This window comes from Symphalangus syndactylus, chromosome 1 (assembly GCF_028878055.3).
Source record: "Symphalangus syndactylus isolate Jambi chromosome 1, NHGRI_mSymSyn1-v2.1_pri, whole genome shotgun sequence".
Taxonomy (NCBI): domain Eukaryota; kingdom Metazoa; phylum Chordata; class Mammalia; order Primates; family Hylobatidae; genus Symphalangus; species Symphalangus syndactylus.
The window spans coordinates 71,052,183-71,196,361 of record NC_072423.2 but is presented as its reverse complement, the minus strand read 5'-3'; the positions used below and the strand labels follow the sequence as shown (position 1 = coordinate 71,196,361).

Below are 144,179 nucleotides of genomic sequence, written 5' to 3'. Positions count from 1 at the left end.
AGAACCTGCTCTCCATTATCTCTAGTAGTAGAGTATATGCTAAACCATTGCAGCTGTAAATCATAATGCAATGTAAATCATAATGCAATGTAAATAATAATGTGCTTAATGCAACGCTCCCTTTCAACCCCACATTCTCACCACCTGTTTCTTTGAGCACCAATAAACAGTCTGGGCTTCCAGAGTTCAGGGCCTTCGCAGCCTCCATACTTAGTGTTGGCCCCCTGGACCGACTTTCTCTCTCAAACTGTCTTTTCTCATTCCTTTGACTACGCCGGACTTTGTCACCCCTACGACCTGGTGTTGGGTCTGATCACCCCAACGGTACTGGCATCTAGGCTCTGCCTATTCTTCCCTATCCCAAGCTCAAACACCCTATCCCCCCAAGAAGTGTTGGCTATCTTGAGACATTTAAAAATAATAGGCACAAATCACAATATGATCTTTGTCAGTGGACTAGGTTCTACTGACTGACAGTTGCTTAATGGAAAGTATTTGAGAAAGACTAGGGGTCTAGGGTACTTTAATTGGATTAATGACCCACATTTTTGCCCCTCTCTCTAACTATACTCTTTGCCCTAGCATATTGCAGTGTCCTCCTACTCTTGGGGGAGCTTTCTGCCCAGTAACATACTGGTAAATGTTTCTTAAAAAATACTTTATACATTATCTTATAAATTTTACTGAAAATATGTGTAGTACACGTTGACAAATAAGAAAATATGCAATACTCTTTTCTGTAAGTTCTATGTAGCCAATTCTTACTGAATGCTTTATTTGACTTTCACTAAATTTTCTTATCCATAGCCAATCTACAGTTGTAGTTCATGAGCAAGTGTAGTTCTGACGTGAATGTTAATTGATATTCTCATTGTCAGTAAGAGGAAAGTAAAACAATAAAGAGGTAGTTGAAACTTCAGTTGTTTGTAAATGAGGTGACATCTTTGCAGAATTAGATAACAGTTTTCAAAGAACATTTCCTCAATTTTTTTTTGTATTTGCAATGTAATGGCCGCAGACACAACACGCTTTTAAGTTTAATCTGCATTAATGTTTTCTCTACCACTTTCTTAAGCCAGACAATTAACAAAACAAATCAACAAGCAACACTTCATTTGTAGCTTCTATCAATTTCTGTGGTATAAACACTCCAACAGTGGCTGATTTCAAGCTGCTGGTTTGACACAACTGAAGCATGAAGTAGTGTTGCCACCAGATACACTAGAAACAAACACCTTAAGAGGACAGACAATAGTAAAATATAATAAAATAACTAGAAAGTCATGAGTTTTGAGTACCTATTATCTTTGTTTTAATGTAAATTATTTGATTACAAGTACATAATTTAAACAATGGCTGTGTTAACAATCAGCTTGCCAAATTCCTGAAAATTAAACGGTAGACCCATGGGCTGGTATGAGTTGCCTCCTAACACCACAGGTTCTGCCCGCCCCTTCACTTAGGCTTGGAAAAGTGGTTGCATATTATTCTTTCTTGCTTGCTTTTATGCTGTAAAACATGGCAACATTTCTCGGCTGGCCAGCTGAAGGATAAGACAGCGGAGGAGAGCCGAGTAGTCCACCTGTCTCAGCCAAGACAATCCTAGACTAGTAGAGCAGCTGATCCTAGACATGTGCGAGATCCCAGCCAAGATACCAAGAGCTAGACCCTGCAGCTGACTGGGTACAGGTGAGCCCAGCCAAGACCAATAGAAATGGTCACCTAACCCACAGATTCATGAGCTAAACAAATGTTTAATTTTTTGAAATCACTGGGTTTTAGGGTGTGTGTACATGTGTGTATATACACACACATATATTTATATACACATATATACACACACACATACATATACATATACATGCTATATATGATGGTTAATATAGAGTTATAGTTTCATCCCATAAGATTACCTCCTTGCAGTCACTGCTGGTAACTACTTCAGGGGTATATGAGCACTTGTATTCTTTACTCTTTCAAAGCTCAAATACAGGACCTAGTCAAACTAGACTGCAGGCCACAGACAGAGTACTTCCTTAGTACAGCTGTGTTTCCTTCCAACTGTAACTGTAGACTTGCTTAATCTAGCCTCAGTTTGTCCTTCTTTTAAGATTGGCAAGAAGGGGTTAGAAAACATGAACATTTTGGATTTTCCTTACCATTTTCCCCAATCCTACATTCTCATCATTTGCCTCCCAAGACACAGCACGTGAAAATGTGATCCATTGTTTTGCCATCACCTAATAAAGACCAACAGCTTTCTAGCATCAACAAAGTCTGCAGCACCTACTGCTTGACTGTCTTCAACAAACCAATGCCACATTTAAAATGTTTAAACATTTACCTTCCCAGTCCCAGGTACCATGCTTTGTGTTACTTATAGTATCTCTCTCTGTCTCTCTCTCTCTCTCAATCACACACACACACACACACAGCCTACAGGTAGGTAGTCCAGGGCTGGTATTGTCGTTCCACATCTAGAATCCAGCTTTCAGGTCCACCCTTTCTGGGGAGTGGCTCTCATCTTCATAATCTAAAATGGCTGCTAGGGTGTTAGCCATCACATTTGCATTCCAGGCAGAAAAATGAAGAAAGGAAAAAGAAGGCAAAGGGCAATGTTCTTACTGTCTTTAATAGTTTCCTAACACTGCCACAGAAGATATCCGCTTATATCTCACTGTCTGAAGTTCAGTCATATGGCCACAATCTCAAGGAAGGTTGGAGTTGGGGTACTTTCATCTTTATTGAGGGCAGTCATGTGCCCAGCTAAAAACCAGCGGTTCTATTACTAAGAAAGAGAGGAGAATACAGCTGCCCCCACCCCAAAACAATTCAATAAAAATACAAATAAACAATACAGTGTAATAACTATTTTCATAGCATTTACACTACATTCATTATTATAAGTAATCTAGAGATGATTTAAAGTATATGGGAGATATGCAAAGGTTATATGCAAATACTGTAACATTTTATATAAATGACTTGAGCACCTGCAGATTTTGGTATCACTGAGAGTTCCTGGAACCAATCCCCCTCAGATACCAAGGAATGATTGTACATATTTGGTAGAGAACTAGTTGTCTCTACCTAGTGTCCATTCTGGTCACTTCTTTAGTTTCCTAATTTCAGAGTAAGGCCAGTCTCCTTCTGTGATGGTTAATTTTGTGTCAACTTGAGTGAACTAAGGGATGCCCAGATACCTGGTAAAACATTATTTCCACGTGTGTTGGTGAGGGTGTTTCTGGAAGTGATTGACATTTCTATTGGTAGACTGAGTAAAGAAGATCCACCCTCACTAATGTGGATGGACATCAGTCCATTCAGTGCCCCATATGAAACAAAAAGGCAGAGGAAGGACAAAATCAGCCTCTCTACTTGTTCTGGGACATCTATTTTCTCCTGCTCTTGGATATCAGTACACTTGGTTCTCTGGCCACTGGACTTGACTGAATTACACCTCCAGCTTTCCTGATTCTCCAGCTTGCAGATGGCAGATCGTGGGTCTTCTCAGCCTCCGTAATCATATGAGCCAATTCCTACAATAAACCTCTCTGTCTCTCTCATTCAGTTTCTCTGGCAAACTCCAACATTCCCTCCTAGGGACAGGAATTTTATCACTCTGATGCCTTATGGCTAGTATTCATGGACATTTCTTACAGCTTTGATTTTCTTGCAGTGTATATCCCAGGTAAATACCTTTCTCTGCTATTGGAGTCCCCTTTCTTCCCCTTATTCTTGTTAACTTTTGGCTTGGATTACATTTTATATGAACTAGGCCTTACCAAAAAATTTTTAAAATGTCTGTCAGTGAGGAAGGGATAGGTCCAGTGTGCAACTTAAAAGATGCTATGAGGCAGAATTCTTTTTTTTTTTTCTTGAGACAGAGTCTCGCTCTGTCGTCCAAGCTGGAATGCACTGGCACCACCTTGTTTCACTGCAACTTCTGCCTCCCAGGTTCAAGTGATTCTCTTGCCTCAGCTTCCCGAGTAGCTGGGATTGCAGGTGTGTTCCACCATGCCCGGCTAATTTTGGTATTTTTAGTAGAGATGGGGTTTCTGCCATGTTGGCCAGGCTGGTCTTGAACTCCTGGCCTCATGTGATCTGCCCACCTTGGCCTCTCAAAGTGCTGCAATGACAGATGTTAGCCACTGCACCCAATCAGAATTCTTTTTTATTTTGATAGCTTTGACTGCTTTGATAGTTCTCCATCAAGGAAACTGTTCAAAATGAAAAACAGAACATGTCTTATAGGAGGACTCTAAGTCCAATATTAGTGAAGACGATAAGGACAATTTCTTCCTAGAAATAATGTATTTTTATCTTCAGCACAAGAGGAATTAATTCCACAGCACTAATAGAAACTGTTAATAGTGTAATACAAATTACAAACACTACAACAAAAATGAAAGCAAAACAGACTCCACAGAAGTTTGTCAGAAATAAAAAAGAAATTCCTTAAACCCTCAAGCCAGCATGCTTGATACAAATTTATACTTTTTTTTTTTTTTTTTTTTTTTTTTTTTTTTTTTTTTTTTTTGAGATGGAGTTGCGCTCTTGTTGCCCAGGCTAGAAAGCAATGACACAATCTCGGCTGACTGCAACCTCTGTCTCCGGGGTTCAAGCAATTCTTCTGCCTCAACCTCCTGAATAGCTGGGATTACAGGCATGCGCCATCATGCCCAGCTAATTTTGTATTTTTAGTAGAGATGGGTTTATACATTTTTAAAGAATGGACGCTGATGCAGATGATTTGTGAGCATTTTGATGAGAAAGTGGTGATTAGAAGGATACAGCGTAAATTTAATTGTAAACATGCTTATCTAGCTAACCTAATCTGTTTCTGTAGAATTACTGGCATGGGAGATTGGATAGATGCCTAACATATCTCAATTTTAAGTAATGTGAGCAAGTCTTTAAGGTATACACAATGATAAAATGGAGAAATATGACCAGATGATGATGGTCATGTAGGTAATTAGATGGATTTGTAGGTGGTTGAAATTGTATCTAAGCATAGCAATCTGGCCTCTGTCTACTCTCCAACAGAATCAATAATCATTCCACATCCCTCTGCTCCAACCATGCTGAATTATTTGCAGTTCTCTAAAAACATCATATTCTTAAACCCCAGGGCTTTTGCACATACTATTTCTTTGCCTGAAGCAATGTATTCCTCCTCCTTTACCTCATTCTTACTCATCCTTTGGATATCAGCTTAAATTTCATAAGTTGAAAACGCACTTAATACATCTACCCTACTGAACATTAGAGCTTAGTCTAACCTACCTTCAACATGTTCAGAACACTTACATTAGCCTACAGTTAGTTGGGCAAAATTATGTAACACAAAGCCTATAATAATGAATAAGATATTGAATATCTTATATTTGATATGTAATTTCTTGAATCTTTTTATTATACTTTAAGTTTTAGGGTACATGTGCACAATGTGCAGGTTTGTTACATATGTATCCATGTGCCATGTTGGTGTGCTGCACCCATTAACTCGTCATTTAGCATTAGGTATATCTCCTAATGCTATCCCTCCCCCCTCCCCCCACCCCACAACAGTCCCCAGAGTGTGATGTTCCCCTTCCTGTGTCCATGTGTTCTCATTGTTCAATTCCCACCTACAAGTGAGAACATGCGGTGTTTGTTTTTTGTCCTTGCTATAGTTTACTGAGAATGATGGTTTCCAGTTTCATCCATGTCCCTACAAAGGACATGAACTCATCATTTTTATGGCTGCATAGTATTCCATGGTGTATATGTGCCACATTTTCTTAATCCAGTCTATCGTTGTTGGACATTTGGGTTGGTTCCAAGTCTTTGCTATTGTGAATAGTGCCGCAATAAACATACGTGTGCATGTGTCTTTATAGCAGCATGATTTATAGTCCTTTGGGTATATACCCAGTAATGGGATGGCTGGGTCAAATGGTATTTCTAGTTCTAGATCCCTGAGGAATCGCCATATGGACTTCCAACAATGGTTGAACTAGTTTACAGTCTCACCAACAGTGTAAAAGTGTTCCTATTTCTCCACATCCTCTCCAGCACCTGTTGTTTCCTGACGTTTTAATGATCACCATTCTAACTGGTGTGAGATGGTATCTCATTGTGGTTTTGATTTGCATTTCTCTGATGGCCAGTGATGATGAGCATTTTTTCATGTGTTTTTTGGCTGCATAAATGTCTTCTTTTGAGAAGTGTCTGTTCATGTCCTTTGCCCACTTTTTGATGGGGTTGTTTTTTTCTTATAAATTTGTTTGAGTTCATTGTAGATTCTGGATATTTGCCCTTTGTCAGATGAGTAGGTTGTGAAAATTTTCTCCCATTTTGTAGGTAATTTCTTGAATATTATACTGAAAGTGAAAAGCAATGGTTTTGCACCATCGTGCAGTCAAAAAATCATGTCATGCACTTTCTATAGTTCTCAAGAGAACTTGGCAGCACCATTTGTCACACAGAGTTCACCCTAAATTCACCTGGTAATTTTGGTGACCCTCTGCTAGTTGCTTTTGTCCAAGGGAAAAATAAATTTCTTATATCTTTATGACAGAAGATAGCTTTGTAATGGAGCAAGGTGCCTAATAAAGTTAGGCTGTTATGTTTCCAGGAAGCTGAACGATACGGGTACTATTTTTCTCAGTGATTAAATTTCAGTGAGATAGCTCCCAGGTCCTTGAGGAATTCACATTCTTAGGTTGTAAAATTTGCAAAAGCCTAATTTAGTTTTTGGAAAGATTTACAGGCATTTCAAAGAGGCACAGAAAAAGCTTACAATTAAATTTCCTAAAGTAAATGACAAAGAAAAGGATGTGGAGGGTAAAAGTTTCTTTCTCTCTTCTTTACACCAGGAAGAATTAAATAGTTTTATTTCTAATTTGTACTCACCCTTACACCAACAGTGTCAGCATCGCCTAGGAATTTTTGTTAGAGATGCAAATCCTCAGATCCCAATGGAGACTTACTTGATAAGAAACTCTGGGGATAGGGCCCAGGAATTTGAGTTTTTACATAAGCTCCCCAAGTGATGCTGAGAATCATTGTAGAGGACTGTTGATAGCAGGCCATGTGCAAAGGATCTGGGGAAGGCAAAGGATTTAATTTTGCTTAAATTAGTAGTTATCTGAGGTTTGCATAGTTATCTGGTCTGCTAGTATGTTACCTTCAATTAATTGGCAAGAAATTAGGATATCAAAAATAAAGATATTAGATGAGCCTTAGTTTAGCCAAGACAGTCAAACCTCAATAATTTACACAATAGAGAACAAAAACAAAATGATTATTTTTAAACTGTGCTAATTCGGCTCTCGAGTTCATTCTCTAATTTACGAAGAGTCACCTGATCAAAATCATTTGATTACTAAATCAAGTAAAGCCATAAAAGCTAAACCCAAGTGAAACTAGATAATTGTGCAATTTTCTTAGATGGACTCCTTAAGTTCACCTGGCTTTCTACTGGTGACCAAATCTTGTATTTCTCAATTATGTATGCAACTGAAATCACCTGAAGATATGTTTAAAGACAAAAATTGCAGCAGAGAAGCTGAGAGTAGCCAGGGAAGGGGTAGAGTGGATTCTTCCAGCACATGAGTTCACATGACTGCTTCCCCTTCTCAACAGGGGCCAGAGCCTGCCAGGACCTCAAAGAGGAGAGCTTCAGAGGCCCAGCTGACGTACTAGGCATAGGGGACAAAGAGTCTACCTTGAGAAAGGTTTTTATGTCTCAAATTTGACCCACTCTTGAATGACAGCTCTAAGAAATTGGTTTTCCAGGCAACTGAGACAAACAGCATTTGTGATGCTACCATGCCTTCCTTAGGAAGTCGGCCTGAAGCAAAGCTGGTGGAATCTGATTTCTAGCGACTCCGGGTGTTCCTGTGATAGGACCTCCCGTATGTGTCCATTGGCCCCATTGTGGATATGCTGCAGTTGAGCTAGAAAGACCTGGATGTGGAGGTTAAAGCCACACAAATGGATAACCTGGAATTAAAAAGCATGAGGAGCTTTCCATGAAAAATGCCTGGAGATGGGGAAAATCATGGATGGGATTGTACCCCAGGTGATGGAGGTGGCTCAGAAACACAGGAAGCTTGCCAAAGCTGAAATCCAGAAGGTTCTGAAAGAAAAAAAAAATCAAGATCAACTTACTAGAAGTGAACTCCATGAAAAAAAATCTCATCTTTTCACGGGATTTGAGAAGCAGGAAGCTAGTGAAGCCTACTGCAAAAATGAATAATGGCTAAAATTATTATGCTGAGCATTACATATTAGGAAGACTAGAGATACCAAGCTTTAAAAGCCCACACATAAAAGAAACCCAATCTAGTAAATGAGGAAATTATGCAGGTCCAGAGGAAGACCTGAGTGGATGACTTGGCTCTTCTAGGTGAGCCTGATAAACAGGTATGGATCCGTTCCCTTGAGAGCATTCAGCAGAAAATAAAAGACAAAAGAAAATGACAAACTGATCAGAATCTGTAATTACCTGTTTTCAGAAGTATAAAAACCTAAAATCACTGACCAGTGACCTTCTGTCCCTCCATGTAACTCCATCTCTACAAGCGAGCCTTGTGTACCTTCTCAAAAAAAAAAAAGACATCTATATGAGATATTTTGACTTTCATGTTCTGACTTAGAAAATGGTGATGGTGATCTTTCATTACAAAATCCGTGTATTCTATCAAATGTATGCTCTTGTGAGGTTTATTGAAAAAACTTTTTTTTTTTCTTTGGTGGTGGTATCCTGTAAGTTTTTTACTATGGGGAAAAAAAAAAAACAAAACGCTGCTTTGAAACTGTCAGTAAACACGATCAAGACTCAATTTAAAATGGGACTCAAGCGTAGTTCATATGAGGCCAAGTTAATGGGGAGTTCCTTAGGAACTTTTGTAATACTAACTGGCAATAAAATAACTGCTACAACATGTCTTTATTTTGTCTTTCAAAAACAGTGTTTTTCCCTATCGTCTTTAGGTAAACTGTCCACGAAGGAGAGAATGATCAGTTTATCTTAACATAAAGATTCCTAACTAGGAATTCAAAAAGATATTTCAGTGGGACAATATTGATCATCAGAATGGCAAACCCATGAACGTTTTAGGAAAGGCAGTTTCAGATTTTTCTCCTTAGAGGGTTTCAAGAAACCCCTTGATTGAGAAGAGGGCACATATCCTCCTCTTACCTTGTTCCCAAAAGACACTCAAAGAATTGTAAACCAAACTTTAATAATATAAAGTCTCTAATTACCTGAGAAAACTGCAGCCCAAAAATCTAAAGTGGCTTACCCAAAGTGAGGAAGTTAATACTATTCCTTTTAGTCCAAGAGAATAATGCCAACTGGATACAGCTCAAAGACTGCACCATTCCCATTATTTTTTGCCATTAGTTACGTTTAATTTTAAATATACCATCTTTGGCAGCAAACATCAAGCTGGGCTTTCCCTCTCCTTTCTAAATTGCATATATTTTTAACATACATTAACACTTTAAAACTGTGGGGTGAAAAGTTTAAAATGCCATAAGAATCATATCTGCATTCTTTACACTTTAAAGCATTTTACAAGACATTAGAATCTGCATTCAGAATTCTTTCTCAGACCATAAGTGTTCTTGAAGACATACATTTTGTTTTAGTAATCTGTTTCTTCCAAGCACTACTGTACTAGGCATATGGTAAAGATATACATTCAAGTTTTAAAAGTAAATACTTTTTCCTGGTAGTGGCCAGGGCCTGGGTTCCTCAGACCAAAAGGCGCAAACTGACATTGCTGTGATTTCAGAAGAGAAGTGAAATGTATAAAACGAAGTAGTTTTGGGGAAGGAAAATGTCATTAATTTTTCATCAGCGTTGTCAGGCACACTAACCCGGGAAGCTGTCTCAGGGCCTGGACTATCCAAATAAGTGTCCGAGGAGGTGTGACAAATGCAGGCCCTTCCGAGTTTGACCCTGATTCTCAAAGGTGGTCAAAAGCCGTCTCTAGAAACGGCGGCAGGGGCTTGATTCTGGGAGGTCCATTCAACTTTTAACATGCCCTAGGCAGTGGCTGGGTTGCTGGGCAGTGCAAAGGCATAGAGATTGGCGAGAACAGGCTGCGATCAAGCTTCCCAGCGAGGGTCAAAGTCCAGCAGCTTGAAACTAGTGAGCCGGGCTTGTAGGAGTGAAGTGGCTCACGCGGGCCCAGGCCGCAGCCGCTCCCCAGACACCGGGGATCCGGCCCGACTGTTTCCTACCCATAACGGCCAAGGCCCGCTACAGCGCGTCCACAAAGCCCTCGTACTGAGCCAGGACGGGGCTCTCCGTCTCGACGCAGGCGACTACCCACTGCTCCGCCACCCGGTGAGGCAGCTAATTAAGAAAGCCACTTTCAGGATGTCTTTCGAGAATCTAGCCTCGAAGAAAGTCATGTAAGAGAACGGCTGCATCAAAAAGTCGGGAGGCCGGGCGGAGTCGCCGTTAAACGTCTCGGGAAAGCCACCAGGTGGGCCGGCGGCAAACGCTCCCGGGCCAGCAGGTAGGCTTTCTCGCACAGCAGCCCCCGCACCCGGTCCATAAGCTCGTTGTTCTCCCTGCGCCGGGCATGGTTCTGGGTCAGGAGGTCCTACAGCATGACAGCCAGCGCGCCCATCCCGCGCCTCACCGCAGGCCTTGCTCCCCGCTCGGTCCCTCTCGGCCGCGGGGCCGCCGGAAGTGCGTGTCGGCGGGGGGCGGATCCCGGTGGCGGCGAGGGGCGGACTTCGCGGACTAGGCCAGGCCTAGCCTTGAGCACTGTCGGGCAGGGGCGCTGGGACTGGTGTCCGGCAGAGCGTGAGCCCAGCGGGCTGGAGTCGGCAAGCGGGAGTGAAAAAAGAAAAGCTGGAGAGTGAAGGCAAAGCCCAAGGAGAGAGGGCCGCGCTCGGCGGAGGAATCTGACTTCACGGTCGCCTGCGCCCACTTCCGGAGGGCTTCCTCCGCCCGGCGGGCCCGCAAGTGGTTAAAGGCAAAGCGTTCCCGTGCGCGGTGCATAAAGTTGAGCTTCCTCCCTGGTAGCCCCCGCTTTCTCCCCGAAAATACCTCCTAGCCTTAATGTTTATGCCTCCATTGCCCCAGTTCTTATCTGTTTTGCTCAAGGTCTCATAACTACAAGAAGGCAATTTCTAACGAAGCCCTTCGTGCCTTCCAAATAGATTATTGTGGCGGGCTTCCACCCGGACAGTATGCCACCCGAATGACTGGACAAGTGCACGGGAGCGGCTGTCATTTGCGGAGTGCCCCTTGCGATCTAGGCGCCTCACAGCGCAAATTATCCAGTAATTTCTCTGAAATCGATGCTGGTTTGTTTTCCGAAGGCAAATCAGCAGCTTATACAGACACTGGGGCCACAAAGCCGGTGGAACAAGGGGAGACGGCTTGCTGAGTGTCAGGTCTTCCAAGATGAGCTTAAACTTCGGGTGGTGGGCAGGCTTGGTAGGTGGGAAAGGCCCGTGTCCAGATGAATGCAGTCCATGTTTATATTGATGAAAGACACGCATACCATTTGGTCCAGCTCAGCCATTCTTACAAGTGCTGGCTGTGAGCACTGGTGTGTGTGTGCCTGCGTGCAACCAGCAATGTAAGTGATGACCAGCTGCATAATGCCTTAATTTGAGTGGACAAAGTCGGTCAAGAACCACTTTCAGGCTTCTGGGTCTCCAAGTCTTTGTCTCCCTGTATCCAAACGAGGCATTCCGAGATTGACAGCATGGAACATTGCATGTCCGAAATACCCACGGTGAAACTGAGTAAAAAGCTTCAGGAGGTGATATTGAGGTGTATAGTTTAGGAAATAAAACCCAATGTTTACTTCAAAGAATGTAATTTGTGGCTTTTTAGAGATAAGGATACTTTGACAGTTTTCATTTGTCGTTTACATGGATATGGTACGTTTCATTCTGACTTTTAATTAATTTGGTATTTTACTATGGAAACAACTTTGTATAAATAAAATAATGTATTTCCAATGTTATAAGTTGTGTTATAACAGTTTCAAAAGCCAAATAAACAAGATGCATTTTGATATCAATTGTTTAAAACGTGTATTTTGAGAAAGAACAAATTCATACTCAAAAAAGTTATCTTTGGGTGGGGTATTGTGGAAAATTTTTCCTTTATACATTTCTAGATTTTTGAAGTGACTGTATTCATTTTATAATTATAGAAACAAGATGTTAAATCCAGAAAACAAAACTTAAGCTTAACCAGCTAGAAACTGTCAACCAACTTCTCACTAGGGACTTTCCAATTTAACCAAATATTTTATTTGTTTTCTGTCTGCAAACATCTTACAGAAGTTTTCCCTTTTTGCCTCCACAGTGGAGCACTGAACTGCTTGTGGTCTAGTGCTGACTGATTCATGAATCACTAGATGCTCAAATAAACTCTTTAAATTAAAAAAGACATTAAGTGAAAGAAAAACTCAAGAAAATATAAATGCTTTCCATTTTTTTAACAAATGCTTAAACGGAAGAAAGGATGCATGCAGAGGTTAAGTAAGACTGCGTTTCAGATCTGAGGCTCAATCTGAAGAACATGTAGTATATGCCTATTCCTTTATAGCTAGACGTTAGTTTCTTTGCTGAGGGAAAAGGAACATGTCATTATATTCAACTCTTCTAGAAAAGGAAAGCCATCTACCGAGTCAGTATAATTTATGGAATTTATCTGGAGCTAAAGGTAGTATCAAAATGCCATTTAAAGTTTCAAAGCCAAAATGAACTCTTATTTGTCCTTTATAATTTACAGGAAATTTATGAACCCAAATACAAGACTAGGCAGTCATGCTCAAAACACTCAGGATGTTCCTGCCATTGACTAATGATAGCTACATATATTCCTTTGTAGGTATATATTAGAAAATAAAATTTTAAAACAACATGTGGCCAGATATGTGACAGATCTTCAATAGATATGCAATGTGTTTTTAAGTAATGAAACAAACACTCCTGAATCTATGGCCCATATGAAGACCTAGATTGTTGAATTTACTGTTATTCCCCTATCCCATCTTTACAGAGTTAACCACTAACCTGAGATTTGGGTTAATCATTATCATGCCTGTTTTATTTTTTAAGTGGAGTTTTATATCTATCGATCAAGATCTATATATCTACATACCTTTAAAAGTATGGTTTACATATAAGTATAGCACACACACATATGTGTGCTTAATGTTGCTTGTTTCTGAGTTTTATACAATTAGTATGACTTTCAGATTTCTGCAACTTGCTTCACTAATTCAAGATTGTTTCTATCATTCCTCCAAGTTGTGCCATGTAGTATTAGTTCATTTCTTCTTGTTGATACATAATATACTACTATGAATATACCATAGTTTATGTGCCGATTTTCCTGATGTTTGGACTGTCTCTAACCTTTTGCTATTACAATTATATGATTATTCTTTATATGTCTCCTGGTGCACGTGTTAAGAATTTTTGTAGGGCATATATTTAGGAGTGGAATTGCTGGATTAGGGGGCATGTGGTGATGCTGCAGTGTTTTCTAAAATAGTTGTAGGAGTTTATACTTTTACCAACACTTGGTACTTTCAGAACTCTTAAATTTGCCAATCTAGTAGGAGTAAAGCTATATCTAATGAGTTGTTTTAATTTGTACTTTCTTGATTATTAGTGTGGCTGAGCATCTTTTCATATGTCTTCATGTACTGCTTGTTCTGTGCCATGCTTGTTCATGCATTTTATCTGTTTCATGGAGGTGTTTTTCCCCCTAATCAATTTGCAAGAGTTCTTGGACATATCTCGGACATGCAACTTTTGTCAGTTATATGGATTGAATATATGTTCCCCAAGATTGTGGCTTTCCTTTTTAATTTGTTTTTATATCTTTTGATGAGTAGAAATTACTTTGATTTAGTTGAATTTATCTATCTTCTCTTGTGTTTAACATTTTTAAAATGCCTTTAAACTCTTTCAACCTCAAAGTAAAAAAAAAATTCTGCACTTTTTTAATAAAGTTTTAAAGTCTTGCCTTTTTATTTTAAGTCTTGGAATTAACATTTTGTGAGATCAGATCCAATTATTTTGTCTTTCTTCTTATTTATTTATTTATTTATTTATTTTTGGACACAAGGTCTCACTCTGTCACCTAGGCTGGAGGGCAATGGTGTGACCATGGCTTACTGCAGCCTTGATCTCTCAGGCTCAAACGATCCTCCCACCTCAGACTCCCAAGTAGCTGGGAATACAAGCATGTGCCACCACATCCAGATAATTTTTTCATTTGTAGAGACAGGGGTCTCACTATGTTTCCACGGCTAGTCTTGAATTCCTGGGCTCAAGTATTCCTCCCACCTTTGTCTTCCATAGTGTTGGGATTACAAGCATAAGCCACCATGCCCCACCCAATTAGTTTTTCCTTATGACTGAACATTTGTTCCAAGAATACTTATTAAGTAGTCTCTTCTTTACTCACTGATTTGCTATGCCATCTTTCTTATATATCAAGTTTCTATTTATGTGTGATTCTGAGGTTTCTATTCTGTTCTATTTATTTGCTTGTATTTCCATAAATACCAAGTTGTCTTAATTTATAGAATTTTATGATAAATTAAGAACAGTCTTCTTCTGTCTTATTTGTCTTCTTCAGGAGTGTCTTGGCTATTCTCAGGTCTTTGTTCTTCTATATACATTTTAGAATCAGCTTGTTGAACTGTTAGTCTAATTGTTTTATCCCCTTGCCTGTAAAAAAATATTTTCCTTGCCTTTGGGGCTAAGGTTTCACTACAAACTGTCTAGGAGAGGATATATTTGTATTTAGCTTGTTTAATACATTTGTGTTTCCTGTATCTGTGGGTTTATGACTTTGCTTCTGAAAATATCCCAGCTATTATGTCTTCAAACATAGCTTCTCTTTGATTCTTTCTATCTTCTCTGGCTGAAGCTCATATTAGCAGTACATTAGATCTTATTATTATTCCAGTCTGTCTTTCTCTTAATCTCCCACAGTTACTAGATCCTTAATCTCTCTGCTGCTTTTGGATAAATTATTTGAGCTATCTTTCATTTCAGTTATATTATCTACAGTTGCTTTAAGTTTGCTGCATAACCTATCCATTGCATTCTTAATTTCAGTAGTTATGTCTTTTATTTCTAGAAGCTTATGTAGTTATTTTTAAAGTAAGTCTACCTATTTTGTTAATCCTATGTCTCTTGCTCATTTATTTTTTCATTTTATTAAACTTTTCACAGATAGTTATTTTATATTCTGTATCTGATAATTCTGAATCCTCGAGAATCAAAATCTGTTGTTTCTGATGGCTCTCATAATGGCATGTTTCTTTATGTGTATCATGAGTTTATATATATGAACAATTGTCTACTAAGTCTTTCACTAATATGGGATACACAACTTATAATAATCAGCCATCCTCAGTTGCCTGGTCCATGTCATAGTTATTAAGTGGTAGAGCTCAGAATTAAATTCAGGTCTGTCTGACTTCAAAAACAACTTTTGCTCTCTCGGCCTTAGCGCCATCTTCTTGAAAACCTCTGCACCATGAGAGCCAAGTGGAGAAAGAAGTGAATGTGCAGGCTGAAACGCAAAAGAAGAAAGGTGAGGCAGAGGTCCAAGTAAACTGCTAGCTTGTGCACCCGTGGAGGCCACAGCAGCAGAAACATGAAGTGCCAGAAGCTGGGCTGCACAAGTTGTTGGACTGCATGCTACTGTCTAGAGCTTGTCTCAATGGATCTAGAACTTTTATTGCCATTTGATCGCTGAGACCACCTCTGAGACCCACCTTGCTCATAATCAAAACTGTCCATCTTGGTCCTTTGCCCTGGAACTATGACATTCTGTACTACTTCTGTATTCACTTGTGGACGAAAGTAACAACTGTACAATAAGTCGCTTCTTCTGCTGTCTTAGCTGAAGAATTAAAAAAACAAAAAAATAGAATACTTAACCAGGTGTCCCAAGGGCAAGTTTGCAACCTCCTTATAGGGCCACAGCTGTTGTACTCTTGAAAGTGCCACCTCCTGGCTGGAGGCCAACCAACACAAAACCAGTGCACTAAACAAAAACACAACCAAAGACCCTCATGGAGTCCACTTCACTCCCCTCTTACCTCCACCAGAGCAGGTACTGGCATCCACAGCTGCAGGACCTGAAATTGGATCACATCACAGGACTCTTTGCAGACATTCCCCAGTACCAGCCTGGAGCCTGGTAGCTCTGCTGGGTAGCTAGACCCAGAAGAGAAAAAAACAATCACTACAGTTCGGCTCTCAGGAATTCCATTTCTATGGGAAGCAGGAGAACACCACATCAAGGGAGCACTTCATGGGACAAAAGAATCTGAACAGCAGCCCTGAATCCCAGATCTTCCTTCTAACATAGTCTACCCAAATGAGAAGGAACCAGAAAAACAATTCTAGTAATATGAAAAAACAAGGTTTTTTTTTGTTGTTTTTGTTTTTTTTACCACCCCCAAAACATCATACCAACTCACCAGCAGTGAATCCAAACCAAGACTAAATCTCTTAATTGCCAGAAAAAGAATTCAGAAGGTCGATTATTAAGCTAATTAAGGAGGCACCAGAGGGTGAAGTCCAACTTAAGATAATCAAAAACATGATACAGGATACAAAAGGAAAATTCGTCAGTGAAACAGATAGCATAAATAAAAAACAATCACAACTTCTGGAAATCAAAGACACACTTAGAGAAATGCAAAATGCAGTGGAAAGTCTTAGCGATCAAATTGAACAAGCAGAAGAAAACTTCAGAGCTCGAAGACAAGGCTTTTGAATTAACCCAACCCAAGACAAAGAGGAAAGAATTTATCAAAACACACAAAGCCTCCAAGAATTCTGAGACTATGTTAAATGTCCAAACCTAAGAAAAATTGGTGTTCCCAAGGAAGAAGAGAAATCTCAAAGTTTGGAAAACATATTTGAGGGAATAATTGAGGAAAACTTCCCCAACCTTGTTGAAGATCTAGACATCCAAATACAAAAAGCTGAAAGAACACCTGGGAAATTCATCACAAAAAGATAATTGCCTAGGCAAATAGTCATCAGGTTATCTAAAGTCAAGACAAAGGAAAGAATCTTAAGAGCTGTGAGGCAAAAGCATCAGGTAACCTATAAAGGAAAACCTATCAGATTAAGATTAAGCAGATTCCTCAGCAGAAAACCTACAAGCTAGAGGGGATTGGATACGTATTTTTAGATTCCTTAAACAAAACAATTAGCCAAGAATTTTGTATCCAGTGAAACTTAGCTTCATAAATGAAGGAAAGATGCAGTCTTTTACAGACAAACAAATGCTGACAGAATTCACCACTACCAAGCCAGCACTACAAGAACTGCTAAAAGGAGATCTAAATCTTGAAACGAATCTTTGGAATACACCAAAATACAAGCTCCTTAAAGCATAAATCTCATAGGATCTATATAACAATAACATGATGAAAAACCCCAAGGTATTTGGGCAACAAGTAGCATGATGAATAGAATAGTACTTCACCTCTCAATGTTAACATTGAATGTAAATGGACTAAATGCTCCACTTAAAAGATACAGAATAGCAGAACAGATTAGAATTAACCAACAAGTTTCTGCTGTCTTCGGGAGACTTACCTAACACAAAAGGACTCAATAAACTTCAGATAAAGGGATGGAAAAAGATACCCCATGCAAGTGGACACCAAAAGCAGCAAGCAAGAGTAGTTATTCTTCTATCAGACAAAACAAACTTTAAAGCTACAACAGTTAAAATAGACAAAGAGGGACATTATATAATGATAAAAGGACTAGTCCAACAGAAAAATATCACAATTCTTAATATATATGCACCTAACACTGGAGCTCCCAAATTTATAAAACAATTACTACTAGACCTAAAAAATGAGATAGACAGCAACACAATAATAGTGGGCAACTTTAATACTCCACTGACAGCACTGGACAGGTGTTCAAGACAGAAAGTCAACAAAGAAACAATGGACCTAAACTATACCCTACAACAAATGCACTTAACAGATATTTAGAGAACATTCTACCCAACAACTGCAGACTATACATTCTATTCATCAGCACATGGAACATTCTCCAAGGTAGATAATATGATAGACCACAAAACAAGTCTCAGTAAATTTAAGAAAATTGAAATTTTATCAAGTACTCTCTCAGATCACAGTGGAATAAAATTGGAAATCAACTCCAAAAGGAATGCTGAAAACCATGCAAATACATGGAAATTAAGTAACCTGCTCCTGAATGATCATTGGGCCAACAATGAAATCAAGATTGAAATTTAAAAATTCTTTGCAGTGAACAGTAATGGTGACACAACCTATCAAAACCTCCAGGATAGAGCAAAAGTGGTGCTAGCAGAAAAGCTTGTAGCAGTAAATGTCTACATCAAAAAGGCTGGAGAGGAAAACTAGACAATCTAAGATCACACCTCACAAAACTGGAGAAACAGGAACAATCCATACCCAAACCTAGAAGCAGGAGAGAAATAACAAAGATCAGAGCAGAACTAAATGAAATTGAAACAAAAAATTTACAAAAGGTAAATGAAACGAAAAGGTGGTTCTTTGAAAAGATAAATAGAATTGATAAGACCACTAGTGAGATTAACCAAGAAGATAAGAGAGAAGATCCAAATAAGCTCAATTAGAAATGAAACAGGAGATATTATTACTGATACCACAAAAATACAAAAGATTATTCAAGGCTGCTATGAACACCTTTATGCACACATAAACTAGAAAACCTAGAGGAGATGGACAAATTCCTGGAAATACACAACCCTCCTAGATTAAATCAGGAAGATATAGAGCCTTTGAACTGACCAGTAACAAGCAGCAAGATTGGAATGATAATAAAAAAATTGCCAACAACAAAAAAGTCCAGGATCAGACGGATTCCCAACTGAATTCTATCAGACATTCAAAGAAGAATTGGTACCAATCCTATTGACAATATTCCAAAAGATAGAGAAAGAGGAAATAACCCCTAAATCATTCTATGAAACAGTATCACCCTCATACCAAAAACCATTCTAGGAAGCCAGTATCACGCTAATACCAAAAGAAAGAAAACTACAGACCACTATTTCTGATGAACATAGGTGCAAAAATCCTCAACAAAATCCTAGTGAGCCAAATTCAACAGCATATCAAAAAGATAATCCACGATGATCAAGTGGGTTTCATACCAGGGATGCAGGGATGGCTTAAGATATGTAAGTCAATAAATGTGACTTACAAAAATCACATGATCATCTCAATAGGCACAGAAAAAGAACTGGACAAAATCCAGCATTGCTTCATGATTAAAACCCTCAGCAAAATCAGCATAGAAGGGATATATCTTAAAGTAATAAAAACCACCTATGACAAACCCACAGCCAACATTATACTGAATGGGGAAAAGTTGAAAGCATTCTTCCTGAGAACTGGAACAAGTCAAGGATGCCCACTTTCACCACTTCTATTCAACATAGTATTGGAAGTCCTGGCCACAGCAATCAGACAGGAGAAAGAAACAAAGGGCAAATTGCTAAAGAGGAAGTCAGACTGTCACTGTTTGCTGATTATATGATCGTATACCTAGAAAACCCTAAAGACCCATCCAAAAAGCTTGTAGAGCTGGTGAATGAATTCAGCAAAGTTTCAGGGTAAAAATTTAATGTACACAAATTAGTAGCTCTGCTATCCACCAACAGTGACCAAGCTGAGAATCAAATCAAGAACTCAGTCCCTTTCACAATAGCTGCAAAACAAAACAAAACAAAACTTAGGAATATGCCTAACCAAGACAATGAAAGGCCTCTACAAGGAAAACTACAAAACACTGCTGAAATAAATCATAGACAACACAACCAAATGGAAACACATCCCATGTTCATGGATGGGTATAATCAATATTGTGAAAATGACCATACTCCCAAAAGCAAACTACAAATTCAATGTCACTCCTATGACAATACCAACATCATTCTTCACAGAACTAGAAAAAACAATCCTACCATTCATACAGATCTAAAAAAGAGCCCACATAGCCAAAGGAAGACTAAGCAAAAAGAACAAATCTGGAGGCATCACATTACCCAACTTCAAACAATATTATAAGGCCATAGTCACCAAAACAGCATAGTACTGGTATAAAAATAGACACATAGAGCAATGGAACAGAACAATGAACCCAGAAATAAAGCCAAATACTTACAGCCAACTGATTTCTGACAAAGCAAACAAAAACATAAAGTGGGGAAAGGACACCCTATTCAACAAATGGTGCTGGGATAATTAGCTAGCCACATGTAGAAGAATGAAACTGGATCCTCATCTCTCACCTTATACAAAACTCAACTCAAGATGGATCAAAGACTTAAATCTAAGACCTGAAACCATAAAAGTTCTAGAAGATAACATTGGAAAAACCCTTCTACACATTTGGCTTAGGTAAAGACTTCATGGCCAAGAACCCAAAAGCAAATGCAATAAAACCAAAGAAAATAGATGGGACTTAATTAAACTAAAAAGCTTCTGCACAGCAAAAGCATTAATCAGCAGAGTTAACAGACAACCCACAGAATGGGAGAAAATCTTCACAATCTATATATCCAACAGAGGACTAATATCCAGAATCTACAAGGAACTCAAATCAGCAAGAAAAAACAAACAAACAGTCCCATCAAAAAGTGGGCTAAGGACATGAATAGACAATTTTCAAAAGAAGATATACAAATGGCCAAGAAGCATATGGAAAAATACTCAACATCACTAATTATCAGGGAAATGCAAATCAAAACCACAATGTGATACCACCTCACTCCTGCAAGAATGGCCATAATAAAAAAATAAAAAAAAATAGATGTTGGCATGGATGTGGTGAAAAGGGAACACTTACACTGTTGGTAGGAATGTAAACTAGTACAACCACTATGGAAAACAGTGTGGCAATTCCTTAAAGAACTAAAGGTAGATCTACCATTGGATCCAGTAATCCCATCACTAGGTATCTTCTCAGAGGAAAAAAAAAAGTCATTATACAAAAAAGATACTTGCACAGGCATGTTTATAGCAGCACAATTCACACCTGCAAAAATATGGAATCAGCTCAAATGCCCATCAATCAATGGAGTGGGTAAAGAAAATGCAGTATAGATATACCATGGAATACTGCTCAGCCATAAGAAAGAACAGAATAATGGCATTCACAGCAAACTGGGTGGAATTGGAGACTATTATTCTAAATGAAGTAACTCAGGAATGCAAAACCAAACATCCTATGCTCTCACTCATATGTGGGAGCTAAGCTATGAGGACACAAAAGCATAAGAATGATACATTAGACTTTGGGGACTTGGGGGGAAAGGGTCGGGGGTGGTCAGGGATAAAAGACGACATATTGAGTACAGTGTACACTGCTCGGGTGATGGGTATGCCAAAATTCTCAGAAATTACCGCTAAAGAACTTGTCTATGTAACCAAACACTACCTGTCCCCCAGAAACCTATTGAAAAAAAAACAAAAACAATGGTTTTCATCTTTTTTCCCAGTGTTTTCCATGTTTTAGTTATATAAATAGCACCTTCATAATTTTTGACATGTAAGTATTGCATTGACAATTGATGAAATAAGTGAGTATATGCAAAATAAGTATATTGATTAAATGAGTATATACATTAATATATAGCAAATGTTTGATCATGCCAACTATTGTTATCTTTATTATTTTTCTTTAAATAAACTTTATTTAAAAACTTATTTACCTACTTTAGCGTTATCCTAAGTAATACTATCTGTGACATTACAGTTTTGATGTCTAACATATTTGTTGTAATACAATTTAAGGCACATACTTAACAATTGCTAGTGTTTATATCCTCATATGCTTCAAAAAATCTTTTGTCTCATTAGTGTTAACTGTACCACCCTGATAAACACAACAGGCACTCAATAAACTCTTTTTGACTAAATGTGTCTTTAATTCTGTTGCTAAACTAAAGCATAGTTAACAGCTAAGCTCATTTGAGGTCCATTTACCTCCTATTTGACTTTGAGCAATTTAGTCTCTTCATCTCATCATACCTCAGGTTTTTTGTTTGTTTTGTTTTTTGTTTTGTTTTGAGATGGAGTCTCAAAAGCTGGAGTGGAGAGAAAGAGTGCAGGTCCTCTTGATTTCAGGCTGGGATGCCCTGCTTTTCTGCACCATCTTAGGAGGGGGTTGGACCCAACAAACATTAAAAAAAATAAAAGCAATCTATTGCATATTAGATTTTATAATAGTTATGGATGAGAAAAAGGGATCATTTGCTTTTTAATTATTATGTTTAAGCATTAGCACTCTACAATAGAGATCTTAATTTTTGACAAAACAAAATGAAGATTAGTGTGCATTTTCTATTTCAGCTATAGCCCATGTATAACTCAAACCACATGTCATCATTCAGAAAACCAGAAGACCTGCCCTTGACTAAGAAATGGCCATAATCAAGTGCTGTCCTCCAATTAGAGGACACGGATGCAATGCTTTGCTTTGCTTTGCTTTGCTTTGCTTTTCTTCTTCCCTTCTCCTTCTCCTTCTCCTTCTCCTTCTCCTTCTCCTTTCCTTTCCTTTCCTTGAGACAAGGTCGTGCTCTGTTACCCAGGATGGGGTGCAGTGCTGCCATCTCAGCTCACTGCAACCTCCACCTCCCTGGTTTGAGCGATTATCCTGCCTCAGCCTCCCGAGTAGCTGGGACTACAGGTGCCCACCACCACACCAGGCTAAGTTTTTTTGTATATTTAGTAGAGACGGGGGTTTGCCATGTTGGCCAGGCTAGTCTCAAACTCCTGACCTCAAGTGATCCACCCACCTGGGCCTCCCAAAATCCTGGCATTACAGGTGTGAGCCACCATGCCTGGCCCATACCTCAGTTTTTGAAGGTAATGATGGATATTATTAAGGAAATAATGTATATAAAACTTTTAATATAATTTCTGATATAAGAAGGGCTCAAGAATATTAAATAGCATTATTACCTTAGTTTAAAGTCTTCCAGGGGAGAAATTCTAACACTTTAAAAATGTAGCATTTGAATAATCCTCCTGGAAGCTAACAATCTATATAGGGGTATTATTTTAAGGATCTTTTGTTTTGTGTATAATTTTTAATATTTCAGGTGAAATTTACATAAAATAAGATTAACTATCTTAAAGTGAACAATTAGTGGCATTTAGTACATTCGCAATATTGTGCATTTTCATCACCCCAAAAGGAAACCCTGTACTGATACCATTTGCACCCAATTCTTCTCCCTGCCCCTGGTAACCACTAATTTATGTTGTGTCTGTATGGATTTTCCTATTCTGGATATTTCTTATAAATGGAATTATATAATAGGTAAGCTTTAGTAGCTGCCTTCTTTCATTTAGCATGTTTTTAGGGTTCACATGTTGCAGTATGTATCAGTACATCTTTCCTTTTTATGGTTAATATTCAATTGTAGGTATATATCACAATTTGTTATTCCATTCTTCTATTGGTGGAACTTTAGGGTGTTTCCACCTTTTGGTTATTGTCAATAGTGCTGATAGGAACATGTGTGTACCTATACTTGCTTGAGTACCTGTTTTCAGGTCCTTTGAGTAGATACATAGTAGGAAAATTGCTGGGTTGTATGGTAAATCTATGCTTAACTTTTTGAAGAACTACCAAACTGTTTTTCCCAGTGGCTGAACCATTTTACACTTCCACCAGCAATATACAAGGGTTTCAACTTCTCCACATCCTCCCCAACACTTGTGATTTTCCATTAAAAAAAACAATTAGCCATCCTGTTGGGTGTTGAGTAGTACATCATATGGTTTTGATTTGCATTTCCCTAATGACTAATGACGTTAAGCATCTTTTCATGTATGTGCTTGTTGGCAATTTATGTATCTTCTTTGGAAACATATCTACTTAGATCCTTTGACCATTTTTAAAATTGGGTTGTTTGTCTTTTTGTTGTTGAGTTGTAAGTGTTCTTCATATGTTCTGGATTCTACACCCTTGTTAGATAAATGGTTTGCAAATATTTGCTAGCATTCTGCAGGTTGTGTTTTCACTTTCTTGATAATGCCTTTTGCACAGAAGTTTTTAATTTTGATGGTGACCAATTTATCTATTGGTCGTGCTTTTGGTGTCATAACTAAGCATCCATTGCCAAATCCAGCATCATGAAAATTTACTCCTGTTTTCTTCTAAGTGTTTTATGGTTTTAGCTCTTGTACCTAGGTTGTTGATTCATTTGAGTTAATTTTTGAATATAGAATGAAGAAAGAGTTCAACTTCATTCTTTCACATGTGGATTTGCAGTTGCCTCAGCATCACTGGTGAAGAGACTATCCTGTCTCCCATTGGATAGTCTTAGCACCCTTGTCAGAAACCAATTGGCCATAGGTTATTTCTGGACTCTCAATTCTATTCCATTTATCTATACGTCTGTTTATATGCCAGTATCACACTATTTTGATTACTGTAACTTTGTAGTAACTTTTCAAGTGAGAGTGTGAGTCCTCTGTTTTTTTTTTAAACAAACAAAAACATTGTTTTGGGCTGGGCATGGTGGCTCATGCCTGTAATCCCAGCACTTTGGGAGGCTGAGGTGGATAGATCACCTGAGGTTAGGAGTTCAAGACCAGCCTGGCCATAATGGTGAAACCCTGTCTCTATTAAAATACAAAAATTAGCTGATCATGGTGGCACATGCCTGTAATCCCAGCTACTCAGGAGGCTGAGGCAGGAGAATCACTTGCACCTGAGAGGCGGAGGTTGCAGTGAGCTGAGATTGCACTACTGCACTCCAGCCTGGGTGACAGAGCAAGACTCTGTCTCTAAATAAATAAATAAATAAATAAATAACATTGTTTTGGCTATTTGGGTTCCTTCATAATTCCACATGAATTTGGGGATTGGCTTTTCCATTTATGCATAAAAGACCATTGGAATTTTGATCAGGATTCACTAAATGTGTAGATCAATTTGGGACATCATTTGAACAATATTAAAGTTTCCAATTCAGAACATGGTATGGTTTTCCATTTATTTAGATAGTCTTTAGTTTTTTCAACAACGTTTTATAGTTTTCAGTGTACTATATCTTTGATTAAATTTATTCCTAGGTTTTTTATTGTTTTGTTTGCCATGGTAAATATAATTTCCCCCTTATTTTGCTTGGATTTGCTTTTCAAATTGTGCATTGCTGGTGTATAAGATACAACTGATTTTTGCATGTTGATCTTGTACCCTGCAACTTTGCTAAATTGATTAACTGTAGTGGCTTTTTTGCCGGGGGGGGGATTTTTGGACCATCTGCAAATACAGGTAGTTTTACATCTTTCTTTTCAGTTTGTATTTTTTTATTTATTTTTCTTGCCTCATTTTTCTGGCTGGAACTTCTAGTACAGTGTTGAGTAGAAGTGGTGAAAGCAGCATCTTTATCTTGTTCTTGATACTTGGGTGGAAACTTTAGTTGTTCACCACCAAATATGATGATAGCTATGGATTTTTTCATATATGCCTTTTATCAGCTTGAGGAAGTTTCTATTCCTTGTTTGTTGTTTGGTTGTTTAAAAATCATAAAAGTGGTTGATCTTGTCAAATGCTTTTCCTGCATCAATTATCATGTGATTTTGTTCCTTCATTCCATTAAGATGGTATATTACATTCATTTTCATATGTTGAACCACCCTTGCATTCTTGGGATAAATCCCACTTTGACGTGATGTATAATCTTTTTAATATGCTGCTGGATTCAGTTAGGATTTTGTTGAGAATTTTTATATCTGTATTTAGAAGGGACATTGATCTGTATTTTTCTTCTTTTGGTGTCTTTGTCAGATTTTAATATTAGGGTAATACTGGCCTCATAGAATGAGTTAGGGAGTGTTCCCTCCTGTTCTATTTTTTGGAAGAATTTGAGAAGGATTGGTATTAATTCTTTAAATATTTAGTAGAATTCACCAATGCAGCCATCTGGTCCTGGACTTTTTGGGAGGTTGTATTTGCTTTATTTTGTTTCTTAAATCACCAATTCAGTTTCTTTACTTGCTACAGGTCTGCTCAGATTTTATATTCCTTCTTGAGTCAGTTTTGGTAATTGGTATGTTTCTAGGAATTTATTCATTTCATCCAGGTTATCTAATTTGTTGATGTATAATTATTTATAATATTCTTTTCTAATAATTTTTATTTTTATAAGGTTGGTAGTAATGTCTCCATTTTCATTTCTGACTTTAGTTATTTGCATCTTCTCTCTTGATTCTTTCTCAGTGTAGCTAATGTTTGTCAATCTTGTTGATTTTTTTCTGGGAACAAACATTTGGTTTCATTTATTCTCTCTTGTTTTCATATTATCTCTTTATCTCTGCTGCAATCTTCATATTTCTCTCTGCTATTTTTGGTTTTAATTTGGTCTTCTTTTAAAAAATGTTTGAGTATGTATTCTGAACTAAATTATGCTCCCCCATTCATATGTTGAAGTGCTAATCCCCAATGTGACTGTATTTGAGGATAAATTCATTAGAGAGACAATCAAGGTTAAATGAGATAATAAGGGTGGGGCCCTTGTATGATAGGATTGGTGTCCTTATAAGAAGGAGAGACATCAGAGCACCCTCTTGCTCTGTGTGCACCCATGCACAAAGGAAAGGCCATGTGAGAGCACGGTGAGAAGATAGCTGTCTGCAAGCCAGGAAGAAAAGCCTTATCAGAAACCAACTCTGATGGCACCTTGATCTTGGACCTCTGGCCTCCAGAACTGTGAGAAAATTAATTTCTGTTATTTAAGATACCCAGTCTGTGGTATTTTGTTATGGTAGTATTAGCAGATGAATACAAGGTGTGAAGTTAAGTTATTGATTTGAGATCTTTCTTCTTTTGTAACATAGGCATTTACTGCTATAAATTTTCCTCTGAGCATTGCCTTTGCTATATCCTACAGGTTTTGTAACATACATCTCTTTTAATAAATTTAACTTGCTTTACTACAACCTCATTATTGTCCAAGGCAATAGTGTACTAGCATTCAAAAATTTTTTGTCATAAGCCTTTAAAAACATCTTGGAAAGGTAGTAGAACCACACATACATGCACAAAAATTATGGTCCCAGTTCTCATTAGTTATAAGAATTTTTTTTGCAGGGTAGGAACTACTTGAAAGATATCTTCCTATGGATGTACATCCATGAAATATACTCTTGATTGAAGAAAATTTAGAAATGAATATGAAAGGAATGTGTTAGAGTTCTCCAGAAAAACCAAACCAATAGGACACACACACACACACACACACACGAGAGAGAGAGAGAGAGAGAGAGAGATGGGGGAGGGGAAGGGGAAGGGATGGGATATTTTTGTGATCATAGGGACTGGGAAGTCCAAAAGCTATTGGGCAAGCTGGGAGGCTGGAGATTCCAATAACAGTTGAAGTTGCAGACCTGAGTTTGAAGGCTGAAAATTCGGGCAGAATTTCCATGTTGCAGTCTAGGACAAGAATTTTTTCTTTGGAAAGCTTGTCTTACTCATTATTTTTAACTGATTGGATGAGATCCTCCCATACTATGGAGGGTAATTTGCTTTACTTAAAGTGATTATAAATGTTAATCACATTTAAAGAAAACCTTTATAGCAACACGTTGAATAGTGTTTGACCATACAACTGGTCATCATAGTCTTGCCAAGTTGACACATAAAATTAATCATGTAAAAATAAAATGAATAATATTTGAAGATATTAGAAAGAGAGAAGGCATAAACAAAAGTGGAAATTTATGAGAACTCATCTGAATGTCGCTTTTTAACTCATGGTTATTTTAGAAAATAATCTAGATCAGGAAGATTTTAAAATAGTTACTTTCTTTAGGCATGTACATTCATAATATATCCCATCTGTGAGTAGTTATTCAAAATATATTTGAAACTTGCTAAAAGCGATTGTGACAAAAGATGGTGCAACTGTCAAATAAATAGTTGTTTTTGTTCAGAATGCATCTTTCATCACTTGCTCACTCTGTTTGGGGGATTATCTATAGTGACTCGAATTGTGAGTCAGGATGTAACATGTCCCTTGATGTCACATTAAAAAGACTTGTGAGACTTACAAACTACAGAGACTTGATGAATGGATGACCTCTGGGATTGAAGTAGCATTTTAAAATGAGTATCTTTTCCTTGAAGATATCTTTGGGAGACAGTTCTCCTGCCTTTTGCTTTGTTTTGATGTGGGCCCAATACTAATGTATTAGCCCTTTTTGATAGTTTGTCAGTATGTCTCAAGCCCCTATTATGTTCACCAACCATGTGGATTTACTAGGGGCGTTAAATGAATAATGCACATGAAAACAATTTTGGAAGGAATAAAAATGTAGGTTGATGATACAGGTAAAACCATGTCTTTACCGAAGAGATCATAAAATGTCAGAGAATTTATCAGGAGCCACTGGTAGGTTTTAAAATTTCATACCACATCTAGATGAATTTTGGCATTTTAGGTGGTAAGGATGATTGTATTGAATTTTAGAGCTTTCATTGTGGGAAGCATTAATGAGTTTATTGAATTCAAAGTTTTAAAAAGCAGAGGGAGGCAGTAATATGGCTTATGTGACTGTCAGTTTAACAAAGATGAATGGTCATTAGACAGAATTCCAAGACCAACACTGTGGTTTATTATATAAAATACTAACCATGAAAGTTTTTGAGGAAGTCTTCTTTTACCATCTGACCTGTCTTTTTTTTTTCCCTGCCTTTCTCTAAGTGTTGCTATTCCCCATTCCAGGGCTTTATCTCTTCTTCCTCTATACCCTCTCCCTATATTATTTTAATCAGGACCAGGGCTTCAGTCATTTATATTTCAATAACTTCCAAATCTTGGCTTGTACTGTGGACTACTATTTGTAAATACATGGGTGTGTTCAAAGAATCTTAAACTAAATATGGCCTAGGTCGAACTCTTTACCTCCACATCAGCTTGTGCTCTGAATCTCAATCTTATTTAATCTCACCACATGGTATTAGTTAAGTTAACCCTAGCTTCTCGGTAAATCCCCAAGACTTAGTGGCTTAACACGGTAGATGTTCGTTTCTTACAAATGTGAAGTCCAGTCAGTGAGATGGGGATATGGGCTCTGCTTTCAGGGATCCAGGTTAACAGAAGCTCTTCTTTCATCACTGTGTGCACTGACATCTAGCTGACAGGGAAGAGAATGGAAGATAGAGTGGGGGATATTTTTATTGATGAAGACTGGAAGTGGTGCTCATCATTTTTGCTCACATTCCCTTGACTGTAATTCAGTCACATTGCCACACCTAACTGTAAGGGAGGCTGGGATATGTAATCTATCTGTGTGCACAGAAGTCAGAAGGAATGGGTTGGTTGGGAATACAGCAGTATCTTCCATAACTCGTCTTATCTTTCAAATTGAAAACATTCTCATCGAACACATGGACACATAGAGAGGAACAACACACACTGGGGCCTATTGGAGAGTGGAGGGTGGGAGGAGGGAGAGGATCAGGAGAAATAACTAATGGGTACTAGGTTTAATACCCAGGTGATAAAATGATCTGTACAACAAATCCCCATGACAGAAGTTTACCCATGTAACAAATCTGCACAAGTATCCCTGAATTGAAAATAAAAGTTTTTTATAAAAAACTCTTCTCATCTTTGAGTTTTCCTTTTTTAAGCCATTAAATTTAATAAATTAACCTATTTCTTACTTTATAACCTTATTGCTGCTATTCTATTCTGGACCTTGATCATTTCTTCCTCAGACTTTGGAATAGTTTTCAAAATGACACTCTTGATTGTGTTGCCAACACTGTCTTTCATAATACCTAACTAATGATGTCACTCTAATGCTTAAACATGATTCAGTAGCCTCAGGATAAAACTCTGTGGCAAGGCATCAAAGGTATTCAGATTGTAGGTCCCAGAGTTCTACATGGTGAGCATCTACTTGTTGCCTGTATCATGTCTTTCTCAACGGTCCCTATTCCCTAAAAGAAGAGTTAATTGCTTCTTTCTTACTGTCATTTCATGCCTTCGGAATAAATGTATAGCATATTTCACCAGGTTAGAAACTCCACAAAGGGTAATTCACTGCTATATTTCTAGGGCCTAGAAATCTAGGCACTTAATAAGTCCTCAGTAAGTGTCCAGCAAGCATTGAATGAACATATTATAGTTTTTTTGTGAACATATCTGTTTGCCATATTAGATTATACAAAAATTAAAGATGAAGATTATGCCTATTAATTTCTAAATCCCCTATGTCTGGAACATGGCACATACTGAATAAATTATTACCAAATTGAGTAAAATAGGTCTTAGAATACAAGAGATACAATTACTGAGAATGGTTGGCTTAAGATGTAGCAAGATGCTTCTGAGGAAAGAAAGCACTGGACATACACATGTAAATGACACCATCACTTGTTTATGAAAATATACTTATGATTTCTAATTATATGCCAAGATTGTCCTAGGCACTAGAAATGTAGTGATGAATAGAAAAAAGATATAGTTGGTGCTACATGGGAGCTCATGATCTAGATACTGCATACTAAGAGAAAATTAAAATTAAGATAGCATATGACGAGGGATCACACTTCTCTGTAGAGTCAGATAAATGGTCCTAAGAAAAAGACACTTAAGTTGAGATTTGAAGGATGTGAAGGCACTAGCCAGGTGGAAGGGAGAAGATGGGTGATTTCCACAAAGGCAATAGGCAAAGCCTCTTTTGGTCAGCAGCAGCATGGCCACTTGAAAAACTTTGCCCTTTTTGTTCCCTCTGCTCAGGTGTCCATTCTGATTTCGTCTCCACCATTTTTAGGTCTTTTTTCAAATTTTGCCTTCTCAGTGAAGCCTTATCTGAATCTTACTTAAAGTCTCAGACTTCCTTCCAATACACTCTATTCCCTTCCTCCACTTTTTCTCCATACCATTCATCACGGTGAAAAATATATTTTTATGTATTTATGTTTTTGTTGATCTCTCCCTAACTTGACTGTAAACTCTATGTGGGCAGGAGCTTTTTATGTTATGTTTACTTTGTATCATCAGCCCTTAGAACAGTATTTGACCCATAATAAATATTCAATATTTTCTAAATGAATGAATTAATGAATCCATGTGTGCATAGTGAGTAGGCAATTAGATTTATAAGTTTGTTGCTCAGAGAAGAGTTCTTCGGTGGGAAAATAAATTAGAAACTTATTGGCATGTAGATAGGTTGACAATGTATCCGTGTTGGCCCTGAACAATCTGGGCATAGTTGCCAATGGTACCCCTCCTTTACTCTTAAAAATGCTCTCTGGCTTGGAAGATTCCTTTAAAACTACATGGTAGTTGAGGCCGGGCACGGTGACTCACGCCTGTAATCCCAGCACTTTGGGAGGCCGAGACAGGCAGATCATGAGGTCGGAAGGTCGAGACCATCCTGGCTAACACGATGAAACCCCGTCTCTACTAAAAATACAAAAAAATTAGCCAGGCATAGTGGTGGGCACCTATAGTCCCAGCTACTCTGGAGGCTGAGGCAGGAGAATGGCATGAACCCGGGAAGCAGAGCTTGCAGTGAGCCAAGATTGTGCCACTGCCCTCCAGCCTGGGCAACAGAGCGAGACTCCATCTCAAAGAAAATAAATAAATAATACATGGTAGTTGAAACCATAGGAGTGGATGGAATTGCCTAGAGAAAATATACAGAGTGAAAACAGGAAAGGATCTAGGAAGAGCCCTTAGGTTCTCCAACTCAAAAACTCATAAGGGAGAAGGACTGAGAAGAAGCTGTCAGAGGAGAAGGAGGAAAATCAGAAGAATATTTAAAAAAAAAAAAAGAAAAAACCACAGAGAAAAGAGCCATTCAAAAAAAGGGGATGGGCCAGGTGCAGTGACTCATACCTGTAATCTCAGCACTTTGGGAGATCTAGGTGAGAGAATCATTTGAGCCCAGGAGTTTAAGATCAGCCCAAGCAACATAGTGAGACCTCATGTCTACAGAAAATCAAAAAATTAGCTGGGCATGGTGGTATGTGTCTGTGGTCCCAGCTACTTGGGACGCTGAGGATTGCCTGAGCCCAGGAGGTTGAGGCTGCAGTGAGCCATGGTGGCACCGTGGCATTCTGGCCTGGGGAACAGAGCAAGGCACTGTCTCAAAAAAACAAAACAAAGCAAACAAACAAACACACACAAAAAAACAGGAACAAGGTGGTCAATAGAATCAGTCTATTGAGAGATCAAGTAAGGTAAGGACTGAAATAGCTGTTACATGTCTTGGAAGTCAGTGATATCTCTTTTGGTGGAATAATTAGGGTAGAAGTCAGATAGATGAAATAAAAGGAGGAGAAATGAGGAACTGAAGGCAGCAAGTTATAGAAAATTCAAGTGAATGGGGAGAGAATATAAGACAGCTGTGCATCAAAAAGGGAAAGGGAAGTCCTGGATCTCCCATTTGGTGGATTGAGTACATGCTTAAGGTGTTAGCAAAGCAGGAACACCAAAACAACAACAGCAAAAAAAAAAATTTGGAAATAATTTAGTATTTGACAATTTAAAAATGAGGAATTAAAGGAATCTTCATCAAAAACCTCATACGTTTGTAGAGCTTTTTCTCAGTTATCTTAATGTTTTAATTACATATGGGAAAGATCATCTCAATACTTAAGTTCTCTGAAGACTCTAATCTGATCCTGAATATGGTTATAGGTGGGATGAGTGTGGCACTGAGAAAAGTGGTTTTCTGTTTTTGTTTGGAAGATATTTGAGCTTGTTAAACATTGATAGGAGGAATCCAGATGTGGGAGATCAGCTGAATACACAGGGGAGGGAAGGGATAATTGACAGTAGCGTGTTATCTGAGAAGGTGGGAAAGGATTGATCTGAGGACAGTTGGAGGACCGATCTGAGGACTGGTTTCTGGTAAGAGGAAGGACACCTCTTCTGTTGTAACCGAAAGAATGAAGGAGAAGCTGGTGCATCTATAGCTGAGTGTAGGGTTGGATATGGGAGGGAAAGTGCTTTTTTTTTTTTTTTTTTTTTTTTTTTTTTTTTTTGTGTGGAGACAGGGTCTTGTTCTGTCACCTGGGCTGGAGCTCAGTAGCATCATCATGGCTCATTGCAACCTGGACTTCCCAGGTTTGAGTGGTCCTTCCACCTCAGTCTGCTTATAAGCTGGGACAACATGTGTGAGCCACCATGGCTGGCTAATTTTTAAAATTTTTTTGTAGTGATGAGATCTCACTCTGTTGTCCAGGCTGGGAAGGGACATTTCTTTCGAACTCTTCAATTTCTCTAAGAAGGCAAGACCACCTGAGAGTGAGGAAGGCTTCTACAGCTCAAAGCACTTAGAAGAAAGTGAAAGTCACTGACTAAGAAAACAATGGTAAGGGTTCTTTTGAGGTTAGCTATCATGAATCATCAGTAGACATTTCTTCAGTTACCCAGGTAATTACAGGAAGTAATAGGCTTTTTCTTTGATCAAGTAAAAATCACTGAGCGAAAGGTACTTAAGTGCTTAAATGTGGCATTACTCAAGTGGCTAAATATCCAGTTCTCTCTCTCTTTTTTTTCTTTTTATTTATTTTTATTTTATTTTTTTTTTGCTATATAATGGGTCAACAGATGCATATGAAGAAAACAGTGGGGATAGCTTGGAGACAAATACTCTGGAAGACAGCTTAACGTTTTGTTTTGTTTCTTTTTCAGGAATGAATGAAACTGAATACCTTCTTCTCATAGATAAAGTCCTTCTTGGACTGCATGGGAATCAAGAGATCTGAGTCATAGTTCTGGTTCTGCCACTTGTTAGGTTTCTTTCTCTGGGTTTTAGTTTCCTCTTCACAAAGCTGTGAACAGATGATCTTATTCTTCTTCCACTTTAAATATCTCTGAGCCGATGGCATTCTGTCTCTTTTTTGGCTTCTGAGTGACAGGCAGGAATGTAAATCATGGACTTCTTTTTAAAGTTGAAAGTATTCTTGCAGACCATGGGTGTCTGAATTCATGCTCTAATATACTGGGTTTTGAGTTGGCCTGATGAACTGTTGTCCTTCTTGCTGGCCAGAGTTTTGAGCCATTCAGGAGATAAGGCAAAGGAGTCAGGCAGACAGATTAAAACACTGTCTTTATTACTGGTAAATCTGGTATCGGCGAATGAGTCTTAGAGCTGCAGACAAATGGGCTTTATAATACTGAATTCCAGAATGAGGCAGACTTACCCACCAGAATCACAGGCAGCACAGAAAATCACAGGCTTTGTTACGCTGTCTCTGGTAATTTTCACATAGGGAAGCAGAGCAGAACACAGGCTTTCTGTAGGCAGCCAGCTTCCTAAAGGCAAGGAGAGAAGAAGGAGTGGGACAATCCATGATCAGGTTTTCCTCCAAGCTTATCAGTGAATTAAGTTACTCCTTTGGGCAGAAATAAGAAGGAAGCGGAGAGACAGAGAGAGAGAGAAAAAAAAAAAGAGGCAGTGGTATTAAGCTACTTCATTGACTGCTTCTCCTGTCTACTTTATTGGTTTCTCCTCATCTTCCTAATTTTCAAACACTGGAATATTTCGGATTCAATCCTTAAAACTCTTATTTGTCTTATTCTCTTCCTATTTGCTCTCCTCGAGTCTCATGGCCTTGTCTATGATGATCCCAAAATTATATCTCCAGACTGAAATACTTCTTTGAACTCCAGAACTTCATATTCTTTTAGGTCTTTACTCAAATTTCCTTTTCTCAGCTTTCCCTAACTATCCTATATAAAATATCTGGAACCCTCTACCCAGCACAGTCTATCTCTTTACTCTATTTTCCTCCATAGTACTCTTCACCCCCCACCCTAATATATTCCTACTACTTATTTATCCTCCATAGACAATGTCTGTATAATGAAAATTTCACGAAGACAGGGTATAGAAAGTGCCTGGCATGTGGTAGTTATTCAATTAATATTGGTTGGTTGACTAAATTAGTAAATGAAAGCTAAGGTGTGTCTCCAACTGGGAAGGAAACATTAAGATTAGGGAAGACGCATCCTCCCTCACAACATCATACCAACAGGAGCCTAGGCTGCAAGGCAGTGACTGGGGTCCAGTTTGAATTGGGCATTGGGGTGGTGGAGAGACTTGTCCCAGGGGGAAGACAGCTGAGCGCCAAGTGTTCAGGGACGAGACTGAAGTTGAAAATCAGGTAATGGAAGGGGACTTCCACTCAGGCTGGATCCAGGTATAAGGAAACAAAACACTTAGAGGTGCGTCTAGTCACCATGCTCAAAGACCACCAGCTAAGACATTTTGGAGAGTTTTCCTTTTTACTCCTTTTTCGCTTGAAGGGAAAAATAAGAAAAAGAAAAGGTGGAACTATCCATGCTCAGGTCCTCACCTAAATTTACGAATCAACAAGTAAGTCGTCCCTTCTCACGGTGATGCCCCTGCCTTTGGGCATAGTAAATTATTTCACCACTTTATTGTGCTTATTATGCTGACATCATTATTCCTTTAAAGTCGCTCTCCTCCACCATAGGGTGAACTTCTTGAGTGCAGAGACTGCCTTATTCACATTAGTATTTCCAGGGTTTAGCACAGAGATATTCACAAATGTCATTTAAATGAAAGAATTTTGGGGATTGTATCCTGGAGGGGGAAAAGAAAGTTAAAGGGCAGGAATAGCTCAATCTTGGGCTCAAAGCCTCTATGTGGAAATTCCCAAGAACACAGCAGACCTTTGATTTCCCTAACAGCTTGCAGTTTAAGGCTTAGTTAAATTGAAGCATGGGGCTGTTTGCATAGACAGAGGGCCTGCAGAAGAGATAAGATGTGAAGTCTTATTTTAAAGATAGCATCTCACTGGTCTTTGAAAATAATTATTATCAATATTGTTTGTTATTATTTTACCTCAATACAGATTGATTATCCCTTGTTCAAAATGCTTGGAACCATAACTGCTTCAGATTTTGAATTTTTTTTCAGATTTTGGAATATTTTCATGTACATAATGAGATATCTTTTCATGTACATAATGAGATATTTTCATATACATAATGAGATATTTTCATGTACATAATGAGATATCACTGGGGATATAAGACCCCAATGTAAACACAAAATTCATTTATATTTCATATATACCTTATATATATGTATATATCCTCTTAAGGTAATTTTTATGCAATGTTTTAAATAATTTCATGCATGAAGCAAAGTTTGTGTTAATTCTACTTACGTGGAATTTTCTACTTGTGATGTCATGTGATATGGTTTGGCTGTGTCCCTACCAAATCTCAACTTGAATTGTATCTCCCAGAATTCCCACATGTTGTGGGAGGGGCCCAGGGGAGGTACTTGAATCATGGAGGCCCGTCTTTCCTGTGCTATTTTCATGATAGTGAATAAGTCTCATGAGATCTTATGGGTTTATCAGGAGTTTCTGCTTTTGCATATTCCTCATTTTCTCTTGCTGCCACCATGTAAGAAGTCCCTTTCACCCTGCCACCATGATTCTGAGGCCTCCCCAGCCATGTGGAACTGTAAGTCCAGTTAAACCTCTTTTTCTTCCCAGTCTCAGGTATGTCTTTGTCAGCAGCGTGAAAATGGACTAACACCTCATGTCAGTGTTCCAAAAGTTTCCTATTTTGGAGGATTTTGGATTTTGAATTTTTGGATTAGGGATCATCAACCAGTAGTAGTTTTGGTAAACAGAGAATCTCCTTAACTGGGGGCTAGGATATGTTGTAGCTACAATAAGCCATTGCTTGTAATGAGAATTTATTATCTCAAGAGTTCTAGTTGGGGGCCGGGGAAGGGATAATCAATGATGTACATAGTCTAACTCCAGGGAACCAGAGAGGCAGAAGACGTTTAAAAGTTCCGTTCCCAAAACACAGTGTCATCACAGCAAGATTATGGGAATGGACACTATCCTTTCCAAGATGGGCTAAAGATGAAGGTTGTGGTGGTGTAAATGTGAACTCCAAGCAATTGCTGTTCTCTGCCTGGCATTGCAGGACAGTCTTGAAAATATAACATATACTCATATAAGTATGTCTAAACCTGTGAGTTACAATATAGACTCAGTACACAATAAAATTATGTTGTTCAAAACAAATACATGAAAATGGTGGTGATGTTCAGCTTTTCCTCTATGTTGGGCTGCTGTTCATTCAAAATATCAAATATCAGGACGAGAGTCAAATCAATGCTTTTCCATGGACAAAGGCACATGTATCTATGGATATTTGTCTATTAAAGTAAACCTCTACACATTTTTTTTTGCCTGTGATTCTCTAACTTTAACTTATGTAAAACTCACTTCTATAAAATTGAAAGTGACCTGTCCATTGTTTGAATTCTATGGTCTTTCTTTACATGGTTATATGGCATTTAATTCTATTCTGCCCTTCAATATAGTGATTTATATGTATTTCTCTCTCCTTTATTAGATTTTAGTAACCTTGAGGTCAGGGATCCTGTGATCCTGTGTTATTTTTATATCCCATACAGCAATTAATCTTCTGCCTTGTATATAATAAATATTCAGTAAAGATGTGTCAATGAGTATTTATTGAATAATCTTAAACATAATTTATCCATATAATTTCACAGTGATTACATATTCATTTAGGTTCAACTCATTTTGGTAAGAAGCAGCTTTATGCAGAAAAAAATATCATAGATTTTTGGACATAAGCCTGGTCATAAAACTTGATATTAAATAACAAAAACTACTACTATCTCTGCTATGCTACTAGTACTACTGCCCCTATGTGCTGTTCATTGAACAAACACTGTCTTTTGTCATTTATTGCATCACTTAATTTTCTTCCAAACTCTATGTGTTGGCTATTAATTTCCCAATTTTAGCATGTAGAAAATGTGGGCTCAGGAATATGCATTCATTCTCATAGCTAGATATTTAACCCCGTCTTACTCCCAAGTTCTCATTCTTCTATACCACATGGCCCTTTTCTAGTTTGTCATAAAACTAAATTATATTTTCAATGTGTGTCTTCATAATGTGATAAATAATCAACAAATGCTCATTCAAAATGGAAATAAGAATAGTATCCTAAAGATAGGATAAAGTTCAGGCCATAAGTATTGCTTTTCTTAAGCACAAAACCTATACTTATGAATATATAAATATATATTATATTAAAATTTAGTTGAAACATATTTTAGGAAGGTACACAAAAACTTTGGTTTGGCATTTAAATGCTTAGATTAAAACCTGACCTTTGTAATACATTATATTAATTTAAAAGTAAACAAGTATTTCCTCATTGCCTAGAAGGTCTTGGAACCATGGCCTCTGAGGAACATGAAAGAAGGTCCGTCAGATACTTTCTAGGAACTTATGATCTTGCCAAGGAGATGGCATTCAGATGCAAAAGCATGAGACAAGGAATGGTGGTGTGGTGGTTAGTTTCATGTGTCAGCTTGACTGGGTTAACAGATGCCTGGATAGCTGGTGAAACATTGTTTCTGGGTGTGTCTGTGAGGGTGTTTCTGAAAGAGATAAGCATTTGAATCAGTGGAGTGAGTAAAGCAGATCCACCCTTACCAGTGTGGATGGGCATCATCCAGTCCACTGAGTGCCCAATAAAACAAAAAGGCAGAGGAAGGGAACACTGGTGTTCTGTATTTGAGCTGGGACATTCATCCGCTTTTGCTTTTGGACATTGGCATTTCTGGTTCTCAGGCCTTGGAACTTGGACCAAGACTTCACTATTGGCTCCCCTGGTTCTCAGGTCTTCAGGGTTGGACTGAATTATACCACCAGCTCTCCTGGGCCTCCAGCTTGCAGATAATAGATTGCAGGACTTCTCAACCTCTATAAGCGTGTGAGACAATTCCCATAATAAACCTCTCTCTCTCTCTCTCTCTCTCTCTCTCTCTCTCTCTCTCTATATATATATATATATATATATATATATATATATATATATGTATATAATTTTTTCTTTTTCTCAGGAGAACCCCAATACAGGGGATTAGTTGATTAAGGGCCCCAATGAGCCAATGTTCCCAGGGCAATTACATTCTGGTCCCTGCTGGCAGGCAGCAATGCAGTCTGGAGTGTCTGCAAAAGGAATCTGAAGAACAGGTAGGATTGTAGTCCACTGGTTACCATGACTACTATTCCAATTTCTCTTGTTAAACATTTATTGTATTTATTATATATATGTTTATATATTTTAGCACCTCATTGTTTGGAGAGTCAGGGATAAAAGAATAAATATTCTAGGTAGTTAATTCTTACTTATATTTCAGATTTCAGACCAAATGTCAATTATTCAGGTAAGACTTTTCAGTCCCATCTCTCTCTAACCTAGAACTAGGCCAGGTGTCTTGTAATAAGCTCTTTTCAAATCCAGTGTCTTTTCTTCCTACCACTTAATCATGATTTACATTGACATATCAAGATGTAAGCTCCCTTGCTAGAATGCAACTTCCACAAAGTCAGAGATCTTTATTTTCACTGATGAATACCAGATCAGTGCATATTACACAATAGGCACTCAAAAATGTTTAGAATAGAAAATAAAAGCACTGCTTAACCTCCAGATATCTCTCACCTTTGTATTGTTTTTGTCTCAAATTGGCATGTTGTTATTAATAACTACTAACTCTGGGGTTTTCAGACCAAGAAGACAAAGAGACAAAGGCTCTTTCGGTACATGGACCTTAAGCTAAGAAGTCACTCTTGGTTGTGTAAAAAGCCCTAGTAGTGAAGATGCTTTGTCTTGAGGCTTCACTCAGGACCAAGGCACCTTTCCTTCATCCCTTTCTTGCTCTCACTGTGAGCCGAGGCCCCCTAAGCAACACATAGGGGAAAAGCAGATGAAACTAAATGGCTGATAACTAAGGTAGGACCAAGGAGAAGTGGCAGGTCCTGTTGACAGAAGAGGATACAATGTTCAGGACAGGAGTAACCCCTAAGTTGAGGATGAAGACTTTCAAAAGCAGGTGGTATAAGGGCAATAGCATGGATAATCCATTCTCTTCACACTATTCAAGGTAGACACTGTATGGTTGCTAATAGGAAACTTGAACCTGAATTAAAGAACTGTTCTTCACATACTTCTGAATACTATGTGTGTAATAATAAGTCAGCTCACAGAAAACCTTGTCCTCAGTAATGAATATGCCAACCAAACTTCTGAAGTTAAAGGCAAGTTACAGGTGAAATCATACACTATCTTAGCTTTAAGCAAAAACTTCCATCTCTTTGTGCACCGCTGTCTTTGTTTGTCCTATGTTAGAGCATTGCATTAAGCAGCAAACAGTTTCGTGCTGAATAGTCATAGCAAAGGTGTCAGATGCTTTGTGTCAGGGAAATGTGCATAGTCAGGATTTCTTATACAAATTTGAGAAACAAAGACATTCCAAAGGTAAAAGCATCAGAAGGTTTAGGAACTGACCAGTCTTGAACCATCCCCTATCTCTGCACATTACATGTGTATATTGCTGACCAATCTGACATTTCTGGCTATTTTAGAGATAAAGAAGCAAGCATTAGAGGGTTGCACATGCTGGCTCCCCGAATAGTCCCAGAGATAGCTCCTGAGGCCCGACCTTGTCTTCAAAGGGCCAGAATCCTATGACTGGTCTGCCAGCTCCTTGCACTATACACATTGTTCCCTGCATCAAGGGCCCAGCCAGAGCTTTGAGCTTTTCTGGAGAGAAAACTCTCCCGAGGATGCAGGGCTCTGACAAAAAAGGAAGAGCATGCACAATTTTCTCTTTGACCACCATATCCCTGGACATACACTTCTGTTTCAAAAGCCTGGGTACTCAAAGTGCTTAACTTAACCAGCTTTATCTAAATTAGGTAAGAAATGCGATCATAGTGATTGCTGAGAAAGCTAAGATTTTATCTGCACACTGGGCTTAGCCTGAGCCCATTCTGAGTGGAGAGAAGAATTCATTCTACCTCTGCTGCTAGAGATGGCACTGATAGGAAACATTCTGTCGAGGTTATCTGCAGGTTTTTTTTTTTTTTTTTTCCAGTGTAATCCATCCCTGTCAAAAACTAAGAAACAGAGAAATGGTTAATGTACTAAGAAAAAATAATCACTCAATCTAGAAACCTGCTCTGTGAAACTATTTTTCAAGAACAGTGGTGGAATAAAGACACTTTAGATAAACACGATCTAAGGGTTTATTATGAAAGATCATACTGAAGGGATTTTAAAAGTGAACTAGCTATCTGTATATAGGTTAATAAGCAAATGTTTATTCTATAAAAACTAGAATAATAACATCTAATTTTGGGGGAAAATGGCTAGAATTAAAATATTGGATACTAATATGTAAATGTTGAGAAGAGTACGATCAGAGTTAAAGCATTTTAAGGACATATTGTTGTTCAGAAGAATAAAGATACTAATTTTGATTACCTTTAGATACAGTTAAGAATAATTTTTAGAGGCATGATAGTAGTGTGATTATATTTAAATATTTAAATCCTTAATTTTTAGAGATATGTACTGAAATAGTTTCAAGTGAAATGGTATAATATCAGAGGTGCACTTCAAAATATCTAGGGGTGGGAAGATTGGGTGTGGGTATAGGTATAGATGAAACAAGATTTGCCATAAAGTAGTAAATATCACCACTGTATGAGGAGTAAATGGGGAGGGAGTTCATTATTCTTTTTTACTTCTGCATGTATTTGAAAATTTCCATAAAATTGTTTCAAATACACATGATTTCTAATAATACATTTATATATACATACATGCATGCACACGTTATATATAATAAAATATGTATTTCACAGAGACAATGCTATGTATTCACCAAGCCCTGTTTCATTTATATAAACTATCTTAAAATAATAGTATTTAAATGAATTCATTAAAATATTCATATATTCAATAAACATATATTTTAAAACATTTATAATTTTTACTATGTGCTGTGAAAAGTGCTGGGCATTGGATTGAAAAGATAAGACATAACAAATCTTTCCTTGAGGAACTCATAGTTTACTTAGGAAGGCAGCAGTTCGTTATAGTCCAGTGCACTACTCACATAGACATGAACGTAGGGATTCTTGCAAGACGGGAGGGACACTTAACCCTCCATGGGGCACAGAAAGCTTCCAGAAGGAGGCCTGGGCCTTGCCTGGGGGAATAAGTAGGAATTAGCCAAGTGAAGAGGAAATGTGAGTAGGGAATTCCAGGCAGGAGGAAGAGCACGGTAAAAGATACCAGACCAGGAACATCAGGTGATGTGGAAACAGTGTTAGAGAAATATGACATGCAAGCGGGGAGTGATGAGATATAAAGTTAGACATGAGGCAGGGGCTGGATCAAATCTGTAGGACATGCTTATGTGTTTGGATCTCTCAGACAAGGATGGATATGACAATATAGATTTAGCAGGTGGTTTGGGCTTCCAAAAAAGGAGACTGAGGCTACATCCCAACCTTGGTCAGTTGCAGGAGAGGTGGGACCTCAAGGGGGAAAATAACTCGAGGCCCAGATGAATTTGGAGACATCCCAAGACCTTCATCTTACTTCCAAGAATATATACAGCTTGAAAAATGTCAAGCTGATGCTAGAGAGATAAAATATCAATAGCAGAGTAGGTGTCTGGGCAGATGAACTTCAGGCCACCTTCTAGGTCCTTCGTAACTCCAGAGCAGAGCAAGAAGAGAATGCTCATAAATCTGAGAGGGCTTGGACTTGTAGCCAGTAGGGATCTTGAGATCAGAATAGGAAGGGCTCTGAGGGATCAGGGACCAGGGTGAGATGTGGACATCTAGATGATAGATCAGGAACCAAGTTCCACACGCAAAGAATGGACAAAGTCACAGTCATATGGCAGTGACTTCCTGAGGAGAACAGTGTCTCCAAATTGGTTGCTTCACCCCCTTGAGTTTAAATACAACCTCTGAGGAAAGGCATAAAATGAAAAAAAAAAAAAGAAAAAGAAAAAGAAAAAAAAGAACTGTTGCCCTGAAGCACAGAATGAGTTTTCCAGCAAAATAAAGCAACAACAAAACATTTCCTTCCTTTAGGGTAGAAAAACTGGCAATACTTTTGTGGCTTTTATCTCCTCACCTCTGTTTCTCTTTGACACTTTATGTTTTGACCCCTTGAGGTTAGGACTTAAAAAACCTACCTACTCCTCCGGCCACACCACCCCTCACCCTGGCTATTATGAAAAGCTTGCTGTTCAAGACTTTAGTCTCTGCTCCTGATTTCAAGATCATATTTTAAAATTCAGAAGCCAAAAATTTGAATGTTTATTTTCTAAATCGAGCTCAGTCTGTTCCTGAAACAATGCATTTCAGCCTAGAAGTCTACTTGTCTACTATTGCTGTGAAAACTGCTATAAAAAGGAACTGCTGACTATGAAAACCATCGATTTCAATTTCCAAACTTTATTATGCTACATAAACATTGTTAGCTTATTCAAAACCCTTTTGACTCTTTTATCCTTATATTTATCTGGCAGAAACTTAATAATTATAATTATCCTCCCCCACCCCCATTGATAGAAGAGGATGCTGTGTGTTTCACTGTCCTCTCCTCCACCTCTGTGTCCACTCATTGTTCAAGGTGACTCGACAGCCCCAACACTTCACTCTCATGGATGTTTTACTTCCAAGGCCACTCTCAAGACCTTATTGTCATCCAGAAGGGCTATGCATCGGAAACTTTAAACTCAGAAATCCTGCCTGCAGTCCTGCTAGCCTTACTTTTTTGTTTTCATCAAGCTTAACTTTTGACATCACAACCTCTAGTCCAGAATGACCTTTTATTTTCTTCCTTTGTTAGAGCGTCCCTCTTAGCTGAACTTCCTTCTCTCCCCAAATTGGATCTGTGTTACACTGTTCTTGCATTGTTATAAAGAAATACTTGAGGCTGGGTAATTTGTAAAGAAAAGAGGTTTAATTGGCTCACAGTTCTGCAGACTGTACAAGCATAGTGCTAGCATCTGCTGAGATTCTGGAGAGGTCTCAGAGAGATTTTATTCATGGCAGCAGGTGAAACAGAAGCAGGCACATCACATGGCAAAAGCAGGAGCAAGAGAGTTGGGGAGATGCTGCATACTTTTAAATAACCAGATCTCCTGAAAACTCACTCACCACCTTGAGGACAATACCAGGCCATGAAGGATCCATCTACCCCCTTGAACCAAATGCCTCCCTGCGGGCCCCACCTCCAACACTGGGGATGACAACTCAACATGACATTTGGGGGTACACAGATTCAAACTATATCAGGATCCCACTGGTTTAGTGGCATTCTCATCTGTACCCTGATTTCATGTGACCATGCCACCTGACACCTCCATAGATAAATATTTGCTGGCCTCAGCTGGGTCTCAGTGTTCTTCCCTCCCTGCTCCTCTCTCTTACACTTTTTCTCCTGTCTCTTTTTTCCACTGGACTCTAAGCTACCTGAAAGTACACCTGTGTCTTATTGCTCCAAATCTTCAGTATCTAATACTGTTTGTAGTATATAATAGGGATCAATACATGCTTGCTGAATAAATTAATGAAGAAAATGGTAATCATTAAGTTGCAACATATTATATCTATTTACTCATTTTTCAGTCATTCATATTTGCTAAATACAATAATCCAAAATGTTGAGGAGAAAATGCGAAATTATTTTAGATTTAAAAAAGATTTTTTAAATTAGGAAAAATTGAGTTAGCATACCTTTAGAATTAAGGTTAGCTCTCAAAATATTCCATGTTTTGTATATTCTCACCCATATTTTTATTTACAGAAATATTATACTGTTATAAACTTATTTTTACATGAAATTCTATAGCAGTATATTACATAAAGTAAAATGCATCCATTATAAGTGTACAGTTCTATAAATTTTGATATATTTATACACCCATATAACCACTAGTACAGTCAAGATATAGTACATTGCCATTATCCCAAAATGCTCTTTTATGTCTCTTTTTAATCAGTTCCAATATACCTTTCCAAATTTCCAAGCCCCAGATAATCAATGATTTGCTTTCTGTCAGCAACAAGTTAGTTTTTCCTTTTGTAGAATTTCACATAAATTGAATTGTAGAGCATATACTGTACTCTGTTGCATCTGGCTTCTTTCGCTCAGCATGCTTTCAATATTTATCTGTGTTGTTGCATGTGTATGCCACAATATGAGTATCCATACACAGGTTGATGGACTTCTAGGTTGTTTTCACTTTTTGGCTCTGATGAATAGAGCTACTGTTACCCATTCATGTGTAAGTCTTTGTGTGGACACATGTTTTCATTTTTCTTGGGTAACCACCTAGGAGTAGAACTAATGAGTCTTACGGGAAGTGTATATATAATGTTACAAGAAACTATAAAACTGTTTTCCAAAGTGCATGTAAATATTTTACATTCCTACCAGCAATGTAATAGAGTTCTAGTTGCTCCATACCTCATCAATGCGACATTGTCGGTCTTTTTAACTCTTGCCATTCTACTGGGTACGTAATTGATAGTTCACTGTGGTTTTAATTTATATTTCTCTGATGGTTTATGATGTTGAGAAGTCTTCATGTGCTTATAGGCAATTCATATTGTATTCCTCTTGTGAAGTGTTTGTTCAAATATTTTGGCAAATTTTAATTTGGGTCGTCATCTTATTGAGTTGCAAGAGTTACAAGTATGTATGTCAGATATACGTATTGTGAATATTTTCTCCTAGTCTGTAGCTTGCCTTTTCACTTTCTTAGCAGCATTTTTCAAATAGCAGAAATTTTTAATTTTGATGAGGTTCAGTTTATCTATTATTTTCTTTTATGACCCGTGCTATTTGTGTCTTATCTAGGAAATCTTTGCCTATCCTAAGGTTGCAAAGAATTACAATGTTACCAGTTGATTTTTAATAGAAGCTTAAAAGTAACCAGTTAGTCACTATTGCAATGATCTTAGCTATCATATTCTAAAGAACAATTATTCTCTGACACTGAAATCCCTGTGTAGAGTACCATGACTCTCACCAATTCTGAATGGAGCCCTTGAATAAAGATGAAGAGCTTTCAACAGCTGCTTTAAAAGTAATAAGTGTTTCCAAAGGTAGTGATTAAATTTACTCTCAAACATACAGCCTAAGTGAGCAGGATATGAGAAGAGCATTCAGTTTCTCAATTTGGACTGTATTTAGGCTCTCCTGTTTGTGATATTTTTAAAAATTATCTTTTTTCTCTTTCTCCTATTTTTTTAAATCTCTTCTGAGTATCTCAATATGCATCTTTTCTGTCTTTTGTATGTTTCTCCCTTATGTATGCTCTTCCTTCTTTTTCTGTTTCCTGCCTCTTTTCATTCTCCTTTCCTTATTCCTTTTCCATCTTTTAACTTCTCTCTTCACTTCTTTTCTTTCCACTTTTCTCTTTCACTTTTTTCCATTGTTTCTTCTTAAATTGACTTAGGGTGGAAGCTATAAAGAGATAGATTTATACATTCAGAATTTATTGGATAAAGTTTTATAATGTGTATTCACAATTTTGAATGTGAGTTGAAAGCTAAGTTAGTTGAATATTTTATGCTTCTCCTTATAAACTAACCAAATAGCTTTTATTTTCAATGTTGTCTTCAACTAATCTTCCATCTCCTGTCATCTAATAGAGTAAATAATATCATTTGGTGATTTGGGAAAAACTTTTCTACAGAAATGAACATGGATACATAGCTCTTTGGTAGTGAAAAAGGTCTTCAAAGGCATTTTTTTCAAGAAAATATTCATTTTGTATAAACATAATGCAAAATATTAACTATTCTACTGAAATTTTTCTCAATAAGAAAGTTTTGCTGATGTTTTACTTTCAGAAAATATAGCTCTTTTATATTGTCTTTTAAAGCATCCAGCAGGACTCATAAACTGCTTCATAAAATGCAAACCTACAGAGACATTGTCCTGTACTCTTCAAGCCTGCAAAATGCTTTAATATTTTCTACTTTTTAATGTAGTAAGTTATTATTTTTATTCCCCATTCGTCTGTATCCTACCTTCTATCTTTGTTTTTATTTTCTGTTCGTGCCATTTCCCTCTCTCTATATATTTTTACCTAACTTTCTTTAAGTCTTTATAGATTGAATAGCACAAAGATTAGTTTTTCAATGTCTTCTTCCTTATTCAGTTTTTCTATTTCCATCTCTCTGTATACCACATTCTCTCATTCGTTTTTTAATATTTCTGTTTTACTTCACTTCTGTGTCCTCCTTAGGCTCAATTCAACATCTTTCAGCAGCTTTTAGAAAAAGAAAGTAGTTATTTTTGATCATCTTATTTCTGTAATAATTGAAACCTATAAGCCAAAACATTTTGGAAACAATTATAGTTTAATGCTTTATAATGAAAATGCCTCTTTTAAACCTATTTCAACTTCCTTAGGGATGCTAAAATTATTTTTAAATTTAGTGGATTGAATGATCTATTTAAAATAAGCATAGAGTGGAAAGAATTAGGGAATGGCTGGAGTCAATGTATGCTACAAATAACTGGGGCAATTGGAATGTTTCAGGATGTGTTTTCAACATTTTTTATTTGCTTAAGCTCTAAAGAGAGAGTATAATAAATGAATGTTAGAGTGAATGGATACAGACTTGGGGAAATCTGAGAGTTATAGCTCTAATCTCCCTATGGTGGTTTCTTTAGGGTCTCCAATTTAATGTTTATATATCACATAAATTTTTACTCTGTTTTATAATGTATCCATGCTCACTTTTTCATTAAAAATTTTCCAAAATTTCCAAGTAAAATCATTGGTTCTACAGAAAACTTTTTCTTCCTGTGCCTTCTCATTCATTCAGCACCCTGTTAAGCATCTGGTGGATGCCCCAACTTTTTGTTTACTATCTTGCTTCCTATCACTATTCCCATAATTGACTAGACATGACAGTGCTAAAAGTCAGAATGGGGTATATGGTGGTGGTAGCTGACTCTCTGACAAATGGCTGTCTTCAAATGCAGTGGACTGTTTGAGTAGAGAGTGAGTCATTCTGAGTGGAGGTATTTAAACAGAGAGCAAAATATTATTGAGAACCTCATTGTGGGGTAAGACGGGATAAATGGTCTATCAAAGGGAATCTGGTTGTTATCCTAGTAAAATAAAAGGAGGCTTTCATTTTCCTATCAGGCATTCTATTGTTAAATTGATCATTTATATTAAGATGTAAAGACATAAGAAAAAATCTAAGGCCTGGGGCAGTGACTCACACTTGTAATCCCAGCACTTTGGGAGACTGAGGCAGGTGGATGGCTTGAGCTCTGAAGTTCAAGACCATCCTGGGAAACATGGCAAAAGCCCGTCTCTAAAAAATGCAAAAATTAGCAGGGCATGGTGGAGTGCACTTGTAGTCTCAGCTACTTGGGAGGCTGAGGTGGCAGGATCTCTTGAGCCTAGGAGGCGGAGGTTGCAGTGAGCCAAGATGGCACCACTGCACTCTAGCCTGGGCAACAGAATGAGACCTTGTCTCAAAAAAAAAAAAATCTAGTAGCATTATTGGGGTGTTTCAATAAAGCTAACAGAATAATAACCCAAGTAGTAGTAAACATTGGAGATACTATTGCTGACTGTAACATTTACTGGTGAAAAAAATGAAACTGTAAAATAGAAAAATCATTGAAGTGCCTTGGTTTTATTAGAAATAAAACAATGGTTCTGACTAAAATATATGCACACAAAAATTGGATTGGGAATATATTGTCCTCTGGCTGGTGGTGTTGGGTAGAAAAAAATGAAGAGATGATTGGACGATGAAGGGCAGAAAAGAGCTGAGGATGGAGCTGAGAAGAGTTGGGTTTTTTTCTCTGTTCTCAACCGGTTGAGCTGGATTCTTACTACCTCCTATTGCTGCTGAAGGCTAATCAAATAGCCCAAGGAGCCCCAGGACCATTTTCATGCATTCTTTCTTTCTACTACCATCTTGGCTACTGTTTGTCTTGGTAGTCTATGGGAATCCATCTGGGTTCCTTCTTTGTTTAAAACTCAAAAAGATAAGCTCTGAGGTTGGGAAAGATACAAGTAATTTCCTTCTTTTTAAAAGCTGATGCCTCTAATAACTTGCTGTCCAAGTTTACTCCATAGACCAGCAGCATGGACATTACCACGGAACTTGTTGGAAATTCAGAATCTCAGGACCAACTGCTTGCATTAGTTTGTTTTCAGGCTGCTGATAAAGACATACCTGAAACTGGGAACAAAATAAGGTTTAATTGGGCTTACAGTTCCATATGGCTGGGGAGGCCTCAGAATCATGGCCGGAGGTGAAAGGCTCTTCTTACATGGCAGCGGCAGGGGAAAATGAAAGAGAAGTAAAAGCGGAAACCTCTGATACGGATAAACCGTCGTATCTCATGACACTTATTTACTATCAGGAGATTAGGACGGGAAAGACCGGCCCCCAAGATTCAATTACCTCGTACTGAGTTCCTCCCACAGCACGTGGGAATTCTGGGAGATACAATTCAAGTTGAGATTTCTTGGGGCATAGTCAAACCATATCACTGCTGAATCGTAACCTTTATTTTAACAAGATCTCCATAGGATTCTTATGCATATTAATGTTTGAGAAACACTGATCTAACATATTTTATTTGCTTTCCCATAGAGTATACTCTACTCCCAGGGTGCCAGTGATTTCCTGGAATGAGTTTAATTGAGGCTGTGCTCTCTCTTAATTAATCCATTAATCCATCTCACAGCTAATCCTTACAACAAACCTTCAAGATACCTTAATCCTTATACTGCAGATGAGACAGGACAGGTTAAGTAACTTATTTAAGGTCATGCATCAAGTAAATGGTGAGGATGTGGTACCTGAGTCTCAGTCTAACTGATTCTCAAGTCTTTTGTTGTTGTTGTTCCTATACTATATTGCTTTTCCTTGAACTTAATCATGGGTAACTGTTTATGTATTGGGAGATGAAAGCCCATTTAAACATAAGGGCTGTAAAAGAGAGCCCTTTTGAGTGTGTTAATAGGGCTTTCATTCCAAAATTATTTTAAATACTGTTTTACACTTCATGGGCAGGATGAAGAAAAGAAGACAGAGTGAAGCATCATTGGAGAAACTTGGCAAAGTGGGAGAACTCCATCCTGTCGTGCACACACTTCATCCTGCCCATCAGCTGACTTGCATCTTGTTGCTGCTCGGGTGGGCCCCATATTTTCAAGCCCGTGTTGAGCCAGGTGCTAAGAGCAGTACTGATTGTATTATGTTGAGGCTGCCCATATGCCTCCATGCAGACTGTAGTTCAAAAGCTGTAAAACTATTTGCATTTTCAATCTATTGGATGGCTTTGAAAAAAACCAGTGCCAGTCAGGCTATTTGGATGCTTTATATTTGTCAAAAGACTGTAGAACTTATGGCCATCAACCAATTATTAGGAAATACTTAATTTTCAGAATAGTTGCATTTTCCAGGGATAGTTGCAAGTGAAGAAACCCCATAAAACACTGGAGATGACCTTGATTACCTTTATTCTTGGAAAACCTTATTTAGCTGGAAAAATAGGGAAGAGGGTGGAGGATTCTGGGTGGCTTTAGCTTTGGGTTTGTAACCCACATGGACCTGTTTCAAGCTGGGTGACATTTAGTGTGGGCTCTTCACACTGCACAAACATTATTAGGGAATAGATACCTAAAATGAGCAATGATTAGGAGGATGAAGTGAGCATAAGGCAATCCCAGTACCTTTAAGGTAGAACTGGGTGTATGGGGGGGGGGCGGTTGCAGACACAGTTTTCAGCTGGGTGAGGATAGGGGAAGAACTGATGTTTCTTGATTGATCTCAGGTCTGTTCTCATACTTGCAGGGGGCTCTGTTGCCTCATCCTTGTAAAGAGTGTATGAGTTATCTTTCCTGTGCCCTGGCCGGCTTTGCTTTTTCTAAAGTGATGACCTTGAGGACCTTCAAGCTTAGGAGCTTTCAGAGCCGGATTTGCCACCTGGGAGCGGAACCTGATAGTGGCGCCCTCCTGGAGCGCTCACTCTGTCCTTCCCTCCTGCTCTCTTCCTGACGTTAGCAGAGGACTGGGACTCGCGAGAGAGGACTCATGGACCTCCAGGACCTATTAACTTGACAGACCCGCCCCTCTATTCGAGCCAGCCCAACTCGGAGAACTCAGAGTCATCCTCGAGAGTAAAGAAAGCTCTTAGAGGTTTTTTTTTTTGTTTTTTTTTTTACAAATCTATCTTAAATGTCAGTCCAATATCCACGGGGGCGAGCCACAGCAGGTAATTAAAAGCAATTAGCTGTCCCCCTGCCGGGAAGGTTACCTTTCTCTCTCTTCCTCTTCCGTCCTTCTTCGTCGCGTGAAAGCGGTGGAAGTGCTTTGCTCCCTAAGCAGCAGTGTACGCCGCCGAGCTGGCACAGGAATGAGGGATGGACTGAGCGGGGATTCACTCTCCTCCTCCCGCCGCCGCTGTGTCCGCGGGCGCAGCGGTGCATTGTGGAGGCAGAGCGAGCCGCGGCGGCTGGAGCTGCGGCCCCAGGATCTAGCGGCGGGAGCTGTCCGGGGTGCTGAACGTCCCGCCCGCCGCCCGCCCAGCGCGCCCTCCTGCACCGGACCCCGCCAAGTCCGGCCTTCTTCCCATCCTCCGTCTGCCTGTCTTTCTCTCTTAATCTAGGGGCGTAGCGGCTGGAGGAAATCATGGTGTTCGCTCCAGGTACACCGCACCTTGCTTTTTCACCAAGTGTCTAGGAGGGGAGCGGGGTAGAGGACGGAGAGGAGAGGGAGAAAAGGCCTCTTTACCTTACGGCCCATCTGCGCGTTTTGGAGTTACTGTCTGTGCTCAGGGGGCGGAGGAGTGCCTCGGCGCGTCGCCTTCGCCCCTCTCCCCAGTCCCGCCCCATCTGCCCTCTAACAATCTCCAGCCCTTCCTCGCCCTACTCCCGCAGCTCCTCTTCCCACCTGGCTCCTTCACACCGAGCTCAGGCGCCTTAAGAACTGGGACTTTCGCCAGCAGCACCGGCACCTACACGGGCAAGAGAGTGGAGAGGTGGGGCAAAGAGTAGTGGGCTTCGGGCCACTTGCGTGGGAATCCCCTTCACTGCTACTTCCCCCTCTGCAGAATTGGCAAAGTGACCCGGGTCCTCCTGGCCTCCTGAGGAGAAGGAGGCGAAGTGGGCGAAGCCAAGGGGAGTAGGACAAAGGGCAGAGGAGCGATACTCCTTAAGGAACTAGACCTGAAACTCCGACCGGAGTCTGCAGCACAGAGGCAGCTACTGCGGCGCCGCTGGAGGTTGCAGTGTCTTTTTGGAGCAGGCGGTGAAGGACCTTAGTCCCTTTGCTGCTCTCCGTGGCTACTAGTTGGCGAAGAGTCAGATTTGTCTGCGGTTGACCGGCTTCGCGGCGTGTGCGTGCGTGTGCATTTGAGTCCGCCCCACTGGAGCAAGGGAGGCCAGGATAAGCGAGGAAGCGGGGAAAAGCGTGGTCATTGTCAACTTCTGACGCTGTCTCTAGGGGTAGATCCAAAGTATTTCTCTCTCACACATTTTACGGTCTGATTTCATTGAAGACTGCTGTGGAAAACAGGGAGTGGGGAAGGCTGGAGGGGCCTAGAACTCTCTAGCTTTGTTCCGGGGGTCTTTAACTTGAAAGATTGGCATGCGTTTGCTGTGGTCATGGGCTTCAGATGGCTGGGGAGAAAAGGCATAATGTATTTTTTTAAAGGGAAGAATTGAGTCTTTTCTTCAAAAAATTCGATTAGCAAAACTTGAGAAGAGCAAGTCGGTCCCCTCCCCTCCCCCTCAGAATGCTAGCTGGGAAGGGAGGGATGAGTTTCTGTAGGCTCTGGCTTTACCACAGGCAGTGGTTCTTAGAGGAACGCCTTAAAGGAATGCCCAGGAGCTCTTCCCATGCCCATCCTAAATAACTCAAGGCAGGAAATTGTTCCATATAGTGAAGGACATTCAATCAACACTGGAGCAAGGAAGTTGGAAAACAGCTCTTCGCTGCATTTATACAGCACTTAACACTTTACAAAGCAGTTTCATGCTGCTATCTCATTTGATCTCCTAATTACCCTGAGAGTTAAGGAATATCATTCCTACTCTACCATCCCCAGGGAGGCTGGTTCCAGATAATCTTGCTAGTCTCAAATGGAGTTTTCTGACTTCGCATTCTGTCTTTTTCTCCCACAATCTTTCTTCCTGACAAAATGTCTCACTGGCTCCAGGGGTAGATGACTACCCCTGTCCAAGGTCAGATGTAGCCAGAGACTCAGCATATCCTTTCCATTCCAAGGAGGGGAGGGACATGGTGTTGTCCAAGAGTTAGGGTTGTTGGGTGATGTTAACTAGGCATTTTCTAAAAGCAAGATCTTGAGTGATGGCTAGTGTAACGAACAGTGGGGAATTTCTGGAGTAGACTGGCTTGGTTTAAAGAGCCCACAATTGGGACAGGACTTTACTTTTCCATTTTACTTTCAAGTTTTGTATTACTGTTTTGTTCCGTGTGGAAAGTAGAATTTATTCATAACTGTCAGAGATGGCGTAAATTGACCTGGATAGGATAGATACAGAAACCTCTGGGGAAACATTTTTTTTTTGCATCACTTCTTCAATATTGGGGTTCTCTCGAAAAATCATAAGCATTTGGGACAATAAGAACAGGGTGCTAAAAATACTGTGTCAACTTACCTTCTCATCTTTGGATCATTTGTTTTCTAATTCATATAGTGATGTGTATTATTCTGAAAGAAAAGCAGAACAATGAATTGCTTTTGAACTCTGCAAGATTTTCAGCACTGCAACCTCATTTCCTGCCTATTGCTTTTCTAAATCTCTATAATAATCTGGGAATCCAGATGTTTTGTACTAGTTAAAGGAAATACACTCCCACCCATTTCCTCCAAGCTAACCTAACACTCAGAAAGGGAAGAAACAGGGTCATGTGCTAAGATCATTCCAAAATTATTAAAAGGGTGTTATATAAACCAAGATGAGTATAACAATAAATTAACAAGGAGCTATTCATAAAATTGGGTCAGTGGGTACTGTGCCCTTCAAAACACATTGTAGCTTTTTTGGATTTTAGCACAGGAGGGCAAGAACCCTGAGGTACAGTTCTGAACTTGCCTCAGCTGACTGGTCTCCCTTTGGATGATTCTCCTGGCTCTTTACCTTAAAGGCAAAGGTGAAAAGTGACAGATATTTGTAGAACAAGTTCTAGTCCAAAAGTACAATGGAATGAGGGGGAATTAGAATGAGACTTTATTAACCCTATTTAGGATTTAGTCTTATATACCATAACATTTTCTTACATTTTCTTGTTTCAGTTAGTCTACAGATTGTAAAGAATACAGCTTAAGTTGGACAGGGTATTTGGGTTGTTTTTCAGTTTGCATGAGGCAGACAGTTCAATTCCATTTTTTCCTCTTTCTCTTATTATTAATAGACTATAATTTAGGAGGGTTTTAATTTTGTGCATGCCAGTTTTCAAACCCCTTAAAGGTAAGGGGCATGACTACCAATTTTTTAAGGATTTAATTACTTGAAGCCCATCATTTATTTATGCTTCTGTCTAAAGGAACTATACAAAATTATTAACAGTTAAATGAGGTATAAAGTATACATATATATTAATTTCTCTGTAAGTACCATATATACCTAAATAGAAGTTAAACTAAGCTAGGCTACGTGACTTAGGCTAAACACCAAAATGAGGCCTCTTGCTTCCTTTTCCTAAATTGCTTTATTCCTCCTCCTCCCACCCCCATAAACTGAAGGTAGAAAATTTCAAAAGCAATATGAGAAAGCTAAGAAGCATACTACCAGGGCCAAAGGAAAGGGGGTGACACAACCAATATGGAGAAATATATTTGTCCCATAATACTAAACTGATCCAGGTTATTTAGGCTGTGGCTATAGCAATATCTTACATTCAGGAAGAAAAACATTTCTGGGAGGAGTTCTGTACTTCTAATATAGTGCTCTTGGTTTTGTGGGGAAATATCAAGGAATTATTACTAATTTGTAGACAAAGTCAAAGAGGAACAAGGAAGAAAGACCACTGACCATTGGTATTAAAGGTGACAAAGTACACAAGAGAATGTCAGGATATTTCTTGGCCTAATTCCAGGAAGAGAAAGAGGGAATGTTCGCAAATTCAAATCCTTTTCAGTACCATGGTTTCACCCAAAGAATTCCAGACTCTGAACAATCAAGTTTCTTTTCCTAAATTCCTTCTTCCTCGAGGAAGAGCTAATAAGAAACAGAGTGTGAGGTGGAAAGTGAGGGCAGAAGTTACCTTATCCCTGGGCCATTCCCCACTTTCTTTCATGATTAATATATAATTCAGGGATTAGTGTATCTTTCTTGTGGATAGGCCTAATATATACTTCATTTGCTTGGATTGCCTTCAAGTCAGGTGAATTGCCAACATAAAAATATTTATTTTCTTGCATAAAAATTAGGCAAGGTATGATAACAAGGATTTCATGGAGGAATAAAAACGGCGTAATTGTAAGCAAAAAGACAGCCAGTCTCTTGACATCTAAGCTTCATCTGAAAAATATTTCGCACCAATATTTCTAGAAAGAACTTCCAAGTACATATAAGAAAATATTTATTGAAAGGTATTTATAAGTTTTATTCATTTACATAAACCTCTTAACAAATTCCTGACACATTGATAAATAAATAAATTATGTATCTGACTGTCTTAACTGTGAGTTTTACAATGTGCCAACACAATAAATTCTTTTCTGTTAGCATAGTCTTTCAACTTCTATTTATGTATTATTTTAAAAATTAACATACAGTAAAATTGGCTTTTTTGGCATAGAGGTGTATGAGTTTCAACATATGTATAGATTCATGTAGCGACCACAAAACAGTTTCATTGCACCTAGTTTTTCTCTTGTGCTAACCCTTTGTAGTCAAGTCGTTCTCCCTTCCCCCTCACCCCGCCAACCTCTGGTGACCACTGGTCTCTTTTCTATCCCCATGGATTTGCCTTTTCAGATTGTTGTATAAAAGAAATCATACCAAGTTTTAGACCACTAGGACTGCTTCAACCAAATACCATAGACAGAATGGCTTATAAATGATAGAAATTTATTTCTCACAGTTCTGGGGGCTGGAAGTCCAAGTCCAAGATGCTGGCTGATTCCATGTGTGGAGAGGGCCCACTTTCTCATAGACAGCACCTTCTTGTAACCCCAGTACTTTGGGAGGCCAAGGCAGGAGAATTGTTTGAGGCCAGGGAAATTTTAGAACATAGTCCTTGTCTCTGAAAGAAAGAAAGAAAGAAAGAAAGAAAGAAAGAAAGAAAGAAAGAAAGAAAGAAAGAAAGAAAGAAGAGAAGGAAAGAAGGAAGAAAGGAAGGAAGGAAGGAAGGAAAAGGAAAGGAAAGGAAAGGAAAGGAAAGGAAAGGAAAGGAAAGGAAAGGAAAGGAAAAGAAAAGAAAGAGAAGAAAAATTAGCTGTGTGTGGTTGAACATGCCTGTAGTTCCAGCTACTAGGGAGAATGAGGTGGGAGGATCCTTTCTGAGCTACGATTGAGCCACTGCACTCCAGACTGGGAGATAAAACAAGATCCTTTTTCTAAAAACAAATAACAACAAAACCTAACTGACTATATTTATGAGCATCTATTTTTAAACCTTTTAGTCTGTTGAATTAATCTATGTGTGTCCTTTCATTAAGACCACACTGTCTTTATCACTATAGTTTTATACAGGTGGAGCATGCCTAATCCAAAAATCTGAAATCCAAAATACTCCAAAATCTCAAACTTTTTTGAGCACTGACATGATGCCACAAATGGAAAACTCCACACATACTTAACACAAACTTTGTTTCATGCACAAAATTATTTAAAATATCATTTAAAGTTACCTTCTATGTGTAGAAGATGTATATGAAATATATGTGTATAAGAAATATATGTGCATAGGCTATGTGCATAAGATATATATGAAATAGGAATGAATTTTGTATTTAGACGTGAGACCCATTCACAAGATACCTCATTATCTATATGCAAAGATTCCAAAATCTGAAAAAAATCCAAAATCTAAAACACTTCTTGCCCTGAGCATTTTGGATAAGGGATACTCAACCTGCAGTAAGTCTTAAAACCAAATAGTGTAAATCCTCCAACTTTTTTTTTTCAACATTATTTTGGCTACTGTAGTTCCTTCACCTTTCCATCTAAATTTTAGAGTCAGGTTGCCTATATCTACATAAAATCCTGCCTAAATTTAGATGGAATTTCCTGAAATCTATGGATCAGTGTGAGGAGAATGAACTTCCTAACTATGTCGAGCCCCAATTCATAAATAGATATGTCTCTTAGTTTATTTAGCTCTTCTTTATTTCATCAGAATTTTGTAGCTTTCAGCATACAGATCTTGCATATTTTGCTATATTATACCTAAATGCCTCTTTTGGGGGGAGCTATTGTACACATAATTTAAAAACAATTTGATGTCCGCACATTCATTACTAGGTATGGTTCAGTTTCACATGTTGACCTTGATTTCTATGTTCTTGCTTTGCTCTCTTATTAGTTGTAAGAGATAAGTTGTAGATTCCTTAGGATTTTTAAATGTAGGCAGGTACTTTGAAAAAAATTTTATTTCTTCTTTTCTAATTTTATGCCTTTTTGTACAGACTAGTGCTTCTAGTACAATATTAAATAGGAGTAATAAGAAGACATTCTTGCCTTGTTTACAATCTTAGGGGAAAGCATTCAGTCTTTTACCATTAAGCATGATATTAGCTGCAGTTTTGTTTTGTTGTGGAAACTTTTTGTTAGGTTAGAGAAGTTCCCTTCTATTCCTAGTTTGCTGAGAGATTTTATCATCAATAGATGTTGAATATTTTCAAATGTTCCCTCATCACCAATTTACATATTGAAACCCCAACCTCTAGTGTGATGGTATTTGCAGTAGGGCCTTTGGAAGATAATTAGGGTTAGATGAGGTCATGGGGGTGGAACCCTCATAAATGGAACTAGTAACTTTATAGAAAGAGACATGAGAGATATTATCTCTTTCTCTGCCATATGGGAATACAGGAAGAAGGCATTCATATGCAAGTTAGGAAAAGAGCCACACACCAGGAACTGAACTGGCTGGCACCTTGACCTTGGACTTCCTAGCCTCTAGAACTGTGTAAAATAAATGTCTAAAGTTTAAGCTACCCAGTCTATGGTATTTTTGTTATAGTAGTACAAACAGATTGGGCTACTATTGGAAAATGATGTGAATTTTTCAATTTTTTTCTGCTTGTATAAGACCAATTGTATAATTTCTTTTTTAAATGTTTCCTTCACCAGTAAAACCATATGGTTATAGAGTTTTGTTCATAGGGAGGTCATTAACTACAAATTCAATTTTTAATAGATATAGGTTTGTTTTGTTTATCTTGAGTGAATTTCAGTAGCTTTTTAGTAAATTTGCCTATTTCATTTAATTTGTTGAATTTTCATGAATACAGTTGTTTGTAATATTCTCTTTTCTATTTAATGTATATGGGTTCTATAGTAATAGCCCCTGCAAAGCTCATGTTGAAATTTAGTTGCCATTATAACGGTATTGAGAAGTGGGCCTTTAAGAGGTGATTAGGTCATGAGTATTCTCCCCTCATGAGTGGATTAATACCACTATTGCAAGAGTGAGTAATTAGTTATCGCAGAGTTGAGCTGTTGACAAAAGGATGATTTCAGCCCCATTACTCTCTCTGTCTCACATGCTTGTTTTTGCCTTCCACCATGGGGTGACCCTTGCCAAATGTAAGCACCATACTCTTGGACTTCCTGGCATCCAGAATCATGAGCCAAATAAACTTCTTTTCTGCATAAATCACTATGTGTATTGTATTTTGGTATGGCAACACAAAATGAACTAAGACAGAAAATTGATACTGAGAAGTTGGACTGTTGCTATAAAAAATACCCGAAAATATGGAAACAACCTTGGAACTCAGTAATGAGCAGGAGCTGGAAGAATTTGGAGGAGCAGACTAGAAAAGTCTGTATTGCTGTGAACAGAGCATTAAAGGTGATTCTTGTAGGGGCTCAAAAAAAAAAAAAAAAAAAAGAGAGCTATAGGAAAAGTCTGAAATTTCTCAGAGATTATTTAAGTGGTTGTGACCAGAATGTTGGTAGAAATATGGATGGTAAAGGATAAGGCCTCAGATGAAAATGAAGAACAAGGGGTTGAAAATTGGAGTAAAGGCCATCCTTGTTATAAAGTAGCAAGGACATGGACTGAATTGTGTCCATGCCTGAGGGCTTTACAGAATGCAGAATTTAAGAGTGATGAATTAGGATATCTGGACTGGTTACTTTTAATAGCATACAGTGAGATGTAAGAGGAAAGGAATGACTTAAAGACAAAATTTATAATTAAAATGAAAACAGAGCAGAAAAATTTGAAAAATTAAGAGCCTGGCTATAAAAAGAGTGAAAAAGTGTGTTTGTTAGAGAATGCTGAGGGAAGAATGCTGTGGCCAAGTCATCATTTGCTAGAGAGAATACAATGGATAGAAGGATGTCAGGTGCTATTCATAAAGACAATGGGAGAAAGATTTTAAAGTCACTTCAAAGATCTTCCAGGTTGCCCCTCTTATCCCTGGCTCAGAGCTTTAAGAGGGCAGAATGGTTTTGGGGGATGGGGATGAGGTGCCCTCCACAGGCTTGCTACACAGAGATGTCTTGGGTCTCTGCTCCCTACATTTCAGCATAACTCTCCTTGGCTGCTCCAGCCATGGCTCAAATGGGCTCAGGTGTAGCTCTTCCTGCTGCTCTAAAAGGTACAAGCTGTAAGCCTTGGTGGCATCTACAAATTCTGCGAGTGCAAGAATACAAAAGCTGTGAAGGCATGCCTTTTTCCACCCAGATTTCGAAGAAAGTCATAATTGTAAAAGGTCAGCTGAGAGAGAAAGGACAAGAGAGAGAGGGGACCCAAGTTCAGGCAAGCCTTTATTAACCCGCTGGCTGCCCTCTTAACAGTCAGGAGCAGCTCTGAGCTTACAAAATGAGGGGTTTATATTGGGGAGGGGAGTTTGGGGGAGTTCTTGGATATAGCCACATCCTGGAATTGTTTGCTGGTTAATTTTGCCACATATCACTTTGTGACATTTATGATAGAATTTACAGGAGGGTGTAGGTAAAATTTGTTTATGCTTCCCATGACATCCCCCTGTGCAGTCCGGATGGCTTGTAATTAGGGTTTGCTTTTTGCAGCAAGGCCTGATAAGTAAAGTCTGCTGGCTTCACTGTGGCACCTAGATAAGGGCTTAGAAATGTAAAGGGGCTCAGGGGGAAGGGTGGACGGCACAGAGAAGAGTTGCAAAGCATAATGGGGAGGGGTGAGCAGCACGGAGAGGTTTAGGGGAAGTGTCAGCAGTACCAAGAGCTTTTTTTGGGGCAGTTTGTCCCTAACAATAATCAGCCTTGGTGCCCAGGAAGAAACTTGCCCGTGGGTGGAGCTGCCATAGAATTCCTCAGTAGGGCAATGCCAAGTGGATCCACAGAAGTGAGGCCACCCCTGAGACCACAGAACTGTAGAGTTTTTTATGGCTGCATAGTATTCCATGGTGTATACACCATGGAATACTATGCAGCCATAAAAAATGATGAGTTCGTGTCCTTTGTAGGGACATGGATGAAACTGGAAAACATCATTCTCAGTAAACTATCGCAAGGACAAAAAACCAAACACCGCATGTTCTCACTCATAGGTGGGAATTGAACCATGAGAACTCATGGACACAGGAAGGGGAACATCATGCTCCGGGGACTGTTGTGGGGTGGGGGGAGGGGGGAGGGACAGCATTAGGAGATACATCTAATGCTAAATGACCAGTTAATGGGTGCAGGAAATCAACATGGCACATGGATACATATGTAACAAACCTGCACATTGTGCACATGTACCCTAAAACCCTAAAGTATAATTAAAAAAAAAAAATAAATAAATAAATGAATAAAACATTGAAAAAAAAAAAAAAAAAAAAGAACTGTAGAGTTACCAGCATAAAATGCCATCCTGGGAAAGATGCAGGCAAAAGGCTTCAACCCAAGAGAGCTGAAGGATGAACTGAGCCCACCAAAACCATGAGAGAAAGGTTTTCCAAAGCCTTGAGGCCCAACTCCTGTCCCAGGGTGCCTAGGATTCAGGACATTGAGTCAAAGAATACTATTCTTTGGCTTTAACATTCAATGTTGTTTTCTGTTGGGTTTTGGACTTACATGGGGGTCAGTTAACCCTTTTTTCTGGCCTATTTCTCCCTTTTGGAATGGGAATGCCTATCCTATGCATGTCCCATCATTGTATTTTAGAAATAGGTAACTTGTTTTGATTTCACAGGTTCACAGCTAGAGGGAATTTGCCTCAGGGTAAATCACGCCTTGAATCTCAGCCATCTTTGATTTAGATGAGACTCTGGACTTTGAACTTTTGAATTAATGCTGGAATAAGTTAAAACTTTTGGGACTATTGGGATAAAATGAATATACTTTGCACTGTGAGAAGAACATGAGTTTTGAGGGGCTAGGGGTGGGATCCAGTAGTTTGGATGTCCCTCCAAAACTCATGTTTAAATTTAACTGCCATTGTAACAACCACATTAAGAGGGGAGACCTTTAACAGGTAATTAAGTTGTGAAGTTTCTGTCCTCATGAATGGGTTAATGCCATTATTGTAGGAGTGGGTTAGTTATTGCAGGAGTGGGCTCCTGACAAAAGAATAAGTTTGGCTCCATTTCTCTCTGTCTCATATACGTGCTTCTGCCTTCCACCTTCCCACCATGGGATGATCCTCACCAGATGCTAGTGCCGTGATTTTGGACTTCCCAGCATCCAGAACCATAAGCCAAATAAACTTATGTTCTTTGTAAATTACCAAGTCTGTAGATATTATGTTATAGCAGCAGAAAATGGACAAAGACATTTCCCTTTCATTCTGGATATTAGTAATTTGTGTCTTATCTGGTTTTCCTTGTCTGCTTGGCTACAGGTTTATTAGTTTTTAAGATCATTTCAAAGATACATCTTCTAGTTTCATTGATTTCTTTATTGTTTTTCCTGTTTTCAATTTTGTTGATTCCTGCTCTTTATTATTTCCTTTTTTCTTCTTGCTTTGACTTTGTTTTGCTCTTGTTTTTCTTGACTTAAGACAAAACTTACATTGTTTATATTAGATCATTCTGTTTTCTAAAACAAGCATTTAATGCTATAAATTTCCAGCTAAGCATTGCTTTAGAGTATTCTAAAAATTTTGATGTTGTGTTTTCATTTTCATTCATTTCAAAATATTTTCGATTTTCCCTTGAAACCTCCTTATTGTCCTATGGATTATTTAGAAGTGTATTGTTTAGCCTCCAATTATTTGGAAATTCTCTGGATATATTTTTGTTATTGATTTCTAGTTTCATTCTATTATGATTGGATAATAAACTTGCAATTGTTTCAGTTGTTTTAAATTTGGTAAGATATGTTTATAAGCCAGAATGTGGTCTATCTCGGTGAATGTTTTACATGCACTTCAAAACAATGTATATTTTACTCTTTCAGGTGGAATGCTCTATAAATGTCATTTTGATACAGTGAGTTGAAGGTGTTGTTTACTTCTTTTATATCCTTACTGATATTCAGCCTACTTGGCCTATTAATTACTAGGGGAGGAGTACTAACGCCTCTAGAAAAAATTGAGGATTTTTCCATTCCTCATTTTGGTTTATCACTTTTAGCTTTATGTGTTTTGAAGCTCTCTCATTAGATGCATGTGCAGTTGAGATTGTTACGTCTTCTCGGTGAATTGGCCATTTTACTGTTAGACAGTGTCCCTCTTTATTTCTAGTAACCTCATTCTGAAGGTTATTTAGACTGATGATAAATCCAGTGCTTTTTTTCAACTTTTATTTTAGATTCAGGAGTACATGTTCAGGTCTGTTACATAGGTAAACTGCATTTCACAGGGGTTTGGTGTACGGATTATTTTGCCATCCAGGTAATAATCATAGTACTTGATAAGCAGCTTTTCATACTCTCCCTCCTCCCACTCTCTACCCTCAAGTAGGCCCTGGTGTCTGTTGTTCCCTTCTTTGTGTCCATGTGTACTCAATATTTAGCTCCCACTTATAACTGAGAACATGCAGTATTTGGTTTTCTGTTCCTGTGTTAGTTTGCTTATGATAATGGCTTCCAGCTCCATCCATGCATCTATGGAGCTCCAGCTCCTACAGCTCCAGCTGCATCCATGTTACTGCAAAGGACAGGATGACATTCTTTTTTGTGGTTGTGTAATATTCCATGGTGTATATATACCACATTTTGTTTAACCAGTCTACTGTTGATGGGCATTTAGGTTGATTCCATGTCTTAGCTACTGCGAATAGTGCTGTGATAAACATACACCTGCATGTGTCTTTATGGTAGAATGATTTACATTTCTTTGGGTATATACCCATTAATAGGATTGCTGGGTCAAATAAGTTCTTTGAGAAATCACCAAACTGCTTTCCACAACGTCTGAACTAATTTACACTCCTACCAGGAGTGTATGAGCATTCCCTTTTCTTTGAAACCTTACCAGCATCTGTTATTTTGGACTTTTTAAGAATAGTCACCCTGATTGTTGTGAGATGGTATCTCATTGTTTTAATTTCCATTTCTCTAGTGATTAGTGATGTTGAGCATTTTTTTATATGCTTATTGGCTACATGTATGTCTTCTTCTGAAAAGTGTCTGTTCATGTCCTTTGCCCACTTTTTAATAGGGTTGTTTATTTTTTGCTTGTGAATTTGTTTAAGTTCCTTGTAGATTCTGGATATTAGACCTTTGTTGGATGCATAGTTCATAAATATTTTTCTCCCATTTTGTAGGTTGTCTGTTTACTATGTTGATAGATTCTTTTGCTGAGCAAAAGCTCTTTAGTTTAATTAAGTCATATTTGTCAATTTTTGTTTTTGTCGCAATTGCTTTTGGCATCTTCTTCATGAATTCTTTGCCAGGGCCTATGTCCCAAATGGTATTTCTGAGGTTGTTTTCCAGGGTTTTTATAGTTTTAAGTTTTACATTTAAGTCTTTAATCCATTTTGAGTTGATTTTTTATATAATGCAAGGAAAGGGTCTAGTTTCAATCTTCCACATATGATTAGGCAACTATCCCAGCACCATTTATTGAATAGAAAGTCCTTTCCTCACTGCTTGTTCTTGTCAACTTTGTTGAAGATCAGGTGGTGGTAGGTGTGCAGTAATATTTCTGGGCTCTCTATTCTGTTCCACTAGTCTATGTGTCTGTTTTGGTACCAGTATCATGCTGCTTTGGCTACTTGCAGCCTTGTAGTACAGTTTGAAGTTGAGTAATGTGATGCCTCCTGCTTTGTTCTTTATGCTGAGGATTACCTTGGCTATTCAAGACCATTTTTTGGTTCCATATGAGTTTTAAAATAGGTTTTTCTAATTCCGTGAAGAATGTCATTGGTAGTTTGATAGGAGTAGCATTGAATCTGTAAATTGCTTTGGGCAATATGGCCATTTTAACAATATTGGTTTTTCCTATTCTTGAGCATGGAATGTTTTTTCATTTGTTTGTATCACCTCTGATTTCTTTGGGCAGTGCTTTATAATTCTTGTTGTAGAGATCTTTTACTTCCCTGGTTAGCTGTGTTCCTAGGTATTTTATTCTTTTTTGTGTCTATTGTGAATGGGTTTGCATTCTCAATTTGGCTCTCAGCTTCAAGATTATTGGTGTATAGAAATGCTACTGGTTTTCATACATGGATTTTGTATCCTGAACTTTGCTGTAGTTGTTTATCAGAACTGGGAGCATTTGGGCAGAGACTATGGGATTTTCTAGGGATAGAATCATGTTGTCTGCAAATAGACAGAGTTTGACTTACTTTCCTCCTATTTGATGTCTTTTATTTATTTCTTTTGCCTGATTGTTCTGGCTAGGACTTCTAGTACTATGTTGACTAGGTCCGGCTTTCTTTTGGTTAGTGTTTGAATGATATTGTGGATCCTCATTATTTGTGAATATCATATTTGCAAATTTGCCTACTCCCTAAAATTTATTTGTAACCCCCAAATCAGTGCAGCACTTTTGCTGTCATTGTGGGGCATGTGCAGAGTGGCAAAAAAATTGAGCCACCTAACACATTCCCAGCTAAGGTTGAACACTCTCTCTTTGTTCCAGCTCTGATACTATGAACAAATGTTCTTTCTGTGTTCTATTAGTGCCATGTGTTTCATACTTTTGTGTTTTTTGTTAGTGATTTCATTGTTTAAAATGACTCTTGAATGTAGTTCTGAAGTGCTCTATAGTGTTTCCAAGCACAAGAAGGCTGTGATGTGCCTTATGGAGAAAATACATGTGTTAGGTCAGCTTGTTCAGCTGTGAGTTATAGTATTATTGGTTGTGAAATCAATGTTAATGAATTAACAGCATATGTTAAGTAAGGTATCTTTAAACAGAAACATACCTTAAACAAGGTTGTGTATTTATTGCTCAATTGTAAAAAATATTGTGATAGAGGCTCATGGGAAACTAACTCTGATTTTTCCTAAGAGCAATGGTTTCATATGGTCTAATTAAGTGTTTGCAGTAACTTTACAGAAAATAACTACTGTGAATAAAAGGAATCAACTTTGCATTATTTTCCTTCATTTTTACTTTTAAACTACCTTTTGCATTATAGTCAACACCGGTTTTTTTTTAAATCTTGCTTTTTAAATCAACTGCATACAGTTTTAAAGGTGGTTTAAGTTGGCTACTGACTGCCTACATGTCTTTCTTCTCTGATTACTGTATTTTCTGATTTTCCATTACCATTTAAAATTGAATTATATTTCATCATTTGAAAATTTTTGTTGTTGTAGTTTCAGAAATTTTAGAAAGCATAATTAACCAAATTAAAATATAAAAATCACTCACAGTATCATTCAACTAATCATTATTAATATGTTGAATATAATTTCCTATCCTTTGTCTGTATAAATATATCTTTCTCTTTTTGTAACAAAAATTTTATCTTGACATGCGTATTATTTTTTGATGTGACTGTTTACACAAGGTATTCTTAATTTTTTCATGTCATTCAGTTGTCTTTTATATATCATCTTTTAAAAAGACATAGAGCAAAAGGTGCCATTATTTATATTTTTCCTTTCAGATGATAAAAGTGAGGCTCTAAATGCCTGACCTATTTTAGTTTGCAGAACCAGGATTTGAAAGTTGGGCCACTTTTTCTGTATGCAACACAGTTATTAAATAGGAGGCAACAAACAATTTGCATAATAGGAATAAAAAATATGTGCACTAGATAAAACTGGTCTCTTTAGAAAGAATCTTCTGTATGTCTAGCACCTTTTCTTCAGAGTTAGAGGATATAAGATGCTCTTCTCTCTTGCAGAGAAATGGACTCTGTCCTTGCACAGTTCCTAGATTCTTCATGTACTCCTGGATGCTGCGTCAGGGATGGAGAATAAAAGAATAGACAGCCAGGATCACCAAAACTTGTCTAGAAGAATAAGAAGACCTAATAAATTCACACCATGCTTTGTAGTTTTGAAAGCATTTATGTTTACTAAGTGCCACATGCATAAGCTTTCTTGAGGTGAAAATCAATGGAATTGGGCTAGTTATAGTCTCTCCTTCTCTATAAAACTGATAAGAGTATTTCAGTTATTCCATAGCAATTCAAATATGAAGCAAATTTGGTTGTTGCAGAAGCTTAGGTTTGGGGACACATAGGTCAGTGTTCAAACAACTAATTTCTGTCACTTTCACATTTAGTGGCATTGGGTAAATTATCCAAGCTTGCTGATATGCCTATTTGAAAAACGAAGATCATAATATCTGTTTTCCAGAGTGGTCGTGAAAATAAAGATGAATTGCCTAGCCCACGGTAGGCTAAGTGGAAGCTATTACTGATGTTATTGTTGTTTTAAAGAGGAATGACTTATAATGCATACCTTATATACATTTGCATGTGGATGATCTCAACATTGCATCATCATTTGGGAGCTAAACAGTTTATTCTTTCTGTGGAAAAAGACCAACTTACTGGATCACTACGTTACCTGTGCAGACATTAAAACTTTAAAGCAAAATGCTACAATAAGCTAGGCTGATGATAAAGCAGATGTCTGAGTGCATCCTGAGATGAATAAGTTATGAATCATGGAATGTTGCTGTTTAAAGGCTAGCAGCTGCATGCTTGAAAGCAGATGGCCATCTTGCTGATCTGAATAATTCTGACCTCGTCTATATTTAAAAGCTGAATACGTTTAGGTATGAGGATGAACGTGTAAGTACACTCAGTGGCCCTGAATGATGATTTTCTGGTGACGGTATAGGGCATTATGTTTTTAATACTCAATTACTTAGGTAGGGTCAATTTGTATTGTGAGGTATTAAGACCTACATTACCATCCTGTGGTCTTATGTCAGAGCCAGACACATATATTCTTGGATACTATTCTTTGACCATTATCTTTGGTCTTGAATGTTCTTAGGAAGAAGCCACAAACCTTGTTGGTGAGACAACCACGGAATCACTAGCTAGGGATTAGGAGAGGGTTGGTGTTTTCTTCAAAAGCACTGACTTGCTATGTGGCTTTGAGTAAGTTAATGTAACTCCTGTGCCTCTTTTAAAATCTTGTTCCACATCATCATCTTCAGCATCCTTAGAGGTTTAGCATCTTAGCTCTCACTAATGACCTTTACTGGGCAGATGAGATGAATGTAAGAAAAGGCAAGGGAGCTAACGCTTGTAGAATACCTACTCTGTGCCACATGTATCACATGTACTTTTCAGCAAGGAACAACTTTATATAAGTAAATGCCAAAGTAGAACTGTCTTTCTTTAACCTATGGCTAAAATGTTGTTCCATATTCCAAATAGTCACAGCTAATGGATTTGCTGCAATGAGCAGACAAAAGTAAAATGCCTTCTCTCAATTCCTTTAGAAAATTATATTTATTTGATTTTCTTTTTGAGATGAGGTCTTAGTCTGTCACCCAGGCTGGAGTGCAGTGGTGCAATCACAGCTCACTGCAGCCTCAACCAGTCCTCTTACTTCAGCCTCCTGAGAAGCAGGGACTACAGCCATGTGCCACCATGCCTGGCTAAATTTTACCACTTTTTTTTTTTTTTAAGTGATGAGGTTTCACTCAGTGACCAGACTGGTCTTGAACTTCTAGGCTCAAGGGATCCTCCCACCTCACCTTCCCAAATTGTTGCTATTATAGGCATGAGCCACCATACCTGGCTGTATTTTTTTTTTTTCAAACTAAGAGAAGTGTTGCTGTGGCACTCAAGAAATACAATGAAATTATAAATGTAATATCTCTATTCTGGACAAGTATGATGAGTCTGTTTGGCATTTAGACAGGAGGGCTCTATGGAATCCACATCTTGTGTTGCCTGACAGAAGTTGTTAATTTTTATCTCCATGGAATTTATTTCTAACATTCTTGTGCACTTATTCCTGCCTTCCCATTTTATTTTTGCATTTTGGGGGGAATAAAAAATGAAATTATGTGTTTATTGCCATACTGTAGATGAGATTTTAATCACTCTCCAACCAGGGAATTTAGAATAAAATTCCCTACAGCCTTAATTGCAATCCGACTCATGCTTCAGAGTAGATTATTTCACCACCTGATCAGGTCATGCTATACAAGTTAGTAATTAATAGTTATTTTATTCTAAAAATAACATGTCAAGAAGCACAACATGTAAAGCTTCTCTTATCTTGCCATTCTTTGTTGTGCCTATAGGACAGTGCTAGTTGAGTGGAGCTGTTGGCCATCAGTAGAAAGAACCGGTATGACCACCCTTCCATGTACCTGCCTTAGACAGGGGCAGGTCTCTCCCCATGAATCTCTCAGTCACATGCACCTGGCCTGGGAAAAGAGAAAACAGCAGCCTTGGTGGGAATGGAGCTGAAAATATTAGTTAAGGCCATAAATAGGTGAGCAGTATGGAGGATAAACACTTTATATAATTTGATTCATTTATTTCACAAACATTCACTGCCTATCTTCTGTGAACTATGTACTCTGCTAGGTAGTGGGCAGGACTTTAATATAAAGAAGGACACTGAAGTGTCAGAGTGCTGTGATTGAAGGGCAGAGAACAAAGGAGGTTGGAGAGGAAGATAGGTCAATTCTTTTGGGAAGAAACTGAGTGTTTTGCTCTGGGTCTGAGTCCTCCTGGGAAGCCTGCAGTGGGGGTGGCTAAAGCTGTGCTCCAGTAAAGAAACCCTTTTCAACCGATAATCCCTTAGCACCACTGGGCCAAGCATGGGGCTCTGTTTGTGAGTGCTGGAGTGTGGGATGGGGACAGAGAAGCTACTGAGGGTGAAAGAGAGTCCTTCTGTCATGTCCTTTTAGGTACGTAAATATACCTTATAAAGAAATGGCCTTCAGTGCCTTTAAACAACGATAAAGATGTCCTCGAGGAAGGAGCATATGAAAGAGCTGAAAAGAAACTTTCTAAGGGGAGCAGATGTATTTGATGTGTGTCCTAACTTGAGCCCTTGAAGTTTATCTTCTACTTGAAGTTATCTTCTTTTAATGACCACTGCCACCACCAGAACAGGATGAAGGTGTGCCAGGCTCCTGATTTCTCAAATAACTAAAACTAGAACTACCATTAGATCCAGCAATCCCACTACTGGGTATCTAGCTAAAGGAAAATAAATCATTATAACAAAAAGATACCTGCATTCATATGTTTATTGCAGCACAATTCACAATAGCAAAGATATCAAAGATATGGAATCAACCTAAGTATCCATCAACAGATGATTGTATAAAGAAAATATGGTATACATATATATATATGTACCTACATACATACATACATATACTCAACCATAAAAATGAATGAAATCATGTCTTTCGTGGCAACATGAATTGAACTAGAGGCCATTATCAAGTTAAACAATTCAAAAACAGAAAGTCAAATACCACATGTTCTCACTTATAAATGGGAGCTAAATAATGTGTATGCATGGACACAAGGAGAGAGGTAATAGACATTGGAGACTCACAAGTGTGGAAAGGCAGGAAGTGGGTGCGAGATAAGAAATTACTTAATGGGTACAATCTACTATTCAGGTGATGGCTACACTAAAAGCCCAAACTTCACCACTAATGAATAGATTCACATAACAAAATTGCACTCTTATCTCCTTAGTCTATTTGAAAAAATGGTGCTTTGAACATGGTTAGACATGTTTTTTCCTTAGTTTCTCTAAGCACAGCTGAGGTTGACTTTTATTAAATAACACGAAGGGAAAACCCAAAGAAAATTGGCATACCAATACCTTTAAGGGGGTAGGATTTTTATCTGATCGCAAATATATTTTACTTTGTAGTTCCTGTTCCAGCTCACCCCATTACTCTCTGTGCTTTGGCTCAGGGATTATCAGTGCTGGGTGCACCTGGGAGGCTCTGGGAACCAGCCAGCCTGGTAAAATAAAAATCTCTAGGGGAGTGTTCTAAGCATAAGGATTTTTTAAAAGCTCTCCAGGCAGTTGATTGTGTGGTTGGGTTGTGAAGTTCAGATCTAACTTCTTAAGGGCAGGCAAAACAGGCAGGTGGCTTGCCTGATTCTTTATTCTCCATCTCTTTGTGCATCTCCTCTTGGCACATACGAGTGCTCTGTACATGTTGTATAAATGAATGAACAAATAATCATCTTTCTTTTTATCTCATAGTTTTCCCATTAAGTATAAACCAAGAGAAGATTCTAACTCTGATGCTCACATAGGGGCCTTTCCCCTCAAGCCTAGCCCTGGTTTGAAGAACACACCTTTCTGGTCATTGGCAGCTCTGCAGGATTGCCACTCTTTAGATATTGAGAGTGATCTTGTCCCACTTCCTTTTTTTTGAGATGGGGTCTTGCTGTGTTGCCCAAGCTGGTATTGAACTTCTGGGCTCAGGCAATCCTCCTGCTTCAGCCTCCAGAATATTACAGGGTCCAGCCACCATCTATGCCGGGGTTGTCCCACTTCTTCATGGTGAAATCTCAATAATTCAATTACCATAGCCTGCACAAAACCATGCATATCAATAAGCAGGAGGGTCTGTCTGTCCTTAGGTGGATGAGTCCTACTATAGTTAGGCTAGTGGATGATGTACAGTCCTCCAAAACACAGGGCAGAAAGCAGGAGCATGCAGCCACCCAGAGCAACACTAACCTGGATGGGCACTGAGGACTTTAGGAACAGTCTTTCTTGCCTGGCTGTTTGCTTGCAGACGTGACTCTTGGATAAAGAGTCACAGTTGAGGAAGGAATAAGACAGGGCCCACAACAGGGCCCTGTTGTGCTCAGGAATTCCTCAGGCAGTGTTGACACTATGTCTTCTCCAATGATGTTCTAAGTAGCTTTTGATGTTCCTTCAGACAATCATCCAGGTCAAGTGGAGAAATAGGGGCAGTGTTCTTAGTGCCACATTTCAGAAGGGCATACCACTGCAAATTTCAAACAGAGGAAATTATGAGGTAAGTATCTTATCAAATTAGGTTCAAGGCTTCTATTTTTGTTACATGACTTAACTTAGAAGCAATTTATATATGGAAAATAAAAACAGCATTTTTATTATTTATAGAGTATTTATACAGTCTGAAAATAAACATTTAATGTTATTTAATGTGCTAAGTATTTTACTTTGTTTAGCGGGTTCTGGGATTGAATTGCCTAAATGTTTGTCAGACTTCTATAAAAGGTAATTATAGATATAGGTATACATATATGTATGTGTGTGTGTGTATATATATATATATATATATATATATATATATATATATGGAAAATAGAAAATACATATATAAAATGTCTTCATCTCCTAAAAAATAAGGCCAGTATACAGGAATCATGGCATAAGAAAACATTGCTTGGCTTGAAATCAGAAACTTGATTTTAATACAAGGTTTTTCTACTTACCTGCTATTTGATTTGAGGACAGTTATTTCATCTTTCTGAATCTCAGTTTACCTAATTATAGAATAGTAATAATAATTTCTTTCTCATCATATAGGGTTGCAATAATGATTTAAAGAGAAACATTATAAAATCTGCTTAGTAGACTATACATCACATATAAATTTCAGTTACAGTTTGCATTTATGATTTTTAACTTTAATTGAAGGCTCACCTTGTATAAATCTATAAGAAAGAGAATTCCATGATATCCTTAGGCATTTTAATGGGCACTCTTACTGAGCCCACTGCTGCCACTGAGCTAGGTGAGGTTGTGATTCCATTGGGTACTGGCCTTTGGGAACTGCTGTGTTTCATTGCATTCTGAGACCAACATATCCTGAAGCCACAGTAGGTGTCTGAGTTTACCCTTGGAAGTACATGAAGACTTTCCAAGCTGTATATAGGTGCAGGGAGAATTTTAAGGGAATTAGTTTTTCTTAGAATTAGAATTTCCAAGCCGTATATAGGCGCAGGGAGAATTTTAAGGGAGTTAGTTTTTCTTAGAATTAGAATTTCTTAGAATTAGAATTTGTTGTTATCGTGTTTTTTCTTAAAGTTGCTTGAGAAACACCTACAGTTTTTATTATCTAGCCATTACTTTTCATAATTGCTCTTTTCTCTTTTTATGAAAGAAAGAGATGTGTCTCATCCTTTTCTAATTTTACATTGTCCTGACAGAAAAACACCAAACATTGGGAGGCACCAAACATTCAGGAAATGACCTTAAATTTTGGCAACTTATCATAGCACTTGAATCCTACAGTGTCTATAGGATTTTAAACACTTGGCTTCCATAACACTTTTTCATTTGAAGTTCTGTCAGTCTTTATTTACCAGTGTTTTTTTTTTTTTTTTTTTTTGAGACAGGGTCCCACTCTGTCACCCAGACTGGAGTGCAGTGGCACGATCTCGGCTTACTGCAATCTCCGCCTCCCAGGCTCAAGTGATTCTCCTGCCTCAGCCTCCTGATTAGCTGGAATTACAGGCATGTACCACTACCACCCAGCTAGTTTTTGCATTTTTAGTAGAGATGGGGTTTGGCCAGCTTGGTCTTGAACTCCTGACCTCAAATGATCCACCTGCCTCAGCCTCCCGAAGTTCTGGGATTACATGCGTGAGCCACTGTGCCCAGCCTATTTACCAGTCTTTATTTGTCAGTTTGGTAAAGACTGTCTAGGGCAGTGGTTCTCAACCAGAGGTGATTTTATTCCTCTCTCCCTTCTCCAGGGGACACTTGGCAATGTCTGGAGACATTTTCCCTTGTCATGACTAAGGAGTACTACTGGCAGGGCCAACCTACATAATTTGCAGGGTCCATTGCAAAATGGAAATGTAGGGCTGTTGTTCAAAATGCAGGACAAAATATCATTAAATGCACAAAAATATAAAGTTTTTCTTACTTCCGTTAATCTGTCTCCTCATATCATGGTGTTTTGAAATTGCTGTTTCATGTTTAACTAAGTTAAAAAAACCCTATAATTTAAAGTTATGAGCATGAATTTTATTATTCATTTTAATACTGTGCAATACTAGTTTCAAATATAAATTAAAGTCATATGCTGAATCAATAAAATTGTACAAGTTGAGTTTTCATAGCTTGTACATGGTTATGTATTTCTTACCAGAACAGTGGAAATGCTACATAAACTTACTGAACTGTTTTTTTTTTTTTTTTTTTTTGAGACGGGGTCTTGCTCTTTCGCCCAGCCCAGAGTGCAGTGGTGCAATCTCGGCTCACTACAGGCTCCGTCTCCCGCGTTCACGCCATTCTCCTGCCTCAGCCTCCCGAGTAGCTGGGACTACAGGCGCCCACCACTGCGCCCGGCTAATTTTTTGTATTTTTAGTAGAGATGGGGTTTCACCGTGTTAACCAGGATGGTCTCAATCTCCTGACCTCGTGATCCGCCCACCTCGGCCTCCCAAAGTGCTGGGATTACAGGCGTGAGCCACCGCGCCCGACCAACTGAACGGTTTTTATTTCACTTCCTGATATGCACATGTTCTACCAACATGCTCTACCTTTGGCTCACTGATGAGTTAGGAAGGGCTGAATGGAAGAGAAATTAAGCACTTCTCTGTCTTTCCCTTGCCTTCTATGTCACTGTTTTCAGTGTAAGTTGTTGGCCAATATAGGGAAGTAACAAGAGCAAGAAAGAACATGATGGGGTCCCTTGGTTGTTTATGTTTCCTAGGATGCCATGATCTCTTTCTGTGTTCTAAGCAAGTTACAGTTCTAATAGAAAGCATGGCCTTCCACCTACCCACAACTCAGTTGTCAATGTCCTGTGCTTACCTTCTACTAACTTTGAGGCTTTAGGTCTCACTGAACTCACATGCATTATGAGCCACTGTAATTCTGTGCTTGTGGGGCATTGCTAAGGCCTTATGAGTATACAAATCGGGAGGCAAGGAATGACAAATTGGACACATCTCCTCTCTGCAGGTGGGATTCCATTGTTCCATTGAATTTCACTTACAAAATGCAAGTCTTATGAAGATAAGATCATTAAGAATTTTAAGACAGCAACGGCAGAGCATTAAACCAAGCACAGAGTCTCTCTGAGTGTGAAGCCCTGTGTGGCTACACTGGCTACCTACCCATGAAGCTGGCCCTGGCTATTGGTATCTGGTCAAAGGAGGCTAGGGATGCTGCTAAACCTCTTACTGTGAACAGGACAGTCCCTCAAATCAATGACCACCCTGGAGAGGCTAGTATTCTGTCGCTGCAGGGCAGCTGAGGCCTGCACATGAGGCCAGTTTCCTCCTCTTCAGTAGAGTTGTTCCTCTGGTGGACTCTGCTCTGTTCTACAAATGTCACAATCACTCCATCTGAGACAATTGCTTTCTCCCTTTTTTTTTTTTTTTTTTTTTTGACAGAATCTCCCTCTGTTGCTCAGGCTGGAGTGGAGTAGCCTAGTCTCAGCTTACTGTAAACTTCACCTCCAGGCTTTAAGCGATTCTTGCGCCTCAGCCTCCCAGGTAGCTGGGACTATAAGGGCACACCACCATGCTCGGCTAATTTTTGTATTTTTGGTAGAGATAGGGTTTTGCCATGTTGGCCAGGCTGGTCTTGAACTCCTGGCCTCAAGTGATCTGCCCACCACAGCCTCCCAAAGTTCTGGGATTACAGGGCTTTCTGCTCTTTGAGAGGATGTTTACTCTGCAAAGTCAGGCCCCCTCAGTACTTTATACAAGTGGGCAATTTTGCTTACCACTCTTTGCCATCAATTTGCTGATAAGACCAGACAAGGTGGCCTAGCTTTCTAAGGTGGACCTTGACTGCTCCTAGCTGAGTGGTCCTCACAGTCCCTATAAGCAGTATTCCCTTGAAAGGGAATTCTGTGAGCACTGCCTCTTCCACAGCACAGGACTTAGGGAGAGGCAGCCCTCAAGAGCTTGGACCTCCCTAGGCAATGGTCCTCAGGATTGTTCTCCAGCCTGGGTCATCTCCAACATCGAGTCCGCAGCATGACTGCAACTTCCCTGCAAGTTTGAAAGTCTTAAAAAAGGATGTTCATGGGAGAAAAGCTGGCATAGGTAGGCAGGAAACCCAGGGCAGGAGCAAAGAGCACGTATGGATTGAATACAAGGGGAGGGCTCTGGGGCAAGGGCTCAGAGCATCTTCCTTAGATTTTTGTTGTCACAAGCCAGAAAGAGTGCTGGAGTGGGTGAGCAAAGATCCCAGCCAGCCCAGAGTTAATTTTCCATCCGCTTGTTGGGGCTGTAATTCCATTTCTCGGTCTCTAATCGCGCACAGCAGATGGCCGAGGGGGGATCTTGCCAAAGACGGCCCAGAGACAAGCACTTCCATAGCACTTAATGCTACGGGCGCTATCAGTGAAACAGTGTTTAGAGATCACCAGCCCCACTGCACTTCTGCACTCCTAGAGGTCAAGATGATTCTTTGAACGTCGTCTCCAAATTCTCAGCAATTGAAACAGCTTGGTTCATATTAATTATTTGTTAGTCAACCATTATGTGCCACACCTAGGCTAGTGCTAAACAGAGAGGACCCCTGCCCTCTGGGGCGCTGAATGTGTTTAGGCACAGAACCAAGAAAAACAACACCCCATCAGTTGTCTTGACTGTGTTTTTTCCTCCAAAGGAAAGCACATTATTTTATTCCAACTAAAATATAACAAAACTCAACCCCCGATTTCTGTTTTGGCTCCCGATAGAGCTGCCAGCTGTCTTTGTTGGGCTTTCAAGTCACCGATGGCTGTTCTTCTTTTTGGACATGGGGAAAATGTCAGTTTCTTGAATCAATGATTTGGAAAAAAATTACAGAAATTTGGAAAGCTAGAAGATGTAACACACACACACAAAAAACACCAATAATGGCCCATGATTTGATATTTTTAAAGTTTTGGTTAATTCTACAAAAAGCTTTCAGCAATTGTGTTCAGTTAGTCCCTAGGAAATTTGCATATATTATGTAGCTGTGTGATGGTCAGTAAAAGCAAGTTATCTCCTGAGAAGGAATCCGAGCATTTTCATGGCCATTAGTAATTAGTACCGTTTATTAAGCTCTTTATTTTGCACATTACAATATCAGCTTGTGGGATTTTAATGATTCAATAACTTTTAACCAACTGTGAAATGAAATATTTCCCATGTATTGTAACTCAAACAATGTTTAAGATTTTTAACCAAATAATTTATCTTGCTTCAAAGTGTCTAATTATGTTGCAAACTTTAAAACAAAAGGTGTGTAATTTAGATTCCACACCTATTTTCTTCCATAATAACTCTTTTCTTCGTTGGCAGAATTCTAATATTAAGTCTTAAAATGTTCCTTAGAGGGGGTTTTATAAATAAGGTATAAATTAATTGAGTTAAGCTCCTTAGAAATTGCTTCCCCCAGCAGTAAAATTTCCATTTTTTATATATTTTTAATAAATATAAATAGAAGAGACCAAGAAACAAACTATTTTCTGATATAGAACTTTATTCCTCCCTAAAATATGTTGTTAGCAATCATTTGGCCTTTGGTAACATAATTTCTTAGAGACAAATACACATAGTTACATAAAAATTATGTAAAAATATATTTTAAGTCATTTGGTTAGATAAGATGCACATTGCAATGCCACAAGAAATCAATATGACTAATTATCAAAGACTAATCATTCTTTAAAATTTTTTTTAAATTTTTAATTTTTGTGGGTACATAGCAGGTGCATATATTTATGGGGTACATGAGATATTTTGATACCAGCACACAATGGGTAATAATCACATCATGGTAAATGAGGTATCCATCCCTTAAGCATTTATCCTTTGTGTTAAAAAATTCTAAGTATACTCTTATTTTAAAATGTACAACTAAATTATTGTTGACTAAAGTCATCCTGTTTTAATTTTTGTACCCATTAGCCATCTCCACTTTATCCCCACTCCCCACTACCCTTCCCAGCCTCTGGTAATGATCATTCTACTCTCTGTCTCCAAGAGTTCAACTGTTTTAATTTTTAGCTCCCCCAAATAAGTGAAAATATGCGGTTTGTCTTTCTGCATCTGGCTTATTTCACTTAACACAATGTCCTCCAGTTCCATCCATGTCGTTGCAAATGACAGGATCTCATTCTTTTTTATGGCTGAATAGTACTGCATTATGTATGTGTACCACATTTTCTTTATCCATTCTTCTGTTGATGGACACTTAGGTTGCTTCCAAATCTTGGCTTTTGTGAATCGTGCTGTAATAAACATGGGAGTGCAGGTATCTCTTCGACATACTGATTTCCTTTCTTTTGGGTGTATACCCAGCAGTGGGATTCCTAAATCATGTGGTACCTCTGTTTTTAGTTTTTTGAGGAACTTCCAAACTATTCTCCACAGTGGTTGTACAAATTTACATTCCCACCAAATATGTGCAAAGGTTCCCTTTTCTCCACATCCTTGCCAGCATTTGTTATTGCCTGTCTTTTGGATATAAACCATTTTAGCTGGGGTGAGATGATATTTCATTGTAGTTTTGATTTGCATTTCTCTGATGATCAATGACATTGAGTACCTTTTTGTATGCCTGTTTGCAACTTGTATGTCTTCTTTTGAGAACTTTCTATTCAGATCTGTGCCCATTTTTTATTGGATTATTAGATTTTTTTTCCAGTAGTGTTGTTTGAGCTCCTTATATATTTTGGTATTAATCCATTGTCAGATGGAAAGTTTGCAAACATTTTCTTCCATTCTGTAGGTTGTCTCTTCACTTTGTTGATTGTTTCCTTTGCTATGCAGAAGCTTTTTAACTTGATGTAATCCCATTTGTCCATTTTTGCTTTGGTTGTCTGTGCTTGTTGGGTATTACTCAAGAAATCCTTGCCCAGAATGACTAATCATTCTTTTGATAATTACTTATTAAATGGAAGTATAACATATTGTTTAAGAGTTCAGCCTGTGGACTTTCTTTGTCTCAGTTTCCTCATGTGTAAAATGAAGAGAAAATGCTACCAATGTTGTTCTGTTACTGTAGAGCAACCCACCACAAAACGTTGTGGCTTAACAACATGACCCAATTCTTTTGGGGTCAGGAATCTTCAGTTTAGAGGGCAGGGCTGGACATGGGTAGTTTGGTTCTGCTTCACCTGGCATCAGCTGGGATGACTTGAATGCTGGAGTCTGGAGTCATCTGGAGGCTTGTTCACTCCCATGACCGGTGGTTGATGCTGTTCATCAGCCAAGATCTTAGCTGGATTCTGTTGATTGGAACACTTGCATGTGGCATCCCCATGTGGCCTAGGTCTCCTTGCATCTGTTGTCTGGCTTCTAAGGTAAGCCTCCCAAGGGAGAAAAAGCCAGGTATTCCTTTTTATGATGGATCCTTGTCATTTTTCTTCTACCATATTCTGTTGTTTGAGGCAGTCACAAGTGCCCACACACAGTTCAAGGGGAGGTTAAAGACACTCTGTTTCTTGATGAAGAATGGCAAGGTTCTGAAGAAAATGGGGAAACAGGCATATCGCTTTGGTCATTTTGAAAAACAATCTGCATGCTATGGTTTTCATGAGAATTAAATGAGTCAACACACATAAAATATAAGTGTGCTATTGTCATTAATGAGGATGTACAATGTGCCAGGGGACTGTACAATATCTTTGCTTAGCAGAGACTCAAAATTCTAGGGTTGCCCCTTTATTTAAACATAAGGAAATTGGAACCCAGTGTTTAACTTGCTCAGTTATCCAATGAAAGAACTGGGGCCATGATATCAAAGTTGTGAATGCTTATTACAGGTCACATTATGGAAAATGGAAACATAGAGTTAGCAATCACATAAATAGACCTTTAAATAGTTAATGAAGACATGGAATGAATGCCTTGTCTATGGAGATCCTTGGAACCTGTTTCAAAGACAAACGTGAGCATAAAAGGATGAGTCTTTCCTCTTACTTGGAGTATATTTGTATTCTGTTGCAAAGTTGGTTTTTTGCCTTTATTTTGTGATTGATAGGATCAAATGAATTTCTGCCAAAATTTCTAGTGCCACATATTTTGCCACATCACACATGATAGGCAGTATTTTTGTTAAAAATCAGAATATTTTTGAATATCCCAAATGTGTGAATTAGTAATAAAGAAGGCATGCCAGTCTTACTGACAAGTATAATTGTACCCAGTGTAAAATTTCAAATGGTTATAGTTATTAAAACTTTAGGCCATCACAGGCCTGAAAGGCTGCAGGTGAAGAGTAACTGCCACCTGCCAGGCATTAGTTATAATGTTAGGTAGTTTATATAAGCAGGTTTTAATGAGATAGGCATCATTTTGTTCCTAGACAATTATGTATGTAGATTACTATGAAGTTTTATCTTTTTGCTCAGAAGTATGTTAATTGGGACAAAATGCTTTTCTTGCTTTTAGTTTATCTAGATTTTCTAAAATCCACGTAAACTGGAAAACAGTAGTATTTTTAAAAATCCAGATAAACTAAGAGAGACCTCAGAGGAGACTGAGGCTGCCACATTAGTTGCTGGCCTCGTCAAACATTATCCGTGGTAATGGTACTGGACTACATGGTCCAGGCTATGGACAACTAGTAGATTTCAACTCCTATTCCAATTGTGCTTGGATTTTTGGAGCTGAGCTGTGTAGAGCTCACTGGAGAAGAGGGCCTTAGCTGATGAACGATATCTGTCATGGTTTCAGGCAGAGAGGGTGGATACATGTGCATGTGCTGTATTTGCTGTCCTTGCTGTGAATTTCACCTAACTTTTCTGTGATTGTGAATTTTGTGTCAACTTGGCTAGGCTATGGTCTCCAGTTGACTGGCCAAACACCTGTCTAGATGTTGCAGCAGGATATTTTTAAAGATATAATTAACATTTAAATTATTAGATCTTGAGCAAAGCATGTGACTCTCCATAATGTGGGTGGTCTTATCCAACCAGTTGAAGGCTGTAAGAGCAAAGACCAAGGTTTCCCAATAAAGAAGATTCTCTTTAAGATTGCAACATAGAGTCTCTGCCTGATTTCCCAACATGCTTCCCTGAGGAATTCAGACTCAAGACTGCAACATTAACTCTTCCCTGGGTATCCATATTGCCACCCGGCCCTGCATATTTTAGACTTGCCATCCTTCAAAAACACATGAACCACTTCCTTAAATATTTCTCTCTCTATGTATTGATTCTGCTTTCTTGGTGAATCCTGACTAAAACACCTCCTTTAGGTCCCTTATGTAGCTCCCCCATCCATTTTGTTGTTGTTTTTGTTGTTTGCTTGCTGTTGTTTTTTAAGGAATTGCCTCATATGAGGAAACAAGCACCTTTTTATTATGCATGTCATCCAAATGCCCCTGTTTATTATTATATTATGACCACTGTTGGGTAATGGTTTATGAGAGTCTGCCCTGTAAAACATCACCTCTGTTACAAACTTAAATGTTTTAAGCTCTTGAAGGGATGATATTACCTGGTATGTCTCCGAAGTTAACATTTGTGAGTCAAGATTTGGTGGCAGGATCCATAAAGAAGGGTTCACACTAAGACAAAGTTACAAAAAATGTGTAGTGGGCTTCAAGATAAAGTAACACTTTAAAACAGTATAAGGTATGGAAATATAAAGACAGTGTGGTACTGAGGAGGAATGGGCATGAGTTTTGGATCTGAACTGTAATATGCAACTTAACTGGATACGTGGCCTTTGGAAAGGTGTTTAGCTTTTCTGAGCTCCAGCTTTCCTCTTCTACAATACAGTGGAAATAACACCCAACTTCTTTACAGGTAGTAGACCGTGTAGATGCTCAAGCAATGGTAGCCACTTAGGCTGTCCTGGTTATTAAGAAAGGTTACATTCAAGCCACGGCAAAATAATGAAGTAGTTATGTTTTTCTTTATTGCTTCCCTCTGCTCTGCTATAACTAGGTTTCTTTCAAGTTAGCCTCCTCTCTTTACTTCACCCAGTGCTGCTTGGAGACTATTCATTCACATCAAGATTTCTGATAAATAAAGCACACATTGTTATCACTTTGGTAACAGGGCTTAAGAATCAACAAAAGGAGCAAAATTCTGATAGTAGCCGGAGTGCAAAAGAAGTTGTGTTCAGATGGGTTTGGGTACAGGGAAAGGAAATGGTGGTTTCTTCCATAGCCAGCCCATGCACGTGTCTCATTCTACCACTTGCATGTAGGGGAAACAGCATTATTTCATAAGGCAATTTAGAGAAATAGATGAGATAATTCATGAAAAAGTGTTAATCTGTGTCAGAAACATAGGAAGTATTCAATAAATGTTACTTAGAAACATTAGCTATTACAGCAGCAGCAAAGGCAGCACTGATTTTACTGCAAAGAATGGCATAGAGCACTGCTGGTGGGATGAAAGTATGAAAAAGGGCTAGATGAAAAAGTAAACATGGTGTCTATACTGGCACCAACTAGACTAGACTAGTGAAAAATAAAATATTTAAGATAAGGCCAGGACAATATCATAAAACTCAAAGCACTTTTACATAGCTATTATTACCACTGTTTGGTAATGGCTCATGAGAGTCTGCCCTATTAAACATCACCTCTGTTATAAACTCGGTTGTTTTAAGCTCTCGAGGGGATGATTATACCTGGTATTTCTGCAAAGTTAACTACATTGATGTGGCATACACTAATGCTTGCTTAAACAACAGTAACTCCTCCTTCATTCATGTATAAGAGTCCTGATTTTGTTATCATATCTACCTTTTGCCCATGTGACTCAGGCAGTTGCTCACAAGTCTAGGTTATAATGATGGTTACATTTCCATTGCCAGTGATTGGTTCAAGGGCAGCCATATGACGGAAGAGATATGAAAGGAAGCCTGCTGGTTGGAATGTGAATGTATAGGGGTCATTTCACATTTCACCATTCCCTTCTCCCTGTCTGCAGTTAGAGATTTAACAATTTTAAAAAATCTATCTGACTCTTTCAGTACGTTTCTCTGCTCACTTGAACTGCCATATTTACCATATATCAAGTATCAGGCTTTTAAACCTGCTCCATTTATCCATCCGTGTCTGTTTTGGTGCTATCATCACACTGCTTTAATTATCATATAGTTTTTAACACGTTTTAGTATGAGGAGTGAAAAATCATGAGTAATGTCCTTCGTGTATCATTTACTACTCTAAGAGAAGGGAGACCATTCTTTAATAATGTGTGTTAGCATAGCGGATTGCTAGTCACTGTCACCCAAGCCAACTATGTGCAATATTTTGCAGATGGTGAAAAATGTTATAGAAGATGTGATTTTAGGAGCAGAAACATGTTTTAAAAAGTGTCTACAACTGATTCAAAAGGAAACAGATGCTCACATGTTTTTGTGAACTCTAGTTTGGAGTTACTCAAGATGCTTACTGTGATTAATATTCTTGCAACCTTAAATCATGCTCTGTCAACTTCTAAGAAAATAGTTTCAAATGACTTATTGAGTAATGGTGGAATAACAAGAACTAAATCAGGTTCTGACCTCCTTTCCCTGCATGTTGAGCAGACTGTCATATCTGAAATGGATTTTTATCAACAAATTTTGTTTTCTTCTGCATATTTATCATTGAGATGTTCTTTAAAGATGGTTCTTATTTCATGAAGTATATAGAAGTATGGTGGCTCTGAGAATTGGATTTTCTGCTTTTGGACACAAAACATGGCCTTGTTCTGTGAAACAGCACTGGATGGTGGTCCATGTGCCTATGTGGGAGAGGGACAAAAAGGAAAAGAGAGCATAGCAAAGACATTTTCTATGCCTCCTAAGGCAAAATGAGAGGGGAAAAGTTGGTAATTCACTAGTGCCTGAAGACTCAAATTTATTAATTCAGAAAATAAAAACCCAAACGTTTTGTTGTGACAAAACAGAAAAAAAATGCATTGCTCTAAGACTTGAACCTCTTAATTCCTGCCAATAATTATTAATATAATAATGAATTAGAAGAAGACTTATACATAGATGATAATATGGTATTTTAGGTAATTCTATATGTAATTTGGGGGACCTTCACACTAATAGATGCTTATATTATTTTTGGATACTTTGTAATTAATTTAATAGAAATCAGGTAGTTTGAAAGTCATGAAAATAATGGCTTTTCACAATCATGCATAGCACATTTTAGAACTTTGAATATTAGAGGAATTTTTCTTTCCTAGAAAAGGAAGCTTGAACCCAGACATTACAAGTGAATTGTTGAAGTCACTTAGTAGGTTAGTGTTGAGGCTGGCTGCAAGTCTATAACTTTATTCTCAGCCCAGTGTGGGTTCCACCAAACTAGGAACTGTAAAATCCTTTTCACTGCAATCAGTGGGTAAAGGCCATTTAGAGAACTGTATGAAGGATCCTGAGCCAAGTTCACTTTCAACAAGCAACAAGATGGATTAAGAGTACTTGCCTTAGAAAGAGGAGTGGTGATACATAAGGCCTACACCTGCTATCCTGATATCATGCCTTCCTTTTATTTTTAGACACCAGTTTGTACCTATTCTTAGCATATCTGTTAAGGATTCCTTTTAGGCCATATTTGACGTCTGACTCAAGCTCTCTATCATCTGATTTTAGGACCAGACATGAAGGTTGAACAAGTGATCATATTAGAATCCTGAGCATTTGCTTTGAAAACTCCCATCTGTACTCTGAAAACTGAGTGTGGTACAAGAGTGTCATTATTTTCTTACTGCATTTATGGGCTTGATTTCATATTATAATTACAAGGAGGAGATGAGTGTGGCGAGGAGATGTTGCTATTGCTGTTCTTTCTTACACCTTACTCCTACCCCCTTTGGAGTTTTGACAGGCAGACCTTGCCACTCTCCAATTACAAGTTAAGCATGGGATAGTCAGTAGCTAAGGGACCATTTTATCTGCTTTTATTAGGTACTAATTAAAGTCTTGGGTGATATCTCCCCTTAATAAGTAGAAGATACAGGTTCAAACATTCCAATAGAATGTTTTTCTGGGTTCATCTATCTCTTTTAATGGGCCCTTGTACCAACCCATAATTCCTCAATTCGTTTTTATGTTCTACTACCTACTAGCCTGGCAGATTGGCATAAACATAAGAGAGACACCAATTGTACACAGCAGGCAATGAAATAGAATGGAAAATTATTTAATTAATGGCCTAGGAAGGTAGCAGTAAATTCAAATCATAGAGGAAAATGTTATTTATACATTCAGTTACCTTTAAATATAATTGAATACACATTAGTGGCTTGTACTCCCAACTCTTTAATATTGATTTTAAAAGGCCAGTGATGTGACAATTTTCCTTACCCATCATCACCAGAAATGCATTGTCTGCACCAATTTATTTTTACATTATGTGGGGGTGATATAAATGTTATGAGCTGCCTTTGTATAGAGAATGACAGTTGTGTAGTATGCATTACTCGTAAGGCAAGTACTGTAAATATTTTCAAATGTCACGATAAAATTTTGTGAAGCTACTGAATCAATTTCAACCATCCCTTCTCCCATGACCATAGGGGGATACACTGAGGACAGCTTGTGTGACAGAGGTGTTATCTGTCTTCCTGGGAGGGACTCAGATTTCTGGCTCATTCTAGATTGTAGAAATGACCTTGACATTCTTAGCCCTATAAAAAACAGATGAGTTCATTGGTTAGAGATAATAAAGTAGAAATTACAACACATTTTTTTAGTTGCTTTTCTAGAGGTAAATTTATTTTTCAGTGAATGAGCATTCTATTGGTAAAATAAATACAAAATTGTGATATATCCTCAATCCACCTGTGGTGCTAGTTGTGTTAACCTTACCCCAAGTCACAAGAAGTGAATAGGTTACTCTTCTACTTTGCTGAATTCTGGCCTGTTAAGGCAAAAGAATTTTGTAATAAGTGAAGGGACTAACCTGTATGTTTTTCATCCTTTCCATCTTTGTATCAATTTATCTATTCCCCTAGGATAACATAATTTTATATAAAATCATTTCTACATGCATTTTAAATTCAAATATCACTTGGGTTTTTTCACTGTTCTTTTTTTCATCTTGCTCTAGATTTTTTGCACATGGTTAGAGAATATTTTCCACATACAGGTGTAATAGCTACCTATGATATATATTCAAAAGAGTAATGGTCATTTCTGTTCATTTGATAGAATTACACCCTTCCCCCAGTTTTCTACAAAGGCATAATAGTTGTATTATTCAATTTTAAAAATAAGCTGCCCAGTACATGATGTGATGCACATAAGTATACCAGATGGATTCAAAAGATATTGAGTCATATTGTTCAGCCTTCTGAACACACATATTGATAATATTATTTGCCAGCATTTCTTTTTTATCATTTGCAAATGTTCTACATCGACTCACCTATTAATGCTTCATGAGGCTTGGAAGTGTATCTTCTGATTTTTTCTTACTTCTTGGAAGCCATTTCAATTCAGTCCTATTAACTCCAATTAAGTATTGAAATATATTGCTTGAAGGCTGCCAAGAAGACAACATGACTTTAACATACAAGGAATTTCAAGCATATATGGGGGGAAATGTTTCCATAGATAGAAGCTTGTAATTTGACAGTGTTTCTGACCAGTAATTTTTTGCCTTCACGATTAAGTAGAATTTGAATATTTTCCACTTGGTTTATTTCTATCTCTCAACAAGCCAAAAATTATCAGAATAGCAGTTCCATTTCCCTTTAACAAAAAGTTACTTCTTATATTGCACACGAACCTGGGTGCTTTGTTACATTCAATATAATTAAAGAGGAAAACCCTGGAAATGATACTAATCTTCATAATCCTGGTTTGAGGCCTGGAGAGGGGATAGATAAGTAATATCCAGAATTTTCAAACTAATGTTTAAAACGTTTTTGAAGATTAGTGCTTGACTCTTGTTTCTCTAAATGCAGTGCAGATTTGGCAATTAGCTGGTTAAGTACATGGAAAAGGCAGAACTTGCACTTTGGGACTTGAATCATCTGCTTCGTTGTGCCCATTAATTAAATAGGCTGTAAAATAGTCACTTAGCTACCTAATTTCCTCACGGTCTGTGGGTATAGGCTGAAGTTAGCATTGAAGAACAGGGTGGCTGCCTGAAACCTGCACCAGAATTACTTGCAGTCACGGCTAAATACGTACATTCCTGAGCCGAATCCCAAACCGACTGAATTGGAATCTCTGTGGGTGGAGCCTGAGAATCTTCACTGTAACTATCAGTCCTAGGTGATTCTTATGGATACTAGATTTTGAGAGTCACAAACCAACAAGAAGCTCCATGACCTGCCTAAGGCTGTCACTTAGACCTGACCTTTCCTGTAACTGGTCACCCTCTTTATCACTTTTCCCTTTGTTCTCTGCTTTCCAATGCCTATCCCAGGGCTGAGTGAGCCCTTTCCTCTTCACACTTCTGTCATTGCTTATTTATTTATTTTTTACAAAGAGAAATATGCAAAATGAGAATTTGTAACTCACAGTAGCTTTTGAAATCAGCCCAGCAGCTACGCACACACACACACACACACACGCACACACACACACACGCATCACATTGAACTCTTCATAGAGTTTGAATATTTACTACATATTTTTATCCTTATATTCATCCTAGGCATTTCTATTGTGATTCAAAGATGAATTAAACTAGGCTAGGGAGTTAAGACCTGCTCATAGTTCCCAGATATTCTGTGCCTTTGATGAACATTTTGAGGACCAGGAAATGTGGATTTTCTCAATAACCCCAATGCCTGACATGTTGCCTGGCCTGTAGTAGATGCTGAATAGAAATTGAAATGACTCCAGGTATTATTTACCTCCTCCAGCAGATCCAGCCCTCCAGGACATGGGCCAAGAGAGCAGTCGGAGCAGCAGGATTTCTAGCTTGCTCAGAATCCTTACCTAGGGGACAAGAAGAGTGAGATCCACCTTTCCTAGCTCTGGCTTCCTGATTTCTGGAGTTTTCTTTCTAAGAGAAGATTCTAGTAAATAGGCCAGGTGAGAAAATGTGGCCATGCAACTGTATCATTTGTTATTTTCACTGATTTTGATCTAAGTCCTTATAATCTCTTTAACAGTATATAGACTCAAGTTAGCCCTTTTACACATAAATCCTTCTCTTCTCAGTATCCATTACAGTATCAATTGTTTTTGGTCTGTGGTACATACGTCTCTCAGATCTCCCAAAAACCTTGAAGAGCTCCGTCTTTTATTACTGTTTCCTTCATTTGCATGTGGCTATTAGCAAACAAATCCAGCAATCTATGAAAAGAGTAATAGATCACACCTGAGTGAGTTTATCCAAAGAATTAAAGATTGGTTAGCATTAGAAAATTGGCCAGGGTGCTTTGCAATATTAATAAATTCAGTGAGATTAATATGTTTATCTCAGTGGATGTGAGAAAACATTTGACAAAACTTGGTAGGCATTTCTAATTAAAAATAATTCTTAGGCAGCAAGAAATAAAAGGGAAATTCTTACACTGACAAATGGGACCTACCAAAAGCTCCAGAAAATATCACACTTAATGTTGGGATAGCAAAATCTTTTCCTTTGAGATTAAGAACAATATAGGAACACCACTTTTTTTCATTCTTTTAATAGAGGCTCCAACCAGCATAGAAAGGTGAATAAATAAGTAAATAAATAAATAAATAAATAGAAGGTGGAGAAATTGAAAGGAAGACAGCAAGTTGTCATCATTGGGAGAGGCAATCATTGTATATGGAAGTTTCAACAGATTATTAGAATTAAGAGAAGTTGGTGAGTTTTCTGAATTTAAAATCAATAATTAACCTAAAAGATTTATTTCATTTCTATACATTAACAATCAACACTTAGAAAATACAATTTAAAAAAAATATAATTTACTATGATGTGAAGTACCTTGGAATAAATTTAACAAAAGATGTACAATACCTTTGTAAACATAATTTTTTTTAATTAAAGGAGATCTAAATAAATAGAGAGATACACTATGGACATGGAGCAGAAGAACAAAATATGGAAAGATCTAATTTTCCCAAGTGAAGCCAGTGAAGCTCCATGGAACTATGGAGTCCCAGCCAAAATCCCAACAGGTTTTTAAAGTTTTTGAACATAATATTTTGATTGCAAAATTTACATAGGAATTCAAAGGGCCAAGATTAGCTAAGATATTATTCAATAAAAATAATAAAATGGAGACACTTGCTGTTCCAGATATTAAGGCTTATAAAGTACTAGTATTTAACACAGAGATATGGGTGCAAGTCAAGTAGTTCAATGGAAAAGAATAAATAATTTAAAAACAGCCCCCCAGATATATGGATACTTGGTTTATAATGAAGGAGCCATGGCAGGTCAGTAGGGAAAGGCCAAACGTCTCAAAACATAATTCTGTGGCAATTCACTATTCATACGAAAATACAGGAAATCAGGTCGTTACCTCACACCATGCACAAAAATCAATTCCAACTGGATTAAAGTCCCAAATGTAAAATCAAAATTGCAAAGTTTTCAAAAAACAATAGAGGAGAACAATTTCGTGAGCTCAGGACAGAGAGCTCAAGACCACAACAAATTATTAACAAGAAATTAATTAAAAAAACAGATTTGATTACATTAAACTTCTGTTCATTAAGAGAAACACAGAGGTTCTTTTTCTGAGCCACAAAGAGGCCCATAGAAGTATCTGCTGCGCATATAATTGACAAGGAATATATATAAAAAAGTAAGAAAAAGGAAAACAACCCAGTAGAAAAATGGGCACATAACTTAAATGAGTACCTCATAAAAAGGGGAATCATCATCATAAATCAATCTCATCATAAATCATCATAAATCATAAATCAATGAGATGTTCAACCTCATTAGTTATCTGGGAAATGCAAATAAAATCCGTGAAATATAATTGCATGCTTACCAGGTTGAAACTTTAAAAATGATGACACATACTAGGTATTGGTTAGGATTTTGAACAATGAGAGGGTTCCTTGCTGAGGAGAGTGCAAATTTGCAGACCTCCTTCAGATAACAGGTTGGCAATACTTAGCGAATTTGAGCATGCTTATTATTCTCTACAATGCAGACGACTACTCCTATTTCTAGATTCCGGAAGTTCCTGCACATGTGTAGACAAGGCCAAGAATGTTAGAATCATTCATAACAGCTAAAAAACTGGAATCAAGCCAAATTCTATTACTGATGGAATGGAAACATTTTGGTCTATTCATTAAATGGGGCACTATATAGAAGTAAAAATGATCAAACCACAGATACAGACAACAATATAAATTTGTGACAAAATATTAAAGAAAATCATGGAAATGATTGTGAGAAAATTCTGGAGATGGTTTATCTTTTGCCGGATTAAGGGGACACGATTGGAGAGCAGCACTCAGGTGGCGTCTAGGATCTGGCCAATGCCTAGTTCTTTTTTTTTTTTTTTTTTTTTTGCCTTCAACATTTTTCTTTTAATGATTTGTGCTTCCTATTGGGGCATGAACACCTTGAGTTCGGTCCAAATGGCATTCGAAACTAGTTTCTTCAAACAGTGCCAGGCTGAAGCGGCACAGACTGCTCCGTGTGCGGCAACCACACGGTAAGTCATTTTGTTCTAATTCATATACATTTTTTGTGGCTGTATTTTAAGCACAACTAGGGAGCCAGATTGTTGTGTTGAATGTATGTATGTTTCCCTCATTACATGGCCTTCATTTTATTTACATTAATTTTCTTTGGAAGCCAGTGTGATAGCCAATTCATTTTAGTCTTGGCTGGCTGGCTGGCTTTTCTTCCCCTCTTCCTTCTCTTCTCTTTCTTTCTAATCAGTGTGTTTCTTAGCTTCTTTCCATCCCAATTCTCTTCCTAAATTTATATTTCTAGTTTTCTTATCTTCTTTTTTTTTTTTTATTATACTTTAGGTTTTAGGGTACATATGCACAATGTGCAGGTTTGTTACATATGTATCCATGTGCCATGTTGATTTCCTGCACCCATTAACTCGTCATTTAGCATTAGGTATATCTCCTAATGCTGTCCCTCCCTCCTCCCCCCACCCTACAACAGTCCCCAGAGTGTGATGTTCCCCTTCCTGTGTCCATGAGATCTCATTGTTCAATTCCCACCTATGAGTGAGAACATGCGGTGTTTGGTTTTTTGTCCTTGCGATAGTTTACTGAGAATGATGTTTTCCAGTTTCATCCATGTCCCTACAAAGGACACGAACTCATCATTTTTTATGGCTGCATAGTATTCCATGCTGTATATGTGCCACATTTTCTTAATCCAGTCTATTGTTGTTGGACATTTGGGTTGCTTCCAACTCTTTGCTATTGTGAATAGTGCCGCAATAAACATACGTGTGCATGTGTCTTTATAGCAGCATAATTTATAGTCCTTTGGGTATATACCCAGTAATGGGATTGCTGGGTCAAATGGTATTTCTAGTTCTAGATCCCTGAGGAATCGCCACACTGACTTCCACAATGGTTGAACTAGCTTACAGTCCCACCAACAGTGTAAAAGTGTTTCTATTTCTCCACATCCTCTCCAGCACCTGTTGTTTCCTGCTTTTTTAATGATGGCCATCTTCACAGAATTGGAAAAAACTACTTTAAAGTTCATATGGAACCAAAAAAGAGCCCGCATCGCCAAGTCAATCCTAAGCCAAAAGAACAAAGCTGGAGGCATCATGCTACCTGACTTTAAACTATACTACAAGGCTACAGTAACCAAAACAGCATGGTACTGGTACCACAACAGAGACATAGATCAATGGAACAGAACAGAGCCCTCAGAAATGATGCCGCATATCTACAACTATCTGATCTTTGACAAACCTGACAAAAACAAGAAATGGGGAAAGGATTCCCTATTTAATAAATGGTGCTGGGAAAACTGGCTAGCCATATGTAGAAAGCTGAAACTGGATCCTTTCCTTACACCTTATACAAAAATTAATTCAAGATGGATTAAAGACTTAAATGTTAGACCTAAAACCATTAAAATCCTACAAGAAAACCTAGGCAATACCATTCAGGACATAGGCATGGGCAAGGACTTCATGTCTAAAACACCAAAAGCAATGGCAACAAAAGCCAAAATTGACAAATGAGATCTAATTAAACTAAAGAGCTTCTGCACAGCAAAAGAAACTACCATCAGAGTGAACAGGCAACCTACAGAATGGGAGAAAATTTTTGCAACCTACTCATCTGACAATGCCTAGTTCTTAAATTGAGTGGTGGCTAAACAGACAGACCAACTAACAAATTATGTTAGAAGAGTTTGTGGCTGAAGAACTTAATGTTTCATGAAAAAATAAGATGAATTGAAAAAATGCAGATGTTATTTTCACTAAATAAGGCAAAAATGACAGCACAATGACAGTGTTGTCATTGTAAGTTCTTGCATCTTAAACTAGTCAGTTATTATGTCTTCTATAATTAATTTCTATTTTACCATAGTTTGCTTGCTAGAAACTTTTAAGCCACTATCTACAATTTCAGTTAGATAACATGTAATTTAATTTTATTTGAAGATGGCTAATTTGCATCCTCAAAGGTACTGTTTCACTTTTCCTCCCTTCCTCTAACTCTTCTTACCTCCCTTTCTTCTTGTCTTCATTTCTGGTTCTCAGACCAAAAGCTCAATACATTTGACTTGGAGTTTTTGAATGTGACAGCCGAGGCTCCCTGAGACACAGGGTGAAACACGTGATGTTAATTTCCTGTCACACAGTTCTAACAAACACTTCTAAAGTCTGGGTTTGTTTTTCTTCGGCTTCTTTTTTTCTTCTGAAATATCACTGGAAAAAAAAAAAAAGACGTACAACATCTGATCTTGTTCTTCGCTTCCTTTTCTATTTCCAGCCACCTGTTCTCTCTTTCTAATTAACCCCAACACAGTAAAAAGAGCCAAGATTCTCATTCTCATGGTTATAAAAAAAAAAAAAAAAAGGTATAATAAAAGAAAAGCCACGTATACTAGGATAAGGGGAACTCATGGCTGGAGCAAGATTTTTTTGTATTTCTTTATCCTATTTGTAGGTGAACAATGTTGACTCATATTCTCATTTATCTGCTTCAAAATTAATCAGAAGTTTTCACCTGTATTTTGTAGTTTAGGTGTGAGAAAACCAAGGCTTGTTCAAGTGAACTCAAAAAGGCCCTGAAACAGGATTCAAACCCAGTGCCCCTAAGACAAGGGCTTTCTCAGCACAGGCTCATGACTACAGAGCCTCAGAGTGTTGGCAGGACTTGGTTCATTACATACCAATGTGTGCAGGGTTCAGGAAGTTTATAAGCTTGAGGAGAATGTTGTCATGGCAAATGGTTGACCAACACGAACAAAATCATCTGGGAACATCACTGGACCCAACTGAAATGAGCTTATTTTCACACTTGTTTGTTCTGTAGTGTTTGAAACCAAATGGAGGGCATGGAGAACTGACCCCCTTAGAAGTCTGCAGGCATGCAAAGGGAAGAGGAGGAGGGAGAAAACAAGAAGCTAGGAGATGGCAGAGATGAACTGGGTGTAAGATTTTGAAACTGCTAATTGGCCTAGCCATATGTGGCCTGGAAATTGGAGCAGCCTTTCTAATATTCACACTCTAGTGTGTTTTCTGCACTATCTCGCATGCAGAGGGGCTGAGCTGGCACCAAAGGAGTGTCTCCTCAGCTGCTTCCTCTTGTGCCTTAACTCTCACTGCAGCGAATCAGCAAAACATAGCAAAGGAGACCAAGAGCAGAAAATGAATGGGAGCAGAGAAAATGGGGGAAGAAAGAACAGACTGGAAAACAGTGACTTTCACAGCCACTCATTGAACCATACTTACAGATTGTGCATACACATGGGACAATGTTGAATGAGAACAAAGGGAGTCATCCCTTTGAGAGCAGATGCTGTAGGGGACACAGGCTGCAACAACCTTGTGAGGGCGTGCCATTATTGTGCCCATTTTAGAGGTGAGGAAGCTGACTTGTTCAAGGTCCCACAGTAAGTTGTAACAGAGCTGGGTGTGGTGTCTCACACCTGTAATCCCAGTGTTTTGGGAAGTGGAAGCAGGAGGATCACTTGAGGCTAGGAGTTTGAGACCGGCCTGGGCAACATAGTGAGACCCCCATCTCTGCAAAAAGATTAAAAATTAAAAAAATTAGCTGGTGGTAGTAGCATGCACCTATAGTCCCAGCTACTCGGGAGGCTGAGGTGGGAGTTCAAGGCTGCAGTGAGCCATTATCATGCCACTGCACTCCAGCCTGGGTGACAGAGTGAGGCACCATCTTTAAAAAAATTTCAATGATTTAAAAAAAAGTTTCTAAGTCAAAATTTTTTAAGAAAACAAAGTAAGTGGTAACGAGTCATGCATACACTCATGACTAGATTTTATCTTTGATGAATTGAGTACAGAGTCATAGATAGGAAAGTCCACGTCTGCTAAGTGAGGGGAGGGATGAGGGCATGAGGCTGCACAAGAGACAGGGACTGGTCACGCAGGGCCCTGGGGCCCATGGTGAGAGGTTGAGTTTTCTTTCCAAATGCAATGGGAGACCAAGGAAGAGTTGTGTGCAGGTGCATGACAGATTGGATTTACATTTTTAAAAAGTTACTCCAGCTGCTGTTTGAGACAGTGGAGCAAATGGAAGCATGACAAGAAGTGAGGGGATACATTCATCTATTTTCCATTTTGTTCAGAGAAGGAAATAATCTTTGGGCTCTGTGTCTGGACACCAGCTCCTTGCTTTCCTTCCTTATCCTGAAGACGGAAGCTGCAGCAGGAAGGTGTCATGGAAAGAACTCTGGCCCAGGGTGTGGAGCACACGGATCTAATCCCATGTGTGACTCCAAACAATATTCTGAGCCTCCAGTTTTCCACTTAAAAAAATAGAATTGATACTTCATCTTGGTTAATCATTTCACATCTTAACATATTTCATGATACTTGAACATTGTAAAAAATCTTAGTTATCACATTGTTCCTGAAGGTGAAAACTCAGCCTGCCTTATGCAAACCTAGTGATGTTGGATATTTAATTAATGTTTATGACTGACATTTAGGAGAGGCCAGAAATTGAGGATAGCTGGAGGAAGGCTTCTAGTTTCACACCATGCCCTGTCCCCTACCCCCATTACAGCCTTGAAAATTCATCATTAGGAATTAGTTTACAACATCTGCCTGCTTTTTATTGCTCCTTCTAATGCCTCCAGCCTGGTGTGAGAGCAAGAAAGACCCCTAGCCCATGGAGCTGCTTTAAAGCACAGCTATGTCTTATTTGCCTCTCAAAGTTTCTGCAGTCGGAATACACTGTCTTACATAACTCCTGCAATTTTTCAAAAGTACTGAATATGGAGGCTGTTGTGATTAATAGTATTAATCATCTAAAAGCATTACTGAATTCATAGCCTCTTCTTGTCATTGTGTCATGAAGGGATATGGGAAATATTTTGACATTACAAAGGAATCATCTTCAAAAGGTTGGGAGCTGTTCTTTCAAGGAGAGTAGAAAGGATTTTACTTTATGGCAGAGGATAATTTCCCTCTGGTTAGCCCCCTGAGATTCTCGCTCTATACTCACTTCCTCCAGGGACTAAATATTACTTCTGAGAGATTATTTAGTTAAATTCTAGACTTGCACTTTCTGATGACTTGTCACATCTGGGAATTTGATTCCTTCTTTGGCAGAGAAATGGTGATTGTGAAGATTGCGCTGTTTATTTCAGGGAGAACAGTGGCATAGAGTGGGGGTGTTTTTGTGTTTGTTTTTGAAGATTCCTTTAACATCACTCATAGTGCTCATATTGGTTCCCTCCCTCCTTCTTTCCCAGGAAGGGAAAGCATGTCCTCACCATGCCTGGGAACTGAGCATCTTTCATTAAATATTTAAGAGATCTGGTAATACGGTCCAGTAATTCTTATCTGAGTGGGGACAGGAAATCTCTGGACTCCATTTCCAGCTGCTTCAGAACTCTTGGGAGGACAAATCTATAAATGGCCTAGTAAGAGTTTTTGTTGTCAAAAAGTGCTGTGGATGTACTAGTTACTGTAAGTACATTTGATAAAATAAAAACAGCCCTTGTCTCGTGAGTCAAGGATTTTCCCTATCTTCTTACCTCCAATGTCCTGGTCCCCCAGGAGGCCACCACTAGGACATAGCAGAGGCTATGGAAGGTCCTGAAGTGGGGAAGAAAGTATGCAAGCCTCTGGCTTCCAAAATTTGCCTTGCATTCTATTAGGACCTTGGTACTGTGGCTTCCTTTAGCACATGAGATCACACAGTGTCTACTTTTGCTGCCCCTATAAATAGCAGACTCCTGCATCTGGGAGTCCTGAGTTCGGGCCAGCCTGGTGGTTTGGTGGCTCTGGATTGCTTTTCCTGAACTTTCTGTTTGTCAGCTGATGCGGTTCATACATTTGGAAAGGAGAGCTTGTTTCTCATAGAGGGCTACAGCCTGCAGGGCAGCCATTCTGACGGGCTGGGCAGTGTAGCCACGGATGAGAGGCCAGAAACGGCCACTTTCGGGGAGGAGCACAGGGAACAGGAATTCTGGCTGAGCAGGCCAGATATACATATTCAATAAGTTACAGGAAGAGTCATGAATATTTATGAAAAGAGAAACTTACGCATGCACAATTGACATTCATACCTCTCCCGGGTCCCGAGTTCAAAATACAACCGAGTTAGCATGAGCCCGGGGTGGAGTTTTCAGCCCCCTGACCTCAAAAGATGAAGCACAGGATGCAAAAGCCTCACTGCACAGCCTGCATAGACTCACAGGAGCCACTCCATGGTCGATGGTCTCTTATCCCAAAGGAAGGCTGGCCTGTGCAGTGGCTCGCGCCTGTAATCTCCATACTTTGGGAGGCTGAGGTGGGTGGATCACTTGAGCCCAGGAGTTCGAGACTAGCCTGGGCAATGATGGGATGGGAAGTGGGACAGGCCTTGTTATACCTCCTCCTTTGCCAACCCCGTTAGGCTTTCTTCCCTAAGGGCTAAACAGAAACCAGCCCTGTGGTGTGGCAAGACACTATCTCTACAAAAAATACAAAAAATTAGCTGGGCGTGGTGGCGGGCGCCTGTAGTCCCAGCTAGTTGGGAGGCTGAGGTGGGAGAATTGCTTGAGCCCAGGAGGTTGAGGCTGCAGTGAGCCAAGCTAGCGCCACTGAACTCCAGCCTGGATGACAGGAGGAATGCTAGTTGGTTGTTTTGTTGAAACATAAAAGGGAGGGGCAGCATCAGTTGAGTGATTGACATCAGGCAGAGTCTCTTGAGAGGGCTAGTTTCTGTTTAACCGTTAGGGAAGAAAGCCTAAAGGGGATGGCGAGGGAGGAAATAGAACAAGGCGTGTCCCACCTCCCATCCTATCAGGGTCCAGAACTCAGTTTCCCAGGTTACTTTGAGGTCCCCTTGGCCAAGAAGGGGTCTGTTCAGTTGGTTGGGGGAGGCTTAAGATTTCATTCTTATTTCTCATTTCATAGATTTTCTAGAGTTCCTACTGACTGCAAGAAAGGAGAAACTCTTGGGAGGAGTTTGATTTCTGAGTCTCTTGGGGGTAAAAGGAGGAAAACCTACATTTCTGCTGAATTTTGCAGAAATGTATGTGGTGGTCAGAACAGCCTTTTAAGTCTCTCTGAACTCATAACACAGTCTTTGTTGTTATCTACGTGCTCAGAAAAAGGAAATATTTAAAGGATTTCCAAGACAGTATTTTCGTAAGCATTCTCTGTGCCTCTACCTCCAGTGAAAAGTCTTTTTCCAAGTGTGTGTTTCCCTGGTGAAAACCACTTATTTTAATGTATCCCAATTTGTCCAATTTTTTCTTTATGGTTATTGCTTTTTGTGTCCCGTTTAAGAAATCTTTATCCACTCTCAGGTCACAAAGATGTTCTTCTAAAAGCTTGATTGCTTTACTTCTTATAAATTTATTTTTTTATTTTTCATAGAGATGAGGGTCTCACAGTATTACTTAGGCTGGTCTCGAACTCCCAGACTCAAGTGATCCTCCCTCCCCAGCCTCCCAAAGTGCTAGGCTTCCAGATGTGAAGCAGTTTTAAGTTCACAGCAAAACTAAGCAGAAGGTACAGAGATTTCTTATACGCCCCCTTCCCCCACACACTCACAGCCTTCCCCTTTCTACATCCCCCACAGAGTGGTGCATTTGTTAGTTAAACCTACACTGACACATCATAATTACCCAAACTCCACAGTTCATATTAAGGTTTACTCTTGGTGTTGTACATTCTATGGGTTTGGACAAATATGCAATGACGTGTGCATCATTATAGTATCTATCATACAGAGTTGTTTCACTGTCCTAAAAATCCTCTGTGCTCCAAATTATTTTACTTTTTAGATCTAGATATGAAATCCATTTGGAAATTTTTTGTGTATAGTATGAAGTAGTCACTTTCATTATTTTTCTATATGAATAACTACTTGGCCAAGCCCTAAAGACTGAAAATACTGTCCTTTCCCTACTATACAACAGTGTCATGTTTTCCATACATCAGGTGTTCCATATATCTGTGTGGTTGTTTCTGGACTCTTTAATGTACTGATCAATTTTTGTATCCCTGTATTATTATCATACTTTCTTAATTGACATAGCTTTGTAACTGGTATTAATAGCTGGTAAATTAGGTCCATCTTATTGCTTGTTTTGTTATTTTTCTTTCCTTCAAAATTAACTTTGCCTTTTCTTGGCCAAAATAACTCAATAAGCATCTTGATTCCTAGAGTAAAATTGTCTTTTCCTTTTCAAGTTTTATTGGCACCATTTTTATGGCTTCTCTAAGGAATTACAATCCAGTAATATTACATCATTTAAATTATGTTCTAAAATAATTCAGCAGCTCTGCACATAAAAGCTTTCCATGACCCTGTTAGTCAACCAGCCACTTGTCTGCCCTGCCCTTCAAGGCCAGGGAAAGAATTCGCTTCCTTTTCTCCTTGGCCTTTCCAAAGTCCATCTGTGTTTCAAGGCCTTCTCCAAATCTTGCATATTCTTGCCTTAATTATGTAACTCTCCTCAGACTACTGAAGCTATGCTGGGTGGCACAGATATGAGGATACATGGCTGCTTTACTCTCAGAAAAAGGCTCTGATACCTCCCCAGGACCCCAGGCCCAGGCTGGCCTCCTTTCTTCAGCACCATCACCTGTCTCCCTCCCTGGTGGGCACCAGCCACTCAGGCTGCCTTCAGTTCCTCTCTAGCCCTGCTCTTGTTACACAGATCAGGGACTTGCCACTCAGGGGTGGATCTTTTTGCCTGGAGTGTTCTTGCCTTCCTGCTCCCAGCACCTTCCTTTTATCAGCTAATTTTCATTAATCCTTAAGTCCCCTCTCTGGGCATCTTTCCCTGACACCTAAACTAGATGAGTTCCCTTTTTGGTATTGTAATCATAACAGGTTCATTGTCTGATGCATAAAGCAAGTCAATACGTGGAGACACTGGGTTGCAACAGAGGAAAAAAGGTTTAATCATAGAGTTGCTGACGAGGAAATGGGAGGAAATCTCAAATCTGTCTACCCAAGGAGATTGGGGCTATGGATTTTAAGGGTGTGGAGTGGGCTGAAGTGTGTGGAGATAGTTGATTGGTTGACGAGTGCAGGGTGAAGTCATGGGACAGGAGGATGAAGATGTTGCATTCTCATACCGATCCTTTTCCTCTGTGTGGGTTGGCATCCGCTGTTTTGCTAGAATTTGGGTTTTGAAAAACTTCTTAAGTGAACCTTAAACAAAAACCTCATTATTGTAATGTCAGCTACCCTGTCTATAGGAACAATGGGATGCACTGGCAGTATCTAGTGTTGAGTGACTTTCAGCATCAAGTAAGCGGGCCAGAGCGCAGCCTGACTGACACTTAATTATAACTGTATGTCTGTCCAGAGCCTGGCATTCAATTCCTGTCAACCTTGTGGGGATGGTTTCAGTATGCTCCCCATGCTCCCTTCATAGCTCGTGTCATAGCTCTCAATTATAAACCCATTTGATTAGCTGGTTAACATCTGACTCTTCTAGATTATAAGCTCACATAGGGTAGGGGCTATGACTGTTCTGCTCAACATTTTAGTCTCCAATACCTAGCCTAGTGTTTCTCATGTAGTAAGTGCTTTGTAATTCTTTTATGAATGAATGTATGTATGAATGAAACATTTTGGCCTAGTGGCCTATGTTATCCTCCATAGTACCATACATGTAGGTCCTCCATAAATATCTTTCTGATTCATGTCATTTTGTTGTCTAGGACATTTTAATAAAGAACTCCATATAATTTATAAGAGTAGCCGGCTACATTATGACATAATGTGGCTGGCCATTGTAGGTAGAGTCAGAGGTGATTCTTAATTCCATGTATCTGATTTGATAAGGGTGGCGGTGGTAATAGACAGTATCACTCAAATATGACTTAGAAATGTCCTATGCCTGCTGATAGCTGTCTTGCTTTCTGCATCTCAAATCTACCTAAAATGCTTCTGATTTGGTTATGGTGCATAGGGGAATAGCATGCTCAGTTGGGCTAGCAGCAAGCTGGAAACTCAGGGGCTGTGGCTTTTCATTGCTGGGAACTCACATAACTTTAGCTTGCTTGGTAGCAAAGCAGGGCTCCTGGGTTTGCTTTATTTGCAGTTGGTGTAGATGAGTGAGATTTAACATCTGGTCCTTCATGGAAAATTCCTGTAGTTCCAGAGCTGGAAGAAAAAAACTATCATTCTATTATTAAAGGGCCCCGAATTAGTTCTTGTTCTCTGTGTTCCATGTGCTCGTCATTGATAAATGATCATACTATCTTTGCAGTCTCAAGCAATCAGAAGGGGAGATAAAATAACTGCTCCCTGGTTACCAGCAGCAGCCCTGTGTATTAGAGTGTGTGTGCAGGGAGTGGTGCTGGAGTCCTGTCTTGCCTTGGGAGGGACTTCTGTAATTTGCATACTTAGTGAGTCAGTGGGGAGAGATGAGAGATAGAGATGCCATTTGTGATACAACATCTGGCGCCCTATCTGTGCAATCTAGAAAAACATCACTAACCAGATTCTGCCTCAAAATGGAACACTGACCTTTTCCAAAACCCGCCTCACTGGAATATAACAGGGCTAATGTAAAAGAAGTAAATGACACTTAGGTTTTTGGGGGAAAATTGATGTAAGTTTTTATCAGGAGGGTCATCCAATGGTCATTAGAAGCACAATTTTAATGGTTATACATAAGAAATTAGACCAATTATTAACCATATTGCAATTGAGCTCCTTAGACACCTTCCACTGGAGAGGCATGAATGGGTTATGGGGCAGAAAGTTCTGAGGGGCGTGGTGGGGAGCTGTAGAGCTCACAGCGGTCTGTGGAAGGCCGGATCCTCATGGGGGAGCACTGGGTGATCACAGAGAAGCAGGACCATGTGGATGCCTGGGGATGAGGAGAGGCAAGTAACGACCCGAGGTGGAAAGACACTGAAGACAAATTAAGTTACACCACATTCTCAATTTTGGCTTATTTATATTGGGCATTTAAGAGTTTATAGCCAATTAAATCAATTCCTCATTTTTTTATGAAACACGAAAATGATGTTGTAAACGCTAATTAGGCTGGAGGATGTTTTCATCATTTAAAACTAGGCAACAGTCTGCCTACGACGCTAAGTGATTCATTACATTGAAGTGAATTCAGTGCATATAAGTCAATGGTGAGACTCGGAGGATTTGGGTGGCTGGACCTGCCTTCTGTTGGTTGTAGTGTACTTCCTCACATGGTACTTGTATTATTATAAGAGACTCCATCAGGAGTTCCTCAAATATCTTGTCCTTACAAGCGAATGCCACAGGAACGCCAGGAGGTATGAGTGTGATGCCGCACAAAGACTAACCTGTGAACACCTGCTCTCCAGGATGCTTTGCCAAGGCAATGGGGTAAGTGGTTCCTTCCTCCTAAGTAGCTGTGTTCTCACCTCTTGATCCGAACTTTTTGGCCACAGCAAAATGGGCCAGAATAAACCTTGTTATTCAACCTACGGCTGGCTTAAGAAGTGGCCTGGAGCCTGGTGTGGTGGAGTGTGCCTGTAGTCCCAGGTACTTGGGAGTCTGAGGCTGGAAGATTGCTTGAGCCCAGGAGTTTGAGACCAAGCTGGTCAACACAGTGAGGCCCCATCAGAAAAAAACAAAAACAAAAAAACACTGCCTGGTATAAAAGTGCTGCTTTATAAGGATAATGGTGATATGGTGAGTCTATTAGGCTCTCTCTCTCAGGAATTTCAACTGAAGATATGGCAAAGGTCAGTCAGTTGCAAGAACATTGGCCAGGACCTTAGCTGGAATGACCTCAGGGAAGGAGATATGTACAGTCATGAAGCAATGCACGTCGTGAATATGCAGAAATAAGAATGAGTGAATGCGTAAAGTCAGAGAGACTCCAGAAGAAGCGGAGAGGTGCTTGGTTGGTAGCAGCAGATGGAGAGGTGAGGCTCGCTCATGGCAGATGATAACCTAGGTGGTGCAATAATTGGAGCTATAGTGGATTTTTCCAGTTTCTGAGTTGTAATATGAAGCTCAGCTGAACAGTTCCTGGACACTTGGCTATGACATTTGTATCTCTATTTTCATGGTTCCCTCCCCTCTACCATAGCTTAAGGTAATGGAAGAGAATATTATTCCTCGCATACCAAAGAGCCTAACACACAAGTAGTATGTGTGCTTTGTGCAGCTTTTTATTTTGCATGAATTGTCTGTTAAGTGCTCTGGGTGGCTTTTCCCCCCACCTTAATCCCTTTCTTTCTCTGCTCCAGCCTTTGCTGCTCTCGTTATCCCACAACCTCCACTGCAGGTAGATATGTATGACCTAAAACGAAGTGGTAATGGGGGCAGTGAGAGTTAACATGCATCTAGTTTTGCTAAGATATTCTTTCTAGGAGCAAGCCTAAACCTTTTGAAATTGTTTTTGTTTGTCCTCACACTTACACACTATATAGTGGTAGTAGACAGAGCAACCTGGGTTTCACATTTGTCCTGCTGCAAGTATATACTGCATTCTCCCTTTTCAATGTAGCCTTGGCTTTGCTTGGAAGTAATTTTTTGAGCTCCTTAATGGCTTATTTGTTTTAGCATTAGAACCTTCTTGAATTTTATTTTTATTTATTTTACTTTTTTTTTTGTGACAGAGTCTCACTCTGTCAACCAGGCTGGAATGCAGTGGCATGATCTCAGCTCACTGCAACCTCTGCCTCCCAGGTTCAAGTGATTCTTGTGCCTCAACCTCCCAAACAGCTGGGACTACACGTGCTTGCCACCACGCCAGACTAATTTTTTTGTGTTTTAGTAGAGATGGGGTTTCGCCATGTTGGCCAGGCTGGTCTCAAACTCCTGAGCTCAAATGATTCGCCCACGTCGGCCTCCCAAAGTGCTGGGATTACAGCTGTGAGTCACTGCACCTGGCCCCTCCTTGAATTTCAGAAAGACATATGGCTGCCCAGCCTATGAGTGTATTTCCTAGCCTCCCACATGGCTAAGCGTGGCCATGTAATGAAGTTTCCCTCAATAGAATATCAGAAGAGTGATGTTTGCAACCTTTATGACAATTCTTTAAAAAGAAATTGCTTGCCCTCCATTTTCTCTTTTGCTCTCTTTTGGTCCCACATGGGATATTGGTTAACCAGCTTCACTCAGGTAAATGAGGGCAATATTATAATAAAGGTCAGAGCAGTAAGATGTAAGGAAGTTAGAGTCCTTGGATAACCCATGCAGCAGAGCTACTTACATACTGGAGTACCTCTGAACTGTTACACGAGAGAGCAATGAATTTCTCTTGTGTGAGCTGTCCTATTTTTGAGTTTCTCAGTTACAACAGCTTAGTCTATTCCCTAACACACAATGATGGACACTTACAAATGCTTACTATGTATTAGGGACCACACTGACTGCTGAATACGCTTTATGTCAGTTAATTCTCCAACAACCATCCTAAATTAATGACACTTGCCCATTTTACAGATGTGCAAACAGGCTTACCGAGGTGAAGTATCTTACCCAAGATTGCATGAATGCAAGTGGCGCAAAGGACTTGAAATCTCTGAAGTGATTCAAAACACACATTCTTGATAGCTATGCCTTCATGACTCTTCATATAGAAAAATTTCTATTCTTCTTGGCCATTTCACAGCTTCAGTCTATTGCAATTCATGCCTCCAGACTCCTCTGCTCAGTTTGGTGTAGATCGATCATTTTATCCTGTTTTTAAAAATATTGTTCTTTGCTCCCAATAGGTTTATCTTGCTTTGTTCACTAGATTGCAAATCCCTCAATGGATGGATAAAAATGTTCAATAAATGAAGATTATGTCTTCATGGATAAGAACCGTCTGGTCTTCCAGAATTACTTAATATTATCTTTTGTGATGTTTCCTCTTAGGTGTTGTTAATTAATCAACCTCAGTGAACGTCATCCCTCCAATTTTAAATACATCTTCATGGTAGTGAGCATATTCATGTAGAGGAAATATCCAAAAAGATGATTTTAAATAAGAAATGATGTCCATTCTGTTTACCACTATAAATATAAATAGATGGGATTTAGGGTTTTCCAGATTACACTTCAACCAAACGGTAGATTCATGATCAGTCTACCATGTATGAGTTAGTATTACATCAGCTGCACGATAAAAAAAATACAAAAGAGCAGTTGCCTTAAACAAGGTATATTACTTTTCTCTAACATAAAAAGAGGCCTGGAGGTAGGCATCTGAGAACTGATATGGTGGCTTCTTGGTCATTGGATCCCAAGTTCCTTCTTTTCCTTCTGAAATCCCTGAAAACAGTTTGTATTCTAATGGTTCTAATGGCTCTGGTCCTTGTAATAACTATCAGGCCAGAGTTGCAGGCAATAGGATGGGGAGAGGACAAAAGACCTTTATCTGACTTTACTCTTCTACATCCCTTTTCCAGAATTTTTACTAAATGAATTTCCACTTCCACCACAGAACTTAGCTATACCTAGTTACATAACTACTCAAATAAAATTAAGATTTTGTTTTTAACTAAGAAAGAAAGCAGAGAATCAGTGCTGGGTAGACTGCCTTGCCTTCTAATTAGAAAGTTCCCACCATTCCAGACTGGGGGTTGACAAACTGGCCCACGGGCCAAATCTGGCCTGTGGCCTGTTTTTTTGTAAATAAAGTTTTATTGAATGAAAGCCATATGCACTCATCCATAGCTGATTTCATGCTACAACAGCAGAGTTGAGTAGTTGTTCCAGAAATTGTATGACCCATGAACTTAGACTATCTCCTATCTCATTCTTTAAAGAAAAGTTTGCCAATCCCTGCTCTAGATCACCGGGCGGGGAGGGGGGCAGGTTCTGATGAAAATGTTTGCCAATGCCTGCTCTAGATCACAGCGGGCAGCTTCAGATAGTTTCACTGGTTGTGATCCTATTATAGGGGCAAAGTTGACCTTGATATGGATTCAGTCATCATCTATTCTCCAGCCCCAATGAGGTTATATACACTAGGCATGTATTTGGGTGCAAGTAACATAAAACCTGAATAATGTTGGATTAAACAGAAAGGAAATATTTTCATCACATACATGAACGCCCAGAAGTACGTGGCCCAGGGCTGGTACAGATGTTCAGTGTTGCCATCAAAATTAGTCTGCTTCTTTCTCCTCAGCCATGCCCAGAACGTTGGCTTTCATCTTCATGCTTACTGGAAGATGAGTGCAACACCTGAAGGCGTTATGTCTGCATTTCCTGAAGGAAGTGGGGAAGGTGCAAAAGGGCAAGGGTCTGTTCTTTTCTAGAAACTGTCTCTCTAGCAGCTGATGATCCTAGGATTCAAACAACCATGGAAAAAAATATTGGAAAAAACCTGATAAAAGAAATAACAGTACAGCAGTGAAAAACAATACAATTTTTAAAATATAGTATAACAACTACTTACATTACATTTATATGATATTAGGTATTATAAGTAACTACAGATGACTTAAAGTGTATGGGAGGATGTGTGTAGATTATATGCAAACACTAGGTCATTTCATATCAAGGACTTTTGGTATCCCAAGCATGTCCTGAGACCAATCCCCCAATTGTATGTGCTCTAGTGGGCTTCTCATAGTTAACTGGTCCACTCCAGTGTGTTCTTACAGTCTCACTCTTCCCTCCCATCTTCCTCCCTTATCTTTCCCCCTCACATTCCTGAAATTAATTTCTCTCCTTTTCCCCTCCTTTTCATGTTTTTGGCTAGGTGAGAAACCTGGAAATGAGCCTGAAGAGGTGATGCTGCAGAATGCCAGCAAACAGATTGTGCAGAATGCAATCCTGCAAGCTGTGCAGCAAGTCTCCCAGGAGAGTCAGCACAGGGAAGAGAGAATCAGTGACAACCGGGACCACATCCAACTGGGCGTTGGGGAGTTAACCAAGAAGCATGAAAAGAAGTAACATGGTGGACTTGGCTCTTGACATGTGCTTGGTTTCTAGCCTTCCTCTTAGTATAGGACGCATCACCAAAATGTTGCCAGTAAAGCAAACGGAAGTGTCACCTGCACCTAGCTGTAGAATGAATTCGCACTAGCCCCTGGCTGAGAAGCACTGTTTTGAAAAAGTGCATTAGACGATTCTGTTCATATTTATGCAGTGCCTCTGAGACATAGTGGGGCCAAATATGACACTGTAATTGCAAAAGTAGTTTTGCAGGCCAATTTATTTTTAAAGTTATTTTATTTGAAAAAAAGAATTCTATGTCTCGTTTATTTCCTTCTGCCTTTTATGCGCTCCTTCTGTGAATTTAACAAGCAGTCTTTTTGCTGAAATATTGAGTACAGTACTGAGTTCTTTATGATATATTAAAAAGACATGCTAGAAAGGTGAGGGAATGGAGTTTTTGTTATCTTCAAATGTGAAATTGAAGGCTTTAAGTGGGTTCAGGTCTAAGATCAAATTAAGCAAAGGGAAATTCTGAGGCTGAGTCCCTTGGGATCATACCAAGGCATTTACTAACATTTATGTTATTTTAAGAAAGGGAGGAGTTTAAGCTTCTCAAGAACTCAGTCTTTTAGTCTCAATTCTCTGAATGATTTCATAATTTGTGTTTATGCTCTGCGTAGAAATCTTTTGGGAATATTATGGATTTCTTTTCTCATCTCAAGATTAAATAAGACAAGTGAGTCTACACATGTGAGTTGCCAATGACTCAATTCCTTAGCAGCCTCATGGAGAATGGCTAGAATTGTAGATTTCTTCAACAGCTGCCTATCACTAAGAGACTTACACTTGGGGTTGATTATGGGGTGCAACATCCTTGGAAGGGATTCTGGGGTCCTTACGAATGCTGTTTTGCCACCAGGCTATGCATTTGCATTAGGACCTTACTAACTTTTCCCATCCACACATTAAGATTTTTTTTGAGATCATGAAAATCATACAGGTCAGGAATATATGAGAATACAATGGGGACAGTAAAGTGACAGTGTTTTGAATGCAGTGACAGAGATATGTGTGTGTACGTGTGTAATAAAGGTATCTGTGCAGCAGCAGGATCAATCCCTGCTCCACTTCTGTGAGGATAATGCACATATTTCTGGAGTATCTACAGTCCCATTTCTTGGGCTTCACAAAAGTTGTTGAATTGCTGCTATTGGGGACAGAGGAAGAATTTGACCTTGGTTAAAAACCTTCTGGTTTCAGAGTATCAATATCTACATTTGATTTTTTTTAAAGCGAAGTATTCGGGTATAAATTGTGACTGATATTAAGATATACTTCTAAAATTCCTATATGCTACTGTTTCTAGAATAAATAGTTGGATAATAGATAATGAATGAAAAATATCTTACCAGCTTTGTTATGCTATCTCCCACAGTGCACAGGTGGAATAAATTCACAGGAACCATGGAAGGAGAAGAAAGCAGAAGGGCTTAAAATTTAAAGATTGTTTACTCACAAGTATTTCTTTTAGCAGAATTCATGCCAAGTGAAGAGTGAGTTTAAGTCGACCAAAAGTCATATAACTGATGTGATATAATTGCATAGCATACATAGTGAGAATGAAGGTATTCAGGGAAATTATTCAGGAGTGCCACAAATAAAATAAATAAATAAATCTAATGCTTGTAGTTTGTAAGTGATCTGGTACTGTGTCTACTCAGATATCTGGATATGACCAGCCTTTGTTTTTGCTGTCAAGTGACAGAAACATATAAACATACTATTTTTCCTCTCTGATGTGTCTGTACTAAAAAATTGGGAATTTTTGGAATATCTTATTGACCTCTGTGTCTAAATGTTATTTATAAATAAAACACATACAGCTTTGAAATATTTTAAGCAAAGTTTTCTAGACTCTGCTGTTTGGCTCATTTTGTATGTGGATCTTACCATTATTTGGCACCATGAGGCTTCCAAGGCTATTTTCAAACCCCTAGATATCATCACCAGGGGAAGTGCTTCCTTAATAGGCCCTTCACTGTGACTGTGTGAGGACAGCCATGGGATGGTGGGTCCTGAGGCTTGAAGAGAAAAGGATGTATGCTAAGAAGTGGACTTTTGATCTAAAAAATTCAAGGTAAGTGGGTCAGGAAGGTAGAGTGTCTGCCATAATTTTTGAGATGGAAAATCGACAGCAAGGAACAGAGATATGACTAAGTTGTTGGGAGGACAAAAGGAAGTTCAGCAACCCCTGTCCTCAATAGGTAGGTGCCATATTGGCAAAATTCTAAGAAAACTCAGTCATAAAAATAAACGAGTTAAATACCTATAAACTCTTACAGATCTTTCAGTATGAAGAAAAAATTACTAGATTTTACAAGGGGCCTACAGAACTTCATTTGACATAGGATTAAGGTGGATTTCCACTTGATTATTATCATAAACCAGATCACAGCTTTTAGTTTCAGAAATGAGTAGGAGCATTTACTTAGTGTCCTTTATCTTTCTGATTTACTACATACACAGGCTTCCCATCTCTGTGTGTTCAGCTGTTCGTCTTTTCTGTTGCCTGCCCCTAGGGTGGAACTAAAGAAAGAAATCCTTTCATGTTACTTTGTTCTGCTGTAATCATCTGTTCAGTGCAAACAGTATTGTAAATTGATGCAAAATGACTAACTGGTTCCCTTCATTTCTTTTCTTATTCATTTTTTAGCCATTTAGGTTTCCTTTATGGTGGAATTTCAGGTTACAAAGAAATGAATCTATCATTTAAAAATAATCATTGAATTTATGCCATTCAGAGACGAGTAACTGGCCATTTTCAAGGCTGTTTTAAGGTTTCTATAATAAAACAATACAAAAGAGAGGGATCTTTAATTTATCCACTGTAATAGCTTAGTCTAGTAAAATACAGTAAAAAAATAAAATCTACGAAAAATCTGAAACTAGTTTAGCCCCTATAATACCAAAATAGATGTAGAGACAGGAAAGAGGAAATTATAGTAATAATATCTTTCTTGAGCATGTGAAAGTTTTCGAAAGATAGTAGTACAAATTCCCTCATCTATCTCATTGCCACAACCTCAAACTAAGGTGTAGCCTGAGAAAATCTTGATATAGTTTGGCTGTGTCCCCACCCAAAATTTCACCTTGAATTGTAATCCCCACAATCCCCACGTCAAGGGTGGGACCAGGTGGAGTTAATCGGATCATGGGGGTGGTTTCCCCTGTGCTGTTCTCATCAAAGTGAGTGAGTCTCATGAGATCTGATGGTTTTATAAGCATCTGGCATTTCCCCTGATTGCACTCACTCCAACTTGCTGCCCTGTGACAAAGGTGACTGCTTCTCCTTTACCTTCTGCCATGACTGTAAGTTTCCTGAGCCCTCCCAGCAATGTGGAAATGTGAGTCAATTAAACCTCTTTCCTTTATAAATTACTGTCTCCGGCAGTTCTTTACAGCAGCGCTAGAACGCACTAATACAGATGTTATTCTCCTTTTGCAGATAAAGTCACACTGAGGCTCAGGGAGGATAAATATAACCTAGATGGAGAAAGTGAACACTATTGTGCACAAAAATACATGAAATCAGTAATCTCAAACTCTGTGAGCATCTGAACACAAAATTTAAGAATATAAATTCTAGGGATTTTAAGAATATAAATTCTAGATATGTCAGTGTTAAGATGTAAGAATGCAACTGCTTTAGATAAAACATTTCTGCATAAGACATTTAACAAAAATAGTAAAGAGTCAGTGAAAATATTCAATAGAAAAGACTCAATGCCATTCAACTAAAACGTGGTAGCTAAGGAAAGAAACAAGAAACTTCGGAGGGAACAAAATAGAAGACCACAGTAGGGTATGAGAAGACTACTAATCTTTCCTCCATTCCTCAGAAACCATATTAGTAAGTACACAAAATCCTGAACCAGGTGTGAGAAAAACAAAGTGAGTGACTTTGTCCTTTGTCTTCTGGCTACAGTGTAGTGGAAATGGCTGCCGGGAAGAAATAGGTGAGATAGGAGATGGGACTCCTCTCAGATGAAAGTGGCAACTTTGGCTAGGTGCAGTGGCTCACGCCTGTAATCCCAGCACTTTGGGAGGCCAAGGCAGGTGGATCACTTGAGGCTGGGAGTTCAAGACCAGCCTGACCAACATGGAGAAACCCCAGCTCTACTAAAAATACAAAACTAGCCAGGCATGGTGGTGCATGCCTATAATCCCAGCTACTCAGGAGGCTGAGGCAGAAGAATCCCTTGAACCTGCGAGGCAGAGGTTGCAGTGAGCCAAGATCAGGTCACTGCACTCTAGCTTGGACCACAAGAGCAAAACTCCATCTCAAAAAAAAAAAAAAAAAGAAAGAAAGTGGAAACTTTCCCTTACAGAAATTTAAAAAAAGGAAGAAAATAGGGGAAGGAAGGAAGGGAGGAAAGAAGATAAATCCCCACAGGATATTCTAGGAAAATAGATACAAAATGCTCAACAGCAATACTACCAGAATAAAAGAAAAGTTATTACGTTCTGGGCTGCGAGCAAGTCGTTTACGATGGTAAACTTTCATGCTAGCATCAGATTACTTCATAGCAACATTGAGTACTCTAATATAAGGGAGAAATGGCTGTAAAGAAGCACTGAAGAAAGGAAAGTATGAGGGAAGGATATTATTCCCAGCCAAGACATCAATTAAGAATAAAGGCAAACATTAAAAAAAAATTAAGCGTTGCTAGTACTCAAGATTTCTTTGTGAAAAATCTGCTTGACCATGAATTTCAGCCAACTAAAAAATGAATAAAAATAAAGACTTTAGGAATGGAGAGGCTACAACAAAAGGACTAGTGAAGAGCAGTATCTTCACCTAAATATAAAGTGAATAATACATAATTGTGAAAATTATGGCCAGAAAGAAGTATGTAAATTGTTATATCTTGATAGCATAAAATATAACCAAAAAAATCAGGAGGTAGGCAGGGAAAATGACATCATGCTAATGACTTTATCTGTCAGAGAGGAAAGATAATTTATATGATCTCAAGTTGAATAATTTAGTTAATGAACTCCAAGGATGCCAATCCCTTATTAGATTTTATAATTCCTCCTCTTAACCTTCAAGGAATGTTTTGGAAACTAGTATGATACAGAGTTATTTAAAGTTTAGCAATTTCTTTAGTTTCTATTTAGTATTTTTTTCTTTCATTAAATTAAAAAGAAATTAAGTATTCTATCGGTATCCTTTTTTTATTTTAATTTTTTGAGACAGTGTTGCCCAGACTGGAATGCAGTGGCTTGATCTCAGCTCACTGTAACCTCCGCCTCCTGGGTTCAAGCAATTCTCCTGCCTCAGCCTCCTGAGTAGCTGGGACTACAGGCATGTGCCACCACACCCGGCTAATTTTTGTATTTTTGTAGAGAGGGGGTTTACCATATTGGCCAGGCTGGTCCCGACCTCCTGACCTCAAGTGATCCCCCCGCCTTGGCCTCCCAAAATGCTGGGATTACAGGCATGAGCCACCACGCCTGGCCTTTTATCTGTATATTTTTACTGTGTCCTTTTCCACTGGAATAATCCCTTGACACCATATGTCTCCCACTGTTAGCTTATTCTTCCGCTGAAGCTGACCAGTAGGACTTCTGCTGCATGTGAAGACCTAGGGTGACTTTCTTACTCAGAAAAGTAATTCCTTTGATCATTCAACTTAGGCCACAGGTTGTACATAGTCTAAGTAATAAGAGAACAAAAGAATAGCTTTATTCCTATGGTGTTTTCCATTTTTAAAGCAAGTTACTATTCTTTTCTTAGCTGATTTCTACTTAATCAATTAACCAGTGCTTTCACTACATGCCTGACGCTTGTGTCTAAGAACTGATGCTCTTGCATGAATGCTCCACTAATGGAGTTATATGTGCAGCCAGTGTTGTTGCCGCCCATCTGTATGCCCTCAGCATGTGTCATTTCACTATTCAGAGATGGCTTCTGGCTCCAAATAGCTCTCACTTTTTGCCTGTGGGCCTTTTCTAGGTATATCTGTGTGCTCAGCCTACACGAGGGCTTCGCCAGAAGTACCAGGGAGCTAAGGCCCCAGGACAGCCTTGCAACAATAATGGATAGGAGATGGCGTATAAATACTCCAGCCTTCTCACCGCTCCGGTGGGCCGACCCTGAGGCATGTCCCATGGTCTCCCATTGGTTGAAACCTGATGAAGTCCCTGGTGTGCAGCCCCTTCTCTCTCATTTCTCCACTTTCCTATTGGTGCTTCCTATGAGCTACTTTCTCTCAAATTCTTGTCTCAGGATCTATTTCCAAGGGGACCAAAGTTAAGACAATGATGTTACAGTGCTTTCTATCAAAGAAAACTGAGGTTACTAATTATCTGTATCTTGTTGCAGAAAAATTGGACCAGGCTTTCTGAAGAGAAAATCTGCCTCAACCAGGTATTGAGCAGTAGCTGATGTCTTTCAAAACAAATGCCAAAGTAATTGACTGTGAGTTGGTTAAGAAATCAGATGTGTTGTGTATTTTAATTTTATTATGTCTATCTTAGCTGGCTTGTGATTGATTTAATCTCAGTTCTGTTTTCTAAACTGGCTAATTTATACCCATTGAATCCACAGAAATATCACATGAACAGGTACTGAAGGCTGCTGTACTAAGGAAAAGTGGTACAGAGACTATTGCCAGGCCGTACAACTTATAAACCTAAAGAACTGAGATTTAAAACATAGGAGACAAATATCAAGTCCAGTAATTTTATCAGTACCTTCCCTCCTGAAACTAGATATTTTTGGCAAGTTTTGGCAAAGAGTCATCCTTTAAATTTATTTACTGCTTTGCTTATGCTTTACAATTAAAGGTTCGCCTTTGAAATCAGAAGAAATAAATATATGTAGATCTAGAATTTGTTTCTAGTTTTGCAAAATTTAAAGTTTACGGTAATATATGAGAGTTCCAAAAAAGGCAGTATTGTTGAAGTCAAGAGCTCACCACTCTGAGTCAAGTGATCTGGGTTCGGATTCCATGTATAATTGCTAAAACACTTTGTGATAGTCCTTCAAAAAATTATCGCAATAGGCAATTGTATCTCTATTTTTATATTATTTAATTTATCTTTCCATAACTAAGGCATAGGCTTCATGAAAGCAGGTATAGGTCTTTCTTGATTAACCTGTATCCTAAGCAAAGTGCAAGCACTCGTTGTCCAAATGGATGTTACCTGCGTGACACTAACAAGCTTTTTAATTTTTCTGAGCCTTAGTTTCCTCATCTGTGAAATAGAGGTTGGCAAAGGTGATCACTAAGCTTCTTTCTAGTTGAAAATTAAATGATTCTGTGGTATTTTTATTGAGGCTTTACTTCAGTGCACAGCATGATGAATTTTTGTATCTGAATATAACCAGGTAAATACCACTAGTTTGATATACAGCATTTCCTCCACCATAGCACATCTCCTTAACTCCCTGCCAGTTGATACTTCCCCCAAACTAAACAATATCTGACCTATATAATCATAGATTTGTTTGTGAACTTCATATAAACAGAATCATGCAGTACATACTCTTTTGGTGGGGTAGTATTTCCTAAATATTTTGTCTGAAAGAATCCCTCATGTTATTGCAAACAGTGGAAATTTGTTCTATTTGCTCCTTTGTTTAAATATACCACTACTTACTTATCCATTCTACCGTTGACTATTAAGGGTCTCCTCCCACCAATTTTGGCTATTACAAATAAAGCTGCTGTAAATACTCTTATACATACCTTTGAGTGGGTACATGCCATTTCTCTTGGGTAATTTCCTAGAAGTAGAATTTCTGGGTCACAATGTATATATATTTACTTTAGTAGATCCTGTGAAAGAGGTTTCTAATGTGGTGGTTTTAACTTATCCTCCTGCTAGTAATATACGAGAGTTCCAAATTGCTTCATATGTTTGAGACAGGCTTCATCTTTATAAACGAATTTTGTTTCATAAGCATCATAAGGTTATGGGAAATTTCACTCTGCCTTCAAAGCCCTTGGTTCCCTGGCCTACAAAGTGTAGTGCCAGAATTCAACAAGAGTCCTCTAGGCAGAAACTGGCCTCATTTCCACTCAGTCCACCTGCCTGCCAAAATCCTTGCTGATATCATTTTCCTCCGACTTCACCCAGATAACACACTGTGGAATGCCCTCCCCTGATGCTGGAATTCCAGTTCATCTAACTCCTATTCCCTCTACTCCAATCTGCTTTATTTAAATGCTGCTTTTTGTCATTTATTCACTCCTTTTTCTAGCTGCAGGAGCATTGGACTACCTCCTTTTGAGAGCAGAAGTCCCCTGATTCTGTGAATTCCTAATCCACACACTTTGGGACCAGTGATAATGTACCAATTACAGATAACATTTATGATATTGGGATCAAATATAGGAACTAAAAGATGACTTTCACTTTGATTTGTTTTAGAGTCATAACCTTAAAAGCAACCTTGAGAAACTACTTACTCCACTGATATGCTCTCTGATATACAGTGTTTTCTGGTGAGGAGATTTTGCCGGGATCATAGTCACTGAAAATTATGCTTGGCATGGGTAATAAAGGAACCCAATGTTGTTAGGCAACAACTCTCCATCTCTTTTCTTTCTCATCCATCTTTTTGCTGTCCTCCTTTAATCCCTCTACACCAATCTCTTCCCCACCCCCACCAAGCTTCTGCCTCTTCATTCCTGAACAATTTTAAATAAAACTGTGAAAGAAAAGAAGTGAGTGAAAGAAAGAAAGGAAAAGAAGAATGCCCAGATGAATGTGGGAAAGATTAAGTTTTTTGCTCGATGTAGCAATGTGTATGTGTGTGCATGCTCACAAGCACCATACGCAGGTATATTTATGTGTATTGGGGTGTATTTGCTTTCAAGTCCAAACATGTACATTTAGCATGAAATTAAGTAAATTTTTCATAGTTTTGGTCTAAATGAAAAGTAACCCTATTTTGTAATCACAATGCACATAAACATTAAAAAGAAATATAGTTGACCCTTGAAAAATATGGGTTTGAACTGAGCGGGTCCACTTGTACATGGATTTTTTTTTTTTCAGCCAAACGTGGATCAAAAATACAGTATTCATGAGATTTGAAAACTGTGGGTATAGAAGACCAACTTTGTATATTCAGATTTCACAGGGCCTACAAGTCTCGAATATGCATGGAATTTGGTATAGTTGGGGAGTCCTGGACCCAGTCACCAATGCATGTAGCTCAGCATGTCTGTAATTTGCAGAAAAAGTAGGTATTGAGAACCTCAATCTTTTTCAAAGATAGGCACTCTGTGGCATCAGGACAGTTAAAACTGGTGCAATTAAACACCAATTAAACAATTAAAATGTATGATTTCCTGGAAATGCCAGCCAGACTTTCAAAGAGGATTCTTTATTTGAATTGAGTGATGAAGTCAATTTTGCTATGGTTTTAGGAAAAAAAACAAAACAAAATCTCACACAACAAAAAAAACCCTCCATCATTTTGTAAAGTAGTTTTTCTTTTGTAGTAGCTTAGTATTCTAGTTTGTCTCAAATTGTTTATTTTTATTTTCATTAGATTAAAGGTTTATTGAAAATTAGCATTTATGTTGAAATAATATAAATGATTGTAAATCACTCCGATGCTGACATTTGTTCAAAACTAGATTTGTGACCTTAAGCAATAAGCTTACCTTTCTGGTGCTTGTTTATATTATTTCAGAGAAAAAGGATCATGATACCAGTTCCATTTTGGTAACAGAATGTTGGTATCATCAAATTAGGCCCTGTGGAGTTCCAAGCACTAAATGAATGGAAAACTGTCTAGGCAAATGCATCCCTTAACACAGCTAGACAGCAATTACAGAATTACTATGTGGTTTCTTCACCTAGTAAATCAATCAAGATAAGCTTCTTTTCTAGACTAGTGGTGGAAAACCTGAATATTCTCCTCTACATCTGATTTGTGTTTTTTCTTAATTGTTCTTTTTTCTTGCCTTCCTACGATAGAGGTAATCTCCTACAAGGTCTTCTCATACCATGGGCATAATACGGTGAGAATTATCAAAAGATTGATCCTGTGCAGGAAAGTTACAAGAAAATGTAATTTTTTCTCCAATCCAGTTCTCTTTATACTTCTTTCCATAAAGATACATCCAATCTCTTTAAAGCTGTATCCCTGAGTTAAAGATCTAGTTATAGATCTCTGAGGACTGCACCTTGTCCTTGACTCATGAAAACAAAACAAAACAAAACAAAACAAAAAAACACCTCTTTAGAATTGGAGAAAAAGTGTGTTGAGCTCCTTATAGAAGGAAAAGCGTGTCATTTTAAGGGAATTCATTTACAGAAATAAGTGTGAATGGATGTGCTTAGAAAAGTTCAAAGTACTGCACAAATTCATTGCATTGAGAATTTATGATCCTAGGCACTACGTGAAAACGCTTATTTTCAAGATGGTTTTATGTTGCAGGAAAGGGAAGAAAGGTAAATGTTCTTTATGCAAATGCCTACAATATAAAGTCAAAACTAACAGACTTAATAAAATACAAGGAGACCAGAAATTTTCCATGGAGGAAAATATATTTCAGTGGAATATTTAAGAACTATAGAAATGGAAGAAAAGAAAAACCATTGTTTTAAATAAACTTTCTAAATTACTGTCTTTAATGTTTTTTTTCAGATTTCATATAACAAAAACAATTTGTAAATGGTAATGTTAAATAACAATTACAGGGAGCCATTGTTTTGGACTAAGCTCCTGCACTAGGTCCTCAATAGATCAGACTAAAAATAAAAATGGAGTCACCAATGCTCACCAAACCAAAAGTAAGTTGTTATCTGATCTTTTAAGAAATCAGGAGACATAAACAACAATTTTCCCAACAGGCCAGTTTCAATGTTCGGTGGGCTTAATGATGAAATTCCCTCTGTTTTAATCCTTGACTAACCTGAAGTAATCTTATGTTAAGTAATCTATTATTTTCTTATTTTTCTGTCTGGCCATCCCCACCTGAAGAGGAAAGTAACTTTGAAATGACCAATCTGCTTTTTGTCCTTTGTATTTGCTTTCTTCAGTCCTTTTTCTGTCTATAAAGTCAATGACGTTTACTCACTGGAACACTTATTCTATTTTATGGAATGAAGTGTTGGCCGATTCTAGAATTGCAATAAAGCTAACTGAGATGTTTAGACTAAATTTGTTGTAATTTTGTTCTTTTGACAGTAGCCTTCCTCTTCCTGTCTGGCTCCATCTCTTGCCAGCTTCCACCCAACAATTTTATACTCTAGTAGTCCTAAAATACTTGCAATTTCTCTTTGATTTCACTTCTTTGTATCTGCGATCATGCAGGTCTCTGTCTACCACAATTTCCTCAACCTCTTTTATCCTGGAAACTTTTATTCACTTTTATGAATCCCTTGAGCATCTTATCTTTCTGGAAGTATTTATCACATCTCTACGTTTCATTATTTCAACCACTTAGTCCCGTCTAAACACAGTCTTCTGTGTACCGAAAGCTCCCAGAGATGGCTTTATCTTTTTACCTGCCTTATATTCTTGCAATTATCTACCGAAGAGTCGATCTCCCCTGTTAGGATTTAGCTTATAAATCCTTGTAGGGCAAGCACCATGACTTAGTAACAATTTTTGTACTCGCATTATAGCACAGTGCCTTAAACATGATTTGTACTCACCAAATATGGAATCGAATTGTAGTTTCAAACTTTCCAATGTGTATTCTGAACTGAGCTGCCTTTTAGGCATGGGCACAGATGAAGGTCAGGGGGTCCCTTTTAGTCTGGTCTTTATTTTTTTATTTGTATATACAATCATGGGTTGCAAGGGCAATTTTGCTACATTGATATATTGCATTGTGGTGAAGTTAGGGCCTTCAGTGTATTCATCACTGGAGCAAGCACATTCTACCCATCAGGCAACCTCCCATTACCCACCGCCTTCCAAGGCCTCCAGTCTCCGAGTCCCCATTGTCCATCATTCCACATCTGCTTCCATGTGTGCACTTATTTAATTCCCATGTCTAAGCAAGAACATGTGGTGTTCATTTTTCTGTGTCTGAGTTGTTTCACTTAAGATAAATGGCCTCTAGTTCCGTCCATCTTGCTGCAAAAGACATGATTTCGTTCTTTTTAAATGGCTAAATAGAGGCAGTTTCTGCAGCCTCTACTACCACTTCCACCATCTCAGAGCTGGCCACCACCACCATCACCTCTGCCGCTGCCTCCTTGGGACCCCCCTCCAGCTCATCCTCTGCCCCCTCTGCCTGCCCCCTCTGCCCCTCTACACATTCTAGGCCCTCTGTCTTGGAGAAGAAGCTGTATTCCATCTTCCTCGCGGCACGGGGCACAGCCATGGTGGTCGGCGGCAGTGGAGCTGGCTAGGCTTAGGCGGGAGCAGCGGCCCCATCAACCCGCCTCCTTGCCTCCCAGTAACCCTCTGCTCGTCACACTCACCCTGGAGCAGTTCAAGAGCCGGGCCCCGGTGGACACCAAGCCAGCTTACCAAAACCCGAGGAGGAAAGCTGAGCATTCGATGTCCGTACACCTGGATGAACAGGACTGGAATCCTACGATGCACAAAAGCCTAATGGGAAATGAGCAAAGGCAGAGTGAGGTTCAGTCAGGGACATTGGAAACTGGAGTAGACAGGGTAATTTCTCAGACAGTGGATCCAGAATTAAACTACATCCTCAGGCCACCAATGGAAGGAGCAATTCATGAGTTTCTGGAGGCCCGGAAAAAAAGCAGCAGCGCCAGCGCCCAGACCAGAGCCCAAAGGCCGGGACACTCCAGCTCCATCCCAGAGCACTTCCCAAGAATATCCCTGACACCTTTTGAAAGTTACATTTGATTATTGGTAAAGAAGTGGCTTCGGTTACATAAGAGTGTGTATTAGCCAGGCTTCTCTAGAGGGACAGAACTAATAGGATAGATGTATATGTAAAGGAGAGTTTATTAAGGAGTATTAACTCACAGGATTGCAGGGTCCTACAACAGGTGGTCTGCAAACTGAGGAGCAAGGAAGCCAGTCCGAGTCCCAAAGCTGAAGAACTTGGAGTCTGATGTTTGAGGGCAGGAAGCTTCAGCACAGGAGAAAGATGTTGCTCAGAGGCTAAGTCAGTCTAGTCTTTTCACGGTCTTCCGCCTGCTTTTATCCTGGCAGTGCTGGCAGCTGATTAGATGGTGCCCACCCAGATTAAGGGTGGGTCTGCCTTTCCCAGTTCACTGACTCGAATGTTAGTCTCCTTTGGCAACACCCTCACAGGCACACCCAGGAACAATACTTTGCATTCTTCTATCCAGTCAACTTGACATTCAGTATTAACCATCACAGAGTGCAACTTCAGAATTAAAATGGACCAACGTCTCACTGATTTCAAGATTTCAGCCTTAACTGTGGGCCATGTCCAGTTTGAATGGGGAGGGAGTTTGGCAGTGGGGAAGTTGACCGAGTGGTCCCCTGCATTGTGCTACCATTTGGCCAGCCTGTCCAAGGGTGCAACACCCAGTAGACACTACAGAGAGACAAAGAAACAATACAGCAACCTCGGGTTGTCCTGAAACAGACTTTTATACTTGAACATGGAGACTGCGCTTTATTTTATTATTTTTTATTTTTTTGGACAGAGTTTCGCTCTTGTTTCCCAGGCTAGAGTGCAATGTCGCCATCTCGGCTCACTGCAACCACCGCCTTCCAGGTTCAAGAGATTCTTCCGCCTCAGCCTCCTGAGTAGGTGGGATTACAGGCGCCTGCCACCACGTCTGACTAATTTTTTTGTATTTTTAGTAGAGACAGGGTTCCACCATGTTGGCCAGGCTGGTCTTGAACTCCTGATCTCAGGTGGTCCAGCCCCTCGGCTTCCCAAAGTGCTGGGATTACAGGTGTGAGCCACTGCTCCTGGCGAGACTGTGCTTTAAACTGGAGACTTTAGGGTTTGTGCTCTGAAATACACAAAAGCTACAGTGAGAGAACATAACCAGTCCCGAAGATAATTTCAAAGAACAATGACAATAAAGGTTGGCTGGGAGTAGTACTTGACAGTACTTTTTTGATATTGTTTCCCAGAGTTGCAAACAAGATTGTACAGGCTGCATAGCTTAAAGTTGTTGTAACTTTCTTGAACATGAATCTTCCAGACAGTTTCCTTTCCTTTGTAAGAGGTAATAAAACATGAAACCCTAGAATGTGTGAGGAAGTTCAGACATTTTAGGTATAAGGAAGCACATTTGCAGGCTCTCTATCCAGGGCTGCTTCCTGTTCTGCAAGGGCTAGTGAGTCTTGGGTTGTGTTTATTTTATTCTCAAATTTGTGTTTTTTAGAAAAGCAAATGGTAATAAATGCCTTATTTTTTATAATAAGAAAAAATGGCTAAATAGTATTTTGCTGTGTGTATGCACCACATTTTCTTTATCCAGTCCTCCATTAATGGACACTTAGGTTGATTCCATATCTTTCCTATATTCTGATGCTGCAATAGACATACAAGTGTAGATATCTTTTTGATATAATGATTTCTTTCTTTTGTGTAGATACTCAGTAGTGGGATTGCTGGATCATATAGTAGTTCTGTTTTTAATTCTTTGAGAAATCTCCACACTGTTTTTCGAAGAGTTTGTACTGTTCACTCTATTATTTCTTTTGCTTTGCAGAAGCCTTTTAGTTTAATTCTCATTTGTCTAATTTTATTGTTGACACCTGTGCTTTTAAGGTCTTAGTCGTAAATTATTTGCTTAGACTAATGTCTAGAAGAGTTTTCCCCAGATTTTCTTCTAGTATTTTTACAGTTTCAGGTCTTACATTTAAGTCTTTAATCCATCTTGAGTGGATTTTTGTGTATGGTGAGAGATAGGGGTCTAGTTTCATTCTTCTGCATATGGCAGTCCAATTTCTCCAGCATCATTTATTGAAAAAAGTGTCCTTTCCCCAGTGTACATTCTTAACTTTGTCAAAGATTAGTTGGCTCTAAGTATGTGGTCTTATCTCTCAGTTCTCTATTCTGTTCCATTAATCTATGTATGTATGTCTTTTTAAAAAAAAAAAAAAAACAGTCCCATGCTGTTTTGGTTACTATGGCTTTGTAGTATAATTTGAAGTCAGGCAATGTGATGCCTTCAGCTTTGTTCTTCTTGCTTAGGTTTGCTCTGGCTATTTGAGTTCTTTTTGATTTCTTATGAACTTTATAATTTTTTTAATCATTCTGTGAAAAATGACACTGGTATTTTGATAGAGATTGAATTGAACCTGTAGATTTCTTTGGGCAGTATGGCCATTATAACAATATTAATTCTTCCAATCTATGAGCATGGGATTTTTTTTTCATTTCTTTGTGTCATCTACAGTTTTTTTCACCAGTGTTTTGTAATTTTCCTTATAAAGATCTTTTACCTCCTTGGTTAAACATATTTATATATATCTTATTTTTTTGTATTGTAAGTGAGATTGCTTTATTGATTCAGTCCTCGGCAAGATTATTATTGTTGTATAGAAACACTACTGATTTCTGTACATTGATTTGTATCCAGAAACTTTACTGAGTTCATTTATCAAATCTAAGAGTTTCTGATGGAGTCTTTAGACTTTTCTGGATAGAAGGTCTTATCATCAGCAAACAGGGAAAACACACCATTCTCTTTTCCAATTTTGGTGCCTTTTACTTTTATTTCTTGCCCAATTGCTCTGGCAAGGACTTCCAGTACTATGTTGAATAAGAGTAGTGAAAGTGGGCATCCTTGTCTTGTTTCACTTCTTAGAGGCAATGCTTTCACGTATTCCCCATTCAATATGATGTTGCCTGTTGGGTTGTCATTAATGGGCATTATTATGTTAAGGTTTGTTATTTCTCTGCCTAATTTGTTGAAGATTTTTATCATGAATGGATGTTAAATTTTATCAGATGATTTTTCTGTGTCTATTGAGATAATCATATGGTTTTTGTCTTTAATTCTGTTTATGCAGTGTATCACATTTATTGATTTGCATATGTTGAAGCATCCTCACATCCCTGGGATAAATTCCATCTGATATGGTGTATTATCCTTTTGATGTGCTGTTGGATTTGATTTGCTAGTATTTTCTTGAGGATTTTGTGTCTATGTTCATCAGGTATGTTAGTCTGTAGTTATATTTTTATTGTATTTTTTTCTGGTTTTGGTATCAGGGTGGCCTCATAGAATGAGTTAGGGAGAATTCACTCCTCCTTGATTTTTCAGAATAGTTTCAGGAAGACTGGTATTAGTTCTTCATTGTATGTTTAATAGAATTCATACATATATCTGTGAATCCATCTGGTCCTGGGCTTTTTTTGAAGCGGGAAATTCTTATTACTGATTGAATCTCAATATTTGTTATTGGTTTGTTCACAAGTTCTATTTCTTTCTGGTTCAATCTAGGGAGGTTGTATGTTTCCAGAAATTTATCCATTTCAGGTTTTCTAGTTTGTGAGCATATAGCTGTGCATATAGTCTCTGATGATCTCACATTTACGTAGTATCAGTTGAAATGTTTCCTTTTTTCATTTCTGATTATTTGGATGTTCTATCTTCTTGGTAAGTCTGCTAGTGGTTTATCAATTTTTTATATCTTTTTGAGGAACCAACTTTTCATTTTGTTGGTCCTTTTTTTTTTTTTTTGCCTCTATTCCATTTAGTTCTGTTCTGATCTTTGCTATTTCCTTTCCTTTGCTAACTTGGGGTTTGGATTGATCTTGCTTTTCTATTTCCTTGAGGTGTGATGTTAGGTTGTTAAACTGTGCTTTTTCTACTTTTCTGATTAGGCATTTCACGGTATAAACTTCCCTCTTAGCACTGCGTTTGCTGTATCCCACAGGTTTTGGTATGTCATATTTTCATTTTTATTTATTTCCAAACAATTTAAATTTCTGTTTGAATTTCTTTGTTGACCCAATGATCATTCAAGAGCATGCTGCTTATTTCCGTGTATTTGCACAGATTCCAAAGTTTCCCTTGGTATTGATTTCTGGCTTTATTCTACTGTGTCATGAGAAGATACTTGGTATGATTTTTAAAAATTTGTTAAGACTTATTTTGTGGGCAAACATGTGGTCTATCTTGAAGAATGTTCCATCTACTGAAGAAAAAAGTGTATATTCTTTAGCTGTTGCATAGAATGTTCTGTAAATGTCTGTTAAGCCTATTTGGTCTACTGTCAGATTTAAGTCCAACATTTTTTGTTAATTTTCTGTCTTGATGATTTGTCTACTGCTATGAGTGAGGTGTTGAATGCCCAACTATTATTGCATTTCTGTTTATCTATATATTTAGGTCTAGTAATAATTGTTTTGTAAATTTGGGTGCTCTAATGTTAGATGCGTATGTATTCAGGTTTGTTATTGCCTCTCCTTGCTAAATTGATACATTTATCATTTTAATTTTAATGCTTTTAATTTAAAGTCTGTTTTATCTTATTATTATTATTATACTTTAAGTTCTAGGGTACATGTGCACAATGTGCAGGTTTGTTACATAGGTACACATGTGCCATGTTGGTTTGCTTCACCCATTAACTCATCATTTACATTAGGTATTTCTCCTAATGCTATCCCTCCCCCAGCTCCCCACCCCTCAAAAGGTACCAGTATGTGATGTTCCCTGCCCTGTGTCCTCGTTGTCCAACTCCCACCTATGAGTGAGAACATGAGATGTTTGGTTTTCTGTCCTTGTGATAGTTTGCTTAGAATGATGGTTTCCAGCTTCATCTATGTCCTTACAAAGGACATGAACTCATCTTTTTTTATGGCTGCATAGTATATCATGGTGCATATGTGCCACATTTTCTTAATCCAGTCTATCACTGATGGACATTTGGGTTGGTTCCAAGTCTTTGCTACTGTGAATACTGCCACAATAAACATACGTGTGCATGTGTCTTTATAGTAGCATGATTTATAATCCTTTGGGTATATAACCAGTAATGGGATTGCCGGGTCAAATGGTATTTCTAGTTCTAGATTCTTGAGGAATCACCACACTGTCTTCCGTAATGGTTGAACTAATTTACACTCTCACCAACACTGTAAAAGCGTTCCTATTTCTCCACATCCTGTCCAGCATCTGTTGTTTTCTGACTTTTTAATAATCGCCATTCTATGAGATGGTATCTCATTGCGGTTTTGATTTGCATTTCTCTGATGGCCAGTGTGATGAGCATTTTTTCATGTGTCTGTTGGCTGCATAAATGTCTTCTTTTGAGAAGTGTCTGTTCATATCCTTTGCCCACTTTTTGATGGGATTGTTTGTTTTTTTCTTGTAAATTTGTTTAAGTTATTTGTAGATTCTGGATATTAACCCTTTGTCTGACGGGAAGATTGCAAAGATTTTCTCCCATTCTATAGATTGCCTGTTCACTCTGATGATAGTTTCTTTTGCTGTGCAGAAGCTCTTTAGTTTAATTAGATCCCATTTATCTATTTTGGCTTTTGTTGTCATTGCTTTTGGTGTTTTAGTCATGAAGTCTTTGCCAATGCCTATGTCCTGAATGGTATTGCCCAGCTTTTATTCTAGGGTTTTTATGGTGTTAGGTCTTATATTCAAGTCTTTAATCCATCTTGAGTTAATTTTTGTATACAGTGTAAGGAAGGGATCCAGTTTCAGCTTTCTACATATGGCTAGCCAGTTTTCCCAGAACCATTTATTAAATAGGGAATCCTTTCCTCGTTTCTTGTTTTTGTCAGGTTTGTCAAAGATCAGATGGTTGTAGATGTGTGGTGTTATTTCTGAGGCCTCTGTTCTGTTCCATTGGTCTATATATTGGTTTGGTATCCGTACCATGCTGTTTTGGTTACTGTAGCCTTGTAGTATAGTTTGAAGTCAGGTAGTGTGATACCTTCAGCTTTGTTCTTTTGGCTTAGGATTGTCTTGGCTATGTGGGCTCTTTTTTGGTTCCATATGAAGTTTAAAGTAGTTTTTTCCCAATTCTGTGGAGAAAGTCATTGGCAGCTTGGTGGGGATAGCACTGAATCTATAAATTACCTTGGGCAGTATGGCCATTTTCACGATATTGATTCTTCCTATCCATGAATATGAAATATTCTTCCATTTGTTTGTGTCCTCTTTTATTTCATTGAGCAGTAGTTTGTAGTTCTCCTTGAAGAGGTCCTTCACATACCTTGTAAGTTGGATTCCTAGGTATTTTATTCTATTTGTAGTAATTGTGAGTGGGAGTTCACTCATGATTTGGCTGTCTGTTTGTCTATTATTGGTGTATAGGAATGCTTGTGATTTTTGCACATTGATTTTGTATCCCGAGTCTTTGCTGAAGTTGCTTATCAGCTTAAGGAGATTTTGGGCTAAGACGATAGGGTTTTCTAAATATACAATCATATCATCTGCAAACAGAGACATTCTGACTACCTCTTTTTCCAATTAAACACACTTTATTTCTTTCTCTTGCCTGACTGCCCTAGCCAGAGCTTCCAACGCTCTGTTGAATAGGAGTGGTGAGAGAGGGCATCCTTGTCTTGTGCCAGTTTTCAAAGGGAATGCTTCCAGTTTTTGCCCATTCAGTATGATATTGGCTGTGGGTTTGTCATAAATAGCTCTTACTATTTTGAGATACGTTCCATCAATACCTAGCTTATTGAAAGTTTTTAGCATGAAGTGGTGTTGAATTTTGTCGAAGGCCTTTTCTGCATCTATTGAGATAATCATGTGGTTTTTGTCATTGGTTCTATTTATGTGATGGATTACATTTATTGATTTGTGTATGTTGAACCAGCCTTGCATCCCAGGGATAAAGACAACTTGATCATGGTAGATAAGCTTTTTGATGTGCTCCTGGATTTGGTTTGCCAGTGTTTTATTGAGGATTTTTGCGTCAATGTTCATCAGGGATGTTGGCCTAAAATTCTCTTTTTTTGTTGTGTCTCTACCAAGCTTTGGTAACAGGATGATGCTAGCCTCATAAAATGGGTTAGAGAGGATTCCCTCTTTTTCTATTGATTGGAATCGTTTCAGAAAGAAGGGTACCAGCTCCTTTTTGTACCTCTGGTAGAATTTGACTGTGAATCCATCTGGTCCTGGACTTTTTTTGGTTGGTAGGCTATTAATTATTGTGTCAATTTCAGAACATGTTTTTGGTTTATTCAGAGATTCAACTTCTTCCTGGTTAAGTCTTGGGAGGGTGTATTTGTCCAGGAATATATCTATTTCTTCTAGATTTTCTGTTTTATTTGTGTAGAGGTGTTTATAGTATTCTCTGATGGTAGTTTATATTTGTGGGATCGGTAGTGATATCCCCTTTATCATTTTTATTGCGTCTATTTGATTCTTCTCTCTTTTCTTCTTTATCAGTCTTGCTAGTGGTCTATCTATTTTATAGTTTTTCAAAATTTTCAAAACTATTTTATAGTTTTTCTATTTTATAGTTTTTCAAAAAACTAGCTCCTGGATTCATCGATTTTTTGAAGAGTTTTTTTATGTTTCTATCTCCTGCTCTGATCTTAGTTATTTCTTGCTTTCTGCTAGATTTTGAATGTGTTTGCTCTTGCTTCTCTAGGTCTTTTAATTGTGATGTTAGGGTGTCGACTTTAGAACTTTCCTGCTTTCTCCTGTGGGCATTTGGTACTATAAATTTCCCTCCACTCACTCCTTTAAATGTATCCCAGAGATTCTGGTACATTGTGTCTTTGTTCTCATTGGTTTCAAAGAATATCCTTATTTCTGCCTTCATTTTGTTATTTACCCAGTAGTTATTCAGGATCAGGTTGTTCAGTGTCCATGTAGTTGTGTGGTTTTAAGTGAGTTTATTAATCCTGAGTTCTAGCTTGATTGCACTGTGGTCTAAGAGACAGTTTGTTGTGATTTCTGTTCTTTTACATTTGCTGAGAAGTATCTTACTACCAATTATGTGGTCAATTTTAGAATAAGTGTGATGTGGTGCTGAGAAGAATGTATATTCTGTTGATTTGGCATGTAGATTTCTATAGATGTCTATTATGTCTGCTTGGTCCAGAGCTGAGTTCAGTTCCTAGATATCCTTGTTAACCTTCTGTTTTGTTGATCTGTCTAATATTGACAGTTGGGTGTTAAAGTCTCCCATTATTATTGTGTGGGAGTCTGTCTCTTTGCAGGTCTCTAAGGACTTGCTTTATGAATCTGAGTGTTCCTGTATTAGGTGCATATATATTTAGGATAGTTAGCTCTTCTTGTTGAATTGATTCGTTTACCATTATGTAGCGGCCTTCTTTGTCTCTTTTGATCTTTGTTGGTTTAAAGTCTGTTTTATCAGAGACTAGGATTGTAACCCCTGCTTTTTTTGGTTTCCATTTGCTTGGTAGCCCTTCCTCCATCCCTTTATTTTGAGCCTATGTGTATCTCTGCACGTGAGATGGGTCTCCTGAATACAGCATACTGATGGGTCTTGACTCTTTATCCAATTTGCCAGTCTGTGTCTTTTAATTGGGGCATTTAGTCCATTTACATTTAAGATTAATATTGTTATGTTTGAATTTGATCCTGTCATTATGATGCTAGCTGGTTATTTTGCCCATTAATTGATGCAGTTTCTTCATAGTGTCGATGGTCTTTACCATTTGGCATGTTTTTGCAGTGGCTAGTACCAGTTGTTCCTTTCCATGTTTAGAGCTTCCTTCAGGAGCTCTTGTAAGGCAGACCTGGCGGTGTCAAAATCTCTCAGCATTTGCTTCTCTGTAAAGGATTTTATTTCTCCTTCACTTATGAAGCTTCGTTTGGCTGGATATGAGATTCTAGGTTGAAAGTTCTTTTCTTTAAGAATGCTGAATATTGGCCCAAACTCTCTTCTGGCTTGTAGGGTTTCTGCTGAGAGATCCACTGTTAGTCTGATGGGCTTCCCTTTGTGGGTAACCAGACCTTTCTGTCTGACTGTCCTTAACATTTTTTCCCTCATTTCAAACTTGGTTAATCTGACAATTATGTGTCGTGGGGTTGCTCTTCTCGAGGAGTATCTTTGTGGTATTCTCTGTATTTCCTGAATTTGAATATTGGCCTGCCTTGCTAGGTCAGGGAAGTTCTCCTGGATAATATACTGAAGAGTGTTTTCTAACTTGGTTCCATTCTCCCTGTCACTTTCAGGTACACCAATCAAACATATATTTGGTCTTTTCACATAGTCCTATATTTCTTGGAGGCTTTGTTTGTTTCTTTTCACTCTTTTTTTCTCTAATCTTGTCTTCTCACTTTATTAATTTGATCTTCAATCGCTGATATCCTTTCTTCCACTTGATCAAATCAGCTACTGAAGCTTATCTATGCATCATAAAGCTCTCGTGCCATGGTTTTCAGCTCCATTAGGTCATTTAAGGTCTTCTCTACACTGTTTATTCTAGTTAGCCATTCATCTAACCTTTTTTAAAGGTTTTTAGCTTCCTTGCAATGGGTTAGAACACGCTCCTTTAGCTCGGAGAAGTTTGTTATTACCGACCTTCTGAAGCCTACTTCTGTCAACTCATCAAACTCATTCTCCATCCAGTTTTGTTCCCTTGCTGGTGAGCAGCTGTGATCCTTTGGAGGAGAAGAGGCACTCTGTTTTTTGGAATTTTCAGCTTTTCTGCTCTGGTTTCTCCCCATCTTTGTGGTTTTATTTATCTATGGTCTTTGATGTTGGTGACCTACAGATGAGGTGTTGGTGTGGATGTCCTTTTTGTTGATGTTGATGGTATTCCTTTCTGTTTGTTAGTTTTCCTTCTAACAGTCAGGCCCCTCAGCTTCAGGTCTGTTGGACTTTGCTGGAGGTCCACTCCAGACCCTGTTTGCCTGGGTATCACTGGCAGAGGCTGCAGAACAGCAAATATTGCTTCCTGATCCTTCCTCTGGAAGCTTCGTCCCAGAGGGGCATCCGACTGTTTGAGGTGTCTGTCAGCCCCTACTGGGAGGTGTCTCCCAGTCAGGCTACATGGGGTTACCCACTGAAGGAGGCAGTCTGTCTGTTCTCAGAGCTTGAATGCCGTGCTGAGAGAACCACTGCTCTCTTCAGAGCTGTCAGACAGGGACATTTAAGTCTGCAGAAGCAGTCTGCTGCCTTTTGTTCTTCTATGCCTTGCCCCCAGAGATGGAATCTATAGAGGCAGTAGGTCTTGCTGAGCTGTGGTGGGCTCCACCCAGTTCATGCTTCCTGGCTGCTTTGTTTACACTGTAAGCAACTCAAGCCTAGCAATGGCAGGTGCCCCTCCCTCACGTCAAGCTGCAGCATTGCAGGTTAATCTCAGACTGCTGTGCTAGCAGTAAGCAAGGCTCCATGGGGATGGGACCTGCTAAGCCAGGCACGGGAGGATATCTGTCAGTCTGCCAGTTGCTAAGACTGTGGGAATAGCACAATATTTGGTCAGGGGTGTACCGTTTCTTCAGGTAGTCTGTCATGGCTTCCCTTGGCTAGGCAAGGGAAATTCCCCAACCCCTTGCGCTTCCCGGGTGAGACAATGCCCCACTCTGCTTCGGCTTGCCCTCTGTGGGCTGCACCCACTGTCCAACCAGTCCCAGTGAGATGAACCAAGTACCTCAGTTTGAAATGCAGAAATCACCCGCCTTCTGCGTTGATCTCACTGGGAGCTGCAGACAGGAGCTGTTCCTATTCGGCCATCTCGGAAGCCTCCTCCCTAAAGTCTGTTTTATCTTATATAAGTATAGCTATTCCTCTATGCTTTGGTTTCTGTTTCATGGCATATCTTTTCTCACCCCTTTACTTCCAGTCTATATGTGTCTTTATGAGTAAAATGAGTTTCTTATAAGCAACACATAGTTAGATCATGCTTTTTAAAATCCGTCCTGCCAATCTATATCTTATAAGGGGAACATTTAATCCATTTATATTCAAGGTTAATAGTTATATGGGAGGCTTTTTTTCTGTCATATTGTTAACTGATTTCAAATTATTTTATAAATTCCTTGTTCCTTTATCTCTTTTTGTCATTGTTTGAAGGTCTTTCGTGTTACCATTTGATTTCTATCTCTTTCTGCTTTGTGTGATTGATTTATAAGACCTATTAGTGCTAGTGAATATTGACCGTTCATTTCTATGTTTAAGACCCCGTTGAACATAACCTGTAGGTCTGGTCTAGTGGTGACAAATTCTCTCTGTATTTTCTTGTCTGGGAAATACTTTATTTCTCCTCCATTTATAAAGACTATTCTTGCAGGATACAAAGTTTTTGGCTAACACTTTCATTTTTTTTCAGAGCTTTAAAAATGCATTCCATTTTCTTCTAGACTATAATGTTTCTGCTGAAAATTCCACCATTAGTCTAATAGGGTTTTCTTTATAGTAAATAGATGCTTTCCTCTTGCTAATTTTGAAATTCTTTTTTAAACTTTGACTTTAGACATTTTTAATGTATTATGCTGTGATGAAGTCCTTTTTGCAATGTACTTTTCTGAGGATTGCTGGGCCTCCTGTATTTGGACATCTAGTTCTCATGATAGATTTGGGAAGCTTTCATTGATAATTTCCTTAAATAGTTTCTCTAAACTTTTTGGTCTCTCCTCTCCCTTGAGAATACAAAAAATTTGTAGTTTGGTTGCTTTATGTAGTTGCAGATATTTCAAAGACTTTGTTCATTCTTTTCTATTATTTTTTCCTTATTTTTGTTGACTGGAGTGTTTCAGAAGACCTCTCTTCAATTCCTGAGATTCTTTCTTCTGTTTGGTCTAGTTTATTATTGAAGTTTTCAAATATATGTTGTTTGTCTTTTAGTAAAATTTTTAGTTCCAGAACTACTTCTTCTATTTTCTAAGCTATTATTTCTTTGGTAATTTTCTCATTCATATTGTGAATTGATTTTCTTGCTTCTTTGTATTGGTTTTCAGATTTCTCTTGCATCTCATTGAACTTCTTTATAATCTATACTTTGTATTCATTTTCTGTCATTTCAAGGAACTCTTTTTTGATTAAAAGTCTAAGGACACATGTTCTAGAAAGACCAACCCAACCTAGACAGCAAAGGCTGGAATAAATAATATTTCAAAAAATTGTGGCTGGACAATTTTTGTAGTTTTTTAGTGGTGTCATATCTTCTTGCTCTTTCCTGTTTCCTGTGTCCTTCCATTGATATTTATGCATCTTGTGTAGCAGTCACTTGTACCATTTTTTTTGAAATTGCCTTTGTAAGGAAGAATTTTTCCTGAAGATGTGTATGTGTTGTTTTTTGAGTAAGATAATTTGTCTTTAATCTTGGGTGCCTGTAGTAGTCTGATCTTTTTATGACTTCTTTGGCAGCCCACAGAACCAGTGGTATCTGTGATTTGTGTGTGTGTGTGTGTGATATAGTGTACGGTTAGTTTGGGTTCTGGTAAAGTTTTGTTGGGGACTTGGATGCCAACTGAGCTTGTCTTTGGGCCATCTTGGTGGCAGAAGTGGGCTGAGTGGACCTGTTCTTAGGCCCCAGAGCAGCTTACATGGACTCTGGTGTTAGTGGGTCCTGGAAGGTCTGTTTTGAGGTCCCCACGTGATTAGCCTAGAAGCCTCTTGTGGGAGCAGTGGGACGGGTGTGTGGGAGAGTTCTCAGGCTCTGGTATGGATGTTGACAGTAGCAATGGTGGAGCAACTCACTGAAACCCAAGCAGTCTTTGTTGCTATTGTTGGTAGCTGTTGATGGGTTGGGTGGGCTAATCCATCTGGGCATGGACTCCTACCCAGCATCCCCACAGAACCAGGGACTCTACTCACCATTCAGGCCGGCAGTACTTAGAACTTTTGCAGGAGCTTCAGAAAACCTTGGCCTAGGGTGCCATCTAGTGCTGAAAAAGATATAGTGCTCTAGGGCTAAGGTAATGAAGAGGCAAACTGTATAGGAAGTCTAAGCACACATGTGCTAGGAAGAGCAACCCAACCTAGACAGCAAAGGCTGGAATAAATAATATTTCAGTGTGAAGACATAGAAGTATATCTATAAGAAACAACAGCCATCGAGAAACCATGAACTTTCTGAATGCACAAAGCAAGAAGCCATTTACTGACTTAAATGAAATGGAGCTATGTGAGCTCTAAGATCAAGAATTCAAAATTGAATTTCTGTTTACAAAACCCATTGAACTGCAAGATAACACAGAAAAGCAATTCATAAAATTGACAGAGGAATTTAGCAAAGAGATGGTGATTTTAAAAAAATCCAACAGAAATCCTGGAACTGAGAAATACATTGGCTGAACTAAAAAAAAAAATGCATCAGAGGTTCTCAATAATAGAATTGATCAAGCAGAAAAAAAATAGTGAGCTTGAAGACAGTCTATTTGAAAATACATAGCCAGAGAATAAAAAAATTAAAAGAATGAAAAGGAAATAGGAGTTCTATGAGATCTAGAAAATAACCTCAAAAGAGGAAATATAAGAGTCATTGGCCTGCAAGAAAAAGTTGAGAAAAAGCAAGACATAGAAAGCTTACTCAAAGTAATAATAACAAAAAACATTTGAAACCTAGAGAAAGATATGAATATCCAGTTACAGAAAGGTCAAAGTTCACCAAACAGATTTGACCCACATAAAACTATCCCAAGGCATAGAATGATTGAAGTCTCAAAATTCAAGGACAAAGAGATGATTCTAAAAGCAGCAAGAGGAAAGAAGCACATCACATGTGAAGAAGGATTGATTTACCCAGCAAACATCTCTGAGGAAACCGTACAGGCCAGGAGGAAGTGCAATAACGTATTTAAAGTACTGAATAAAAAAGGAAACTCTATTAACTGAGAATACTGTACCCAGCAAAACTTTATCTCAAACATAAAGGAGAGAGAAAGATTTTTCCAGACACACAAAATCTGAGGGAATTATTCATCACCAGAACTGTCTTACAAGAAATGCTAAAGGGTTTTGTCAATCTGAAAGAAAAGCATTAAAGTGTAACAAGAAAATAATCTGAAGGTATAAAATTTACTGGTAAAAGTAAATTCACAGATAAATTGAGAATACTCAAAAACCATAACTGTGCTGTGTAAGCCACTCATATCTCTCATGTGAACATTAATAGACAAATCTATTAGTCTGTTCTCACATGACTATAAAGAACTACCTGGGACTGGGTAATTTATGAAGAAAATGGGTTTACTTCACTCACAGTCCTGCATGTCTGGGGAGGCCTCAGGAAACTTGCAATAATGGTGGAAGGTGAAAGGGAAGCAGGCACATCTTCACATGGACAGCAGGAGAGAGAGCATGAAAAGGGGGAAGTGCTACACACTTTCAAACAACAAGATCTTGTGAGAACTCTATTACAAGAACAGCAAGGGGGAAGTGTGCCCCCATGATTCAATCACTTCCCACCAAGTCCCTCCCCCAACATTGGAGATTGCAATTCAACATGAGATTTGTTTGGGGACAAAACATATTATTCCTCCCCTGGCCCTTCTCAAATCTCATGTCCTTCTCACTTTACAAAACATAATAATGCCTTCCCAACAGTCCCTCAAAGTCTTAACTCATTCCAGCATAAACTCAAAAGTCCAAGTCCAAAGCCTCATCAGAGACAAGGCAAGTTGCCTCCTATGAGCCTGTAAAATAAAAAACAAGTTGGTTACTTCCAAGATACAATGGGGTCAAGGCATTGGGTAAATGTTCCCATTCCAAAAGGGAGAAATTGGGCAAAACAAAGGGGCTACAGGCCCCGTGCAAGTCCAGAATTCAGTAGGGCAGTCATTAAATCTCAAAGCTCCAGAATAATCTTTTTTGACTCCACATCTCACATCTAGGTCACACTGATGTAAGTGCTGGGCTCCCACAGCCTTGGGCAGCAGCATCATGTGGCTTTGCAGGGTACAGCCCACACAGCTGCCTCCATGGGCTGGCATTGAGTACCTGCAGGTTTTACAGGTGCATGGTGCAAGCTGTCAATGGATCTACCATTCTGGGATCTGGAGGATGGTGGCCCTCTTCTCACAGCTCCACTAGGCAGTGCCACAGTGGAGACTCTCTGTGGGGGCTCCAACCTCACATTTCCCTTCCACACTGCTCTAGTATAGGTTCTCTACAACAGCTCTCCCCCTGCAGTAGACTTGTGTCTGGACACCCAGGCATTTTCATACATCCTCTGAAACCTAGGTGGAGGCTCCTAGGCCCTAACTCTTGCCCTCTGCACACCCACAGGCTTAACACCACATGGAAGCCATCAAGCCTTGGGACTTGCACTCTCTGAAGCAGTGGCCTGAGATGTATATGGGGCCCTTTTACTTGTGGTTGGAGCTGGAACAGCTATGACAAAGGACACCATGTCCTAAAGGCTGCACAGAGCAGCAGGGCTCTGGGCTTGGACCATGAAACCATTTTTCCCTCCTATGCTCCCAGGGCTGTGATGGGAAGGGCTACTACAAAGGTCTCTGAAATGCCTAGGAGGCATTTTCCCCATTGTCTTGACTACTAACATTAGGCTCCTCTTTACTTATGCAAACGTCTGCAGCAGGCTGGAATTCCTCCCCAGAAAATGAGTTTTTATTTCCTACTATATGGCCAGGCTGTGAACTTTATGAATTTCTATGCACTGCTTTCCTTTTAAATATAAGTTCCAGTTTCAGATAACTCTTTGTTCATGCCTATGAGTATATGCTGTTAGAAACAGCCAGGTCACCTCTTGAATGCTTTACTGCTTAGAAACTTCTTCTGCCAGGTACCCTAAATTATCTTTCTCAAGTTCAAGGTTCTATAGATCTCTAGACCATGGGCACAATGCCACCAGTCTCTTTGCTAAAGCATAGCAACAGTGACCTTTAGTTCAGGTCCCAATAAGTTTTTCATCTCCATCGGAGACCACCTCAGCCTGCACTTCATTTTCCATATGACTATTAGCATTTTGGTCAAAACCATTTAACAAGTCTCTAGAAAGTTTCAAACTTTTCCTCATCTTCCTGTCTTCTTCTGAGTCCTCCAAACTCTTCTGCCTATTACCCAGTTCCAATGTTGCTTCCACATTTTCATGTGTCTTTATAGCAATGTCCCAACTCCTGGCGCTAATTTTCTGTATTAGCCTATTTTCACAGTGCTATAAAGATATAAATAAGACTGGGTAATTTATGAAGAAAAGAGATTTAATTGACTCACAGTTCCACAGGCTGTACCGTTCCACAGGCTGGGGAGGTCTTAGGAAACTTACAGTCATGTCAGAAGGTGAAGGGGGAGCAGGCACATATTCACATGCCTGGAAGGAGAGAGAGAGAAAAAAAATGGGGAAGTGCTACAAACTTTCAAACAACCAGATCTCATGAAAACTCACTCGCTATCATGAGAACACAGCAAGGGGGAAGTTTGTCCCCATGACTCGATTACCTACCACCAGGCCTCTTCCCCAACATTGAGGATTACAATTCAACATGAGATTAGGGTGAGGACACAGAGCCAAACCATATAAACAAATATACCACAACAATAACCACAACAATTTGTTATGAGTTACACAATATTAGAAGAGGTAAATTGAGACAAGAAAGAGTGAAAGTGTGAAGAAAGGCATGTAGTTAAAGTGTAAATATTTTTAGCTTTTTCTTTCTTTTTTTGTATTCATTTTTTTGTGATCAAAGTTAAGTTGTCTTTCATTCCAAGTAACTTGTTATACCTATAAGCCTTTTTAAGCCTCATGGCAACCACAAAGCAAAAACTTGTAATAGATACATTAAAATAAAAAGCAAGGAATAAAAATATACTACCAGAGAAAATCACACAGTTGCATAATGGAGTAGATAAATGGATAAGAAAAAACAAGACCAAACTATATGTGGCCTACAAGAAACTCACTTCAACTGTAAAGACATGCATAGACTAAGCAAAAAAATGAAAAAGATGTTTCATGCAAATGGAAACCAAAAAAGAGCAGGATTAGCTATATTTACATCAGATAAAACAGATTTCAAGTCCAACACTATAAAAAGAGACAAAGAATGTCATTATATAATAATAAAGAGATAAATTCAGCAAGAGGATATAACAATTATAAATAAATGTACCCCCGTTACAGGTGCAAACAAAATATATAAAGAAAATATTAATAGACCTAAAGGAAGAGATTGACTACAATACAGTAATAATAGTGGATTTCAACAAACCACTTTCAGTAATGGACAAGGCATCCATACAGAAAATTAACAAAGAAACATTAGAGTTAAACTATATTGTAGACCAAATGGATCTAAATCACACTTAAAGACATGTTATTCAACATCTCTACAATATACATTTTTCTCATCAGCACATGAAACGTGCCAGGATAGATCATATATTAGGTCACAAAACAAGTCTCAGCAATTTCAAAAAATTTAAAATTATATGTAAAGTATCTTTCTTGACTACAATGGAATAAAACTAGAAATCAACAAGAGTTAGTTTGGAAATTGTACATGGAAATTAAGCCACATGCTCCTAATGATCATTGTGTCAATGAAAAAATTTTAAAATGTGTTAAAATAAAAATGAAAACACAACATATGAAAACTTTTGGGATACAGAAGAAACAGTACTAAGAGGGAAGTTTATAGCCGTAAACACCTACATTAAAAAAGTAGAAAGACTTCAAATAAACAACCTAATGATGCACCCCAAGGAGCTAGAAAAGCAAGAAAAAATCAAACCCAAAATTAGTAGAAGGAAAGAAATAATAAAAATCAGAGCAGAAATAAATAAAATTGAGACTACAAAACAACACAACAGAACAAAAAAAAATGAAAAGTTGATGTTTTGAAAAGATAAACAAAATTGAAAAACCTGTAACTAGACTAAGAAAAAAGAGAAGACTCAAACAAAAGCAGGAACAAAAAGGAGACATTACAACTGACACCACAGAAATACAAAGTATTATAAGAGACGATTATGAACAATTACATAGAAACAAATTGGAACACCTAGAAGAAATGTACAAGTTATTGGAAACATATAACCTTCAAAGATTGAACTATGAAGAAATAGAAAGCCTGAACAGACTAACAACAAGTTAAAAGATCAAAGTAGTAATAAAAAAAGGTCTCCCATCAAAGGAAAGTCCAGAACCAAATGGCTTCACTGCTGAATTCTACCTTAGCCAAAAGGCTAAGAAGCAATTCCACTGCTGAATTTTACCAAACATTTAGAGAACTAATGCCAATCCTACTCAAACTATTTCAAAAAGTTGAAGAGAAGGAAATAATTTCAAAATTATTCTATGACACCAGCATTACGCTGATACCAAAGCCAGGCAAGGACAAACACAAAAAAGAAAACTACAGGCCAAAATCCTTGACAAACATAGATACAGAAATCCTCAACAAAATACTAGCAAACAGAATTCAACAACACATTAAAAATATCATTCATCATGACCAAGTGGGATTCATCCCAGGAATGCAATGATGGTTGAAAATATGCAAATTCAGTTAATGTGATACATCACATTAACATAACCAAGGACAAAACCATAAAACCAATTTAATAGATGCTGAAAAAACATCCAATAAAATTCAATATTCTTTCATGATAAAAACTCTGAACAAATCAGGTATAGAAGAAACATACATCAACATGATAAAGACCATATATGACAAGCCCACAACTAATAATATACTGAATGAGGAAAAATTTATAACCTTTTCTCTAAGATCAAGAACAAGACAAGGATGCCCACTTTCACCATTTGTATTCGACATAGTACTGGAAGTCCTAGTCAGAACAATTAGGCAACAGAAAGAAATAAACAGCACCCAAATTGAAAAGCAAGGAGTCAAATTATTCTTGCTTGCAGACAACATAATTTTATATTTAGAAAAACCTAAAGCCTCCACTAAAAATTGTTATAACCGATAAACAAATTCAGTAAAGTTGAAGGATGCAAAATGAAAATACAAAAATCAGTGTGATTTGTATATGACAACAGCTAACAATAAAAAAATTCAAAATGGCAATCACATTTACAATAGCTACAAATATTTAAATACCTAGGAATTAATTTAAACACAGGAGTGAACAATCTCTACAAATAAAATTATAAAACACTCATGAAAAAAGTCAAGTAGGACATTAAAAAAGGTCCTATGCTCACAGACTAGAAGAATTAATATTATTAACATATCTAAACTACCCAAGGCAATCTATAGATTCAATGCAATCTCTATGAAAGTACAAATGACATTCTTGACAGAAATAGAAAAAACAATCCTAAAAATTGTATGGAGCTACAAAAGCCCCAAATAGCCAAAGCAATCCTGAGCAAAAGGAATTAAACTGGAAGCACTGCCTTACATGCCTTCAAAATATACCCTGAAACCATAATGACCAATACTTCGTAGTGCTGGCTCAAAAACAGATATATAGACCAATGGAAAAGAATAGAGAACTTAAAAATAAATCCACACATTTACCACCAACTCATTTTTGACAAAGGCACCAAGAAAATGCATTGGGGGAAAACAGGCTTTTCTTCAGTTATTTGAATAGCGTTAGAAAAGCTGGATAACCATATGCAGGAGAATGAAACTAGACCCCTAAACTAGATCTCTCACCATATTCAAAAGCCAAATTAGTGTGGGTTAAAGACTTAAATCTAAGATCTAAAACTACAAAACCACTAGAAAAAACATTGGGGAAATGCTTCAGGATGTTAGTCTGGACAAATATTTTTGGAGTAAGACCTCTAAAGCACTGGAACAAAAACAAAACTAGAGAAATGAGATTACATCAAGCAAAAAAGCTTCTGCACAGCAAAGGAAACAATCAATAAACTGAAGACAAGTAACAGCATGGAAGAAAAATTTGCAAACCATTCATCTGCCAAAGGATTAATAATCAGGATACATAGGTAACTCAAACAACTGAACACCAAAAATTAAATAACCTGATTAAAAGCTAGAAATAATCTGAATAGAAATTTCTCAAAAGAAAACATACAAATGGCCAATAAGGGCTGGTTGTGGTGACTCACACCTGTAATCCCAGCACTTTGGGAGGCTGAGGCAGAAGGATAGCATGAAGCTAGGAGTTTGAGAGTAGCCTGGGCAACATAGCAAGACCTCATCTCTACAAAAAAATTTAAAACATTAGCTGGATGTGGTGGCATGCACCTGTAGTCCTAGCTTCTCAGGAGGCTGAGGCAGGAAGATCCACTGAACTTAGGAGATGGAGACTGCAGTGAGCTATGATTGTGCCACTGCACTTCAACCCGAAGAGCAAGACCCTGTGTCAAAACAAAACAAAACAAAAGAAACAAACAAAAACAAACCAAACAAAAAAATGACCCGTAGGTTTATGAAAGAATGGTCACTAATCAGGGAAATACACATCAAAATCAGCAAGGATATGGCGAAAGGGGAAATCTTATACACTGTTGGAGGGAATGTAAATTGGTACAACTATTGTTAGTTGAAGTATGGAGGTTCCTCAAAAAACTAAAAACAGAACTACCATATGATCCAGCAATCTAACTGCTTGATATATATCCAAAAGAAAGGAAATCAGCATATTTGAAGCAATATCTACACTCTCATGTTTATTGCAGCATTATTCGCAATAGTAAAGACATGGAATCAACCTAAGTGTCCATCAGTGGATAAATGAATAAAGAAAATGTGGTGTATGTATGCAATGAAATGTGATAAAAAAAAATGAAATTTTGCTATTTAAAGCAAGACTTATGGAACTGGAAGGTATTATGTTAAATGAAATTAGCCAGGCACAGAAAGACACATATTACATGTTTTGACTCATATGTGGGAGCTTTTTTAGCTCCCACATAACAGTAAAAAAGGTTGAAAAGTTGAAAAAAAGTTGATCTCATGGAGGTAGAGAGTAGAATGATGGTTCACCAGTGGCTGGGAAGGTTAGGAGGAGTGCAGGGGTGAAGAAAAGTTGGTTAATGGGTATAAAAATAGTCAGTTCAAAGTGATTTCTAGTGTTCAATAGCATAGTAGAGTGACTATAGTTAACAATAATTTATTGTATACTTCAAAGTAGCTAGAAGAGTTGGAATATTTCCAAGACAAAGTAATTTCAATGTTTGAGGTGACGGATACCCCAATTATTCTGATTTGATAATTATTTTATGCATGTATCAAAATGTCACATGAAATCCAGAAATAATATGTACGATCATTATGTGTCAATAAAAACATATATTTATTGGATGAGTAAATGAGTTAACTAATACAATCTTTAATTCATTTATTTATTCACATTAAATTAATCTCCAAAACCCATGGTTAGATGCACTAACCAATTTAATTCTTATTTCTTTGTAAAGCGTGTACCGCAGTGTGCCTATTTTACAGTTTTGAAAATTGAGATGTACAGAAGTTAAGTAACTTGCCCAAAGTCATCCCTCTAACAAACCGTGAGATCAGAATATAAGGAAAGCATTCTGCAGCTTGCAATCTGACACCACAGCTTTATTGTGGGACTGTGGGGGTTGGGGGAGCCTGGACAGGAGAGTAGGACGCACCAGGAGGGTGGCTAGAAAGCAAAGTCCTAATTCTTCCCTTTACAGGGCCTCTGACCTTTCCCTGCCTTAGTGTCCTCACTTGTCCATGTGGACAACATTCTCCCTATTTACTGGGTTATAGTGAGGATTGGATTTAAAAGTCAAATAGAAATCTCTAAAGTTCTGTATAAAACATATGTGAAATTAGTATTTAGAGGAAGGTGATTATAAATTGGCCAAGAAGAAAGCATTTTTGAAATGCTGGGTAAATGCAGATGCGGAGGGTTGGGATGGAGAGGTTACCTTCTCTCAGAGTAAATGGAACTTGAGGAACCCATGGGCTTCAGGGAGCTTCAGATTTCTCCGGAAATCTTGGTCAGAATCAGGGGAACTGGAAGTAAGATGTGGGAGGAAGGGCAATTAAAAAAAAACAGATGGATTGGCATTTGCAAAATCTATATATGTACATAGAGATCATAAATGTTAATTGGCCTTAGGAGCATTTGATCAATGCTATTTTGTATTTTTCTAATAAGCTTTAAAGTACATATTAGTAATTTAAATACTTATTGGAGGTTGTTTATAGTTACAGAACAATATTTTCTGTTTGCTGCTCCTTTTGCCCTGTCTCTGGAATATATCTCAGTGTTCCTTTCAAACATGAGATAAAGTTAAAAGGTTTTTTTAATCATCTAATTAAGGATGAAAGATTAGCTAACTGAATTATAAAGGGGCTGGTCTCTCTCCATTCCCCACCCCATCCTCCTGCTTCTTTTATAAGTGAATTAACATGGAATTTAAATTGAATGAATTATAGCCTATCAGAAGATATAATTTAATAGCTCCTGGAACAAAAACCAGTAGGGAAATAAGCTTAACTGAAGTTAAATTTGCCTTAAAATGTAGTTTGAAATTGGATTTTGAATTACTTAATATATAAATTCCAGAGTTCTGAAGCATGATGCATTTTGGTTCTTATTGTTCTTATGTTATTCGTGTGAAAATTTGACACATTTCTAAACTATGTAATTTGATGGTAACAATAATAACTGTATTGATTTTAATAGTTTATAATTAACCATCTATAGGTATAAAATGCTAGAGCTGAGGGGGCTTTCAGCATAGTATTTCTGAGAGTTCCTCTGAAGCCTAGTCTTGTAAGATGCACTGAAAATCAAAATTATTCTTCAGGCAATCAAGTTGAAAAATACTGCACACAGTGACCCACTCTCAGAAACTTGCAGTGGGCATGAACTTATTAAAGACTCTGATAAGTTTTCAACAACAAAAACGTATCAGTTTTTGTTCAACTGTTTTTCCAGTATACTTCACCATAGAGCCCTTCTGGACAAACAGCTATTAGTGACTTTGTAATATTTAGTCCCAGGTCAAGTGACTTGTCCACGGATACACAAACGCAAAAATCCTGATTCTACAGCTAGCTAATGTCCTCACCCCAAAGAAAAAATATATATCATTATTATAGCCTATTTTCAGAGAACACATGCTTACTACTAGTGATTGTTTTAAAAATATTCATAATCATCTCTTTAATAACCTTTTCTAAATGTTGCTGGTTATTAATATCAAGTTCATCAATCTGTAGTTACTACTTTTTGAAACTGAAGACATTTGCCAATCTTTAATTCTTTGATTTAAAAAAAATTGTCTTGGTTTCCCAAATATTATTGATAATGGTTCTATAAACATGTATTCAAGTTTCATATGATATAATTGTTCTGATTTGGCTATTTGAAATTCTTGAAAGCAACAAGTTATTCTCTTACAATTACCTTACATATCTTAAGTTTACTTTTCCCTTTAACCATTATTTTGACTTTTCAATTCTTCTCCTTCTTGAAGTAAAATAAATGGAATATTACTTTAATTTTTGCTTATGGCCAGCTCTATACAACAACATTAGTGGTATGTAATTTAATCCAATATGTAATACTTATATATTGGCTTTTGGAGCTTTAGATTTAAAACATTAAATCTAGGAACGTTTTAGGAAATTTTGCTCATCATATGCCCATAATTTAAATTTAATCCTGGAGTATTTCTAGAATTTCTCTGAAAATTACCTCATGTATTTGGATTAATTTCTGATTAATTCAAACATTACTGCCTGTACCCACTGACAAAGAGGAAAACTGATATAATACTGAATGTCATCACCTGGGTTAAAAACAGAAACTATCTTTTCTATAAGTAGTAGTCGGTCCATATCCATGATACTCGTGAAATTCTTAAGATAAAACTTCCCTAAAGGCACACCAGAGTGTAGTCTACAGGCCTGGCAATATAAAATAAGAGAGTTTGAAGGAACCAGCCTCAAATGACATTTATTAGAGTGAATTTATAAAGGGAGAGAAATTCAATGGAGGGAAATACAATGTAAAATTCTGCAGCTTTGAGGGGGCACAGTATGTATAACAGATTCAGAATGTTCCCCCTGTGTAGGGAATAGCATAGGAACAGTTACTATACTATATATTGATTGATGGTTAATCAATGGGCAAACTTTTCCTACAGAAAAGTTAAGAGCTTGACATCATGGAGGGCTCCATTCTGTGTGAAGTGATGAGGCAAGGAAGTGAGGGAGACTGGTAAACCCACAGAAGAAGCTGGTGGAAGAGTGGGGAAGACAATGGCTGCAGGATGTAGACTCAGCTTTCAACTAGCACTTGCTTGAGATCTGTGGACTCTGAGGTATGATGCAAGGCACAACACCAACTCCAGGTAGCATAACTACACAATGATGAATAACATTTCCTGAGCTTCTCCTATGTCCAAGTATTTTCTATTAGAATTTGGTTTGATCATCAGTACAGCCACAATCAATATTATAATTACCGTCTTGTATAAATGTGAAAACTAAGGCTTAAGGAGTTAAGAAATTTGTTGAAGTTCCTGGAAAGTGTCAAGGCCAGACTTTACGTCTGAGTCTGTTGAGTTATGAGTTCAGGACCTTGGCCAGGTCCTGGCTATACTGTCTACCAATAGAAGTGTCCATCCAGTTGACCCTGATGTCCAGGATATCTGAATAGAAAATTAGTACATCAGAATAAACATTTGGGAGAACACTTACTCAGCCCCACGTTCTGACCTTTAAGGTTTGGTGTGAAGCACCATGGCTATAATGAATTAAATATAATCCTTGTTTTAGGGAGGTCTCATTCTAGTGTGTTTAAGACAAGTCCTTCCAAAGTGTTTTGACAGCTGCAGGGAGGACATGAAGCACTGGAATTTGAATGCTTGCTGCCGGGTGTGTACTTCTCAGATCCCCACAGCCTTCACTGCTTCCCACTGTTATTTGATTCACCCGTTTTCAATATGTTCTGGACTCCTAAGACATTTGAGTTGATAACTTTACTTCAGAATTTGTTGCACAGGGGAGAGAGGGGGCAGTGTTCAAGTAGAAGCACTTTTAGTGAGGCGATGAGTACATAAGTAAAAAAAAAAAAAAAAAGTAACATCATTTATAAATTTGATATTTAGAAATATTTTCTTTCTACCTAATTATGTATAATTTTCCTCCTTGTTTTAGCAAAACCCTGTCATTCTTTCTTTTATTTATTTAAGTTATGACCATGTGATAGTATAGTGTCTTATTGATATATTTGCTTTTGGCTAAGAAGTTTCTAATTGTATCTTTATTGAAAAAGTGTTTCATACTTACAAAAACAGAAAAGGAAAAAATTACTCTTAATCCTATTGCTACAAGGAAACACTGTTCCTGTTAACTTCTGGGGTTTTGTGTACAAGTATACACATTTCTACAATTTTTCACAAAATTAGACATTTTATATATGCTATTTGTAACTTATTTTTTCCACTTAGCAGTATATCATAAATGTTTTTTATATCATTAAACGTAGTAATTTTTGACTTACGTAGACTTTGTTGAAAGGATATGTCATAATTTATTTAATTAACTTTCCATTGAAGGACATTTATTGACCTTTATATTAATAATTTTTATTTACTTTTTAATTGAAATTTACAAGTAAAAACCTAATGTTCATTTTCTGATTGTTAAGAATGAGTTAAGTTTC

The 144,179-nt window shown here is 38.4% G+C and overlaps 2 protein-coding genes across 3 annotated transcripts; both read left to right on the top strand.

Annotated features, from left to right (window-relative positions):
* Positions 1-11,075: 11,075 nt before the first annotated feature.
* LOC129488306 (putative uncharacterized protein encoded by LINC00526) lies at positions 11,076-11,487 on the top strand (the record flags this gene model as incomplete). The annotated part of the gene is made up of 1 exon (XM_055290322.2): positions 11,076-11,487. A coding segment is annotated over one exon (330 nt), but the record flags the coding sequence as incomplete, so codon positions are not given.
* A 39,240-nt stretch (positions 11,488-50,727) lies between these two features.
* On the top strand, positions 50,728-109,152 carry AKAIN1 (A-kinase anchor inhibitor 1). Of its 2 annotated transcripts, none has more exons than XM_055237540.2 (2): positions 50,728-51,232; positions 105,588-109,152. In XM_055237540.2, the coding sequence occupies exons 1-2, from the start codon at positions 51,196-51,198 to the stop codon at positions 105,779-105,781; spliced, it is 231 nt and encodes a 76-aa protein (XP_055093515.1). In that variant the 5' UTR covers positions 50,728-51,195; the 3' UTR covers positions 105,782-109,152. The 2 variants fall into 2 exon arrangements, with proteins under 2 accessions (XP_055093515.1, XP_055093521.1); XM_055237546.2 differs by lacking the exon at positions 50,728-51,232 and adding an exon at positions 51,577-51,664.
* The last annotated feature ends 35,027 nt before the right edge of the window (positions 109,153-144,179 follow it).

Coding starts and splice junctions, on each gene's coding strand:
- AKAIN1 (XM_055237540.2), top strand. CDS start 51,196: ATGTCAGTCCAATATCCACGGGGGCGAGCCACAGCAG. Junction 51,233..105,587: donor ACGGGGGCGAGCCACAGCAG/GTAATTAAAAGC, acceptor GTTTTTGGCTAG/GTGAGAAACCTGGAAATGAG.